Source organism: Cupressus sempervirens, chromosome 5 (genome assembly GCF_028749045.1).
Source record: "Cupressus sempervirens isolate cs-2001-9-10 chromosome 5, ASM2874904v1, whole genome shotgun sequence".
Taxonomy (NCBI): domain Eukaryota; kingdom Viridiplantae; phylum Streptophyta; class Pinopsida; order Cupressales; family Cupressaceae; genus Cupressus; species Cupressus sempervirens.
The window spans coordinates 419413311-419557489 of NC_143122.1; the positions used below are offsets into that span (position 1 = coordinate 419413311).

Below are 144179 nucleotides of genomic sequence, written 5' to 3' on the forward strand. Positions count from 1 at the left end.
TTTACTTACCTTTGTAACAATAAATCCCAACAAGGGTGGACCCTAGTAGGTTCTTTCTACAAATCCCCTAACAGAGTGACACATTACCTTATGTTCTAAAATCATTTAACTAGGATTCTCTTAACATGGAAAGATCCTTACAAGTCTTCTGCAAATCCCCCACTAGGGTATCACCTCATAGTGTCGTTGTAATCCTATAACAGGGATAAGCTCTTAACTATACGTGCTTTAGAAGAGTACAAACTTGTGAGTGTTGACTTGGACACTTTGGTTTTTACCCTAGCTAGATTTCCAAGAGATAAATATTATGTTGTGTTTCTAGTTTCATGTGATATTTTTTCTTTCTTGGACCTAATTGGTTGAGTTATTGCCTACACTAACCCATACATAGGTGTGATCTCAAAGTAGAAAGGTAGATTTAGTAATTATATCGATTCACTTCCCCCTCATAGTATACTAACATGTAGTTAGGACCATTTGGTATCAGGGCCTTATTCCTCAAGAGAAAATAGTTTGACAACTTGAGGAAAAATATCAAGATGTTTAAAAGATAAGCACCAATTTTTTGTAAGGACAACTATAGCTCATGGTGCAAAAAGATGCATCTGCGTCTAAAGACTTGTGGAGATTCTTACGGGACCCACATAGAGGTCAAATATGTTGAACCACTTTTTTAGCTTACTCTAGATGAGTTGAAAGAAAAGGAGATACACACAGCCACAATGGATTCCCTAGAAAACACCTTGTCATACTATGAATACAAATATGTGGAGATGTTGGAAATAGCCTACAAAATGTGGGAGAAACTAAAGGTCATCCATGGAGGAGACAAGCATGTCATGAGAGCTAAAGTTGAAATCTTGCGAGGAAATTTTCATGACATGAGAATGCAGGAAGGTGAAGAGATTGAAGCCTATGAGAAGAGAGTAAAAGAGATCATGCTAGCCATCAAAGCATTTGGTGGAATAATATCGAAAGATGAGGGTGTGAGGAATATGTTGAGAACTCTATTGTCCAAATATGCCATAAGAGTGCTATTCATTCATGGGTTGAGAAAAATTGACAAGATGGATGTGTCGCTCGATGCATTGATAGGAAAGTTCACCACATTTGAATTGAGAAACTTTGACAAAAGTCAACCACCAAGGGTTGAGACACATTCAAAGCTTTGGTTTCTCTAGTTGCTACATTGCGGAAGAAATAAGAACCAAGTACTTGCACACACAAGAAGGAACTAGAAATTGTGTACATTGAAGAAGTAAAACAAGAAGAGTTAGAGGCTATGTTTTTTAAAAGAATGGTAAAAGGAAAAGAAAAGTAAAAAGGTAAGCTTCATTTCAAATGCTTCAACTGAAAAAAGGTATGATACTATGTTGCTAGATGTCCCAAACCTATTAGAAAGGAGAATAAAGATTCGAGAGAAAATAATAATTGGAAAGGCTCCAACAAGAAGTGGTCAAAAGAAAAGAAGAATAAACTATGCTACATTATTGAAGGTGTGATTGATAAAGAGTCAACAAGTCACAAGGAAGATGATGAGGATAAAGTATCTATTTTCACCATCATAGAAGAAAGGCTAGAGAGATCCTTGATAACCAGCACTAGTATCCACAAGAACTGTACAATAGATAGTGGCTTCTCATACCACATGTCAAGTGACACAAGAAAGTTTGGCAACAACTCGCCATGCACAGTGATAAGTAAGGGTATTGTAACCCTAAATGAATCCACTATCTATGAAGATATATTTAGTGGAAGAATTGAAATATAACATGTTGAGTGTGGCTCAACTAAGGGACAAAGGTTATAGGTTTGTACTAAACAAAGGGTCTTGAAAAATATTTGACAAGACAGGCTAGCTACTGGCCACAGGAGAACAAAGAAGAGGTAACCTCTTCTACCTCAACATTGTTGATAATACGTATATGTCAGTTAGCAATGATAATAGTTGGTTTTGGCATAGAAGATTGTGTCATGTATTTTTTGAAAGAATTTTCAAAGTAGGAAGGAAGAACTGTGCAAGGGGTCTACCCCCCATTACTAAGCCTGACAATGTTATGTCAGCTAGGAAATTTGGCAAGCACAAGTTTCTCTAACAAGTTACTTAATTTAGAACATGTACTTGATTTGATTCATACTAACTCATGTGATCCTATGAGGACAAAGAGTGTATATGGACATAAATACTTTATGTTATTCATTGATGATTTTTCTAAAATGATGTGGATTGTCTACTTGAAAGAGAAGTTAGAAGCCTTCCACATGTTCAAGGTCTACAACAAAATAGTGGAAATAGAAACTGGTAGAGCATTGGAGTTCTTAATATTAAACCAAGGAGGTGAGTTCACCTCGCAAGAATTTGAAAGTTACTACAAGGAGCATGGAATCAGAAGATAAATGTATGCTCCTAGGATGCCATAATAGAATAAGGTTACAGAATGAAGAAAGAGAATCATAGATTGTGCAAGAACAATGATGATCCAAAACAATATTGCACAAATCTACTGGAGAGAAGTTGTAAGCACAACTGTGTACACCTTGAGTAGGGTACAAATAAAGAAAGGGACAAAGAAGACTCCCTATGAGTTGTTGTTTGATCACATACCATCTATTAGTTACTTCAAGGTATTTGGAAGAAAATGCTATATAAAGAGGGATGAATACCAAGGGAAGTTTGAACCCAAAGTGAGAAGCATATCTTCTTGGGATACTCTACCAAGCAAAATGCTTATCGATGTTTAAATCTTCAAACAAACAAGATTGTGGGATCTTTCAACATAAAGGTAGACGAATTCTTAGAAAAGAATGAAAAAGACAATAAGAAAGGAACACGAGACTACATGCAATGAGTACATCCCCCATACAATAGAGAGAGTATCGATAGAGGAGGATCATATGCAAGAAGTTATACTAGCTTAGGTAGAAGAAGCTCAACAAGAAGAATAGAGAGTTGAGGGACATGGAGGAGAACCAGTGCTGGTGAAATATGTAAAAGACATCACTTACTTGATCAAATTATTGGTGAGAAGGATGCAAGAGTAATAACCAGGAGAAAGGCAAGAGAAGTAGTGTGTCCTCTCTCACACATAGAATCGAAAGAAACAAGTGAGGCTCTAAAAGAAGAAGACTGAGAAAAGCATGGAGGAAGAAATAGATCAAATAGTTAAAAATGACACATGGACTTTGGTAGCTAGACCCAATGACAAAAACATCATTGGAACAAAATGGGTGCTCAGAAACAAGATGAACAAAGAAGGAGAAGTGGTCAAGGACAAGGCAATACTTGTCTGCAAAGGATATGCATAAGAAGAAGGTGTAGATTATGGAGAAAATTTTGCACTAGTAGCCAAGATGGAAGGAGCGACAATACTCTTAACATTTGCAACACACAGGAACTTCAAGGTATACCAGATGGACATGAAGTCAGCATTCTTAAATGGAGTTCTAGAGGAATAAGTTTACATAGAATAACATGAGGGGTTTGAAAATGAACAAGGAAAGAATCAAGTATGTAGACTGAGAAAATTCCCTATATGGGCTTTAAAAGGCACCAAGAGCGTGGTATGGGAAATTGCACTCATACTTAATAAATATTGGGTTCATATTAATCAGTGACAACTACAACCCATATATGAAAGAAGAAGAGAGAGCTAGGTCTACTGATTGTAGAAATCTTCATGGATGACATCATATTTGAGGGGGAGGATAAGCTAAGTGATGATTTTGTAGAATCCATGAAGGAGTTTGAGATGTCTATGATTGGAGAGATAAAATTCTTTATTGGACTTCAAGTGTCCTAGTTAAAAGGAGGAATCTTCATTGGATAGACTAAGTATGTGAAGGAGGTACTTAAAATATTGGGCATGGAAGAAGCAAAACTGGTAGATACTCCAATCAATTGCAAATTAACAAAGGAAGATGAAAACCCTAAAGTGAATGAGACACTTTAATGGTATATGATTGGTAAACTGCAATTTGTGGTACATAGAAGATCATACATTGCACAAGCAGTTGGAATAGAAGCTATATTTTTTGCCAACCCAAAGGAATCACACATTGTAGCTGCAAAGAAGATCTTCAGATATCTAAAGGGTACTAAAGAATATGTCCTATGTTATCCTCCCAAAGGTTCTTTTGAACTTAGTGTTTTCACTAATATTGACTATGTGGGGAATATAGATTACAAAAAGAGCACAATTGGTGGTGCATTCTTTCTTGGAGGAAAATTGGTAGCATGGAACAACAAAAAGAAGAACTGCATATCACAGTCAATTATTGAAGCAGAAGATGTTGTAGCGATGAGTTGCACTCTAGTTTTTTGGATCAAACAACTGCTTTAAGGAATTTAAGAGAAAATGGTAGAATTGCTATCTATCAACTACGACAACACTAGTGCAATCAACATATCCAAAAACCCAGTTATGCACTCAAAGACTAAGCATATATCCATCAAGTATAATTTTCTGAGAGAACAAGTGCAAGAAAAAGAGGTTAGGTTGGAGTATATAACAACCAAGGAACAAGTGGAAAATATCTTCATAGAACCTCTTCAAAAGGATATGTTTATCTACGAGAAAGTTTAAGGGTCTTACCCCTATCTTGCCTAAACTAAAGCCCTAATCAAGTGAGCATCAATCCATATTCAAGAAAAGAAGAAATCTAAAGGTGGATTGATGAGAACAAGGGACTACTCCATAGGGGGAGTAATCAAGAATGAGAAAATAGTCGCATTTGGCATTCTTGTTTAAGGGGGAGAAGTTGAGGAAAGAAGAAACAAGATAGGATGGCATGAGAAAAGATGTAGATGATCCAATGCATGAAAGTGCACTATCTCAAGGGGAGACAATGAATAAATGAAAGAAGATCATGAGTATATCCAATTGACTAAGTGTTTCCATCAATGTCAAAGGGGGGGATTGTTGGCCTAAGTGTTGAAGACTTCCCAGTAAAAACACTGATAGACTTAGTCATCAATGGTGTTGTCATTTTTGGAAACACTCAAAAAGGAAATAGGATTGGTAGAAAGGCACAATGGATAAGGCAAGACAATCTACAACTCTAGGACAGCCTTAGTAGGAAAAGACATGAGATCCCAAGTAAGGAGAAGATAAAGGTGATCCACTTAGATAAAGGATGCTAAGTGAATTTTGCATGCACAATAAGCAGACAAATAATAGAAATGGATGAACAGAATAGCAAGAAGATCCAACCTGGATGTCATGATGAACATTAAGAAAGAAACTTGTGACTAACCAGTCATGTAAAGGGTAAGAGTGAAATCTACATCACATTTAAATGGTGATGGGAATAGAGATCAAGAAAAAATTGGAAGAATTTGAATTTGAATTCTTCCTAAGGGAAACCATCGAAGCACATGCAACTCATGACCTCTGTATGAACATGCCACATCTTGATAGGAATGGTGCACTATTGCAATGAGATGCTAAGCTAGCAGTAGGGGCGAGAATTCAAAATTTGAATTTGTAATGTGAGGCTTCTAAGTGAAGTTGAAAGGGCAATATAAAAGAAGATGGAACAGAAAGAGAAAAGGTTATATTTCCAAGTGATTAGCCACAAAGCTAGAGAGAGTCGAGCTAAGAGGAATCTCAAAGAGGAGAAGGGTGACAAGAGAGGTTATCCTTTAAAGGGTTGTGTTTTGAGGAAAGCCTAGGAGAAACTTCCAAGATAGAACATCATAAGGACAATGAGTGCAAGAGCCAAAAGAGCCAAGCGTACTAATGATAATATTCTAAAGATTGCAGAGCCAAGAGAAGGAAGAGCATAGTTGTAGATTGATCAAGAGAGCCAACTAGAGATCTATACCAAGTTATGTCCAGTAGCTAATTCATCAGATCACTTCTCTATTATTTACTTACCTTTGTAACAATAAATCCCAACGAGGGTTGATCCTAGTAGGTTCTTTGTATAAATCTCCAAATAGGGTGACACATTAACTTGTGTTCTAAAGTCCTTTAACCAGACTGCTCCTAACATGGAAATATCCTAACAGGTCTTACCAAATCCTCTAAGAGGGTGGCACTTCATAATGTCATTGTAATCCTTTAATAGAGATAAGTGTGTGTGCTTCAAAAGAATGCAAACTTGTGAGGATCAACTCACACACCATGGTTTTTACCCTAGAAATTTTTCTGTGAGAAAAATATTGTGTTATGTGTTGCTAGTTTCATGTGATGTGTTTTCTTTCTTGAACCTAACCGGTTGAGTTATTGCATGAACTAACCCATACAAAGGTGTGATGTGTGTCTCAAAGTAAATAGGTAGACTTTGTAAGTATACTAATTCAAGTAGGATTGAGAGTTAAACTTTAACCATAATCCAACAAGAAATGACCTTTTACCAAATATTTTCAATAAGTTGTCACATTTTGATCCAACCAACATTTTTGAAAAGTATTCTTATTTTCTATGTAAAAATTCACTAAACTTTTTGTAGTGCCTCTCGTGTTTGTAGTTTGTACCTTGTCTATTTTTTATATGAGAGATACTTGATACTCTTATTATTTGTACCTTGAGATGACCTGAGGGTCGAATGTTATACTTTGATTTAGTATTATAGATGCTATACTGTTATGTTGTTCAGTTTACCATATTTTCATGTTGATGTCATTTTGAGATGACAGTAGGTCTATGATGATATATGATTATCTAGTATTTGGACATATTTTATGATTATGTTATGTGATGGATTTTATGCTATGGTTATTTACTTTGTTCTTGTCTCTTTATGCTTTATGTGAATGTGAGTGATGTAAATGGATTAATTAGGTATTTAAAGCATTATTTTTTTGGCTATGATATTATATGCAATTGCACTTGATCATGTGTTTTAGTGTGCAGGAATTATATCCCTAGCAGTGGCACATGGAGTTAGTGATTCAACTATTCATATTTTACCAATGTCATCCTTGTATGGTCAACGTATCCTTATTTTAATTGTTTAAATTAAAACCTTTTGGTGATTATTAAATTCGAACTCATTTTCATTATGTGGTTAGACCAGTAAGTGTGTCTGTGCATTTAGAGGTTCACATTGTCACGGTAGTTGTTAAGTGATTTTCTGTGATTTTGGGTTTTTGGGATTTAAATCTTATTCAATTTAATTTTTGTAAAATTTGCCTTGGGTGAATTCTCGTTATGAGGAATAACCTATTTTTGTTTGGGTTAATTTAGAGTCTAGCTAGTCTAACTAGCTATTTGCCCTAATCAACTATTCACTTGAAAACTAAATAAGTTTGGAAAGAGGAATTTAATTCCTCATTTTTTCTATTTCACAAATTCAAAAATTGGAGAGCTTTCTTGAGATCCTCTTCTTGAAGGATTGGTTTTCTACTTATTCTAAGTGCTGTGAGTGTGGAATTTTTGCGACTTCAATCTCATTGGATCTAGCTCGGGGAGACCTTTCTTTGCAGTGACATTTGACAGTTTCAGCCAGTGATTTATGTTATTGTGTTGTTTTTAGTTTCTGTCTCTTTTGCTGTCAAATATGGCCTTTTCATTTTCTTGTTTTTGGTAGCAATTTGTTAGGAGGCTAAGAACTAGTGTTCCCCTCTGTTTTTGTTTGTTGGTTCTACTCGGTTGGTTGGGTATGAACATTTTTCCCTATTTTTGGGATGGGGGTTTGGGGTTTCGTGTCATTATGCTGGTCATTTTTGCATATAGTGTTCGAACTCAAATATTATTGGATTTTGAGTGTTTTTATACCCAAAGGCCAAATGGGTTTTAATTTCAAAGTTTTCCAGTTTTTGGGGTTTTTAGCTCATTTTGTGTGTTGTCCTATTTTCTCGAGTTTTCTTGGCATGAGTTTGGTCATGGACTTGGATCATCCATTTGGATGTTGATCAGACCTTTATTGCACTCTTATGTTACATTGGGATGTGTGTCGCATCTATCCTCCTAAGTCTTTCTTCGATTGAATGACTTTCTTCTTTGTATTCTCATTTAGTCCTTGTGTTATGATCTTTGTGATGGTGATGCGCCACACACGAGTACCTACGCATATAATTGTCAATTGACTTGTGGGGCCTGATCTTCCATGGTACTTCTGGAAGTTATGATCATTGGGGTTGGGTTGGGAATTTGCATGCCTTCGAGCACTCATCATTGGATGAGCATGGGTAGGATAGGGTAGCATATGGAGGGGCTTCTATCCTACAACCTAGTGACTATTTCGCGTTGGTTGGCAGAAGAATTTTTATATAAGTGATAACTAAATTAAAATACTCTGTGGTAATAATTATAAGATAATAAAATGTTTGGGTTGTGTGCCTTCCCTTCAGAAGAGTTGTTGTCTGGGTTGTGTGCCTTTTGTTGAGAACAGTAGCTACCAATACTAGCTTGGGCTTTTGGATGCCAAGCAACTCTCAATGATGTCAGGCCCTACTTAGTAGCCCATTGAGTGTCTGACTAGGACTTGTAGTTTATGCATTTTCATTGTCTTGGTTTCATCATCATATTGTCTGGCGTGTGTGTTAGCCATGGGCATTTTCTTGTGTGTGTTTATGGTTGGATCATTATCTCCATCAACACGGCAGGTGTGGGCATACGGGTTTCACATGGTTGGGAGGCGTAGCTACCTATACCACTGCTAGGGACTAGTGCACAAAGACGATCTCTTGTCCTAGTGTGACCATTGTTGAATATTTTTACTTGGTACTTCAAGTTCCAAAGTATGCTTTCTTGTGATTTATGCTTTCATTGGGATGCTTGTGTATCATGTTTAGATGATGTTAGTTGTTGATGCATTTCCTTATTATGATGATTAGCATATGATAGATGATGTTATCTATTTTGTAGGAATATCTTATGCTTTACTTCTAGCATATTAGATTTCCTTATGATTATGTTGTAGCACATTTTAGTAGTGACGTCCTTATATGATAGTACTGATGATCTGATTGGTAGCTTGGGATGTTATGCACGGGGGGTGGTTAGGGACCACAATGGTCTTATGATGCTATTATGGTTGGGACAAACTACGTAATTAGTTTGGTTGTATTGTTCATTGTCATGTTGTTTCAATTTATTATGATGTTGTTTCAGTACACTGCAATGTTTCTTTATGTACTTCCCCTTCACTGCTTGATTAGATTTTTAGATTCAAATTTTGGTTTTCCATCTTTTAGTTATTGTTCGAGTGTCCTTGCCTCAAGATGTGGATCTAGTACTCCTCATTGTGGAGGAACTTTGTCTTAGTTTTTTTACCTTTTTGTTCCTGGCTTGCTATCTTGGGATCTCGCGTGGTGTGTTGGGTTTCTTTGCGTGGCCTTTGGCACTTTCTCACGCAAAACCAAACAACAGTTTTGGGTGTCTTAGTTGTTTGGCCAAGTACCTTCTCATGCCATTTGTTGCACATACTCGTGCAAAAGGTACTTCCTTGCATGGCATGTTGCACATCTTCATGTGAGAATCTATCAGTTTGTGGTCCTCGCATGAAAGAAAGGGAGCATCTCCACTGGTTTTCAAGGATCAATTTTTTGGTGATTCTAGTACCTTTGGGTTTACTTAATTTTCCATGCCTTGATAGATCTTAGTTTCTTTGTGTGGTTGTCATTTCTATTTTTTGTTTCTTGTTGTGTGTGTGTCAGTTCAAGTAGTGGCATTTGGATATTCGTTGGTTGTTGGGATGGTGGTTAAGTCTTCTGTTGTGATTTAAGTGATCTATGTATGATGTTTTCATATGCACTCATATATATATCTTGGCTTGTATTTCATCCTTGTTCCAAGGATCTCAAGCAGGGCATTACACTTTTGCCCTAGACCATGAGAATTTATTATAGATTGTTACTTTTTCATTGAAGAGAACAAAAGCACCCTATGGACTATATGGTCATTCAATTTTTGAAAGTGAGATTGGGAGAACTTGTCGTAATATTTTAGAATTTGCTTATGGCATCTGGATAAATGATTTTAAGGTTTTGGTTCCTTTTAAACTAAAAGAGGGGTAAAAAATTTATTGAATACCAAAGAGAGAAGAACAACACAAGAAACAAAGAGAACTACAAAGCTTTATCTTGGTCCACAAGTTGAACCAGCATTTGAGATAAATCAAGGGTAAGCATCCTATGATCAATAATGTTCCAAGCCGGCCCATGCTCAAAGGCCCATTTAGCCAAACAATCAACCACATCTTTCCACTCATGAGGGACATGCATAAAAGACACAAAATCCATAGAATTGCATAACTAAGTGATTTGCTAAATAACCAGAGCCAAATGCCAATCCACATACCCAAGGTTCCTTCTATTCAATAAATTCACAACCACCTGCGAGTAAGTCTCACGTATAATTCTTCTCTAGCCACACTGATAGCATTGGTCCACTGCAACTAAGATAGCCAAGGCTTCCATGAGGTTATTAGTATGGTAACCCTTGTATATAGAAAATAGAAATTGAATATCACCAAAATTGTCATGCCCAACTCCCCCAATACTAGCCAGACCAAGCTTTCCCTAAGAAGAACCATCAATGTTAATTTTAAGAACTCCAGCCTCAAGAGGAGTCTAATGCCCCTTATGATTAACGTGTTGAGAGTGCTACCTAGCTCTATTCCCAAAGCGATTGTGGGGGACTGAGGGAGTGCCACCCTGAAGAGGAAAGGAAAGGCGTGAGTAAATACTAGCATCTCTAAGATTCGTACCTCCACCAATGTCACATTTAGCTAGGAGTGTTTCATGAAGAGAATTAACAATTTTCCCCCACATGTGCCTGATCTCAAACTGCACATCATGAAAGATCCTCCTATTCTTCTCAAGCCAAACATGCCATAAAATAAGGGAAGGGCCAATAGTCTAAGCAACCTGAAGAAAAGAAATCTTGGAAGGGGAATGGCCCAAACGGTCCCAAAATTCAAACAAAGAGGAAACATGACAGCATGTGCATCCCAACACACTTCACTAGAAGTGTCAAACCCGTTTGGCAAAGGGGCATTAGAAAAAAAGGTGATAAACAGTCTCTTAACTATTGCGACATAAAACACAAATAGAAGGCCCCTGGAAACCTCACTTGCAAAGATTCTCCCAAGTAAGACAACGATTGTAAACCAAAATCCAGAGGAAAAGGTCACACTTGGGCCATGAAAAACTATTTCAAACTTTCTTCCACCAAGAGACCTCCCCCTCGCCAAAAAGTTGCTTCATCGGCGCAAGGTACCTTGAAGAAACAAAATACTTTCCTGAAGAAGCACCTCCCCAAGCCAAAACATCATGTTCCTATAGAGAGTTGCACTCCCTAGAAGCCAATATCTGAGATAGTTCCAACCGATCCCTCAGAGAGCCACCCGGCTGCCAATCAGAAGAATTCTTCCATCTGTAACCCACAGCAAGGGTCAGGTTATAAGCCTCCTTATAATGAGCCACCTTATTCCATCCAGTAGAAAGGAAAAAATCAGAAATAAAATACAAGTGTGGATGAGAGCATAAGAGAGGAGGATGCCCATTCCAAGAATCACTTCAAAATAGAGCCTCAGTGCCTCTGTTACATATCCAAAATAGACTTCTCTTCACTAGGTGAGCACCAATCTTGAGGGTATTCCACACCATAGAGCCTATTCCCTCAAGAGAAAACCTAGAAATATCTGAAGGTTCAACACTAGGTAAATACTTGTGTGACAGGATACAGGCCCAAAGCGAAGACTAACTAGAACACCAGCACCAATAGAGCTTGGCAGCAAGAGCTTGACTACACAAGAGAGCAAAATGAAGGTTGAGGCCTCCTTCCTTCTTTAGCCTACAAATGGTATCCCAATTGATGAGGCTCCATTTGGTATTTTGCAAATTGCCACTCCAAAGAAATTGGTGAGAGAGAGCATCAAATTCCTTAAAAAAATACACTGGGGTAGCCTAAATTATGCTTATGTTTATGGGAATGGCCTAAATCACAGATTGTAAGAGTGTCACCCTACTAGCAATAGAGAGCCACCTATGAGTCCAATGATTAACTTTTTGCCAAAGTTTTTCAAGCAAGCTCTGCCAGAAAAGCCTAGGGTATCTTCCCACCACAATAGGGACCCCCAATTAAATCAGAGGGAGAGACTCAATCTGAAATCTCAAGATATTAGCAATCCTTCGTTGGATAGGCTCAGGAGTGTTGAAGAAAAAAATAGAGGACTTGTGCTCATTAATTTTCTGCCCAGAGGTAGCCAAATAAGTATTCAAGGTGAGTCGAAAGGCTTCAGCTTCCCGAATCTGAGTTCTCTCAACAAGGGTCATATCATCAACAAATTGGAGGTGGGAAAGAGTGGGCAAACCATTTCCCCATTGCCATCCTTGAATCATATTTTGGGAAACATGAAACTTGATAAGTATACCAAGTCCCTCAGCCATAATGATAAACAAATAAGGAGAGAGGGGATCTCCCTGACGAAGACCTCTAGATGCCCCAAAAAGCTCCGATAGTTCACCATTAATAAGGACCGAGAAGGAAGGAGTAGTAACACAACTCAAAACCCATCTAACCCATTCCTAACTGAAGCCAAAAGCTAGAAGAACTTTTTGCAAGAAACCCCAATTGACTCTATCATAAGCCTTAGCCATATCAAGCTTAATGAACATGGTGTGTTCCCTAGAAGTACACATAGAGTGAATAGCTTCAGAAGCAATAACCAACCCATCCAAAATTTGTTTTCCCACCACAAAACCCCCTTGTTCCTCAAAGAGAACCATGGGAAGCCAAACTTTAAGCCTCTCTACCAGGAACTTAGTAATGATTTTATAGACCACATTACAAAGAATAATGGGCCTAAAGAAGTCCAACTGATTAGCCTCTTCCTTCTTCAGAATAAGGACTAAGAAAGTAGCATTCAAGGCCTGGAGCATTTCTTTGTTGGAATAGGACTCCTGAACCACATCCAAAAGGTCATGATTGATAATATCCCAAAATTCCTAAAAGAATTCAACAAGGAAGCTATCAGGTCCTAGAGCTTTTCCTTTACACAAGTTGAAAACCACCCCCTCCAAGTCAGGCATACAAATTGGCCTCATAAGAGAGTCATTCATCTCCCTAGTCACAATAGAAGGAATACATGACAAGATTGTATTCTCCGCTAGAGGTAAATCATTTGAGAAGAGAGTAGAGTAAAATTGAATAGCTTCCTTGGATATAGCTTGAGAGGAGGTCAGACGCATCCCATTAGAAGTAACAAGAGAAGAAATGTAACTCTTGTTACGTCAACCCTGCATAGATTTATGGAAAAATGCGGTCCCCTTCTTGAAGCCAGTCAACCTAAGCCTTATGTTTCCAATAAATTTCTTCTCTAAGATCCCACTCAGCTAAATCACTGGAAGCTTGGGATTCTACTATGCCAAGAGCTTCAAAAAAACCCAAATCCCAAATCTGCCTGGTAATAACTTCAAGACGATCTTGAGCCCTCTTCTTCATAATGTGAAGATTACCAAAACAATTCCTGTTCCAATGCTTCAACTTCCTTTTAACATACTGAAGTTTTTTAGAGAAGGAGAACATAATAGTGTCATAGGCAGGGTCTCCCTGTCTCCACCAGTGAGCCATTAAATCATGGAGAGAAGAGTCTCAAAGCCACATCAACTGGAACTTAAAGGGAGGCTTCTTGGGGACAACAACATAACTAGTTGTGAGCTTGATAGGCCAGTGGTCAAAACCTCTCCAGTCAAGAATTTCAAAAGAGAGAGAAAGAGAGCCACAATTCCAAAAGCAAGAAACTAGGAACCTGTCCAAGCATTTCGAGATGACATCATTTCCAACCCTTTGATTGTTCCAAGTAAAGAGCCCATTAAGAGGTTTGGCATTAGAGAGATGTAAAAGATCAATATTTTGTCAAAGAAGCTCAGAAGAAGGACCCAAGCGATCCAACCCACCCCTCTTCTCCTCTAGACTGAGAACAGAGTTGAAATCTCCAGCCACAATCCAAGACAAGAAAGGATGACAACTTCTAACATGCCTAATATGTTCCCAGAGCTTGAGCTTGCCAAGGAGATCAATAGGAGCATACACATTAGTAAGAAGAATCATCTCTCCAGCTTCTAGAGAGGATGCAACCATTGAGAGAGCTGAGAGGCAAGAGACCTAGTAAAGTGGCGTAACTTTCCTAGGATCCCAGCAAATGGCAAGACCACTAGAGCCCCCCAAAGCACCAACACACTGACATTGGCCTAGAAACCAAATTTTAGGAGCAATTTGTTGTAGGATATCCTCGCGCCAGAACTCCAAAGGAAGCCGCAGCAGGTGGACCCATACAAGAACCCTCGAAGGAAGATCCTCGGCAAAATTGAACCCCGTATGCTAGGGTTTGACAAAAAGACCTACACGGTCATAAAAATATGGGCCTCCCTCAAAGACCTGGTTCCGATCTGACATGCAATAGAAATTCACCAAAAAGTAGCTATTACTAGCTAGCACAATATCCATATCACCTTCCACCTGCCATGAACGGTGAATCTAGACTTCCAAAGCCGACAAGGAAATTCGGATACCAAGAAACTTGCATATCAATGCATGTGTGGCCAAATAGTCCACATCTTCCATTATTGCTTCCGAAGGGATAACCAGCATAGGTTGATGTTGACTACACGGAAGGCAACAATTATCTTTATTTATCTTTGAGCGCTCACTAACATAAAATGGCTCCTTCTCCTATGAACTCACCCAAGGAGAAGATCCATCACAACCAGAGGCTCCAACAAGAATGAGACTCCTGGAGACCCCACTCGTGGCCATAAGAGCCCAACAAACAAATTCTAAACCAGGATCGAAGCAATCTCAAATTTCTACAAAAAAATATCTTAAACTTTACTGTTGTGCCCTAGTCGCTCCAATTGCCAAACTTCAATTGCCCTCAATCGCCTGGTTCAAAACTTTCAAACCAATCTAACCTTGTTAGTTTATCTTATCGAGACTAAATTCTCTTTGGTTCCTTTGGAATGCAACATTGATATTTATTTATTTTAGGACTCAAAAACATGAGATTTTTTTTAACAAATCTAGAACTTTGATGATCTAGTTCTTATTACATCCAAAGAGATTTCCTTAAAACTAACTCCCTATTAAAAAAGGAAAAAAAAGTTAATTTAATACTAAAATTAAGATTTTATTATGCAAAGACTATTTATAATGATGAACCTTTAATATAAGGATTAAGATGAAACGCTAAGAGGAGACTAAAACAAGAGACACAAAGTGTCATAATTCCTACCTAATGATAGTTTTGATGGAATAAGAATATTGCAAAATTATGTTAAAAAAATAATTTATAAATATTATAATAAATATATAAATGAATAATATTGATAAGTATAATATTATGATGGTAAATTAAATTAAATTGGATAATGTACTTAGAAGTAAATTTATTACTTATTGTATAATCCTAATTTTAGAATATTTTTAATTCTTTATGAATCATAAATTAAAATAAGAGAAATTAAATTCTATTTATCATTTATAAAATTAAATAATTAACTTTTTACCAAAACCCTTGTTACTCCATGAATAAAGCTTAATGATAATTAGAAGTGATCAAACTTAATTAATACAATTTGTGAACTCGCCACTTCACCCCAAATCAAAGTTAATTAGCTTAAAAATAAAATTGTTGAATTAATTATTATTAATGACTATTGTTCCTTGGTCATGCTAGCATGCTTTGAAAATTGTTTTCTACACAGGGCATGCATGCTATGCATTGAATATGTGTCCATGTTTTTCTATACAGCTGATATACCTGGGGCTGTAGTAATGGAAGAGATGGCTGATTTTACCTCATTTATATCACCTCATTTAAACATTTTGTGGTGGAAGAGTATTTTGAACTTTGAAAACCAGTAAGATCAAATTTTAGGGAAAATGTGATACTTTATTGAACATTATTAAATTATAATGTGTAAATATTCATCTAGCTCACAAAGACAATTTTTTTAATAATAGTTTTAAAATAATTTAATTAAAACTGCACTCCATTAAAAGAAAAAAATTAAACTTTATTTTATTTAAAATAAATATATACAACAAATTCATTGAATTTTAATAATAATTTTGCATGCAGGTTTCATGTGGACAGTTAAGAGATGGGCAAGATGGACAGGTGTTGCTGGACATGTAAGGCATTAGGATGACTCGGTTAATCGTCAATTTGAACAGTGCAGAGATGCCCCAAGGACGGTAATAATGGCGACAGTTTCATACTGTAAAAAATGCACAAGGATAATCAAGAAGCCGCCTGCTTGTTCATTGTATGTTGTTTTGGACAACGGAGAAAGCTTGAGGCTCTGGTTGAAGAAGAGTCTCCTCTACTTCCCATGGCCCCCATTGATATTCATGTTGTCTGCGAAGGGAAATTTACCCCTGTGGCGGATTATTTACTGTCTTTGAAAGCACATTTGCACGGAAAGGCTAAAATGTCATCCGTTAATTCATGGTGAAAGACTACTGAAAAGTACCAAATGGCTGCCTCTGGCTTGAATCAGGCCGCCATGTTAAATCTGGAGCTCTGCCTCTGCGTATTTGGGGCTTATTGCTGAGGATGTTCTTGTTCAGGGTTTCTGTATGAATTCTTACGGTCACCATGCCAATGTTCTACCGTCCTCTGTTCATGGACAGAAACTTGTTCCCTACGGTTGGGTTGGGAATTCTGTTACTCAATGTGCTTGGCCTTTCCATCAGCTCCTTTATGGACCTCAAACTCCTCCCTTGATTGCTCCAAATGGAGATGTGAGAATTGATGGAATGGTCAACAGCACTGCCACTGTTTTGGCTAGAGCTGTCACAAAACCATTCAATACAGGGATGCTGCTGCTCCATTGGAGGTTATTTTAGCTTTCTTAGAATTTGGCCAAAAACCAAACAGCCAAATAAGTTCACATACTTCAATCTCCTGAGCTCTCCAATTTGTAGACAGATGGAAAGATGTAATCGCGATAGACCTCCAAATGGAGGAGTTAGAACAACACTCCTCTAACTTCACTCTAATGAATTTCATACTGCTGCAGTTCAGTCCTCTCCACGACTCCGGCGGCTTCTTCAACTGCTAAATTCTCTGTAGTAAGCGAAGTCAATGCCTTGATTGAAATTCAAGAGAGAATTATGTTCCTCTTGTGAACATGCAGAACAGATAATAGAGCATTTAGAACATAATTTTACTTTTGTAGATTTGCTGCTGAAATTGCAAGCAGCCTATATAGCAAAATGTCTTGAAAATATTTTGTGCAGGGGCACTTGGCTTGGTTCGATATACAATTCCTATTAAAAATAACGCATGTTCCCAGTACATAAAACCAATTTTTATTTTATGGAAAAACAAAAAAAATTGTGCTAAAACTATGTAGATGATGCCAAAGACGTTAATTTGCACACACCGAGATTGTACTAGAATGTTGCTGCAGAATTATAGTCACAGAATTAACGAACAAGGCATTGTAAGCAGAATAGAGGAACTGCTGGGCAAAGAAAGAAAGTGCAGAATATTTGTGTTCAGGAGCTATAATTAGCAAGCCTTGCTTGCTGTGCTTTTCAAATCGTTTTACTATTTCACATTTGATCACATTCAAACTCTTGGCAATAGAATCCCTTTGGCAAAGGAGAAGCGGCTTATTTGTCGTTACAAAACCGCAATAAAATTGACAGAAGTAAAAAAGGAATTAGGAAAAACACATATCCAAATCATATCTAAAAGAAGAGTAGCCATATTCAAAATCAAACGGAGAAGACAAAAAAGATTTAAATTGGGTCTGACCAGAAATTCCAAATTCCAGTTTAATTGGGTTTGCCAAAATCCCAGCTTAGCTTATTTGAGTTTGCCAAAATAACAGTTTATTTGGGTTCGCTAGAACACAAAACCAACATCCATAGACAACTAACAAAAAACACCTTACTGCTTATTACTCCATCTCTCCTTCACCTCCGTATTCTACGTATTCTTGCATCCAAACTCTTAATTTGTCTCTATGGCAAAAATCTTCCAAATCTGTTGGATATTATCATAACCTCAAAAAAAAAAAAAAAATCTGTCCACACAACTTTCTGGAATAGAGCTGGAATAGAGCTTTCTCGAAGCCTCCAGAAAAGCTTGTAAATTTGTTTTATGCGAACAACCAAAGCTTTCAAATTTTGCTTAGGTTAAATTTGACAATCATCTACATGTCAAAAGTTTAAATCTTATTATAAATAGAATATACTTTTAAAATTAATTTAACAAATTTAACAAAAGCTCTTTAAAATTTTGAAAAAGGAATAAATGAAAGCAAAGTAATTTGTAAATAGAAATAATTTGAAGTAAAATTATATATATATATATATATATATTACATTTTGATTTTTGAAAAAAAAAATTTATATTAAGAATTATAATATTATTTTCATTTTTTAATTCTAAAGTGTTAAAAATGACATTTATAGAAAATGAATGTAAAAAAAAATGGTTAAAATTAGTCTACATTCATAAATGTTTAAAGTCATAAATTAATTAATTTTTTAATATAAATATATTAAAACAATATATATATTGTTGAATGATAATAATATGATATTTTTAGTGGAACTTGTGCAATTAGCAGGAAAAAAATAAAAACCACCCAAAAAGTTTGCACAAAAACTAAAGAATCTTAAATTTATATGTATTACTATTTTAAATTAATCTTAGGTATATATTTACTTTTTATAATAAATAAAAAATAGATCTTAACATTCATTATACTTATTAAGCCGAGAGGCTTTCTACAGTGGCAACAATCTTCAATGTAAACATTTTTCATTTTGAAAAAAATTTGACGTTCATTTACATGTCAGAAAAATAAAAGAGAAATAGACTATAATTATAATTAAAATCATGAAAATTGCAGAGAGGAAATGGAAATAAAAATGAGACAGATCAAGAGTCTCGAATCATTTCCTCATGCCTCTTAGGCTCACATAAATGTGCGATGATAAAAATTATGAAATTATGAAAATAGACGCCTCGAGAAGGATATCTCTCGGCTTATTTTATATATATATATAAGCTAGTATAAATAGATTTACATAATTCTAAAATTCATAGAATAAAATTTATACAGAACACAACATTCTATAATTGAGTCTTATATTTTTGGCTTTTAAAAAACCTCTCTAGAAACTTCTACAGTCTGTTTGGCGAAGCGGTAAAGAATTGGTCTGAACAACAGGAGATGGGAAAAATGGAATGCTATTTTGTTGCAGCATAACCAGCAATCCACTGAAGGCAAACAAGCCATATTTGCAGCTTTTTGGTAGATTTATACTCAGTCTGATGGAAATGCAACTCATACAACTGACAAAAACGTTCAAATCAATATTTTCACCCAACTGAATGTGAATCAAATTTCACGCTGTCTAAAACAGAGCTTTCATTTCATACCCAAAATCCATCTCATGCGTCACTCCAAATATCAAAAACTTCAATTGCTAAATCTGCTCTATGGACCAAGCAAAGTCGGTGGAAAGGGAAACTAATTGTAAATTCTGAATAGCTCTCCTGCGGTGACAATTTCAGAATTTATCGATTGCATTTTCTATTTGCATTTTTTTTTCATTTTGTTTCCAAATTCGGTGAAATTGAGCGCAAGGATTTTCTAGGAAAGAATTCACTTAGCACGGCGACGAATTGGCAAAGTGGGCAACGTAAAATGGTGATATTTTCCAAAAAAATCGTTCACGTTGTTTTATGAATGAAATCACCAAAAACAATAAATCTATGGGATTATATGGTTTACAAACAATTCAAAACAAGTGATTTGTTAGTACTTTGTACGACTATCACGGGGAATATTTATTGTTTCTAAAAATGAGCGATGCATTATTGTCTTTTGATTTTTTTAAAATAATTTTTTATAATGGAAAATAAAATTAAACCCCATTATAAAAGTCCTGGTCCAATCAAAAAAAAGTTTTTTTGTTTTGATAAATGAAATTAAAAATATACAATCTAAAAATCTTAGGATATGTTGTTTCTTGTAAAATAAAGAAATAGGCAGGGGGTAAACAAAAACATTAATACCCTGCCTAATAAATAGAACATAAAATATTTGTTTAAATTAATATATTTGTAAATATAAATCATCCATTTTAAAAAAAATTAAAATAAGAAGCTCAAATTAGTAAAAAAATAAATAAATAGAAATAAAAGAAATATGAATAATTTTAGATGTAGTAAATTAAATTATAGTTATTTTGTAGTGGATCTATCGGCATTTCTTTAGATAGATTTATTTAAGATATCTATACTAGTATTTATAAAATATGATCAAATTCTCTCAACTTTAAAAAAGATGAATAGTCTTAAAAATTCTAAAATATGATTGGCATCTAACCGATGCAATAGTTACCTCTCTAGGGCAGGAACTAATAAACCATATAGTATATGACTCCATCCATGAGAGACACAAAAACCACTTTGACCTAAGAAAACTTCAATATGTTAGTGGGAATTTGACCTAATAATTAATTAAGTAATTAATGTTTTCACTTCAATAGCAAGTATTCTTGTAATTTTCATTATTCAATTTATCAAATCTTATCTCGCTTTCTATCAAATTCAATTATACCACTTCTTATGATAGTAAAATATAAAATTGCTCATTAAGGCTCTGTTCTCTTCTCTTTTTCAAGTTTGTAAAACTCAAAAAAAAACTCAGTGCTGACACGATCCTAGAACATAAAATCAGCATTGACAACACAAAACAATACACAACAAAAGAGTTAACAATTGAATTTTTACCCCAGCGAAATCCTATTTCACTTGCGTATATTTTAGAATCATGCTTATTTCTCACATAAGAAACAAAACACTATATCAATATGATTAATACATATGCAGGAGTCACAAGACCAGGGCCGATACTGCCATGCATAAAACAATATCCAGATTCATAAATTGAAGTATGTTTATCATAATACAACACTTGAAAACAGCATAAAAGCCTTCAAATTCTAGAGAAGGTGCTATTTTCCTACTGGGACTCTTACATTCACATAAATCGTATTGGTTATCTTTGTGCAAGTATTACAACAGAACTCAATGTTCACAATAGCATTCAATACCCAATGCGTATGAGTGATAGGTACTCAACTTCCTTTTACTCTCTTGCTGAGAGTCACCCAAGATTACCTCTAGTATACCTGGTTTTGTCATGCGTGGTGAAGCATAAGTTGCCTTAGCGTGGTGCAATATCAGGAATAGTACCACTCAAAAGTTCACTTCCCATAACATTAGAAGACATATAAGGATTTTGACTGGTCATTTCAACCCTACTTGGTTTTTTATCTATTAAAGCATCCATTTCAGTGGAATGCATGGGTGTAATGTCCACTTCAGGTGTAATCTTGAAGATCTTCTCAAGCTCATGAACAACGTCAGCCATGGAAGGGCGTGCATCTGTTTCATCCTTGCAACAGGACAATGCCAGAGTGACAAATGGTTCCAAGCTTTCTGAAGGATATGAACCCATCTTCACATCAATCAAAGATATCATCATTCCAGATTGATATGCCATATTCACCTGCACGGAGAACATTGATGATTATAGACTGTATACCAAAAAGACATTGCAGCTGAGAAACAATATTAATCTTCCTATCTCACAACTTTCAATCATTTAGAATGGATACTATAAATAATTTTTCTATTAAAGATTGAACGTACCTCCCTAACAATGTTCTTCCCATGTGAGATTGGGTGCATGCCTGTTAAAAGCTCAAGGAGGACCACACCAAAACTATAAACATCACTCTTATCAGTAAGCTTGTGAGTCAAGAAGTATTCTGGATCGAGGTAGCCCTGAAATATCAATAAGACATAATTTTGTTGAAGTCAAAATCTTCTCAAAAGAAAATACATATATTCTAAGGTTTGTATCATACCGGAGTGCCTTTCACTACGGTCGATACATGGCCTGGAGCTGAACCTTCAAGATCAGGTAGTGGTGCAAGCTTTGAGAGTCCAAAATCTGCAACTCTCGCATTAAATCTATGATCTAACAATATATTGGTTGCCTTTATGTCACGATGGAAGATGGGAGGGTTGGCCTCATTATGGAGATATAGAATGCCTCTAGCTGCTCCCAAAGCAATATGAAGGCGCTGGGCAAAATTTAGAGGCTTTTTGGAGGTTGCTGTTGATGAACAAAAAAGATCACTTAATTCAGATTCAAATCTAAAGATTAAAATTGTTGATGAAATGTATAATAACAGTAGCAGAGAGTATTCCAGCAGCAATTTACCAGAGAGGTGTTCCCGAAGAGTTCCGTTTGACATGTACTCGTAAACCAACATCTGTACATAAAGGAAATTTATACAGCTGACACTAAGCTCTATTCATTCAATTCAGTTACAATTTCAGATTAATATACTAGAGTTAGTGTGCATTTTTTCTCAAGAGGAAGAGGATTTGATTGCTGGTAATATGTCGAACATATAGACAGAGGCAACAAAGGAAACATCGGATATACTCATGGAAAAAATATAAATTCAATTGTATTCTAAGAAAACATTAATCCACCTCTCTTCTTATATTAATTATTGTAATCATAAGTATAGCAATTAGAAGAAAGAATATTATTTGGTTTGCCGACAATACTGCCCACTCAATTTTACTCATACATACATAGAACTACCTGTCAATGTTAGCTATGGTGGTGAGAGATCCTCCTTGGTCAATGTTGTGGCTTTTGGAGTATCAACTTGTGGGAAAAGGAGTTGCAGGTTTCAAAGATTAAAGAGTTTGGCCTTTGTACAATTTTGCACAGTTGCGAGCTTGGGATTCTAGAAGTCCTTTATGAAGATAAGGAATATTATTCCCATGTGGCATGAAAGAGCTTCTTTATGGTGCATCTCATTCTCTTTTCTTAGTTTCGGGTTGGTAGTTGCTAAGTTTGGAAGGTTTATTGTGTTGGGTGATTGGTATTTACCTTTCGAGCTCTTCGAGGGCGCAAGGATTTATGCTAATTTTCAATTGGATCAACTACTATCTATCTTGTTGGCCATAGAGTTTCTTGTGTATATAGGCATTTTAATAATGGTAAACAAGGTATCTTTGGGGGGTTGATTAAAGTCAATTTAATACCAAAGAGATCTCTAGTGGATAATGAACTCGGTAAAAGGCAGATTCACAAACGACAAAGTGAATTTCTAGATAATTAGTTAATTTAATGTTTATGAGGTTGGGTCAATCAGTGGCGACATGAGAATTAAAAGAGACTTAAATGCTTGTGTTGCGTGATTTGGATAAATTGAATTCTGAGACTGGTCAACTTTATCTCTGTGGCCTGTATGGTTATGTAGGTTAACAGCTGGGTCTATTAATCTTCTTCTTGATTGCATGGATAATTCTCCTTGATGAATGCTGGATTGGGGTGTATGTTATCAACAGATGATATTCCACAGGGATGTTTCATTTCTGTACCTAGTGGTGTGTGCCTTATAGCAAAGATTGAATCATAGTTGTTGGTTAACTCCATATGGCAGGTTGAGTTTGAGTACTAATATGCTGGTTGTTTCTTATTTGCCTAAACCTTCCACCATTGAGGCCCTTGTCATGCTGTTGGATAAGTTGGAAGAGAACAAGAGCCTTTAAACACCTACAATAGAGAGCCATTAAAAGAATGTAGCCACAGAACAATCATGTGAAAAGTATTTTTTTCAAAGGAGCAGCTCCAGGCTTACAAATGGGAACTCAGATCAAACTTCTTGTTGGAAGATACTATCGATCCTAGATTAGCAAGTAATTTAATTATAGTCTGAAATATATTTCTGTGCTCCCTGATTCTCACAGTTGTAGAAATGAAGCTATTTATCAATAAATTTGAATAAATCTGCAATTTGGTAACTACATTCATATATTTTATCTATATGGTACTTGGCAAATTATTAAATCAAATACTGCAAGAAAAAACATCCCTTCTTGTGCATATGAATTGTTTGACAAAACCTCCATCAGCTGAGTTGTAGTTCTTGACCCTATTTTATAATCAAGATCATGAATTGCATTTGATGATTCATTAACATTCTATCATACATTGTAATTTTTAATTAAATAAATGTTATTCAAATATTCATTGCAATGATTTCTATTAAATGCTAATTGCAGTAAAATTCTTAATGAGAAAAAAATTGTCACATTTTACAGCTGTTATACACAAGACAGAGAATACATTTTTGCAATGATCAATTACCCTATATTTCACTCTCTTTTTCTTTGTGATTACCATATATGAGAAGTTTTATTTCCTCCTTGTAGAATTAATTTTCACGTAACTACAAAGTACAAACAATCACAAACAGAAAACCTTAATCAGCATACCTGCTCGCCTTGATCATCACAATAACCCACAAGTGAAACAAGGTTTCGATGATGCACTCTAGACAACAACTCTATTTCAGTTGAAAATTCCTTTTCTCCTTGCAAGGATCCCTCTTGAGCACGCTTTATAGCTACAATCATACCATCAGCCAAAATTCCCTTGTAAACCTTACCATAGCCTCCTTGCCCAATTTGCATAGATGTGTTGAAATTATTTGTTGCTAATGCCATCTCTTCAAAATCAAAATCTTTGACGCCTGCCACTTTAATTCGGCTTCTTGCTTCTATAAAAATAAATAGTCATTGTTGAGAGTTCAATCAAAACAAGACAATGATATTCAAACCAGAATGTTTATGATGATATGAAAATCATTCTAAATATATTAATAAATCAACACAAGAAATAAAAAATTAAATGTTCAGAAAATATTTTTCAGGTATTGCAACAAATATATGCAATTAAATTTTATTGTTCAAAGGCAAAAACCAATTGGTATATATCTACAATCAGTATTGTCCAGGCCAGAATTTAGACACGTGTCACAAAAGAATGGTTAAAGTTATTCCAATTCCTGGATTACACCCAAACACTCGTGATAAAACTATTAATTTTTGTTTGTTCAAGTTTTCCATGCATGCCTGTTTTTTTAAATCCGAATGAGAATGAAAAAAGTATGGAAGACATCTCTCATACCATCTGATTTTCTTTTGGAAGCAATATTCTTGTTCTTTATATGCCGCTTCATAATCGTAAGTACAATAACTGAAGAAACAATAGTTGTGCCAAAAATGACACCAACCACAATTCCTGCAAGAGCTCCCTTGCTCAGGCCAGATCCTCCACCAGATTCTTCGTTGACTGTACAAAGAACAACGCAATAGAATTGGGTTTGCAACTTCATATATATAAAACAAATCTCACTGTAGTATAGTTTTCTTGGATAACAAAAAAGTCACTTGTGCCCACCTTTGGGAGTGACACGAGCAATAGAAGTATCAACAAATTGCTGAATACTAATAAAAATATTATATCAAGTCAACAATTCAGAGAACTTGTTGGATTCGTGTTTAGAGACATACAATGAACCTACAATAAGCAAAAGGTGTATTACTGTTTCCCAATTTAAACAGCTTAGCTTGAATGCACGAGAAGTTTTGTATGAGGGGCCACTTTAATTTCCATTCAACATCAATTTGAGGCTGGCATGCCGAATACATTTTTTGCCGCAAAAACAAAAACTGTTTATCAATAGTCTATCACAACAAGAATCAGGGATGGTGTTACAAAACATACTGTTGCATCTCCAAACAATTATCTTATGAACATTCTTTCTTGTTGTCTATAGTTTTTCCTCTAATGGTGTAAAGTACTATATATGTGGAATGCTAAATGCATTATCTTCTAATCTGATATTAGAAGTTCAAGATTACATGTAAGTTGGAATTAATGGAGGTAATTGTTTCCCCCTCCAATTAGTGGTTTCTTCTCTTTAATTCTATTTTGCTGGCATACAACTTTCTTCTATATTCTATTGTAAGTCTATTACTAGAAGTTGCAGTCCCAATGAATTTAATGGCATCATGTAATGTCCCAGACTAGGAAGCTGTCAATTTCCAATGCTTAACGTACATTACTATGCGTCTATAGCAATTTAAATCAAGAAAACAATGAATGGTTCGTAATACATTTAGTAGATAACATATTTTAGCCTCGAATCCTTACTTCTCTCCTAAACTCAACACTAAAGAGGACATAGATTTAATTGTTGTAGGACACTTGACAACAATCTATGAGTAGGTTCCCTCAAGTTTAGGACCCTATCCTATCCTATTTTGGGATTCACTTACCTTGTGTAGATTTACTCCACATGTTTAGGACACTATCCTATCATGTTGTTTACTATACATATAGAACTTGAAATGCTAGTTATGAAATGATGTTTTATTTATGACATACCAAATTAAAAATAATTGATCATAGCGAAATTGCAACATGAACTGGAATCATTGAACGTTCAAAATAGTAACATAGTACATAACCAATAGTAACATTCAAGAATCAAAATTCAAATAGAAATTCAAGCAATTGTCCCATTGGTGGCATGGTTGCAGAATAGTAGAGGTGGGGCCACTCAAGTTCTCTGAGTTTTTTTTTTGGCAGGGGGGCGGGTGAGCAGGTTTCATTGTAATATATAATGTACTCAGTAATATTGAGTCAATGATCATATATATGTACATTAAATCTGTTAATATTTAGTACTTAAAGAGGGCAGGACCAGAGTATTTCCAAGAATGGGCTTGTGTAAATCCAAGCAAATGGATCTTATCCCAAGAGAGGGCAAGGGTTAGCATTCCTTAAGTCTTTGTATCACAGACTTAGACTTGTAAACTTTGAGGGAATCCATTGCTAGTTTCTAGGCAACTTGGATTGTTATGTTAGTAGAGATCACATTAGAGTTGCATTGGATAGAAAGTGAGATATAACCCATATATTAATGACGTTCTAATAAGTGTTAAAAACTTAGTAGAGATCCCTGAAGAAAGAACAAAAATTTCAAGCATGCTTCATATTATTGAGATTGATGAGGACCCAAGAGCATCAAACTATGAAATGCTCATCAAAGAAGACTAGATTGAAAGTAGCACAACATATACTACGTCGTTTATGGGGAGTATGCCAAGTAAACATGTTGAATTAGATATTATTAAGCAAACATTGGGCCCTAAGGAAAAGAATGATGCTTTTATCGATTGGCCTAAAATAGAACCGTCTTCAAAAAAAAGAATACAATACTAGGGGATTGCTTGATATGGCATTTCCAACTCTCTTCCCAAATGGAGTTTCTTTACACATGCAACCATGACTACGAGAAGTTAAAATGCATGAGCATACATTGCACTTGATGAGATTACATGGCCACAGATTTGGGAGAACCTATGCTCTCAATATTTTCTTTACAATCTTCTGATGCGGCATCATAGCCAAATGCTTGCATCTGTTTATGTAAAAAAATTGTTGAGGAAGGCATACCTACGACCATCGAATCCCTTTGTTCACACCTAAAGAACATTATAGACACACAACTAGCCGAGGAGGTCATGCACTTTGGGTCTTCCATCAAAGGTATTGTACCATCTTAAAATGGAAGCAACCATCATTTAAGACATTTTCGCCCCTGCCCTTTAGTGATTTTGTGAACCATGGATGAATTTGTGCTCAATCAACTCTTATTCCCACTTAGTGCCTTTTCTTCAATTTTCATCTGTGCAGTTTCTGAGACCTCAGGATTACCCCTTCTTAGGATAACCTTGGTATAGGTCAACCTATACCTTAGGCATTTTGGGCCCCGGGACCAATTTTGTCTCAGGGATTCAAATTTGAAAATTAGGTGATCCTATCAGCTTGCTTTGTTTTCGTGCCCAAAAACTAGTATAAAAGGAAGCCTAAGCACCTCATTATCACATCACAAGACAATCACAAGCATACTTAAGAAATCACATGTGAGTTCAAGCATTTAAGGAGTTTTCAAGGCAATTCTCAAGCTCTTCTCAAGATTCAAGGATTCTCCGTCAACATTTCCTCTTTCAAGATCTAGCATTTTGTTGGCCATCAAGGAAGGAAATCTATATTGCGGCATTTTTCTTCTTCTTCTTCTTTGGTGCACATTTACATCCATGGCTCCATGATTTGGTTTAGGTAGATCCATTGTATTTGTGGAGATTTCCTACATCCTTCATTGAAGATTCAACATCTACAACATTCAAGCAATACAACATCCTTATTGACAAGGCTTTCATCAAGCAAGGTGAATATTTACATTTGTCTTGCTTCCTTACATACTTTATATTTCATTTCAAGGTTGATTCCTCAATCTAGGGCTTGACCAAGGCAAGCCCTCCCCCAACAAACAAAATAATTTTTTCTTGTATGCAAAAGCAAGATACCAAAATTGTGACTTCGAATGTGAAAACTACTCACCGAGGGCTTTCAGGAGAATCTAGGTTGATCTTGTTATAGTGCCCAAAGAACATGTTCAACTTTTTGAAAACCTACTTGTTTTTTTTTTGGTAGATCTATACCTGGAGGCCTAGGATTTTTGGAGTTTATTGGTTTTCCGGTCCTGATTGCAGAAATGTAGTCAAAATTGCAGTCACAGTTGCAGATCTGTGGTTTTCAAAGAAAAAAAAAGCATCTTCTCTTGCATATTTCAAGGTAAGATTTGCACTCTTTCTTTTATCTCTTAGTATAGACCTATTTCCATATCTTAATTGGGTTGATTGCATGCATATAGCACCTAGATCTATTTTACTCTTGTCATTAAATAGATTGGTTCAATTCACATTGCACATCTTAAAGTTAAATAACGTTGCATGAAAGAGGACTTTCTTGCATACTTCCTTGACATAATTTGTGTTTAGCATTAGCATCCCTTCATCCTACTTGGGTTTTTCTAGTCTAACTTGGGTTATATTGAGTCATTTTTAGAAGCCCCTCTTTCTCATGTATTTAATGACTTAATGTGAAGGTGATTAGTTAACAAATTCATCTCACATAGTTTACATTCATTGACTTTCATTTTCACCAAAGAAACAGGTACACACTTGTAGTGGAATCAACGACCAGCCAAGTTAAAGAACATGATCAACCAATTAGGACCTCCCACTCTTTTCTTTACATTACGTGCAACAGACACAAAGTGGCTTGATCTACAATATATTCTCACTAATGGTGTGCTTCAAATGCAAACAAACAAGCAACTCTTGGAAAATGTCATCAATAATCTGTTAGAAATAGGGAATTCTGAGAGGGGGGGTGAATCACTATTCCACAAACTTTTGCCCAACTATGGATATCATTAACAATCTTTAAACTTACATAAATGATCAACCTCAAAAGTAAACATAAGTATAACACAATGAAACTCATAACATTATTATTTGCTAACTAGAGAAACCCTGGCCAAGGGAAAACCTCTGTGGGGATGGTACCCACAAAATGATCCACTAATCAAAAGTATCTTGTGAAAGTTATTGAACCTGTTAGGAGTCTATTACATCTGTATAGTGTATCTGTCCTTGTTAGAGGACTAAGCCTTGTTAGAAGCCTCAACCCTATTAGGAGTTGTGATTATAATACAAAATACAGGCTGAGCCCATTGCCCAAACATGCATATATAATTGTACAAGGCTATCTATAGAGATAAATACAAAAACCTTTGACTACTCTCGATATCTTCAATCTCTGATCAATCCTTGTAGTTCCTCTTTGTTAGAGTAAATAATTAATTTACTAATTATTTATTCTATTTACTTACGCTTACTTAGGTTAATGCATTTATTTATTAGTTTTAGTTTAGGAGTTTGTTATAAGTTGTTGACAGTACGGGAGTTTGTTCTCTCCTAAGTCATACTTATCCTCTCACTTTGTTCAAGGACTTTCCACCTCATGTGGATGTATGCTTAGTTGTCACACTTATCTCCTAGCATCTTCTAGCTTGTTCTAGGAGATTTCTCGAGCTTTTTATATTCGAGCTCCCTCATTGTATTTTATCATCACTTCTTGCATATTGTAAATACATATTTTCTTGTGTTGCAATATCTTGTGGTCTCTCATGTCCGTTTAGGGTTTTTCCCTAGCTCCACGCTCTTCTCTCCTTGGCTTCCCTTTGACAGGTTTTCGCATGCAGGTGATCTTGGGCGTCTTCGGAGTTGGATTTCATCAACTCCAACACTCTTCACAAAACAAACTTTCAGTTTCTCTGCTCTGCTCGAAACATCAAATTCACATCTATATCAGGCATACAAAGTGCGCATACAAACATTATATCATTCAATACAATGTCACACTTCGCTAAACAAAAAGATGAGTCTTTTATACCAAAATCTTTAATCCAATTGGCCTTGTGCTGCCTTGCACATTACCAAATCTTCAAGTTAGGTTCTCCCACGTGTGGGTTAATATCTAGGATGTCATCCCAACCTTAACTAATTATTTTGAGGGAAAAAATAATTCCTTAACCAAAATGCCAATACTCTGTTGTGTACCTTGTTCTATCCTATCAAATCCATCTCTTGTAAACTGTCCATAACTCATCCAAAACTCAACATTTCTTTTCGCAGTCTTGCGCATGTGTACTATGATGTATGTACTCCCATCCTCTAAGCTTGCATAACTTCATGTGCTTCCAGTGAAGCTCGCCAAACAAAATAAGTTACCTGTACGTTGTATTCCTGCTTTATACTTAGTCATTTTTTTAAGTATGCTTTCATCAAACTTAACCATAAGTTCTGCCATATCAAAATGAGTGATATGTTTCCATTAATCACAACACTATCAACTACCCTTAGCCAATTGCCAATATAATCCCCATATCACATCATTATAATTACAAGAACGTTTCACAATCTTTTGTGAGGAATTGATTGCAAACTCCTCAATGCAAGAGATTACTGGTATAGATATGAATGGAAACACAGAGGTATCTCTCATGTACACAGATTTATTTGTCTCCACAATGCACCAGTAATAGATAAACTTGATTGAGAAAACAAAGATGAAGCTGAAAGGGTGTGCACCTTTTTCGACATTTATGTCAATGCTTGGAACCCTCGTAACACATCTCACAAAAATAATACATTTTTCCACTCTCCGCTAGATGACCCATGTTTGTTGAACACAAATAAGATCTTCTCTATGAATCCTTCCCATGACTATGAAAAGATAGTGAACAGTGTCCAATGACACACAAAATGCACAGAGAAAACATGTCTGTGTAAGAAGGGGGAAAAAATGAAATGTCAGTCTAGAGCTCCATGGAAAGAACAAACTATGTCTATTATTTTGTTCGATGACATTGGGAAGAAAAGTACAAACCTACAAGGAATGATAAAAGCTTAAACACACACAACCCAGAAATGCTTTTGATATGGAGAAGCAACATAGATAGCTAACTTGCTGTATCACGAGAACCTGTTTTGAAATACATTTCCAAGTATCCATCGAAAGCAAAAAGAACTGATATGTTGAGTAGAATTGCAGCCACCCAACACATAGATCATCCAGTCCTCACACCTTTGACCGAAATTGTGGCGGAACGCGACATAGGAGCACAAGAAACATGTCATATGCGATCTATAGTTCACCTCTCAAAATGTTGGATTAAAGTGTTCCACCGAATAATAAGAACATCTAATGCTAGCCAAGTCCAATCAAGTTATTTTCATGCCTACATAAAGCAAATGCCAAAAATCAAAATGCTAACACTACTAGAATCTGCAAGATCTTACTCCTACACTACGAGTTGTAGACAAAGCACATGGAAAGAGAGGGAAATAAAAGCCATTCTCAACATGTACCCAAAGTTCTACAGCATCCCAAAGGAGGATTCACAATAGTTTGAAACATTATGTTGGAGGGAGCTACTTTTATACAAACATTTTCCCAATATAGAAACTGACATTAGCATCGCAAAGGAATCAATCATTTCTAGTTGGAAGTAGATGAATGCAAGAAAATATGATGCAAGGCACATTATTCGCAACAGCCATGATGAAGTCAGTTCAAAGGAGGAACAAAATGATAGCGACATTGACATGATGAAGACAATAGATATGAATGAATGGCAATTGTTTTCTCAAATGTGGCCCTCAAATAATATTACTCTAGATGATCTTGACTTTTTTGGACGGCAACTGTTTGATACCAACCATAGATGGGATCATATTGCAAAATTTGCATGAGATTGCAACACAATTCATAAACATTGAAAAACCATCCATTCAAGACGAATCCATGGCATATCATTTTTCTATTCCTAGCTATACATTATCAAAGAAGAAAAAGAAGGCGCTCACAATAATCATAGATCATAATGCATGCCTCTTTGCTAGGTCAATTCATATGATTATACAAGGGACAGAAGGTCAAGTAAATCCTACTTGATAGAGCTTGCATCAGAAATGCACTCAAAATCCAATCACAACAACAAAGAAGCTTGCTACTAACCCTCGTACCTACAAGAGTTATCACAGTCAACATTCAAGCATCAACAATACATTCAAAACTCAAGATTCCAATTAAAGAAATGCAACCCTTGCAAGGACAAGCATTGGAAACATTCCAACAAGATTTAAAAGAGATCAAGTATATTTTCATTGCCAAAATGAATTTCATAGGCCCAAAGTTGTTGTTGAAAATAGACAGAAGCCTACATAAAGCATTCCCGCACAACCAACACCTATGCTTTAGTAGTGTCTCTATTATTTTGGTTGAGGACCTTGCACAGTTGCCTCTTGTGATGCATAAGCCAATCTATGCATCATGTTCAACTGCTAAAATCTTGTGGGAACAATTTGCAATAGTTGTGACATTACAAACAATGTTTTGTCAACAAGGAGAATCTACGACACAAGCACAATTCCACCACATGTCGCAGAACATATGAGATAACCAACACATGAAGATTGGGAGCTCCTAATGGTGCGTACAAGTAGGCAACCAAAATTGGGGGAGAGCGACAACTCAATGCATTTGTTTGCCACAAATGCTTTGGTCAAATTACACAACCAATAAATGCTAAAACTATTGAACAGCCCAAGAGCATTGAGTACTGCAACAAGCACTAAGAACACAATGGAAAATGAAGGTCTTGATGAACAACTCAAAACACAAGTGTTGCTTTGTGAGGACAACATATCAGGCTTACAATAAACATATAGATAGAAGCAGGACTCATAAATAGAGCTTGCAGAGAACTAATTGAAATTTTTTATAGCCTTCATTCTGAACCACCTAATATACCAATGTATGTTGTGGCATAGTTTAATAATTAAAGTGGCATTGCATGGAACAATGAAGACCCCAAAAGTGTACCTATAGTTCCTAGGTCTTTAGGGAATTGATGACAAATACCACTTTCAACGGTGTAGGTTATAACCATACATAAATTCCAAGGGCTGACATTGCATAAAGCAACCGTGGATATTGGCAAGGTGGAAAGGAAGGGCCTAACATTCACAACGATATCCAGAGTCAAAACTTTAAATAATCTCCACATCAAAACAAGACTCACATACAAGAGATACTAAAAAATGCAAACCAGTCCATATACAACTCTAAGGAAACAAGAGAAGGCTCGCCTACAACAACCAACTCTTTATCAATATAAAGGTATTAAATATTCTACTATACCTATTGAACATTTCCAACACTCATATAGTGCGCAAAAATGCTACAAATTTACTCTTGTTTATTGTTATAGAATTGGTCACAATTTTCCTTTTACTTACTTCCTCTCTGCAAAACATGAAAATTCGGAATTCTTTCTCACAAATACTAGTTACCATCGGCTCACCTTTGTTGAAAGCAACAAATATGGGCCACACTTGAAGAAGGAACATGCGTTCCCAAACAAGGGTCTTTTGTGTCGTTCATAATGTCATTACAACATTTTGCTCTTACAATTATTGTCATTCACACAAATACAATTGTCTACAAAGAATAAAAAAGATGTACATGTGCTATACCAATTCTCCCCTTTGCCCCCATATTTTGTGCAAGCATATCTTCCTATCGATGTAAAAATTGCACCTTGTTTAGGTGCGATTCCTAGTTATATTATTAATATATACTCATTAGTCATATTGAGTTCTGATCATATATATCTATGTTAGATCTGTTACTATTTAGTATTTAAAGAGGAAGAGGTTGGAGTGTTTCCATGGAGGCGCTTGTATAAATACAAGCAAATGGATCTTATCCCTAGAGAGGGTAGGGGCTGGCATAATGTAACCCTTCGTAATATAGACTTGGACCTGTAAACTTTGATGGAATCCATTATTAGTTTCTAGGCAACTTGGATAGCACCTACACCTTCCATCTTTAAGCCAAATAGTAATATGATTGGATATTTGGAATTATTGTTTGAATATATTCTTAGGTCTTATATTGTTAAGTTTGGATGTAATAACCATGTCCAACCATACCATGGGACATTACTATGACACTAGTCAGACCATTTAGTTTATCGGTTGACATGTACTCAAATCACGTCTTATTATCTAATCATGTCCCTTTCTAATCATCAATTGACTAATCATATGGTTAGTTTCTTATCCTTAGGATGATAAGTTTGACTTTCAAACTTAAACAATGCTCAATAACTTGCAGAGTCATCACATAATTACTTACGTGTACACTTAGTGCTTCATATGTGCATTGATGAGTGAGCCTAATAAATGCACGCAATCTCTAAGGTATGGAACCACATGTATGACTAATGTATATCTATTCAACATGTGCCACGACACTTCATCCAAGTGTATATGTTGCTCGTGTAATAAGCCACAGATGCAACATTTATGTGTATAATATATATATATCATAGTGTGTATTGCATATGACTGATTATATAGTCATTTTAGCAACTTAACATCTTCCTTACCTCTAATCTCTTCCTTACTAATATACATATTGTTATTTCATCATATGAAGATATAACTTCATCACCAAGTCGTCATCTTCCTATTAGGATCGATATGCAATCACTTCTTAGGAGGTGTCCATGTATTTATTTAATCAGTTGGCAGTCACAAAGTTTAGGAATGCCAACAATCAGTGCCAACCATAGCAATGAAAACACTTCCATTGTATTCAAATGTTGACATCTCTATGAAATGGAAGGCATCTCATTTGACTATTGACCATTCATATGTTCCATCCTTGTTTGTTTCATTCTTCAATTCATCGTTGCTTCTATATTTGAATCCTTCATTGCATGTAATTTCTATCAGTCATTTGAAGTTGGCCACAACAAGCATATTAGTCAAATGCCTTAATTGTTCATGAAGCCTCCATAACTTGCATGTATTATCATCTGATTCTTTAATTGACATGTGGAATTATTTTTAGTTTCGTTGGGTGGATATTTTGCAACCAATAGTTTTTGTGAAAATCCAGTCGCAATCTAGGATGACCAGCCATAGCATATGAGACAGAGTGTCTCCTACCTTAAGGGAAGGCTCCCCCTTGTCACCGTTCCTTGGATCAACTCAAGGTAAGCAAGAAGTTGAGAGATTTTGAAAGGGTGTTACCAATATTCTTTCCTCTTAACTTTTAGGAACGAATCTACTTACCCACGGAGCGAGTAATGGGCAAGAGGAAATCTCTAGCTACACTTCTATCTAACAACTAGAAACGGTGATACCGATAAACTTACACCAACTCAAAGGCTGATTGAAAGCGTACCAGTTTGGCTCTAATCTTGTTTTGACCTATTCTATAAGAATAACCTCTACCATTGGGGCATAAAGACTTCCAGAAGTAAAGAACTCTAATTATTTTTCATGAATTTGAGATGGTAATACATTTACAGTCAAAGCTTCTAGTCTATGTATCACCACAATCGCTCCCAGTCAAAGCTTTGGCTCCAATTGCTTCTTAACTCATTGTCTCTATTACTGAACACACAATAATAACATGAATCAAAAACAATAGGCACAAATTATAGTCAAAGCTTCTAATTTGCTCTATTACGATTGCTTCCAATCAAAGCTTCAAATCCAATTGCTTCTTTTATTCACTTTTCTCCCAAATTCGTACTACACAATCAAAGTTATGCTTGCACAAGTTTGACAAAGCTGTTTTGCATACAACAAAAGATGATTTGTACAATGAAGGGGCACTCCTTTATATAAGCAAAGGAGTTGAGAAAAAGGAGGAAAAAGTGGGAGAAACTCAACCAACTTTGACCTTTTCTAACTACACAAGATAAATTATTGTATTACATGTCATAAGGACATGCAAATCGAATTACATGTAATTACACAATTTCATGCAATACATCCTCTCCAATCTACAAACATGAAAATTAAAGAAGGATGAGAAGGAAGAGAAATGAAACAATCCTAGGGATTGTTCTGAAGGGCCTTGTACTTGGCAATGCTCATAGGATTGGGGATTCCTATTTTCTACACCACTGCATCCTCTTTGATAAGTATCTAGTTGTCATTTGAAAACTTGATGCGATCAAACTTGTTCTCATTCGAGTTGTCATGAATTCTCCTTTGTAGATTGGCACATTCTGGAATCTCTGACATTTTGAAAACCTTCTTGATAGTGTGTGGAAGTAAACTCGAAACAACTTTCCATCAGCACCTTTAACTCTCTCTTTTTTTCTTTTGAAGCAAAGTGCTTGGCGTATTCCAACACGAACTCAGGTTCTTGGACAGCCGTTGGGAAAATGGAGCTCAAATGAATTACTGCTTCTTGAGATTCGAAGCATGCCTTCTTCACTGGATGTCTTTATTCTTTGAAGAAGTTTTGACAAATCCTGAGGAGTGCACCACAACATGAAGATGAAAACATCTTCTAATGAGATTCGATACATGAAAACTTTGTGATTCAAGTTACAATGACGAATCCATGAGGGAAGAGTGTTCAAAGTATGGATTAGGTACTTATAAAACACATATGATGGATGGAAATGAACTAGAAAGCATATGTATTTGGGTAGAAAGGGCCAAACTGGGATTCTCAAGGGTGGATCACATGTGGGTGAAGATGGGACTTTTGTGGGTATGACCAAGAATGCAAGTTGGGATGCATATGGTTGTGTGCAAATGGCAATTTTGGTGTTTAAAAGAGTGACCTTCTACCAAAATGGGTTCTCTAGATGTAATTACATGTAAAGTGATTTACATGTAATCCGAACTTGATGTAATCATGCAATGAGGTTCAAAGATGTAATGTCCCCGTTTTGGCGGTAATTTAATTTAATTAATTCAATTAATTAAGTTGTCCAAAATAATGAATATTTTATGAGGATGACTAATTAATTATTTTAATTAAATAAAAAAATGGTATTAAGTTAATTATTTATAAAGTTATCAAATAAATAAATATTAAAAAGGTAACTTTATATTTAATTAATTTAATAAAGTGACTTGAAAAATATCTTATAAAGTCACTTAATAAATAAAATTTAAAAATAATGTTCTAGAGGTTTCTAGAGAAAGTGGAGAAAAAGAATAAATAGGCATCCTGGGCTTCATTCTCATCATCCAGTTTTTATCATTTCTCTTCACATCAGATTGTGAATACAATCACATGGTCTATTATGAAGCCAAGGGTTTTAGATAGTCTATTGGTCTTTGGGAACGATACCTCCCAGTAGATCGCATAACTGAGGAAGTGAAAGACCTTCTGAAGGGATGCACTTTGGAAGTGGTATTCAACCATTTCAAGTTGAGCTTAATTTGTATACTCAGACTACCTGAGGGTTTGAGTTTTTGGAAGCAGATCCAAAAAAGCAGTCCGAAAAAGCAGATCCAAAAAAGCAGATTCGAAAAAGCAAAGCGAAAAAGCAAATCCAAAAAAAAAGCAAGTGAAAAAGCAGAGCAGAAAGGCAGCATTGGAAAAAATTATTACAGCCATCTACAATTAGGTTCATTTGGATATTACATGCATTGTTCTTATCATTTAGATGCATATTAGAAGGTAAGGTTGTAGGTGAAAGTTGTAACAGATTTAAGCATTATTCTTGCGGATGTAAGCCAAGAGTCTTGGCCATTTCATACTAGCATTGTAGTTAGCATTTTATGTGCAATAAAGGAGACATAATTTGCTGGTCTAATATAGTGTAATTGAATATGTATTTATCATTGATGATCAGCTTATTAGTTTGCATGCCAATTGTTTGACAAAATGTCAATTGGTTGTAGGTTCTCTTTTTGGCATAAATAATATTATAATTCTGCATACCAAGTGTTTGTCAAAATTACTAGTTGTTGTAGCTGCATATTGCAAGTAGTTTTAGTCACATATATGCATTGAATATTGTCAAAATAAGTTGCACATTCATATTAGGTCATTGTTTAGTCAATTCAAAGTCTTCTTGCAAGCATTCTTATTGATGCTAAGTGAAGGAAAGAGCCATAAAAGAAAACTAAAATTTGATATCAGTCATATGACCCTTGTATGCAAAGTGTTTTCTTGAACCTTTATCAGCATTTTGGGATCAGATTTGAGTAGGGTCATTACAGTGGTATCAGAGCGGTTTCCTGCCAGTGTGACTGGGTTATTTCAAAATGAATTCAATTACCAGTATGGTGTTAACAGGAGACAGGGATTTGGAAGAAAGAATGCACAATGCAAAGAAGAAATTAGATTGCCCATTTCAGCGAACAGAGGACCTTCTAAAAACTTTGGAGGAGTTGGAAAATTATTTAGGCAAGATTGATCAGTCAAAACCCGGTGCTATGCAAATAGCTTTATCTCCAGCATTTGGTTTGTTGGTTAAGCCCCGCTTATTGAGACATCATGATGAGGTGATAAGACTTGCAGCTCTCTCTTGCATTAGTGAAATCATGAGGATAATAGCTGGCCTTAATTCTTATAACGATTAGATTATGAGAGAGATACTTCACGCGATGGTAAAAAGGTTCGAAAAGTTGGACTACATCCGAGACCCTTATTTCACAAAAAGGGCAAGATTACTTTAAGTATTTGCAAGGTGTAGATTTGAAAACATTATGCTAGCAATAGGTTGTATTGGTGAGATTCACAAGATGTTTAATACATTTTGGAATATTATGGATGAGTTTCATCCTAGTAGCATATTAGCATCGATGCACTCCATCATGTTCACAATCTTGTAGGAGGAGGATGAAATTTCTAAACTTTTGGCAGAAGATTTATGGTGGGTTTGGACAAAAAAGAGGAATGTGTCACCTATGGCATGTACGTGGTTAAAGAGCCTGATTGATAGGCCTAAGGATCGAAGTACTTTTCCTATGACAGGCAAAAACTTGTATGAGGAGTTTAACAGACATGCTGATTCGATACAAGGAGACATTAGCACATCTTCAAGTAATGGTTTATTTGCATCATCTTCACAGGCAGAAGTGGTTACAGATGTTGTGTAGGTTGAGCCAGTTGCATCAAAAGGTGATATCACAGGCACACTGAACTACGTGATTGACACAGATAGTGATTTCAGTATAGTTGGGTTGGATGAAGTTATGGCAGTTGAGGATACTGTCATGTTTGTGGATAGTACGGTTGATCAAAAAGTGAGCATTCAGGACTTTGCAGAAAATGAGTATCAGGGACAGTAGGATGCTTCTTCGCACGAGATAGAGGCTAGTAGTTCTTCATGTGTTTTGGCAAGCCAGCTGAAGAGGAAGAAAAAGGATATTGTCGCGGCTTTATCTCATCATGGCAAGATGTGTGGATTGATCAAGAATCACATTTGGATGATTCAACTACAGGAGAGACAGAAAGGAGTCACAGCAGGTTCTTCTTGTGACGACTTACAGCAGATCAAGGAAGGCATGGAAGCAATGAAGGTAAGTTACATACACCTACTTTTAGATCGTGATCATCTCCTTAATCTTGTGGGGATCTATTCAGATGCATTGAAGAAGGAAAAGGAGGTCGACAGATTTTCTCATGAGCTAGAGGATACTCGGAATTCCTTGATGTATACTCAGTTGGCTCTCCAGGATTCTGAAAGACATGTGGATGAGCTTCGTCTCGAGGTGAGTTCAGTTCAGGAGTTAGTGCCATATGGCAAGGACTCAGTTTTCTTTTACAGTCAGGTCACATGTTGATGATGATATGAGTATGTCTAGCATTCACACTCCGGATTCAAAGATTGTAGTAGGTACAGTAGAGAAGTGCGTGAAGTCAATTGGTATTGTTCACATTACTCAGGTGAGGAGTTTACTTGAGTTGCCAGTTGATTTCCGTTCATGGATTAGTTGTTGGGATCCTTATCTTAGTACTTGGGAATGTTTTGATCGGAGATGTCTATCATTTTTTGGTAATAGTATCTGTTGCACCATCATGGACTTGATTAGTAGTTTACCAGGTGTAGTTCTCATCCATGCCAGCAGCTTGTCTGATGCTGGAATTAGTTTTTATACACCTGTGTTGGGCATTGTTCATGTATCCAATCGACCATTCTTGTTGGAATGGGTTGATGATCTCTCAGATATGACAGAGTTTACAGAAGAGTCCCAGGATCTGATTATTACAGATGACACCCAGGGGGATGTTGTGGACAGTGTCGAGGACTTAGTCTCTTCAGCAGGTTCCTTTGATATGGAGGTTTATGTTGATGCTTTAGTCACTCCGTTTGATGATATGAGTTCAGCAGTTGGACTGCAGAATTTGGATGGCAGTATTACAGGCGATAGCTATTCTGAGGTTACTCCTTTGGATAGTGTACCAGGGGTAGAGTATAGGAGTTTGACCAGCCAGCACAATCATGTGTCTAGTCAACTGAGAGTTAGTGAACGAGACATTGCTATCGTTTGCGAGCATTTCGATGCTGCTCGTCAGTTGTTAGCAGTTTATGGATGGGGTTCTCCTACTAGTGATGAGCAGGGAGGCAATTATCTTTCCTTGATAGAGATCCACTCTTTATGGGAGGCTATCCGGATTCTGAGACAAAATTATATGCAGTTGGTAGCCGACAAAGATTATCTTATAGAGTGGGGCAGTATAGCATATGATGCATTATTGGTCAAGGAAGATGAGTTGAGTGAGCTTACTCAGCAACTCGAGGTGACTTCTAAGTTCCTTGAGAGTAGTGACTTCTGAGTTCCTTGAGAGTACACAGTTGGCTTTCGAGGAGTTGGCTTTCGAGGAGTCACATTTTCATTTGGCTGAGGTGACCATGGAGTTAGAGCAACTTCAGTCTTTACCAAATTCTGTACAGTCATCGGCCGTGGTGTCTGGTGATCCAAGGATGTCCATGGTCAAGGTTGATAGAGGCAGTGGAGATGAGGATATATTTGTCCTCAATACCAGTATTGGCATGTTTGATTCATTTCCACTGGAGGTAGGTTCAATTGAATTGGGCGCTATAGCTGAGCATGGAGGTATGTTTGACTTGGTGGTGGTCTCTACTACGGATGGCAAGGAGACTAGTGATGTTGTATCAAAGATCATGTGTGATGTTAGTGAGCCGACAGTTCGCATGGTTCCTGCTAGTGACATTACTCCCTTGGCAATATCTTCGGAAGTAGTAGTTAGTTCCGGCTTGGTTAGTGATCAATTGCAATGGGTTGCATCACCTGTGTATGGCGAGCTATCGACTGAGGTTGGTTCTTTTAATCAGCATTATACTGCAGGGTATGTTCATCAGTTTGCATTGGATCTAGGTGTTGAGGACTTGATGGTCGTCAAATTTGGTTTGGGTTTTAGTTCTTGCTATCTATCATGTGATGACTATTCGTCATCAGCGATGCATGGGAGTTATGGTTATGAGACGATGGTCGGTGATCTGCAGAGTTGTGTTGCCTGTAGGAGTTGTACAGTATGTGGATTCTCCATACTGGGTACAATTTCATTCGGGAATCTTCACCATTGTTGCAGAGTTGGGTTGTACATTCCGCTTAGGCCAGTGGAATGCATTGGTGGTATTGAGTTGGTACGACAGACTAACAGATGGATTGAGCAAATGTTGCAAGAGTTGTTTGGTGATGATAGGGACATTATGCAGTTCTTCTTGTGGGATCCAGGTGGTAAATTGCTTGAGGTCAAGCAATTTCAGGAGGGACGGACTGTAATGTCCCCATTTTGGCGGTAATTTGATTTAATTAATTTAATTAATTAAGTTGTCCAAAATAATGAATATTTTATGAGGATGACTAATTAATTATTTTAATTAAATAAATAAGTTGTATTAAGTTAATTATTTATAAAGTTATCAAATAAATAAATATTAAAAAGGTAACTTTATATTTAATTAATTTAATAAAGTGACTTGAAAAATATCTTATAAAGTCAATAAATAAAATTTAAAAATAATGTTCTAGAAGTTTTTGGAGAAAGGGGAGAAAAAGAATAAATAGGCATCCTGGGCTTCATTCTCATCATCCAGTTTTTATCATTTCTCTTGACATCAGATTGTGAATACAATCACATGGTCTATTGTGAAGCCAAGGGTTTCAGATAGTCTATTGGTCTTTGGGAATGATACCTCCCAGTAGATCGCATAACTAAGGAAGTGAAAGACCTTCTGAAGGGTTGCACTTTGGAAGTGGTATTTAGCCATTTCAAGTTGAGCTTAATTTGTATACTCAGACTACCAAAGAGTTTGAGTTTTTGGAAGCAGTTCGAAAAAAGCAAAGCAAAAAAGCAGATCCAAAAAAAAAGCAAGTGAAAAAGCAGAGCAGAAAGGCAGCATTGGAAAAAATTATTACAGCCATCTACAATCAGGTTCCTTTGGATATTACATGCATTGTTCTTATCATTTAGATGCATATTAGAAGGTAAGGCTGTAGGTGAAAGTTGTAACAGATTTAAGCATTATTCTTGCAGATGTAAGCCAAGAGTCTTAGCCATTTCATACTAGCATTGTAGTTAACATTTTATATACAATAAAGGAGACATAATTTGTTGGTCTGATATAGTGTAATTGAATATGTATTTATCATTCATAATTAGCTTATTAGTTTGCATGCCAGTTGTTTGACAAAATGTCAATTGGCTGTAGGTTTTCTTTTTGGCATAAATAATGTTATAATTCTACATACCAAGTGTTTGTCAAAATTACTAGTTGCTGTAGCTGCATATTGCAAGTAGTTTCAGTCACATCTATTCATTGAATATTGTCAAAATAAGTTGCACATTCATGTTAGGTCATTGTTTAGTCAATTCAGAGTCGTCTTGCAAGCATTCTTATTGATGCTAAGTGAAGGAAAGAGCCATAAAAGCAAACTGAAATTTCATATCAGTCATATGACCCTTGTATGCAAAGTGTTTTCTTGAACCTTTATCAGCATTTTGGGATCAGATTTGAGCAGGGTCATTACAAAAGAATAAGATTACATGTAAATGCATATGAAAGATGAGATTACATGTAAATGCAGATGGAGAGTGAGATTACATATAAATGAGGATGGAGGATGGAATTACATGTAAATGCAGATGGAGGATGGAATTACATGTAATTGCTCTTGGAATGTAATTGAATATGAAAGGAATGGATGCAATGTGCTTTGACATGAATTAGTGTGATACACAAAGATGTGATGCACTTGCATGGAAAGGTAAAATGAAATGGTGTTATATGCTCTTGTATTCCTGGAGAAGAATGCTTAACCTTTCCGAAAAAAGGAAATCAAAACAGCAAGGAAACATCAAGCAAAACTATGCACAAAACAAAAACATACCTTTGGTTTTTAACTCAAACATGGCAAATACCAAGCTACTTTCCTATGCAAATTCGAAATTGGGATTTGGGGAAACTCCAAACATGTGAAAATGAAGGTTTTCATCTTATCTAGAGGAAAAATGCACTTTTCATGGCATGTCTTTGGACAAGTGTACAATAACAAGGCATAATATGCAACAAAATAGCAAGACAAGCATGAATTAATGAGCAAGATTGAAAGTGTCCACTTACTTGGAGATCAAAGAGCCAAAATAGCAAGATTTATAAGCTTGGAAACTAGTTCTCATCCAAATCCGGATCCACAAACAACTAACTCGACTCTTTCAATCTTGCAAGTGATGAATATTGATGAGCATTGTATTAAACATTTTTGTATGCAAATGCCAAAAACATGATCTTTAAACCCCCAAATGCAAAACGTTTTTGATGAAATGCATCTATTGGGACGTTTTTGGGCAAAAACGTGCCCTCCAAATGCATGTAAATGAGTCATTTTCGCAAGAAATTGCAAGAACCTGATCTCCAAATGCCTAGGCATGCATTAAAACTAAAAAGTGCCCCTTCCTAATGCATATTTATGGGCTGGAAACGTTGATCTCTGGGCATTTTTATCAAAAAATGCCCTTTTCAAACAAAAATCTGGGTTGTTTCTGCAAAAATATGGCTCACAAATGCATATATATTGATCATTTTTGACTTGTGAATGCAAAACAACTTCCCCAAATGATAAAACATGGATCCAAAAGCAAAAATGTGGAAGAAAAATGCAAAAACATAGATAAAAAGCCCAATTTTCTGGGCGTTTTTGACAAAAAAGTAGAAGTTTTTGAAGTGTTTTCCACTTAGGAAAGCAAAAACAGGTTCCTCAAATGTGTTTTCATGTGTTGGAATGCAAAATCGAGGTCTATGGATGCATTTACATGTTTAAAATGTATTCATATGATGGCTAGAAGTGCAAATCGCACTCTCAAGATTGTTGAGAAATTTAGCCTCATAGTGAAGTGAAGCCAATTCCATATGTAATATATGTTAATATATATGTGTGTGTTGGTTGATTTATGTCGATATCCTTAAATATGCTATTCCAGGAATATCACATTTTGATATATCCCCATATGCTTGAGAGCATAATGTGTTCCATAACAAATCCTCCCTAGCTAAGAGGGAGTGTTAAAGATTATAGATACAATCGGATTGATTTAATCATAAGATACAATGTTGATATAATATATCATATATATAATATAATAAATATATTATATTAGACATATATATATTATATTATATATATAATATATATTATACAAATATATTATATATTATACATATGTTATCTTGTGATTTATATTGTTAATATATATTAACTAATAATGATTAAACATAGAGACAGAGACATGTCACCTACTCTTATATTTATAAGAGATTGGGATCTGCATTTGGAGTATACCTATTACCATGGCAATGTAATTACATTTGCAAAAATTGATCCATATTTTCTAACATGGTATCAGAGCCAAGTACCTTATATAAAGCCTAAATAGCTTGAAGGTAGATCTACAACACTATCTATATTGAAAAGCTTATGCAAAAGATGTTGTCGGAGAGGATTGACCATATCTTGCAGAAGATGAAGAGGATAACAGCAGGGACAATAGGATGAGAGATATAATGTGTTTCTCAATTTCAGCGATAGGAGCTCAAGAAGAAAAATTTGGTGTATTACATATTCCAATTGCCTAGGGCTGCAGGCATTCAAGTTTTGTAGATGATAAATGAATATATAAGAGTGAACGCATGAATACAGAATTGAAGCGGGCAATTCAGGAAGCAGTTATTCACATTCCCATTTTTCCTAAACACTATGTTGAATCACGGTGGTCTCTGGGAAGTTATAGAGATGTTAAAACCCAACAAAAGATCATTCCCTTGTTTTCTGACGTGGAGCCTGCAAATGTCAAATATACCAAAAGACGTATCAAAGGATTTTGAGAATTATAGAAGCAAGGGCAGAGAGGACAAGAAAATTATCAATGAGAGGGTAGATGCTTTGTCCAATGCGCTTTGGAAACAATTTGGTAGGAGACCACGGTCCACATGTCTTACAGCAACAGGGCTCCACCAACCTACAGTAGGTGGGTAACTAGAAAACGCAATACTGACACATTGGGTGCCAAAGCCTACAACACTCAAACCATGCGGCATTCTCACACTGCGAGTAGGAGAGCACACCAAGAATCGAAATCAAGCTTTCCAATATTGTGTTCTCCTTACAAATACACATGCATCAATAGCATATATATGCCTATGGAGGAGGGAGTTTTGTATGAGAAGTGGTTAAGGATTAAAGAAAACATTTAATAAACGTTATTTATGGAACTACAAAATGCATTCTAAGGTGTATTAAGCATAGCACTCAAACCAAAAAGAATCAACAAACTACACAACAATTTCCAAGAGAACATACAGTGGAAAGCAGTTACTAGGATTGATATGAATACATATGACAAGGATTGAAGAACTCAAAAATTAATTGAAATGTCATGAATTGTTTTGTATCATGAAGAAATCATCAATTTTTCCAACAATAATATGCCAAGAGTCATGGATATGATTGTCGAGTCCTAAAGATTTTTGAAGCCAACTCTCTTATGTTAGCCTAGCATAAAGGGTAATAGCCAAACTATTTGACACAACACCTAAGAAATGGGAGTGAGGTGGTCATCACACCTCAATCGGGATTGTGTATCGCAGTTGATGTGAAGGATCGAGTCTATAAAAGCCCAAGAAGATGTATTTGAATGTGCATCACAATAACCTTGCATTTCAGCTAGAAGACCAAATAACATGGATCAACCTTCGCATGTTGAACACGTTGGTGAGCCATGTACAATGGGAACCAAGTACTTTAAAATATTGGGCACATTGAAAAAGACTTCCTTGACATTCACTGTTTTGATAGAAATATAATTGCGCTCGGTATTATGGAATATGGAACAAAGAAGGTAAGTCAAATTAATAAAAAATATTTGAAGTGATATTTTATAATTAATATAAAATATTATGTATGGAAGTATTGATTCAAATGGTATAGTATCATAATAGGAGATCTGATTGACATGACTATATTTTCTATAATCTTTATAATGTTGGTATGTCAGATAATGATCTTCATTTGATCTTTGACCAACATGACTAAGATTAATGATTCCCCAAATATTAGAATAATGTAAAAGATATAAATTAGAGGAAGTATTGATATTAGTATAAAGAGGATGATGAATCAAGAAGTATAAAAGATTGCATCAAAGATATTTATGTACATATAAGTATTTTCCTTGAGTATTACATTCATCTAATTATTGCAGTCAGCCTCTTATTTGTAATTCTATATGTACTATAAGAATTATTTTCCTTGATCTCTTCCCCCAGGAATGTTATTGCAGGAAAACAAGGGAGATTGAGATTCAAGGGGAAACATGTATTCTGAAGAGTAGAACATATACGATCTCCTTAAAACCAAGGTAAACCCTACTACATATCAAGTGAAAGGTGACAAATATTCTACAAGGAAACTACAAAGACCCTCTTGAAATTGAAAACTCAGAGTGAATCTACATAGAGGGAACTTAATATACTCACACCAAGGAGATGATGATATAGGGAATAATAACAATGATGGATCATGCATGGAAGCAAAACTTCAATACATTCCTCTAGATACGAATTGCATAGAACAAAATTATCGCTCATGAGAACTAAGTATCACTAACAATGTTGATGGAATGAGTGGGAATTTTACATTGTAGGGGGGAATAATAACCAATGTTTCATTCCCATTGGTTGACAAATGTCTATATAGAGACTTCATCTTATTTGATACATATGGACTTTCATTGGAGCAACTTTTATCAAGAACATTAATGTGCAGATAAGTATTTATTATCCTTGAGTATTATATTTACTTGCTTATTGTAGTCTCTCTCTTATTTGTAATTCTACACACACTATAAGAGTTATTTGCCTTATTTTTTCCTTTGTATCTCAAGTTCATCTTGTAGGAAAAGAATAATGACACATTAGGCAACTTATGACACTAGCTTAAAAGAAGTTATGATCAGGCTGGATAAAGTGAGGCTCTTGAAGCAAATATCTTTGATAATTAAGATTGTTAGTGTAAATAATAAATTATTATTACACTTTACTTAAGTTTACTTAGGCTAATGCATTATTTTATTATTTATTAGTTAGACACCTAGGAGTATGTGTACTCATATGAGTTGTCTTGTTGACAACATAGAAGTTACCAACTCATTTTAGCACATAGTGTCTACAACACAGGAGTTTGCATATTTATCTGAGCTGTCATATAGACAACACAGTTGTTCACACTCTAATTAAGCACATGGTGTCTACATCTTTTTACGTGACACCCATGTAAGCTTATCCTCTCATCATCACACTACGTGACACACCCATGTAAGCTTATCCTCTCATCATCACACTAACCTCTGTGCTCAATGGAGAATAATCCACTCTTAGTGGGCATGTGCTTAGTTGTGAGGCTTATCACTTTGCTAACTTCTAGTCATTCTAGAGGCCTTTATATTCAAGCACTCCTAGTGTGTATGTACATCAATTCATTTTCATATTGTTATTCTAATCATACTTTATTGGTCCATATTGTGCTAGTGCTTGAGCTTCTTGATCTTGGGTGATTTTTCCCTAAGGCAAATTCTTACAAAGATTATGAGTGTCCTACATTAAGAGGGAGTATGACACTTCTTCACACTTCAAAGGCAATGATGATTGAGATTATGAGTATCCTTCTACATTAAGAGGGAGTGTGACAATTCTTCGAAGACAATGCGGGAGCTTAGAAGATTAATACTCAAAGGGAGTCTAGAAATACATGTGTGTGACTGCATGATTTTGATGGACCTACCCTTGAGTGCATCATGAGGAAGTATTGACTTATCACTAGAAAATCAAAAGATTGATATCAAACTCAGAGTGAGTGTGACAAGAATCCTTGGGGAAAGAGAGCCTCTAAGGGAGTAACTACTAGACTTAACTTCCCAAGATTACTGTTTAGAGGGAGAATTTTTTTGAGGTGCAATCCTTTGTGAATAATATCTTCTCTATGAGGACAAGTTCTAAAGTGAAACTCCTTGTAGTGCATTCTTCTTTGTGAGAGAAAATTAAGGTGAAAACCTTTGTACCTTCCTCTAACTGGGTTTATGGTGGTTACTATTTCACATATGATATGTAATGAAAGGTGCCGATCTTTCATTGACTTATATAAATAGAAGGTAACCATTGTAAGGTGAGGATCTTATAAATGGTAGACCTGTTATCATGACAGACTTCATTAAGTTGTCCCAAAGTGCTGGAAGTCATGATAATGAACGTATCAACCAGAAGGTAACCATTGTAAGATGACGACCTTATCAATAATTTGACCTATCTCCTAGATGTGTTGGATGTCTAGGAGCAAGTGTTATCATGGTTCTTTGGGTCAGATTTTACTGGACACCATGATAACCAACTTGTCATGGTTCTTTGGGCCAGATTTTGCCGGACACCTTAATAACCAATGCATCATGGTTCTTTGGGCCGGACACCGTAAAAATCATTTTTTATGGTTCTTCGGACCGGATCATGTCAAACACCATCACTTAAATCTAGCATAGACCACACTTAAGGTGGTATTCAAATCTTATACTATAATTGCTTTAATTCTCTCTTTTGCTAAAGAGGGAATGTTGAGAAATTTAGCCTCATAGTGAATCGAAGCTAATTCCATATGTAATATACGTTAATATATATGTGTGCGCACTTATGGATTTATGTTGATATCCTTAAATATGCCATTCCAGGAATATCACATTGAGATGATATATCTCCATATGCTTGAGAGCATAATGTGTTCCATAACAAATCCTCCCTAGCTAAGAGGGAGTGTTAAGATTATACCTACAGTTGGATTGATTTAATCATAAGATACAATGTTGATATAATATATCATATATATAATATTATAAATATATTATAGATATATATTATATATAATACATATGTTATATTGTGATTTATATTGTTAATGTATATTAACTAATAATTATTAATAATATTTATAAGAGATTGGGATCTACATTTGGAACATACCTATAACCATGGCAGTGTAATTACATTTGTAGAAACTGATCCATATTTTCTAACAAATACCTCATTACATATTTTAAAACTATGTAATACATGCCATGTATTTGGACCTTTTTGGCTTTGGAGTGCAAAAATGGGGTCTTGGAGGGTGATTACATGAGTTTTGAATGCAAAATTGGATTCTCCAAGACACAATACATATAAAATCCATTGGTTGGAAGTGCATTTACATGTAAATGGACTCTTACAAGTCCATTACATATTTCAAATGTGCATTTACATGTTTGAAATCGGACTCTAGACATGCATTTGCATATTTACATGTTTTAGTGCAAATCGCGCTCTAGAAGGGGATTTGCATGTTTTAAAATGCATGAGACTTGGTCTCTTATGCAAATAGCACTCTAGAAGTGCCTATGCATATTTTAAAAACTTGTCAAAATAAGCCTTTAGTGCAAAACTGCACTCTCCAAGGGTCACTGCATATTTTTAAAAGGCTCCAAGATGCAAATTGCACTCTTCAAGACCCATTGCACATTTTGAAATGCATGCATTTACATGTTTTAAGTGTTTTAAAATGTCTTTTTAGTTCAAAACATGGTCTCTAGAGGCATTTGCATATTCACATGCAAATGGGTTGAAAGACATGTTTTGCACAACTTAAGTGATCAATTAAGCACGTTTAATTGATTTTTGAAGAAATATCACTTAATTGGGCCAAAAATAATATTTGCATAATGAAACTAACATATTATGAGCAAATATCATTTCAAAAAGTAATATTTAACTTGTATGTTTTTAATAAAACATAAAGTTGGTCAAAAATAAATCAAACTATATAGTTTAGTCACTTAAGTGAAAAATTAAAAAGTAACTCAACTTAAAGATATAACATAAAGTGCTCTATAGTTACTTTAAGTAATAAATTTAAATTATAAAGTAACTTAAAAACATAAAATAAAGTGATTTTAAGTTATACTATCAAAAAGTGAATGTCAACATTAAAATATAACATGATTTTTTAAATCATGCAGTTACAACTACTAGAGAGTCCACCTTTTGGGCACTAAAATGATCATATTATATTTTTATTGCCAACTCCAATTAAGCTCTAAGATAGACCAAATCAAAGGGAAAACCAAAAGCAATGATTTGAGCAAAACCAAAAGACCAAAAGCTACCAAACCAACTCAAAAACGAGAAAAAAAACGTTGAAGGCTTCAAAAATCAAGCATAGGCTCAACAAACAAAAAAATTAAAAAGACTTGACGAAAGCCTTCAGTAAAAGGATTTATTACATCAATTGGAGTTGATTGGTTGATCAATGTTATCCAATTAAATAACAAACTAACTCAGAGAAATGCTTAACTAAGTGGAAAAAGTTTCGTACTGTTACCTACATTTTGTGGTGACAAAATGCAGGACAATAGATTATCTAGCATAGACTGTAATGTCCCCATGAGACTTATAATAATATAATTACAATTTAGTTTCTTTAGAGACTTCAAGTACTTTTATAGTAATACTTATTTCTTTGACATTATTATTTATTAATTTTATACTTCTGACTTTATTATTAAATTTTATTTTAGATATTCTCATTAATTTTGAGATTGCTGAGTACAACGTCATGTCTGTAATGTTTTGAATTTAATATCTAAGATAGAGATCATTTTACCTGTAATGATTTGCCTTATGTATTAGTAGCTGGTAATTATAATGGTGACTTGACACCATAAGTGTGTTGGCATTGTGTATCCCAGCACCGTTATAATAATTCTTGGCACCATGCAATCACATATTTCCGTACTGGCATTTTATATGGCTCCCATGTGACTCAGCTGCCATGTTCCATTTTTTATGGTCATAGATTTCATATTGTCATTGGTTCTCTTCTTTAAGGCAACGGTTTCTTCGTTTATGTGTCCCGGATGTTTCATAATGACAGTCACTTGGAATTCTAGTGAGACTCCTCTATGTGGTGGCCTCATTTCATTTTTTTTTGTAATTCAAACAAATAGTCTTGCGCCTTTTTCCGATGCTATTGTTATCATGACTGTGTTTTCTTCAAGTTCTATGTGAATTGCATTTGAAAGTATTGTCTGTAGAGTCCCATACATGTGCAGAGATATATTATCTTGCATTATCTATTCAGTGAATCAGTATAATGAGTACAATGTCTTTGTAATATTTTTTAAGAGGACTGAAACATTTGTTAAGACAAAAAAAGAAGGCAGGCTTATTGATTGTCTTACTGAAGACGTCAGTTATAAGCAAGTATTTTTGTAATGGTTAGAGATCTGAATAAAGGTGTTATCATTTCCGTGGGCTGGGTTGTTTCCCTCGAGCAGAAGGATTTTTCCCAGGATAACTGTGCAGAATTATATGTTATTTTGTGTTCTTTGATTTCATTGATTACTTATCTATATTCTGGTTCAAAAATTTGCATAATCCCCTTCTTGAGCAAAAACCGCTTTGTGAACAATTCACATATTATTTAATTTAAATAAATAAATTTTATGTTATTTTTAATATTTTCTTTCAATCAAGTTAAAGATTCCAAGAAATTGTATTATTCCAAAAAAGCCCCAGGAGTGGACATTACATGTAACAAAAAAAGAAAGGAAAAACATATTTATGTAATGAAAAAATAATATCCAATTGCAACTTCAAAAATATCAGTTACGATTTGCAAATCAACAAATAAAATTAAACTAATAGGTGTAAAGAAGAGAAATGAGACATACCTTCTTTGTATGGACCCTCAAGTGTAATATTTATCCATTCATATGGCCCAAATATATCGCTATCAGGAATTTTCCATTCAGCAAACATTTGACGTATTCGATTAACTTCACTTCCATTAAATATTTTTACTGATTGATTCTTAGGAGGGAAGAACTTCAGGTTCATAGCCAACCTTGGACCTTCTTCCCACACATATTTTTCTATAAATAATTGATATAAATTCAAATCCAATCCCGATGTTAGGTACTCCTCAAAAGTGTTGAGATATGGAGCAAAATACGTAAAACCGGGACTTTTTAAACGATATCCAACTTCAAAAGGAGCCACACAGTAACAATCACTATCTGGAATATACTCAAACTCAGGGGGTGCACAGGAATTTGGATTGCATGAAGAGGCTCTGTTTGAGTTTTCACCATCTGAAACTGTGTCATTACTTCCACACAATTTAGCTATTACACTTGAGGTATCTTGACTGCAAACAGGGTTTCCCCCCAACCTAGCATTTAATCACATTAAGCAGGCATTAGACAACAAGAGAACAAAACCAAAATTCCAAGTATATGATCTCTGCAATACATCTTCAGTTGTTTAGTGAAATGTAGGAGAATATATTTGAGCAATCTATAATCTATTATAAGCTTAATATTGGATCTAATGGAATGCTGCAACTTTGACATTATACAATTATGTTGTCTAAAATATCAAAAAATTCATCTTTGTATTGGGTCTTCAGCTAGATTACGTTTTTTTCGTAGCAGCATCCACATATATTTAATTTTTTTAATTTGATATTGGCAAGTGTGCAAACAGTACGTACAGATAAGAACTGATCTATACAAATTATAGGAAGGTTGAGTACTTCAACTGATTTACCTCATGGTGATATTTTGAATATTTATGATTGTAGAAGTATTTACACTAGAAATGCTGTTGTTTTGAAAATCCCTGCAATATACAAGACTAGCTTGATTAGTATTTCAATGTTGAACTTCCTACATCTAAGGAAAACCATTACAAAAGATAAGTATAGACGTTAACCGAAGAAAATATTAACAAATAAAATTGGCACTTAAATAGAAAAAAAAATTCACCTCAATAAATGCCACTAATATCTAAAAAAGATGGTTTTTAAGGAGAAACATACAGTAACAGTGTTGAATTAGAACCAAACGACACATTCAACCCAAGTTCAGCTGGTACACCACCTCTTAGCTCATTGTTATCAAGTGATCTGCAATTGGCGACAAAAAATTATTCAATGTGAGTACACATCTAGTGCTCCATATCATTAGTAATCTTTCTATAATTAAAATATCATAGTTTGGTCTCTGTGTATAGAGTTTGTTTTAAGTTTTGTTTCCTTCTATATTCACTTGCATTTTTTTTCTTTTTTCTGTTTTGGTTGCTTGCGCCAAGATTTGATGTCAAATTTATGGTGAACTCAGAACACATCTCCATTTGTTTTCAGTTTTTGTGTTCCTACCTTGGCTACTGTCAATAATAAATATCTGATTTGGATCTCCATAATGAAAGGTTTCATAGTGGAAAAAATTGTGTTCAATATGGTGTTCATGAAACACTGAGATTGATTATGCTTTTCAAAGAGATTTCAGCAATTGGCCATGGTTCTTACAGTCTTTGAAGTTGAGGCAAGTCTGCAAAGCTTGATGGTATTGTTCCATTAACTTTATTATGTGATAGGTCACTGCAAGAAAACATGAGTCATTTTATTATTTTAGAGGATATGATAACACAAACAACAGTTTTATATAGATTTCAGATGCAATTTCAGATCTATGATCCACAAGTCTGATGCACCTTCAGAAAAATGTTATCTTAAATTTGAATGTAATGATTCTTACATAGTAGTCATATTTGCTGAAAGTTTGTTCGAAGGAATTCCACCTGTTAGACTATTGTAGCTCAGATCTCTGCAAAATAAACAGATATTTAAATAAACAAAAGAAAAGGTTATGAATCTACATCTTTGAATCACAACATACTAATTTCAGTCCTGTATCCTACAGTTTGTTGTCTGCGTACATGAATCTAAAGGACTACAGAAAAATTAAGAACATATAATGAAGTTTTGTCAGATGAAAATCATCCTTTCATCAACGAATATGGTCCTAATTAGTATTAAACTGCTGAACTTACAAATAACCCAAAAAAGGTATGCTACTAAAGTCTGGTATGGATCCCTGCAAGCTGCAATTCCTTAGACTCCTGTATGTCAAAGAATCACAATTATAAAAGCGTGCAAATAATCTTCATCATGCACATCCTACACAGTTATCAATTAATTATTGATAGAAGAAATCCTACATAGTTAGGCAATATGCATGCAATCATTTTGACAGAAGTCAAATATTAGCTTGAAATTCCACACACTGGGTGTTTATGTATATAGATTTATTTTATTGTATCCAAGGCAAAGGTGGTTGTAACTTGCACACACCCCCAACTCTCTCACTTCCTTACGTTGAGTGTGCCATCAGCATTTAGAGTGTCTCTTTTAAATTTCTGCATTTGATCTCTGCATTAGGAAACCTGTAGAACACCTTGCATTGCAGAGATTCAGCCAAGTGCAACTTTGGATAGTGCTTAGGATTAGAATAGAAAGGAATAGTAAAAAAGGAGTCATTAGAACGCCCTCGGGATCAATAAAGAAGTGAAGGAGTTGGAACGAAGATTTTCATAACTCTGTACTTGGAAACGTGTAAAGAACCAATCAAGGAGTTGAGAAAGAAAGTGTGAAATGGACCTCACAAACATGGAATGAGTGTTCTAATCAATTGAGTCATAAAATAATCAAGTAAAGCTGAGGAGAAATATGAATAAGAATAAGAAAATTAGAATTTTGATTGTAGACAGCCCTTCACGCATAGGAAAAATGAAGTTTGACAGAAACTGGTGAGGAGATGCACATGGTGGGGAATGTATCATTTCTTGGACACCCCAAAAAGCTTTTAACTCCAATAGCTAGTCTTAAGTGCCACCAAGAAAAGAGGACTTCAGGAAGAAACACAAGGCAAGTGTAAAGTGGCGCACACAAGCCCTTGGCAGGGAAAATTATTAGAAGAAAATTGTCATAGTTATTATTTGATGGTCACTTAATGTATCTTGAATTAGATAGTTTAGTTTTTTTCTATTTCTGTTCTCATTCAATGATTGTTACTTTTAGAAACATCGTCCTTGTAATCACTTGAAAATTAAGGAGCCTATGTCTCTTGTGTAATTAGTCATTCAGTTAGTAGATAATCATTTCATGGTATCAGAGCCCGTAGGATTTTTAGCAGATTTTTAAGTTCATAATTTTAAGACCTGAAATAAATTTCCAAAAGTTTTTAACAATGAAAAATTGTAAATCGTAGAGTTTTTTTTTTTTGTATTTTTAAAAGATGTTTAATTTGTTCAAAGTTTTTTCAGAAGGTTTGACGGTCTGCAAATCACTTTTTTTCTGCTGCAAAAGTTGTGGAATCATTTTTTAAGGTAGAACACGGTTTTTTTTTGCTTTCAGAAATTGTGGAATTTTTTCAATTCCACAATTTTTAACCTGTGAAATCATGGATCTGCTCCTTGGTTTCCACAGATTGTGGCATTTTTTTAGGGTTTTCACTGTTTTGGCAATGACAAGATTTTTATGCAGCTAGGGTGTTGCTGATGTTTTCTGGGCTTAATTTTTTGGCTTAATTTTTGTTACAAACCAAGGTTTTTTTCTAGGTTTGGAGTTTTACATGATTTTTTCCAAAAAAAATGTAATAGTTTGCAAACTCTAAAAGTACTTTCCAAGTTGTCGTGTGCTCTCTGTTTTCTGCTGGCGAGTTTTCCATGTTTAACTCTCAAATTTTTATAGGTGCAAAAATGCATGTCTAAAAATGTCAACACAAATATAATACTGGATAAAATGTCATAACATTTTTCCAAATAAAGGCATCCAAGCTATAGGAAAAACATTACTTTATTAAAATGTCATAACTCATAGCACCAAAAAGTCTCTGGATAGTGAAAATAGTTTATAATAATTGAAGACCTTTCCAACGAGCTATAACATAAGGGCACATCTGATCAAACGAAGCTATATTCCTCTTATTTCTCCGAAATGGCTATATAAATAGCCTTATTATAAATTTTTTAAATGCTAACTTAGGAAATATTTAAATATATTAAAATATTCCCCAATTTGCCTCTAAAATCCCAAACCAATCAAATAAATGTGAAACTAACCATGTCACCTATCTGTGACTGATACCAGACGAGATGGGTCAACTGGCAATCCCTTCCCTATAATCTAAGGATAATCCTAGAAACTAGGGAACACACCCTATCACCCTGAAACTGAAACCATGGAATGGTCCTGTGGAACCTCTGGAAACTACCACATCCTCCTAAAATCAAGGAACTACACCCAACTAGCTCCCAACTGCCTATAAAGTCAAGCCCGATCACTGAATATCCTGTATGAGTCTCTATCTACGACTGCTAGCCTACGAGACCCCCATAATAGGCTAACTCACATAACTCTACTAGTTAGACTAAAGAGGGGACATGATAGCCCTCACACATCCTCTTTTTGGATTAGGTCCTCTTCCACATCTATGCGAGGTGGTCTAATTAGCGGGATGCTCCTATCTATGCTTCATCTCTTGTAGTTAATTAGCTCAACATAGTAGGCATGGAAGGGAGAACATAGTAGGGTTCTTAAGTTGCCCATTATGAGCTCAAGATGAGGATTTAGACCCTCTTGGCCTTGACGGTATGAATTTGACATCCACCAAGCTGGTCTACATAGATGGCAGCCTTATACCCTCTTACCTACACCTCCTATAGTTAATTAGTTCATCATAGTAAGAACGATAGAAAGATCGTAGTGGGGTCCTCAACTTGTCCGATCTAAGCCCAAGAGCAGCACTTTGACCCTCTTACCCTTTGTGGCAAGACTTTGGTATCCACCAAGGTGGCCTACTTAGATAGCAGTCTTATACTCTCACCTACATCTTTCCCTTTCATCATCCATAATAAGATTCATTACTAGCTTACATCTAAATATGTTAAAATAATCATGCTTATTGACGATGCTGTGTTGATTCTTATAACTCAGATATATTAGATCATTCCAATATATATATATATATATATATATATATAAGTACATTAAGATATATATAGACAATTCTGATTCCATTCTTATAAATATATGCATAATTATAATGTGTATTAGATAATATAAGAGTTTTTTACACATTACTATTCACTACATAACTTATACATGCTTGCCAGAAACATAATAAGATTCACTTCTTTTGATGGGCACCGAGAATAAACCTCACCCTTGATGATTAAAAATTACAATTAATAATCCTCTGATTTCCAGTCCCTTGCTTTCAATTGGAAGAGTACTAATAAATACCAATTCTGATCCTTGTGATCAGTACCACTTTGTTTATAAATCATGATCCGATGCTCCTTGTGGAATGAGTTTGATTATCCTTTTATATCCTTCTTGGTGAAGGAGTTGTACCCCTTGGATGCTAAAGAGTTAGATCTCTTCATTTTACTTAAATGAACCAGACTCTTATTTAGTCATTCTACATTATATTGCTTAAGGCTGACCTTTATTAATTCATGTTCTTTATACTTAGTCGACACATAGTAATTATTGTTCTTTTTATGTAACCGGTTAGAATTTCTCCCCCACATTTACTCTCTTCTTTTCTAAGTGGAAAATATGAGCATTAGTAATGTGAAAAATGCCTAAACATTTCATTAAATTGCTCGTGTACTACATGTTTATAAGTACTTTTCATGTTCATAAACAAGCCTCAATCATATAAATACTTTTGGGAAAATCTTGGTATTGTTTTTAGATAAGGAGCAGCACTGAAAAGAATTACAAAGACATAATTCTAAGATTCTAATTAAGCATAAATTTATATTTATAAAACATTACTGTTGAAGTATAGCATCAGTTGAAGTGATATACTCATTACATTGAGTATTTGTATTCATGATTTATATGAACATTGTTTTATGTCTTATATTATTGATTATATGAAATATAATATATTATATATTATATAATTATAATATTATATTATATTACATATATGGTTAATATATTAATATTATATATATGCTTAAAGGTGAGTTATACATATAGTTATTTATTAACTAAATGATGATTAACTATAGGGACATGTCTCTTGAAGAGACATGTCTCCTCCTCTCATATTTATATAAGATCCAAAGCTGCATTTGAAAATTATCAATAACAATGGCCATGGTTCTACATTTGCAGAAACGATCTTAGTTACTTTAACATGGTATCAAAGCCAACTGCTTATGTAACTTCAATTAATTTCTTCAAGATTGCAGGAGTATTATAACACATTAAGTGCTTATAATGCATGAAGTTATTAATGGACATCGACTAGGCTTGGGGGGTCAACTGTTGAAATTTTTTGAAGGGCATGGAATCAGCCTGGCTTATGTCAAATGTAGTAGAGGATGTCGAGCCTAAAATAAAGTTGCGCGATCTTCTTGAAAAAGTGGACCTCGCCCAAGGACTAACCTTTATACGTTAGATCTAGATATCTGCAAAATGAAATCGCTAGGAAGCAACAGACAAAACGGAAGATAAGAGAGTTAAGGGAAATGGCAGCCCCAATGAGATTGGTGGTAATATTGGGAAGCTTGCAGACAATAGAAGAAATGCGAATGCAAAATAAATCAGGGACAAATGAAGACGCATAAAAGTAGAAATTCATATATCCACATTTGAAATAAAGACACCAAAAGATCCATGCACGTGTCATGATTATTGTTGGTACACCGTAGCATACAAGCATTGAAATTTATTGTCTGAACCAAATCAGATCATTGTTAGAGAATGACTGAATGTTGACAAATGGAGTTCATACCAATACTTTGAAGTACTCATTTCAGAAATTAAGTGGTGCATAAGTTTGTGAACTACTATAATGATGATTCTATCTGGCATACACAATAACAAGAAGACTGAAAATGATAGTTTTATCATCGGTTATCTACAATTAGTCGAAGAATTGTTCCTACATAGAGATTTATATCGCAATAATTATTTTCTCAAAAGTCTGAACAAAGTTAACAAAAATAGAATGTATTCAAATTTTTTAAAGCATCTTGGAGGAGGTACCATACAGAGGATTCAAGGGCAGAATTCATCTATTTGTAGTGTGGTTAGGGGTTACAGATCTCTATCATCTTGGAGGATCGTGTTCAGTCCCCTTTACATTTAAGAACAATGTTGCTTCGCTGGATATAACACACATGATCTTCCAGCATGGAGGAACAAAGTGGAAAGGATGCACAATATAAACATAGTTCAAGAAGGTACCACCAAGTATGACTGATGCTCAGGTTGAGCTTTATGAGTTCAGCAACCCTTGTTACCTGACCCATAGTTTGGTGTCAAACCCATACGTCACCCTAAGAGCATGGTAACAACTATCAAATTAGGTATAAAGAAGCCCTCCAAATATAATCATGTGTCTCGGGAATATTCACTTAATCCCCTTCAAACATTGATATAAGCAAGATAAGTAGAATTATCATGTGAATGTTTACATTTAAGAATTTAAATTGTTAATGATTTTGTGAATTTTCTAATATTTCCATTATGAATATATAGGAAATAAAAATCTAATCATGATAATTGAATTTTAATATTAAAGTAATAGGATAAAAAATTTATAGATTAGGGATTGTATCCGACCTTATATAAATGGCTCCATGCCAGTGTAAGATTTGGGGTCTTCTCTATATAAAAGACTAAGTTGAGCATTATATTAGTCTCTCTTATTTATTTTTGTATTTCTACATGTACTATAAGAGCTTTGTGCCTTGATCTTTTCCTCTGAGAATGTTCTTGTAGGAAAAAGAGGTAGATTGAGATTCTAAGGGAGGCTGACATTTCCAGCAACCTCGAAAGAGAAGAAGCATGTAGAAGATATGGTTTCATTAACCGTCAATGATATCGATCATATTGATTCAGAGGGAGTAAACCAATGATGTGATGGAATCTTCAGTGATCGCTAAATTGTAACAGTCAAGAGGACTATAATTCATGCAACTATGTGATCTTAATAAGCCTACTCCTTGTGTACATCATATGAAAGTGATGAGTTCATTTGAATCATCTACGAAAAATGATAAATGATACTTGACATATGAATTGTAGAGTCATTCAAGTGGCACAATCATACTCAATCAAGATATTGGCATATTGTGGACGATTTTGTGTTCATTTCTACTATTAAATTTATGAATGTTTGGATTTTGCAGGAAAAAAAAGTTGGTACTTTACACATGCTACCTGATATTGGGCAAACTCAACCTAATGATAGTAACTCCTAAGACCCTGATGATCAAGATGGATAAAATAAGGTTCTCATCTTTGATGATTGAGATTATGAGATTCGTCTACATTAAGAGGGAGTATGACACTTCTTCTAAGGCAATGCAGGAGCTTAGAAGATTTATACTCAAAAGGGAGTCTAAAAATACATGTGGGTGATTGCACGATGTTGATGGGTCTACTCCTACGTATATCATGAGGGAGTGATGAGTTCGGCAGGCATCCTTGGGTAAAGAGAGTTTCTGAGGAAGTAACTAGAGGACTTGACTTCCCAGGATCGATGTTCAGAGGGAGAAGTTTTGAGATACAATCCATTGTGGATGATATCTTCTCTTTAAGGAGAAGTTCTAAGAGAGAAGTATGAGGTGAAAACCCTTTGTACCACCCTCTGACTGGGTTCATGGTGGTTACTATTTCACATATGATATGTAATGAAAGGTGACAATCTTTCATTGACATATATAAACAAAGGTAACCATTATAAGATGATGATCTTGTAAATGGTAGACCTGTTATCATGGTTCTTTGGGCTTGATTTTGCTGGACACCATGTTAACAAACAGACAGAAGGTAATCTTTGTAAGATGATGATCTTGCAAATGATAGGCCTGTTATTATGACAATTTTTGCTCCAGATACGCCGGAAGTCATTGATAATGACAGCATTATGATTACTCTAGATATTGTTTCGAACAATTAAAGATCATAATATATGTTATGATAGTATTCATAACATTGTGATTGTAGTTATTTGATGAGTCACTATTTCAAAGTGTTAAAGTCAACTAATATGTTGTGTATAAATATCCTTGATACTGATATCTCATTAAATGTTTGTGTCACTTCTTCCTTGCTAAGAGGGAGTGTTGAAGTATAGCATTAGTCGAAGTGATATACTCATTACATTGAGTATTTGTATTCATGATTTATATGAACATTGTTTTATGTCTTATATTATTGATTATATGTAATATAATATATATTATATTATTATAATATAATTATATAATTAATATAATTATATAATTATATAATAAAATTATTATATTATTATACATATATGGTTAATATATTAATATTATACATATGCTTAAAGGTGAGTTACACATATAGTTATTTATTAACTAAATGATGATTAACTATAGGGACATGTCTCTTGAACAAACATGTCTCCTCCTCTCATATTTATATGAGATCCAAAGCTGCATTTGAAAATTATCAATAACAATGGCCACGATTCTACATTTGCAGAAACGATCTTAGTTACTTTAACAATTACAAAAACAAAGCTCATTGAAGAAAATGAATTCATTTAATTATTTATAGCAATTTATCTATGGTTTTCAATTTACTACAGAAACTTCAACAAGGAGAAATAGAAATCAGATAACATTAAAAAATTGCAGTTCACTTCTTGTAATCATTAGATTATAGTTAAGCAATAAGTGTCAACAGATAGTTTTCTAATATTTCTGCCGCAATTCTCTTGTACCTACTACTTTGCAAAATGAAGATATCTCACACTTGATGCTTATATAAATAAGGAAAGCAACATTACATCAGTTACTGAAAGAGATTAAATTTCCAAGGACGAGACAAGCTTTCTTGACCGCGGCACTTTTGACATATTTTAGATGCGGATTGCTACTATATCAGAACAAAAAGAAGAAAATAGATTGAATTGCTAGGTTTGATTTTTTCATTATTATTAAACCACATGATGAGGAGTAAAAAGCTTAAATATTAAAAAAAAAGATAGGGTGCACTTAAAATAGCTTCATTATGCAATAAAAATTAGCATTTTATACCAAATTATCTTACTTATATTTAATATTGATAACACAATAAATGTGAATTATAATAGTCATAATTTTAACTCGGCTTCTTAAGTCTGTCATACTTGCATATTGAAGTATAAATAGAACACTCTAGAAAGTCATGGTTAAACAGCTCTCTATTCCTCACTAGCAATAGAATAGAGATGAATCTTTTAAATTCTATAACGCATAAGCATTTAGAAGGAAATGGATACTTACAATTTCAATAATTTACTCATATTAGTGTATGAACTAGGAATCGTGCCATTAATCAAGTGATTGTTATCAAGTTGCCTGTAGAAAACACAATTTAATGGTATGAGGTAATTGAAAACTGAAGTCCAGGTATAGTGATGTTATATTATTTTTCCATTTTGCATCTTATTTCCAAACAAATGAAAGTAAAAAATAAGGAACATAAAATGGAATTACTTGGACTGACAAATCAAAATGTAAAGAAGAAAAACTTTTGAGAATAAAGAGGAAATAACAATTCCAAAAACTTGTTTGCACATAAGCTACAAAACAATTTCTGGTGGACTTGAAAATTGATTGATTAGATCTTTTAAAATGTGTAGTATGCAAGAGACAAAGATTTTACCAGTCAAAGTGCATTGTAATCTAGTGTGATGTCCCATTCATGGGATTTTTTTGTATGTTTTCCGATTTCTGATGCAAACATATACTGGAACAGAAAAATAAAAACAAAACTAATCACTGTATACTTATTTATCTAACCCTCTATGGCTGGAAATCAACTAACTTACCCATAACAGAAAAAATGCAACCTGTAGATGATAAATAACCAGAAGTAACTAATCATTCTTTGACATCTAGTTGCAGTCAATTTGCAAAGTCAAAGCTCTAATGTGTGATGCTAATACAATTCAAAAGAGTGAATTAACCCCCAAATGCCAACATTCATTCAAGAATAGAAACCCAAGATCGGTATTGAATTTGATTTGATCTTAATTTAACACCTAGTTATCACTTTCAAAATTGTTTTATTTGATTTGCAACTTACTATGGCTCATATGCACAATTTCAAACTTACAATATTTGAGTTTTGGCTCGCAATAATGAATGTGTAGCTACCATACATTGTAGAAACTTTTTATGGTGAATATTACAAGTTGGCAACTATTTTGGACTCTACAAGTCTCGTAGCAACAACTATGGCGAGGCAAATCATCTAGGGAGGTCATGTGGTAGCTGGAAAAAATCAATTAGAGGCTCTGGAACAGTCTCAGGCCTTCCAAAATGCTGATATCAGTCATTAACATGTCTGCAAAAAGTACTAGATGTTGATGCCACTTATCCAAAGTGTTGTTGTAACCACCTCCAATGCTAATACACCCAATTGTGGCTATGAAACCAATAAAAACAACAATAACTAGGACACGTGTGTTATCACAAGCAATAAAGAAGCCACTGGAAGTGGCCGGATTTGTTGTGATGATAAATGATGGCATACCTCTCTAGGAGCACTTTAAAGTAATGACATGTCATTAGGTTTGTGGAATATGCAACATGTGATGATGAATTCACCTTGTCGATGCTGGTACACTTGATGACTGTATATGGTGTTCATTGATGTAATAATGAAGAATTATTCCTCAAAAAAATGTTGATATCACTGTAGTAACACTGTAGCTGTGACATGTAAACTTGAAGGTTCGCTTAAACTGTTAATTTTTCTGTAACATCTATATAGCAGCAGAAGAATGTGTCTAAGAGCCTCAAATTAGTGATAAACAATTATGGTGAATTCTCTCAAGGAGTGGCAGCCAATATCAACAAAGAAAGTGTGGTGGAAGTCAAAACAAGTTCAAAATTCTGAATATGTAATAAAAGCTTTCAAATCATAAACCACAATTTGAAAATGATCTAAATCAGCGCATATGCAATCCTCAAATGGAAATGCCAATGGTGGAGATGAGGATTTTCATCCCCAAATGTAATGCGGAAAATCTAAGAGTGTTTCTAAGATTCTCAAATCAACCAGGGGTTTTTATCCTCAAAAGCAAACTTGAACACAAAACTCAAATTCTAGAAATTAATGGCAAAATGAAGTCCAAAACATGATGCAAATGAAGCTAGATGCCCTCTTTTTGTAGTGCCCCAGTTGGGCTCTTGAGACCAATTGTCTTAAGTATTAATAAATATTTTTCTTTTTATTATTTAATAATATTTCTTAATTTTATTAGTGTTAGAAGATATTCTTAAATAATATTATTTAAATTGTTCCTTGAATAAAAAATTATTGAGCCCAAAATGAAAGTTTATATATGTATGTATGTATGTATGTATGTATGTATGTATGTCTGTGTGTGTATGTATGTATGTATGTATGTATGTATATGATTTCCTTTCTTTTACTTTTAGGCTACGGGAAAAAGAGAGGGGCTAAAGGTCTTCTTCTCCTTGGGACCATTCTTGGAAAGGAGACATTACATCTTGAATCATATTAAATGTTTTCAACAAGAAAAACAATATTTACATTGTCACTTGAAACCATATCGCATATACTATATAGCATCCAAATGCTGGCCATTATTTACTCTTCTATGCATTAGTTTCATTGTGCGTAACTGTTAAAAAGTGGCAGGCAAGAAGAAAGATCATATCAACTTACTTTTTATACAAGCATTGAAGTAGTGCACGACAGATAATGAAGCAACTGCTTTAATGAATAGATGTGTGTATACAAATATGTATATTGTTATGTATGCATACATGTATATATACATGTGTGTGTGTGTATTTGCACAGCTGTTTATACTGCATACATATATATATATATATATATATATATATATATATATATATATATATATATATATATATATGTGTGTGTGTGTGTGTGTATTTATAAATGTGTGTGCACACAGACATATGTATTTAGGTTAGTAGTTCCTAGGTCATCCATCAATATATTGCATACATACAAAGCTATGTTCCCCCGAGTTTCCAAGACAGGGATAGGTTTCCGGGATGGCAAATTTTTTTGGCGATTTTGGAGACGAGGGGACAACAAACGGGGATGGCTATATATATAGGGAAATTTTAAAATATACACTGAAAATTGCAAACATGCATGTCATTCATATGAAACTAAGCACAAAGCATGTCATTTAAACATTATAGAACCTTAACATACACCATTTGAATGTCATCTAGTAAATAATAACCGATTTCAGTACTTAATTGTCAATATGCATATCAATATGTGAACAAAAATATTTAAATATAAGTTTAGCAGTGAACAATATCATAAAAATTTGGAAATCTAAATATGGCCAAAGGTTAGAGGGCTTCATAAAATTTCATCATCATGTTCAAGTTCAATATAGAAAACAAAATATAGAAGAATGAAGTAGACTACTGCTCAAGCTCTTCGGAAAAAAAAATCACCTCTTCTTGCAAAATGAAAACCCGAGGCAGCTGCAACAAACTCCAACTTCAAAGGCAAAACCAAACAAATGACAAAAAAACCACAATGTGATCTTTTTTGATCTTTGAGGACATTTGGAGAGGCAGAGCCCACTGGACGACCAAGTACCAAGTACGGCTGGCTGTTTTAAATTCTTTTTTTAAGCTTCACAAAACCCCGGTATGGTTAGGGGACTTTTGGACATCCCCTTTCTGTACCAAGGACGGCCTTTTCTTTCCCAGTCGTCCCCAAGTTTCGGAGACGTCCCATACCGATTTGCAAATTTTGGGGACGGCTGGAGGACATCCCCTACCCATCCCCCCGTCCCCGGGATGTCCTCGTCTTGGAAACATTGGTTTTTTGGCCACGTTCCTAGGTACATAGATACAAAGGCTCTCACAACAAAGCCAAAACAGGTAAAACAATTTTATATCAAGAGATAAGCAAAAAATTTTACCGTTCAAATTAGCAATTCTAGGAATTCACATACATGATTTTCTCACCAAAACAACTCAAACTAAGAGCCAATTTGAAGTAAGGTAGGAGCCTCATGTATTCAAACTGAGACTTGGCAAGTAGTGGGCATAGCTAAGTTGGTGACACATTATGGTTTATCTATAAGGTTGATCAAGTACCAATATTTCAGAATAAGCCATATTTTATCTTGTGCCTGAATTTCACCTTCAAAGTAAATTTTCCAAGAATAATCCATCAGATGAATACAATTAATTAAAGCCATTTAAATGATGTATCTACACTTGGAACCAAAGGATCTCTAATCATAAGTTCAAGATTCCTTATAGGGAATCACAAGAGAAGAATGAAAAGAAGTTGCTAGACAACTTCCTCTTCCTAAGAAAAGACATATGTATATTTCTGACCAAATTGGGTTCAATGTTGTGTGGAGAAGTTCAGGGAGTCAATGGAGTCAGCTGAGACCATTGGACCGACAGAATTTTTTATTAGAAAAAATGAAGTTTGAAAAACCTCTCAAACGAAAAGAGAAGGCAATGTACAACAGCAGAAATTGAAGTATCAAAAAAAAATCTACTATGAGGCACTTAACCGGGGATGGCAGCGAAAAGATTGCAAAACAATAGGAAAGGCCAAGAATTCAAACATGTTCAGTAATGCTAAAAGGGCAAAGAAACACCCTCACCAATCCTTCTTGAAGAGGGTCCTAGAATTGCAATTAAATTAACAAAGACAATGTCAAATGGTTGTTCCACCGTCTGCTCCAAGCTCTAATAGTCAAAGATTGGCAAAAAGTATTTGTGAGCTTTCAAAACCTGATGAATCATTGCTAAGCATGCATGCAACTGTTTGTATGAAAAACGACCAAACTGATGAACACAATTGGTTGCAAGCATCCCCAACCATAGAGGAGTAAGAATAGAGATTGGCTCATTCATGCATCACTAATTGGTAAGTTATTTTGAATTTTGTATGAGGCCTTTGAGAAAAAATTTTGACCTTCTTCAAAACAGCAATGGAAGTCATTGAAACCAAAAATGACTAAAAAGGAAAGTGTGAAACGTTCAAAAACATATAATTGTAATCTCAAATAACATCTTGATGAACTAGAAAGTGAACCTATATATAGGATGAAGAAGCCACGATTCATCAAGGTCTTGTACACTCGTTATGGATGAAGATGAACAGGATACCAGCTTTGTCTTTTAAATAAGTACTTAATAGAGCAAAGGACATTGAGAGTGAAAGTAAAACATCCTCGTGCTCTCGACAAAGAAGCAAAGATAATGATGGCTCTAATGTGAGACATTACAACAAACCAAGACAGGTCAAGCTTTGAGAAGGAATATGTGCGAAACGATGTAGGAACTTGAGAGAGATACGAACAAGGAGTTTAAGAATTTCTTGTAGACGAACTGCAATATGGAATATCACCACAAGGAAAACCGTCCAAAGAAGATATTTTGCAAGGTTTGTTGAGTAATGACCCATTCTATCAAAGACCACTTATACAATTTGAAGAACAAAAACACACAAATGCTCTTTACTTGAGGAGAGTTGCACCCACCACACCTCCAAAGATAAAACAAGAAAAGTGTCTTATGAAGGCTATCAAAATGAAAATATAATAAAAATTGACATCACAATAGTGATGGAGGTTGGAGTCAATGAGAACAGTGGGGACATTTTGAAAGATATTGTTCCATGAGTCAAAGTATTACAAGTCTTATGTATAGATGTTGTGGACTACAAGACAATGGTTTCATTTTTTCCAAAGCAAAAATCTAGCAAAACATCATTATGATTAATGTATTCAAACATAGGTAAGGATTGGCCATCTCAAAAGTCATGTTAAGAAAAATGTAACTTCAAGGCAAAAGCCAAGCATGCAATGGCCTATGAATAACACCATCTAAATGAATAATGGTTAATGGTTCCCCTGCTTCCTTCTTTAAGGCTTCAAGGGGCCTAAGACAGGGAGACCCAATTTCTCCTATTCTTTTTATTATCTTGGCTTAATGCTTAGGAAGATTTGTGAATAATATGGTGATGAAAGGAGATTTTGTGGGTCTCAACCCTTCTTCCTCTACTCTCGTGTGCTCGCACCAACAATTTGTGGATGACTCTATTGTCATGGGGGAGGCTTCGGTGAGAAATGCTAGGAACATTAAGAAGGCGTTGACTGATTATGTTGAAGCCACTGGTCAAACCATTAATTGGAGTAAAAGTGTGATTTACTTTATCAATGTTAGTGAGGCAAGACAATTAAAGATTAATAGGATTATTGGTTGTGAGAGTGGCTCTTTGCCAGGAACCTTTTTGGGGTTACCATTGGGATTAACCCCTCCTAACAGCTTTTGGAATTCTTTGTTTGATAAAATACACTTGAAATTTGCTGGTTGGAAGGGATCTCTCCTCAGTCAGGTTGGGAAGGTTATTGTTTTGAAATCTATCCTTCAAAGTGTCCTGCTTTATGCTTTGAGTGCTTTTAAAATTCCAAGAAAGTTTGCACTTGCTATTGAGAAAATACAGAAGACTTTCTTGTGGACTGGTATGGAGACTAAAAAGAGACTTCCTCTTATTGCTTGGGAGAATGTATGTATTCCCAGGGGGAAGGGTGGGCTTGGTCTGCGAAGGATTTCTACTATGAATGAACTCTTACTGGCTAAACTACTTTGGAGATGACACAAGGAAGAGGGGGAATGGAGGAATATCTAGGCTAATAAATATAATAGGGATCACTTTGATTTTCAACATTTCCTTTATTCTGATGTTGATCAAGGGGGTTCTCTAATCTGGAAGAATGCTTAGAAATTTAAACATATCTTAAGGAGAGGGGTAAAATGGAAGGTGGGAAATGGAATGAGAGTCCTTTTTTGGGAAGATATATGGATCTTGGATTACCCCCTTTGTGATGACCCAAGGTGGAATGGGTATATGGAGCAATGCAAAAATCAATTTGGTACTTTGGTCAGTGATTATTGGAAGGATGATTTGTGGGTGAATCTTCTTAGGGTGGATCTAAATTTGGCGGAGCTTGTTAAAAGCTTGAATGCTTGCTGTCTGAACCATGAAGAGGATGCTCTGATTTGGAAAGCCGATCCCAGTGGTATGTACTCTATTGCTTCAGCCTTCACTAATTCTTTTGAGGATCATGATGAACCTTGCTGGGCTAAGGCTTGGGTGAAAGGTATGACTCCCAAAGTTAATATCTTCTTTTGAATTCTTTTGCAAAATAAAATATTAACTCTTGATAATCTTAAGAAGAGAGGTTTCATCATTGTTAATCGATGTGTTCTCTGCAAGAATGACGGGGAATCAGTGGATCATATTATGCTACATTGTCCCTTTACAAAGAAGGTTTGGGATAAAATTTGGAGTTTAATGAATGTGGATTGGGTTTCCCATGCTACCATTCAGCTGTTCTTTTCTAGTTGGAAGGCTCCTTCCAAGAATTCTTTGATTATCAAATTATGGGATTTTATTCTTCCTTATCCATGCTGGGGCATATGGAAGGAACGTAATGACAGGATCTTTAGAGGGGTAGATTCCAATCCTGCTCAGATTTTCCATAAAGTCAAGGTCCTTTTGATTGAAAACATTAAAATTTGTGGTACTAGACAGCAACCTTGTAATGAAGGGGAAGTTGAGGTGCTTGATAATTGGAATATAAGGAGTTTGAATATGAATACAAAGGATCCTAACACAAGGGATAGTGCAAGATGGGATTGTCCTCCACTAAATTGGTTTAAGATTAATGATGGGGCCTCGAAAGGGAACCCGGGTACTACTGGATGTGGAGTTGTGATTAGAAATTCTAATGGTCACTCTGTTGGTGGTATGGCCATACCACTAGGGAGCCAAACTAATCACGTTGCTGAAGCCTTTGCTGCTCTTCACGGTCTTATTTATGCCAAAGGTTTGAATCTGAAGAATATATAGATTAAAGGTGATTCCCTCAACATCATTAATTGTTTAAATAAAATCAATCCACCTTCATGGACTATTAGCAATATTATATATAAGGTTTTTAACATTATTAATTTGTTCCAAAATTGCACAATATCCCATAACTATAGGGAAGCCAATGGTTTAGCCAATTGGGCTTCGAAGGTGGCATGATGTAATGATCATAAAATCATATGGGAGTCACATGATACATTACCTCCAAATGGCCGCGATCATGTTAAGCATGATAAATGGAGATCTCAGCAAAAATCCTTTAATTATGATGCTGTCAGTGAATTATGAGATTAACTCCTTTGGAGTGAGGTGGGTTTTAATTTTTAGGAATGTGGGCAGTTCGCACAGATTCTGGGTTATTTCTTCCTCTCTTCATTTTGATAGTGGTGTTCGCAGAGTGATCTGGGGTTCTTAGAGCAAGCAAATCAGTGAATTAGACACAAAAATTATGGGGAGAAAGAGGAAACGGGTGGAACCGCCTAGATGCGCGGAGTGGAAGAATAAGCCGGAGGTGTGGAACATTCTTAGGCATGGCAATTTCACTGGTTATATGGAGAGACTCAGAGGAAATAACCCTGCAATTACACACCAGCTTGTTAAATCATGGAAGGACGGCTCGGTGTTGGTCGGGAAGCCACGGATGGATGTCATGGAAGAGGTTATTGCGGAGGCTACAGGGCTGGATATGGACAGGATAAATTTTTATAGGGAAAGGAAGCTCTCAGATAAGGCAATTGATGACTTTGTGGAGACAAAATAGGAGAGAAATCGTCTGGTTAAAATAGGTAACTCGTATTATAACCCAACCTCTATTTCTCGTCCTTGGCATTTTGTGCTCTTTGTGATTATGGAATACTTGACTCTGGATGGAAGATTTACAAAATTGTATGGATACCACTTTATGTTGGCAAACCATTTCTGACATGATGTTAGGGTAAATTTTCCTTTCTATCTTTTGCAATCTCTTACCATATCTACCCAGGCCATCCAGAAAGACCTAATTGGCGAGCATGTCTGCCATGAGGGTCTCATGGTTTTGATTATGAACTTACTGAAATCCAAAAAAGTTCCGAAACCCAGAACCTTGAAAGGGGCTTATCAGGATAAGGAAGGGAGTATTCAGGATACGAGCTATGACTCTGAGACGCAAGATGAAGCTAAAGGGGGTCTGGTTAGCTCGAAAAAAGGCTCAGGTGGTAGCTCTAAAAAGAAGAAAAGGAATGTTGAGGAGGAAGATTCTGATTGAGACCAAGAAAGTGACTTTGTGGAGGAAATTATCAGGGATCATTACAAAAAGTGGAGTGGTAGCAAAGGAAAGGGTAAAGGATTTCAAAATGAGCGGGTCTCTCCTCCTTCTGATGATGAGCCTCTGGCTCAACGATTGGAGAGGAAAAGAAATTCCCTAAGGCGACAAAAGGATAAGTATGATACTAAGAAGAGTGGGGAATCTGACTATGGAGATGACGGTGAACAAGGGTCCATGTCAAATTTGGGTGATAAAGCCAAAGGTGGGCAAGGGTCTTCTAAGGGCATTTTGGCAACCCTAGTTCTATTCAGAAGGAGATGGGTATCCTCAAGCATAAAATGTTGCTATTGAGTAAGGAAATGGAACAACTTAGTAAAATGTCCAAAGGGGAAAGAACTTTAGGACAGCACATTGATAAGCTTTCGGAGGTCATAGGGAATGTTGAAGAAGTGAAAAATCTTATGCATAAGATTCTATTGATGGAAGCTAAACAAAGGGTCATGGATAAGGATATTAACAGCATTCAGGGGAAGGTGTCCAAACTTGAAACCATGATGGGTAATATGGATAAACAGGGTAAACAAATGGTGGACAATGTGAGTAATTTCTTGAAGAAGAATGAGGCTGATAAGGGCCAGGATTACCCTCTAGGGGTTGATACTCAGGGACCAAGTAAAAGTACCTAGGCCCACTCGAAGAAGATTGAGGAAACCAGTAAGAAAGACGAGGTGAAGGCTGCTGCTGAAACCATGCACACTCTGGTGGATCAAGCTGTTGACCTGATAAATACTTCTTAGCCGGTCGGTTGCTATTCCTTTGTTGTTCTTTTGCTGTCTTTTCCAACTCTATCTTGTATGACCTCTTTTTTGTTTTTTGAGGTCTGTTTCATGTTGTTTTCAGACACTTTTCTTTGTTGTTCTTCTCTCATGTTTATCTCTAGAACTCTGTTGATGTAAAGGTTTCGAGTCCTTTAAAACCTGTTTTTACTTAATCAAAACACTATCTAAATGAATATGAAAGTACAAAAAAAGGCCCTTTAAAATTGGAAAAAGATATTGCAAAGCATATACTTCAAAATATCCTACCAATTAAGTTTGTATACTTATTGAAAAGTATTTTACAACTCGAGAAGATAGCCGCCACTATACTAGTGCTCAATGATAGCATACAACAAAGAATGTTGCAACTTATCTAGCATTGGGGAATGGAAATGAAAACTACGTACCACGGGGATGCATCCCTACCCGAAAAACCTAGGTTTCTGAGATGGGGATGTCCCCGAGATGAACAGACAGGAATGGGACGTCCCCCCACCATTCCCAACTTGCCAAAATCCACAGGAGATGTCCCCAATGCTTGGGGACGTCTAGGAAATAAAAAGTCGTCCCCGATACGGAAAGGGAACTTTCAGAAGTCCCCATTTTTTGCAAAGCATAAAAAAAATTAAATAAACATAAAAACATAAAAAAATTAATCCTAAGTTGGTCGCCCACAAGGGCCCTGCCCCTCCAAATGCCCTAAAAGATCAAAAAAGACCACATTATAGTTGTTTTGTCATTTGTTTGGTTTTGCCTGTGAAGTCAAAGTGTGTTGCAGCTAGCTTGGGTTTTCATTGTGCAAGAAGAGGTGATTATTTTGCTTCCAAGAGCTTGAACAGGGGTTTGAGCTTCTTCTAGTTTGCACCAAGTAAATATGAAACTCTTTATGCTTCTATTTTCCATTTTTTTAAATACATTTGAAGCTTGAAAAGTTGATTTTTTGATTTTTTCATCCATTCAGCTCATATTTCCATTGCATATTTAAATCTTAAAACAAAGCACAATGAGCAGCAGTGGAAGTACTAGTAGTAGTGGTGATGAGGATGAAAATGTGGTTGGGGGTGATATTGCTAGTAGTGGGACTAGGAAAGGTGCTAATCCTAAAATTGATTTGTTTAAAAACCCTTCCACCATCATGAAGGATTTTGCAAAAGGTCCTTCCAATAGGAAAAAAACCTCTTCTCCAATTTGTCACACCTAGGCCAAAAGATAAAAAAAATGCAAGAGGGACTAGGGTGTGGGTTGCCATGTTTGTCTTGATGATTTTAGGGGCAACTATACAAGGGTGAAGTCACACTTTTTAGGTGTTGCATGCCATGGAGTCAAAGCTTGTCCTAACTTGATAGATGAACAGAGATTAGAATGCTAAAGACTACACTTAGAGGCTGAAATGGGGGGGCAAAATTTGACAATGATATCACCATCTATTGTCACAATCATCTAGGCATATGTCATTCACCATTGGTCCTAGTGGTAGCCCTACTGAGTCTAGAGGGAAGAGGAAGATGAGTAGTGGTGAGAAGAGCTCGGTGGAAAGTATGTTTAATGCACAAGCAAAGGAAAAGTGAGGCATCCATTGGTAGATTCTTTGTTGCTAATGGTATCCCATATCATGCAATCCATTCTATTTATTTTAAACAAATGGTAAAAGATATATTGAATATGAATCCCTCATTTGTACCCCTTGATGAGCATAAGCTACGAACCACCATCCTAGATGAAGAGTATTCTAAGATTGCTTTGCTGTTCGAGGATATGAAACATACTTGGGTTAGGACAGGTTGCTCTATTGTGATGGATAGGTGGATTGATGTTAGACATCAATCATTCATCAATATCATTGTCACATCCCCTACTAACTCTTATTTTTTGAAAGTCATAGATTGCTCAGGAAAGAAGGATGCAAAATTCCAGTTCACCATTTAGAGAGATGCCATAGAGGTTGGATCGGCTAGTATAGTACAGGTTATCATAGATTCTACGCGGGTGTGCAAATCAATCGATTTGATGGTAGAGGTTGCTTATAGGCACATCTTTTGGACCCCTTGTTGTCTTTATGCATTGAAGGACTTAAGGAAGATTGAATGGGTGAAACAAGCGAGTGTTATAAGCTAAGGAAGTGTAAATGTTTATATGCAACCACTGCACTTACTTTGCTCTATTCAGGTCCTTCTCTAAGGAGTTCCTCAACCCAGTCGAGACAAGATATGTCAATTTTAATTATAGTTTATTTTTAATTTTCTTAAGATTATTTTTATTTGTAATTGTTACAAGCTTACATATGATTTTTAGAATTAATGTTTTAACTTTATTTTAATTTATAATTGTCTCTATAGGTATTGCACATACTTTATCTTGATGGAGAGGATGATTGAGGTGTATGAGGCCCTCCAATTGATGGCGGTGAATCCAGAGTGGGGACAATGGTCCAAAGTCTTCTGAAGGAAAAGCGGTGAAGCAAAGGATCCTTGATGAGAGTTGGTGGTCCACAATGAGGTAAGTTGCTGATTTTTAAATTAAATGTTAGTCTTTTGCTTGCTGATTTTCATACTAACTTTTAAAAGAAAATTCTAATTCTGATTTTAATTTTTGTTTCCTTCTTGCATATATATTTTCTCTATCATAGCACCCATTGTAGATGTCACTAGATATGTTGATACTGACGCTCATAGTCTGGGAGAGACATATGAGACTTTTGACAACATGTTGAAGAAGATGAAGAGAAATGTTGAGGCAAAGGATCCTACTTTGGGGTTTTATGAGTAGCATATTAGGCCTATTGTGGCACGGAGGTAGAACATAATGAATACCCCGCTTCATATGGAAGTCTTTGCTCTAAATCTCAAATGGTATGCAAAGTTGGGTCGAAGGGGACTCCCATGTGATGATCCCGAGGTATCGGATGGCTTCACAAGAGCCATTGATATGATGTATTCAGCTCAAGAGGACTCTACTCTTCGTATACAATTCCTTGACTTCACCAACCTTCATGGCTCAAACTCGGGTAAGCTATAAGTGAAGTTGGATAGAGCAGTTTTGGCACAAAGAGATTCTATTGGATGGTGGACCTAGTATGGGAGAGATACACCTGGGTTAAAAGCACTTGCCACTCACCTCCTTGCACAAGTTGCTAGTTCCTCAATTGCAAAGAGGAATTGGTTGACATATTCAGTTATCCACTCCGCCAAGAGGAACAGACTTTCCTCTAAATGAGCAGAGAAGCTAGTGGCAGTGCATCATGCTCTTCAACTTGAGAATCGTCAGACTCTAGAATATAGGCAGACTCCAACTTTGTGGTGGGATGTTGAGCTTGAGGATGTGGCCCAAATAGATGAGGATGAGACAGCACCAAGATTGGTTGGGATTCCATTAGATGTGACTACGCTTCCTGTGGAGTATGATAGTGAGGATTCTTAATTTGATGCCATGGTGGCAAAGGTAAAATAGGAGCAGCAATCTACTTCATTTTTCTATATTTTGTTTTCTATGTTGAACTTGAACATGATGATGAAACTTTATGGCAGCCCTCTAGCCTTTGGGCATATTTAGATTTCCAGATTTTTATGATATTGTTCACTGCTAAACTTATATTTAAATATTTTTGTTCACATATTGATATGCATATTGACAATTGAGTACTGAAATTGGTTATTATTTCTTAGATGGCATTCAAATGGTGTATGTTAAGGTTCTATAATGTTTAAATGACATGCTTTGTGCTTAGTTTCAAATGAATGACATTTATATTTGCAAATTTCAATGTATATTTTAAGATTTCCCTAAATATATATATATAGCCGTCCCCATTTGCCGTCCTCGTCCCCAAAATTGCCAAAACAATTTGCCGTCCCGCTGTCCCATGTCGTCCCTGTCCCAGAAACTCAAGGGAACACAGAATAAAAATGTTAGAGTCAATTATATAACCTCATTGTTGAGATCAAGAAATCAATGCTCTTGAATAAGATTTATCCCAAAGATTAACAATAGTACATATCAGTGTTCCAGTTTTCATTGTGGGTCATACAGGTAGCCCAGTTCAGTGAGCCAAGGCAGCTTGGGAGGGTTTTGACAGCCCTGACCCGTGACTCAGAGAGTAAGATCCCATGACCTGCATGACTTGTCAAGTCTGTGGTCCATGACCCGGCCATGGCAGCCATAAAACTGAATTGCTCTGTAACATTTTCAAGGGCTTATGGTTATAAACATATAAACTTGCTTGTCTATTATGCTGAAACAGAAAAGCTCAAAATAACTGACATAAACTATAAGGAAGGTCCAGTTTTCAGTTGGTGGGCTTAATACCAACTATGTAACATACAATCTGATATAAAATTAGTGATACTGACACTGACATGGTAAGCTGGATCTAACATTTTAAAGCACATTTCCAAGCTTTCAAGAAGAGTTTTAGACAGAAAGTATTGCATTAAGATTTTTTAAAGGGACCCCATTTGAAAAAAGCTCAGTCAATCCAGAAGCAAACATTTTGGTTGTCTTAGGAACCTCCTATAGTATTGCCTTTACATAACATAGAAGCTTATCTGATGTCACTCTGAGCCTGTTTTGTGATGCCCACTTATAAATTGAGAGCTTCTTCACGTTTGCCTGGTTGGTGGTTTCTTTCTACAGAAGTATACCTCACAGTAACTAAAGAGACAAAGAAAAGAAGAACAAATGATTTGTGTCTGGAATTTTAATATTGATAAACTCTTCTGAGATGAGGAAGGTGTATCAAGGCAGTCAATACACAATGATGTCAATGTGAAAGTTAGGCATCCTTACATTCCATTATCTGTAAAGAATTTGTTTTATTGCATTGTAAACATGGAAGGTTCAGTAAAATGATAGACAAAATGTTTTTTTGATTAATACAAAGATCTCACCAATATGGGGAGATCTGAAATTTTGGTTTATGTCTGTGATCAAATTAGCTTCTATATGATGATGTTACAGTGTATTTATGTTTTATTCAATAATGGGTGCATGAAACAAATTTTAAATCGTAAAAAATCTCTAAATTTCAAGGATTTTTGCATTTTTCCTAGTAGCTACCGAGACATTGCTGAGTAACGAGTTGAGTCAACCTTGTTGAGTCAAAATCTGGGAAATATGGTGCATATGCAGATTCTTGGAAAGAATCAGGTTAACACTATTATGGATGGCGACTCTAGGGTGAGTGTCCTACCAAAAGATAAACAATGAATCTTCGGAAACCCACTAATTGTCTTCAAGCTGTCCCATTGGTAAGAAGTGACCAACAAGGTATGAAGTGCTGGGACTTGGGAGTACTTATGACACTTTAGGTAGGTTTGAAATTTAACAATTTTTTATTATTTTTTGCAGTCATGTCATGTGTATATACCAAGAAGGCATATGCATTGATAACAGCTAAGGCCTGAGAATAATTGGGAAAAGAATTTTCACTCCATTGAAATAAGGCCAGAAATGTATAATAGATCTTTAAATTCCAGTAATGAACAAGGAACCAACCACCTAAGACTTATCAGATTCAAACTCTATAGAAGAGGATCTGAATAAAAAGAATCAAGGAACTACTCAGGAATTCTTTGGCCAATCTTTGAAGAACTCAGATTCAAGCTCTACAGGTGAGGTACTCAACCCTGATTCCAATTTCTTTTGAAAGAGAGATAAAAAGAAATAAAATATGGGGATGTTGGATCCTTATTTACCATCAAGTTCCTCTAGACCATCAACCTGAACATTGGCATTTCCTTTTTTAGTTCAAAAAGACAAGGTGGGGGATGTAAAGTTAGATGATAAGCTAAGCCAACATTTTGGAACTGTGGCTAGTATGAGATATCGAGAACCCACCATAGTATGAATTTGATTCAAGTTGGATAGGAGTTCAAAATGATTATGGTTAGTGATGATTGAAAGCCAATACTAGAGGTAGTAGCATTTAGAGTATTTGTGGACGATAAGACAAGATAAATTTATTTATGTCCAAAAAAAGACCCCAAAGAGGGTCTAAGGGACTACCAAGATATAACAAAAGAAACCAGCCAACGGTGGGAGCACCAAAGCGTGTCCATAGAAAGCATAGCAAAGAACAACAAGAAGCAGGAGCAGCAACCAGCCAAAAGCTAGTCGTCCTCCACCACAAAGGTGAAACCAAGAACAAAAGGATATGACCCAAGACAAGGGGAAGTCATGTGCCGCCTCTGAGAACCATTGGGAGTGAAGAGTTGTCACTACAAATAACACCTACAGAGCGTCACAGACCTGGGTGCTCCGAGGAAGGGAAATCAAGTGACCAAGATGTACAAAGACTTAAGGGAATGCCTACAGAATTATGCATTAGACTTGAGGGAAGGCCAGCAGAATGTGTTTAGGGAATTTCTTTCATATTAAGAGGTCAGCTAAAGATAAGAAAATCATTCAGGTTGTACCAAAATTATGCAACAAGAGTTTAGGCTGAAATTAATCAAATGATGGAAGAATGAAATATTTTTAGGCTAGAAACAAGTGATAGTTTCTTGCAAAATACTTATTTGCCAACATGACTTCTTCTAAGTAAGTGTTTGTATTATCCTTCTTCCTCTCTAATAATATTATAGATCTCTTCCATTAAGGTTTATCAGGAATGTTAGCTTCAACCTTGTAGGATAGCAAGATCGAAGCTCCAATATCAATGTAATGTCCTCTTCAGAGTTTTCAATTAAAAATACAATTTTATGATGTTTTTAGCACATGCAACATAGGTCATAAGAAATATTGAATGGCAGCAATGTGAAATTCAATGATGAAACCCTTGATCTAGCTTTCAATTGACTACAACTAGAAAGTTACATAAAATTTTGATATGCAACATTGAAGGGTATTTTTATACAAAATACAAGTATAATAGCCTACTCACAACCTGTCATATTGTCTTAAGTATGGAAGATCAAGTGATGTGGAGGTTGCTGAAGTGAAGCTAACCGTACAACAATGGCTACATATGATTTTTCACAAATCATTGTGTGGATTGAATATACTACTGGAACAAAATCTATTCAAGTTTGTCTATTGTATGCTGCTGCTAAATTAGTTTTATATTGCTAACTGCTTCTCTATGATTGCCAGAGGATAGGTATAGTGACTAAATTTTGTTGCACGGCCACTGAAATAAGTGCAACAGTTATCAAGGGTGGCCATAGACCTAATTATGATGGACACACTCAGATCTAGCTAACATTTGATGATATCTTGGCTATAGCAACCTGGTTTAGCTTGATTCGGCCTGAAAAAAATGTGGTATGATGATAAAATGAGGGCTATAATATGTACAAAACCTTACAATTCTCAATGTTGGAATGAACTTAATTTGCCTGCTATATGGACCAATTAATCCCTTCACAAACTGAATCTTCACCAAATTCACAATGATCAGCACAATTGTGACCCCTAAATGGAATCGCCTCTCATCGACAAAAGGATTTTCATCCTTAATCACAGATATGGAAAGCAAGAGGGTCTTCATCCTCTAGATCTCCAGCCCCAAGTGTTTTCGACGTTTCATTCTTAAATGTTTCAATCTCCAAAATGAAAGGAATAACAAAATGATAAACATGAATGATATGCTTTGAGCAAATGACTTTCTTTTATAGTAGTCATTTTGGGCCCTCCATTTTAATTTACTTTTCTCCTCCAAGTATTTTTTAAAAAAAATTGGATTGCATATTTTAATTTACTTTTCCCTCCAAGTGTTTAAAAGACTGTTTAAATTTTACATAAGCCCTATAATCATATTTAAGTTCCCCTTCCAAAAATAAATTGATCAGGCACAACTTCAAATAGTATTAAATTATTTTAGTAAGGGGTGACAACAGTGAGCTATAGTTGGTTATCACAAATCCTAATAAAGTCAATAGATTAAGAGCATAGAATGAGCTAAGCGAGATTCGCTGCTAAGAAACTACAAAAGTTCTTCAATATTTGGATGGCATAGAATGCTTTGGATTGGAGAAATTTTGAAAAAAAAGATTTTAAAATTGTATGAAACTCTAGTGCAGATTATGGTAGCATTGTTGGTGATAGGATTTCTATTGTAGTATATCTAGTACATCTTGGTTGGGCTTCAGTTTGGTATTGCAAGAAACAAAATTTAAAAATCCTATAGCAAATTCATTAATGTACTCATAATATATAGCTACTTGGGATATTTCCTAAGATATTGTTTCTATCAAGTCCTTGGGGATCTATATGTTACTTAGAATGGCTCTACAGCTTCATATGCTGATAGTTAGAATGCAACCAAAATTACTAAGAATTCAGTTCTTCCTGCCAAGACAAATCACAGGTTATCACTATTTCAAAATTCTTGCAATAATAGAAAGAGGTAGGTCCCATCTATTGCCTAACAGAAGATATGATAGCAGTTATTTCAGCAAGCCATTGGCATGCTTTGAGTTTGCAAGTGTTACGAGTCTTCTCAGCACTAAGGCTTTGGTATTAGAATATTTTTAGTCTCCTAAGTTCTTGCTATATTTAGCTCATTCTTCTAAAACCTTAGTTAACGGTCATTTAGGCTCTTTTCTCCAGTTCTATTTTTAGAAGTTGTCTTTATCTAGACAACTTTTTTTAGCTAGCACTTTTCATAGTGTTTGTAAACTCTATTTATTTGTGCGCATTGTTAATACAATTCATTCTGTTTTTTAAGTTTCATTTGGTAGTTTGGTTCATAGGAGGTTATGTGAGGATTATGATCCAAAGTAAATACTTCTTGAAAAGAGACATCCTTACACATGAAATTAGGTTTTAGCCCAGGACTAGAATTCAAAGGTAAATCTCTAGGATTATTTCTCATTTGAGGTTAAACAGAATACATATTATAGACACCATCAAGATTGCAAATAGTTGTTTCCATCTAACAAAACAATCTTGCCAACTCAGGCTCAAAAGACTTCTGAAGTATTGGCATATTGATGCTGAGCTACCAAACACAATTGCACTGCTAGAATTTCATTGAGATGGCATGTATATCCGCTTGCCCACTTACATATTTTTTCCACATATTGATATGTATTCTACAACTACGTCTTTTCTTAATATCAATAATATTTATTACTTTTAAAACTGGTTTTCAGACTCCATGCATTGATTGTGCCATTTTGCCTGCTACCTTGCAAGTTAATCCCATATCCTCAATAGAATTGCTATATAATAGAAGGAAAGAAAACTTACAATATTAGAAGATTTGGTATTGACCATATTTCAGGAGGAAGTTCACCTGACAAGTTATTATTATCCAACAAGCTGCAAAAAAATAAATAAAATCCAGTTTCAGCTATAGCACTTTTAACTGCAATTAATAATTCCTGAACAAATACAAGTGGTATATAAGTAGTACATTAAATCACCAATCAATAATTTAAAGATTTCTTTGTAAACGGCTTGAGAAAAAAATTTAAAATGGCAATTATTACTAATTTTACGTCAAGTAAATTATAATGTGCATAACTCACAGGTGAACCAAACTTGGAAGTCTTGAAAACTCTTTTGGTATCTGACCGCTGATCGAATTGTTATTCATATGGCTGTGATCATAAGACATGTTAAAATTTGAGATATTATACTATTCTGGAAGGCTTCTATCTTTGATGCACATCATATTCACCTTTAAAAACAGTAATCTGTAAGTGAAACAATTGCTTAGCTGAATAGTTTTTCACACTGAATTTCAACATTAAAAACTTGATCACAACCATGAAAAGCTTACAAATGTTTCGTTTTATTCAGATTAGCAAAGGAAATTGGCAGGGGCCCCGATATCTTGTTCTGATCAATTTGTATTCTGTCCAACTTGGGAAGATAACCAAGCTCTTCTGGCAATGAGCCTGATAAATGGTTTCCATTGAGGAGCCTAAAAAATAGAACAAGAAAACTCAGATTTCAAAGCATTTATCATTAGGGAAAAGCTTCTTCTCAAAAAAAATGTTAACATTTTTCCAATGCATATAATGGTTCTCTTTTCACATCCTTGGGAAACCTAGAATCATAATTTATTCAGAAATACAAAAATTAAGGAGAAATATCACTCTTAATGCTCAGGCTTTAATAGTATATAAATTAAACTTTGATCCAAATAAGTTACTGCAATGATTGGAAATGCATGTGTCAATATAAAAAACCCTACCTAACTGTAAGAAAAGTTCCTAACAATTTTACATGTAACCCATCTTGCATTGACATAATTTCACACACGATAGATCATGTCTAAGCAAGTAATAGATAGACTGGTAATGTTGTAGCTTTGGTCAGATTAGTTTGATCAAGAGACAAATTGCTTAATCAGTTTATTAAAATCAGTTAAATATTATCTGTGCTTAATTATAGATATTAACATATTCATACACACATACACTTGAGTTTTATATATATACATACACACCATTGAGTTATATATATATATATATATATATATATATATATATATATATATATATATATATATATATATATATATATATATGTATGTATGTATATATATATATATATGTATGTATATATATATCTATATATGTATGTATGTATGTATATATGTATATGTATATATATATGTATGTATGTATATATATGTATCTATATATATGTGTATATATATATATATATATATATGTATATATATAGATATATATATATATATATATATATAGTGATTAATAAATATCTAATAATACAACCCTTAAGAGTAATGAGTAATTTCTTTTTTGAGTATATTAAAATATGTAAAATGTGATGGCCTTTGCGCCAAGAGCGAACTGTGTGAATTGTGCAAACTCAACAAAGTCTAACCCTCATTAAGATTTCAATAGGTATCTGAGACAATGTCATGTCTTCTGGAGGTCACGATATGTTGTTCCCTTCCTCAAGTCCTTAAGCCCTTACACTATTGCGGATGATGACCGAGAAGAATGGACAGTAGTACGATCTCGTCGATCGCGAAATAATAATGCTAAGAAATCAAGATCAGAGGCCAGAAGGAATGTGAAACCCTATGCGAAGTTTCCCCCTAAGTCAAAAGGCAAAAGCGATACCAAGCTCAACCCAAATTCATTCTCCATACTTAAGAGCGAACACCAAACCCCTAGAAAGGAGGCTGCAAAACCGTCCCCTACTTCAGATATGGCAAAATCTCGGTGTAACAATCCACGATCCATGGAAGATGATTGCCTTGTTTTAAATTTGACAGGTCATTCGATGGAATACATCTAGCGCCAATGCCAGAAATATGGTGTTTTTGCTCGATGGATTGGCCCAAGTATGGATATAAATGCCATAGTCAAATGGATAAAGCAGCTCTTAGGAAATCACATAGATTTAGCAATTATGGAAAATAACTTTCTTTCTTTAACTTGTGATGGTATTAATTCAAAAAATAGTCTTCTCAAAGAGGAAACCCTAGTTTTTAATGGTGACCCCTTCAAAGTGTTCCATTGGAAACCCTTTTCCGATCCATGGAAAGTGGGAGATTGCAAAGTAGATTGAGCAATAATTTTACCAAATCTCCCAATAGAGTTAAATGTTAAGGAAACACTTAAGCTTATAGGCAATTCTCTAGGATCCTTTTCAGGTTTTGTAGAATCTGATCTTAACTGCTCCAATCTGACTTTTATCGTTAATATGAATAATAGCATATTAAAACCTAAACCGCTAGATATTAACATCAATGGTAAAATCATTTCTATTGAACCTAGATTTGTCGAGGGTTCTTTCTGGGAAGACTCCCTTATTTTCAATTGCCCTTCATCAGCTCCTATTAACAAACAAGATTCTATCCCTGCCTCGAATGTCCAAGTCATTCTTAATGAGGATGGCGAAGGTTTCTATCTTCAAACAGAGGAAGAATGGGAAGAAGAGGAGATTAGGAATCCCCCCATCTCCGATCTGTAATAGTTAGGAAGAGAACCAAGTGGAGGTAGAATCCTCCCATATTATTGCCAATACCGTTCCAGTACAAATATCCCCGGCAAAGGATCAGTTCGATCAGGGTTTTGACATTCAATAGGGTTCACCCAATAATAACATAGGAGATCAGGAGGACATTGTCATTCCTCCATGGGAGGAAACTATGGAGACCCCAAGACGAGTCAAAAGGGAAGTTAATGTTTTAGTACAAGCCCTTAACAATATGGTAGTGGATGATCTCATGAATCAATTCTTAGATGAAATATGTGATGAAGAAGAGGTTAGAAGAGCAAAATCAATTCTTATAAATCGAACTCTTGAGAATGACAAGGGTCTAATGGGGGATTGTAATGTTCCTGTTATAGAAATAATTTATTAATCAAACTATTGTTAATGGGTTGATTGATTTAATATATCTCGGACCCAGTTTTGTTTTGTTTCACTAGTTGTGTAGCTGTCGATTATCTTTGTACACCCTCGGAAAGTTTTCCCCAACGGGTATTTAAGCACAGCTTGTAGGTAGTCGTTAGGTATGCATTTTGGATTATTTTCTTTGTACTATGAATTCTTGTTGGGATTCTCTGTTGTTCGTCATTTCAGATTTGAAAGATCTTCCCTACTTGGCTTGTCCGGTTTCGGTGGGATTCAACCCTCACCCTATTCCGTTGCCTGTAATACTTCGCTCAGATCTAGCAAATCGGAGCACCATCTCTTGGCAAATATTAATTGAAGGTTGTTTGTGTTCAAATCTCCATTCTTGTTTGGCATTATCTGATGAATTTGAGATTAATAATTTAAAGTGCAGATTTGAAGTCATTCTTTCTTCCGTACCCCATCCGCTACTCACAACACTCTGTGCAACTACCATTACACACTCATACGGCCTCCAAGCTAAGTCGTATTGCCTCCCATTAGACAACTATATGGCCCTCCACACATATACCATACAACTTCATCCATTGTGTTCCAAACTACCGTACGGCCACCACCGTATGACCACCAAGTCAACTGTACAGCCTCTTGACACCCCCCACGGTCTTACCACTTTGCTACTTCCCGTATGAACCACTATACGGCCTAACTACTTGCCCATTCTCTCCACCGTACGGCTAGTAACATTACCATACAGCCATCAATTTGCCAACCTCCTAGCAACTACCGTATGGCCTCATTGTGTACAGCCTCTTTCAGGCCTCCTCTCGTGTGCAATAGGGCAAGTTGATCTTGGCATTCATTAGGTTTATACTTGTACAGATCTATTCCAGAGGGGTAGCAGAACAATGGAACATTACACAGACCCCTTCCACCTAAGCACAGATGTAGGGATGGTTTTCTTTGATCAGGAAACAAGGTCAAATAGGGAGCAAGATTCTTTAGGGCTGCTTCCCAACAACTAAGTCAAGCCTACCCGGATTGTTCCAAATCCTCAAACATGTGGTCCTAAATCACTTTGGAGCTTAGATCCACAGATGGAGTAGCCACAGGGAAATTGAAATTAACTAACTTATTTCAGGCTGGGAAGGGGAAGATCTTTCCCATAGTACTATGAATATCTTAACCTGGACCATTAGGGGCCTTAAAGCCCCTAACAAATAGTGTCTTCTAAAATGTTGTATCTCGACGACTAGAGTTGATATCATCCTTATCTAAGAGACCAAGTTAGCTAAGGTAGAGATGGATAAATTTAGACGATCGCTAGGCTGGAAGGAAATTAAAGACTCTCCAGCAGAAGGTGCCTCAGAGGGGATTGCTAATTTGTACAATCCTAGGAATGCCTCAATTCCTTCTTAGGAAATCCACAAGAACTGGATGTGTGGGCTAGTAAAGGGTATTAGATCCAAAGCTTGTTTCAGACTCTTCAAAGTTTATGGTCCAACAAGTAACCAGGATAAAGCTAGGGTACGGAAGGAAATAGAAGATAGAATCAGTCTAGGGGGGTCAAAGATTTCCATTTTAGGATATTTTAATGCCATCCTTAGACCCTTAGAGAAACATGGTGGTAGTTCCTATCTCTCCTCAGCTTCCAAGGATTTCGTAGACTGGGTCAATAGGGTCGGTCTATTGGAAATTGAATGCTCCCCCGATTCATTCACCTAGAACAACAAGAGAAAGGGTTTTCATAATATTGTTGAAAAACTTGATAGGTTCTTTGTCCACGGGGATTTATCAACCATCTCTATTTCATTTGTATCTCTAGTTACACTAGTTTTGGAATCAAATAATTTCCTTATTGAGCTTAAAATTATTGAGGACAAAAGACCAAGCAACTGCCCTTTTAAGTTCAAACATATGTGGCTGAAGGATGAGAACTGCCTTCATTTGACTAAGCAATGGTGGAATGAAGCTGATGTATCTGGCTCTAAACTTTTTCAAGTGGTCAGTAAGTTAAAGATTATTAAACGTAAACTAAAAGAATGTAACTCAGTTTTTTTGGCAATATCTTTGAGGATAAACTTACCTTGGAGGATAAATTGGAATCTCCCGACAAAGAAGTTTTGGATCATGGGACGGGTTTACAATAGTAACTTGAAGAAAAGAAACTTATGCAACAATATGAAGATATTCTAGCTAAGGAGGAACTCTTTTAGAGGCAGAAGTCTAGGGAAACTTGGTTAGAGGCAGGGGACAAGATGATCAGAACATGGTCCACGATGATCCAGAGGAGGGTGGTAGAAGCAAAAATGGGAAAATATCGAAATCTGATTTTTTGGTATTTTCTATGTTCCAGTATTTGGCATGTTCGGAGGTCTTCGAGGCATTTATGGGACCTGAAAGCTTCCAAAAAGCTTGGCTGTTAAAATTGGAGATAGATAATTTGATTATCTTTCCAATAGTGTAAGCGGCGTACATTTTTGAGCTATACACTGAAAGTTATGACTTCTACAAGTAGACAAAATTTAAAATAGTTTTCATAGTTTTGATATTTTATTTTGTAGTTAACATTATGTGGACTGTTCATTTCTTTTCAAAGCGATGTTGGTGGCCCTTTAGATTCATCGTACTTTGTAGAAACTTGAATTCTAAATGAAATGTACCAGTTTTTGGCTTCCATTATCTATTGTCCAAAAGTCGTTCTATTTGCATTAGAATTAGCAATACCACAGGTATCACACCAGGTGTTGCAATCTAGAATCATAATTCGGATCAGTGGTATCAGAGCTTGTCCGCCCTTGTATGTCCCATCATACATGGTCAGCTTACCAAAGGTTGGGATTGGCTACAAGAGATCCTTCAGATTATCTTCCTTTGAGACGGGCATGCTCACAGATGGCAAAACAATAGGTTGACAGGATGGAAGAATCCTTCAAAACACTGGTGGAAGATGCATTGAGTAAACAATATGAAGAAATGATAAAGCAATTTTCACGGATGTTGGGAAAACAAGAGTCGTAGGCCAATCCAAGGAATTCAACATTTGGTGGGCAAACTCCATTTAAAGTAAGGTAAATTTTGATATCCCAACTTTTCAAGGGAAAATTGATGCAAACGCTATTGATGATTGGTTGTCAAAATTCGAGAGGTACTTTTGTGTTAATAATTTTTCAGATATTGAAAAAATCACCATAGCCCTCCTCAAAGATGAGAATCATGTGAAGCTCGCATGGGAAGTTTATACAGAAACTAAAGAAGCCCAAGTAGCACAAGATGAGCACGACCTTTTTGTATTATTGGATAGTATACCCACATGAGCAGATTTTGTGGAGCACATAAAACAAGAATATTACCCTAAAAATATATGTGAACAAGAAATATATGTAATGGCAATTACTCTGATAGAAGAAGGACCAATTAGGTCAGGAATACACTAAAATATTCCATTCTCTCTCTGTGAAGCTTGGTATCAAAGACTTAGAAAAACATCGGGTTTTGAAGTACAAGAGTGGTCTTCATAGATACATCCAGACCGAAATGGATTTCTTGAATATAGAGACATTGTCTAGTGCTTTCAAATATGCATGATAAATTGAGGAGAAGTTCAAACAAAAAGGGAGGAGGAAAAATCCAATGAACAACAAATGGAAAGGTGAAGGTAATAAACCTATAGGGAAACAAATTGCCAAGGACTCATTTCCAAATTCACTAGCAAAGAAGACATGGGGTGTGAAGAAAATAGGCCAAGAATTAGGTACGTGGTGTGAAGTCCACAAAAGTCCCTCGCATAGCACTAAAGATTGCAGAACTATAAAGAATTTAATGATGGAAACCCATGAAGAAACTATTGAACACAAGGTGAAAGATTTTGGAAAACAAAAGGAAGATAAAAAAATCATTGAGGCTGACCCATATGCAACAGTGGCCACTGCAAAGGTATTTGCTCAGGATGATGAAGAGAGATTATTTCATTCACAAATGTGGATAGGAGGAAAAGCTTTGCATTTCGTTGTTGATAGTGGTAGCCAAAAGAATTTGATATCTGTTAAGATTGTAAAAAGACTAAATCTAAAGATAACACCACAGCCACAACCATATTTTATGGTATGGGTAAGCCAAGGGTGAGACATTCAAGTAAACAAGCAATGTCGTATTTCATATTCCATAAAACCATTCAAAGATGAGGTGATTTGTGATGTAGCTCCTCTTGATGTGTGTGATATTTTCTTGGGACAGCCATACATGTATCAGCGCCATGGGGTGTACGAATCTAGGCCACGAAGTGTGATAACTAAATTGGGTGAACAAAAGTATTGAATACCATAGGAAAGTCCTACTCACTTTGCATCTTTGATTAGTCCAAAACAATGTAGAAGATTGATTGCCCAAACTAGTACATTTGTGTTATTAACGATTCGTCTTGAAGAAGGAAAAAAATGGTATGTAATTCCCATACCACCATGTTCATCACAACAAAACAACAAAGGTCAATGGAACAAATTTTAAAACAAAATATCAAAAAGTTAACAATAGGTGCACCCTCACACTGCCAAGTTGGACATTCTATCAATTTGATTCTAGGGACACCATTGCCTAATAAGCCAGTATCTAGGAGATCTATGTTAGAAAATGATGAGATCAAAAGGTGGACACAAAAACTGATTCAGAAAAGGCATATTCACCCCAGTGCATCTCCTTGCGGTAGCCCAATTGTACTTGCAAAAAAAAAGGATGGAACATGGAAACTTTGTATTGATTATAGAGCATTGAATAAGATCACTATTAAAAACAGATATCCAATTCCTCAAGTAGATGATCTATTGGACCAACTTAGAGGGCAAAATTCTTCACTAAAATTGATTTAAAATTAGGGTAACATCAAGTGCCAATTGATCCAACAGATGTATGAAAGACTACTTTTAAATCTAAGGAGGGATTGGTTGAATGGTTGGTAATGCCTTTTGGCCTCACAAATGCTCTAGCCATATTTATGAGGATGATGAATGATGTACTCAAGTCATTCACTAGTTATTTTGTAGTGGTGTATCTAGATGACATTCTCATTTTTAGCAAAACTTGGGAAGAGCATCTGCAACATGTGGAATAAGTATTTTCGGCCTTGCAAGACCATGGACTTTATGCTAACTAGGAAAAATGCTTTTTTGGTATGTAGAGTATCAAATATTTGGGCTGTTATTGATAGTGAGGGTGTGCATGTTGATCCTGAAAAGATACAAGTTATGAAATACTGGCCTTCTCCAAGTAATCTCACTGAGTTGTGTAGCTTTGTGAGGTTACCAAGTTTTATTGCAGATTTGTGCTTGGGTTTTCACATTTGTCTTGGCCTCTAAATCAGTCACTACGAGCACAAATGCAAGCAAAATTCAAATGGTCAAGTGCTCATCAACAAGCATTTGAGGAGTTGAAATAGAGGTTATGCTCTACACCAGTTTTATCTCTTCCTGATTTACAACAGTGTTTTGACATACAAACTGATGCATCAGAATATGCCCTAGGAGTAGTCCTTATGCAACATGCACATTAGGTTGCCTACCATAGTGAAACATTATCTAATACAGTATGTAGATATCCCACCTATGATAAGGAATTATATGTCATTGTTCAAGCTTACAAACAATGGAAGCATTATATTCTAGGCAAGGAAACTGTCATCCATACAGATCACAAACCCCACAGAAGTTTCTACTAGGAGCTATAAAGCTTTTGCAAGACTCTTCCCAGATGAAGAATTGCACAAACATGTTAGGATGGTATTTGGCTTATTTGCCTCGAGAGGTAAACTTGGTCCAATTACAATAAAGGACCAAAACAACATGGGAGTTATCACATGGTGGTACTTCTATGGTCAACCATTTAAGCATCTACAACCTCTTGCAGGTCCTCTCACAAGTAAATTTTTTAGTTTTTTGTTTACCATTTGTACTTCACAATTCTTTAATTTACCTTTTATTTTTTATATTTATATATAATTTTTTTAACATTGTCCAGATTGCAAGTTCTTCAATTGTTGAACTGAATTGGAGTACATACTCTATCCACTTTGTGAAGCGTAACCGGTTGGGCTCAAAAAAAGCTAAAGATTTGGTATACATTCATACCAACTTGTGTCTTTTGTCACGTAAGGATGATCACTACAAGGGGCATCCAAGCATTAGAATGTAGAACTTCAATATGCAAACTTGGATGCGAGAATTCAAGAGCTTACTATAATCATGGATGATGATGGTTATAACATCATGACACATAGTGCATCTAGCACAAGTGGAACCATTTTGGGTTGAAATGATCTTGAACTTGGAGCAATTGGAGACGATGAGGATTTTTTGCGAGTCCATATGATTCTAATTTGGATTAGTGAATCTTGAATCTTGAATCCTTGGTTGATGAACATTCAATCATGAACTAAATTTTGATTTTGAAATTGTAATGATTTCTGATTTGCATTGGCATCATGAAATCAGACATATATGATATGGCTTATTAGTTATTTCAATTTGAATATTTGTGAGTTATCAAATATTTTGATAAATGGTGAAGTACAATTCTATCAAATGATTTAATTTTGTATATTTCTAGCATTTCTTTGCATATATAATATAAATATATATGTGTGTGTGTATGTATAAACACATCCAAATGTATCCTAAATCCAAACAAAAAATTGTGCATCCATGCACCCGATTCTCACATCCACATCTAAATTGGCAACTTAGGTACTAACTATAAAATTTAGGCCTTGGCAATGTATTGTAGTGGGACATTTCTAATGGAAGTGGGAGAGGATGTGAACAAGAAAGCTTTTTAAAATTTGAACCAAAAAAATCTATAAGTGAACCAAGATGCAAATTCTAACAAGACAATGGTTGTTAGATGGTGGGATGGTGGGATTCCTTTCAATGGAGGTGGATAGGAAGAAATCTATTGCAACTAAAAGTTTGGAAACCAAGGATATCAATGTGGTCTCCACAAAATCTAGCCTTAATTCGTTAAACAAGTCACTCAAGTTCCACCAAGATCCTTTCAAACGAGCCTCTAGAAATTGATCTTGCATTGCCTTATATGAGATTCAATTGCTTCAATGCAAAGAGAAAGGTGCTTTTTTAAATCCCCCTTGTTGCCACATCTCAATCCTAAATGTCATGTCCCCTTTCTAAAGAGAATTTAAGAAATTAAAAAAATATTAAAATCAAAATATAAAAACAAATAAAATAAATTATAAATTATAAATTATAATTAAATGAATAGTCAAAAAGATTCGACAATTAATAAAAATAAGAATGAATAAATAATAATATAATTTTTTTTAATATTCACTATATTATTAATGTCACTAAATTATTAATATGATAATATAATAAAGAAACATTGTTTCACTGGAAGACAATATTCTTATTGAAAGAGGTAAAGTTTCTTCTCTTATCTAAAGACAAAAACACTCGTATTGACAAAATTTGTCACATCTAATGCAAGAGTAAGGTGTGATTAACTGTAAGAATGGTAGTGATTAAATTCATTGAAGACAAGAAATTGCGTTAGTTCTATGGCAGTGATATTTATAAAAGATTGATAATTATTAATAGAGAAGCAGCGGTTATAAAAGAGAAGCGATTAATTTATTAAAAAGGCTGTGATCATAACAAAAAGGGTGTCCCAATATTTTAAAGTGAAAAGATTCAATTAAAGAAATAAAAGCAAGAGCAGCAATCCATTCAAAGGAATTTGTGAAGAATTCAAGTAATAGGAGTGTGATTACATAAGGACATATTTTTGAAAGGTTAAGTCTATTCTAAAGGATGCCTCTATAAAATAACATAAGAAAAGATATATATGACAATTGAACTTGAAGAAGCAGGGAGAAGGGAATGGTATTAAAATATGCACCAGATGGACAAAACTATATAAAAATAGTTTTCAGATTAAGATATGGTATTCCTGATTTGTGATGATGTATATAAGGAGTTGTAACAGGCATTTGAGGAGAGATTGTGGATACTTCATGACATTGTTGTGATCAGAATCGTAGTAGTCTTTATAACAGATGGTGGGAGACCTTGTAGCATATTTGTGGGAGACACATAATGATCAGAAAGTCAGCACTGGTCAAACAAATGGAATCAATCAGAGTGCACAAACAAACAATTGTCCATCAAAGAAATAGTATCCAGATCGAACAAAAGGGAAATATAACAGTCAAGTATTTAAATATAGAATCAGCAGCATACCTTAATAACCAATCAAGGATCAATAGATATTACATTCAGTACTAATAATCCTAATCAGAAAATAATAAATCTACTCAGCCAAGTGATAGAAAGATAGACAGCAGCAATATATTGCAATGCAAGAAACTAGTTATTAAGCAGCAACGAATTGCTAATTCTCTGAGCTACTTAGATAAGAATTAAACAGTCAAGTCCTTGGGGAAACTGTACGGGGAACTATTGCAGATAGAATCATAAAGTGAGATATATTTATTGCAGCAATCTTTTTGCATCAACAAGCCATTATAGCATCAAATCAGGAAAGAGGATTTGTCCTTGGGCAATCCATTCCTTTTTAAGAAGCAATCTAAATTAATAAGAGGATAGTCTCAAAGACAACAGAGATAGCAGATCAAGTTAGTCTGACAACTGAGTAAAGGTATTACTCATTTGTATTTATGTTTATAAATTTATCCAAGCTCTGCTTGGAGGAGGGCATTCTTAGTGAATGCCAAGAATGATTCAAGCTATACTTGGTGGAGGGCATTCTTAGTGAATGTCCAGAACGATCCAAGCTCTACTTGGTGGAGGGTGTTCTTAGTGAATGTCAAGAACGATCCAAGCTATGCTTGGTGGAGGGCATTCTTAGTGAATGTCATGATTCCAAAATGGAATCTAGAGAGAGATTTGATAATATCTTACGGACCATATATATTGGTAATGGAAAATAGATATGCATACGTGATAGAGGGATACACCTTGACAAGTATCCATAAGGTTTGGAAAGAGATGGAATCTATTTCCAAGACTTATAACGATGGATAAACCAATGTTGGTTATCCTAGAGGCCTTAGTGGAGATAAACCAAGATGAGATGATAAATAGTTGAGGATTGTTATAATTTTGGCCATAAGGCACCTACAGCCTTTGGTGGTCCTCCCCAGAGAACTAGGAACCTGATTTTGGGCTCTCCCTAAGGATCATGTGGGAACTGGAATATAGTTTTCTTTCATTTGCATATGTGTGTATTGGTGACCTTTCTATGCAATCTACTAACAGTTGTTGCAGGTTTCAACATCAAGGAATCAGGCTATAACCAGCCTAGGAGGTGGGGACGTTACATTAAAGAAGGTGAGTATTGATAAGTAGGAGATGTTTTCCACAGCAAGTCAAATTGTGATTCAACTATGTAGTTTTTTAGTCAAACTCGTTGACCCATGCTTCATGAGTAGTGATTTACACAAACTGTAGTTAAGCACACTTGAGCTGGAGTAGCATTGGGACGGGTGACCTCCTGGGAAGTTCCGGTGTTTCACCTCTGTGAGCATCACCTAGATCTAATGAGGGATAAGTGTTCTATTCATTGTCATGAGAGATGGGATTGTGTAAACCACTACTCATGAAACATGGGTCAATGAGTTTGACTCAAAAACTACATGGTTGAATCTCAATAGCAATATCACAAGGTGAGTTTTTTTTTCAAGTTTCTAATGTTCTTTTTCTTAGGGGGTTTAAAATCTGGCTTTGTCCCTGCTCAGAAAATTCATTGAACCCCAGCCTAATGTGCATTAGGTAGATCCTGGGCAAAGAAATGTTGATCATTCAATGGGCAACTAGATGTTGGTACAGCCTACAACAACCAAGGGTTTCTTCTCCTTTTCTTTTCTTGTGAAGAGGATCTTTGTAATGTTCTTCTAGGGGTCCTTGGATTTTGGGAAAAGCATACATGAATGATACCCTGATTATAATCTTGCTAAAGAATCATTCAACATTGATCTAGTCTAGGCAAGGTTGCCTCAGCTCCCATAAGATCTAGAACGAGGTGTTTAAACAGATTGCTAGCTCCTTTAGCTACCCCTTCAATCTAGACAACACTAGAAAATGAACATTGTATGCAAGAATCTATGTTTGTATGGATGCTTCTGCCATTATCCCTTTGAAGATATCCATATGAAATGATGGGGATCTAAAAGAGGCCTTTGGAGTTTGAAAAACTCCCTTTGGAATGCCTTGATGCAAGAAGTCAGATCACTGAGTGAAAGACTACCCTCTGGCTAAGGTTTGATTCAGAGAAGTCCACAGAAGACGAGAAGCAATATTTCTTAGAAAGGAAGCCCAGGGAACACATATCTCAAGAGGATCTTAAGAATCCTTGGACAGAAAGGCCTAACTTTGACAAATTCCAGGAGACTACTGATACCCTTACTTTTGAAGAGGAGTCTCTCCAGGATATGTATTGCAAATGCATTCAGACTTTGGACTGTCTTCAGTTTTGGCCATTAGTAAATTATTTGGAAAAGCAAAAAGAGAGAACTTTATGGTGAAATAATTGGTAGAGGAAAAACATTATATGGTGAAATAACAACATTGGTAGAGGAAAAACATTCTAGGCACTCAACTGAAGAGTGCATCTACTTGCCAACAACTTTGAAGTCATTCAAATAATCTTGTAGATAAGGAAACTCACAAGAGCTCGAGAGTTGTTATATTTCCTATCTCCTTTGGGATGCTGCCCGTTATATTGTTCCACATAAAATCCCTTCCAAAAGAGGAAAACACAAAGTTATGTTAGAATCATAATTTTCTTCATGTCATGTTATGTACATTCTAGAAATCTCAAGAATGCAATAGTGCAGATTACACATAATAAAAGTAATAAGTAAAACTAATCTTGGAAGGAAACATGACTGACTTTCATGAAATTAGAAATACTTTTTAAGAGGGCTCTGTAAATTTAATATCCTTCTTAAACTTACAAAATTTTCAGTTGTTGTAGTTGTCCAATTTCTGGAGCTATTTGTCCTGTAAGATTCAAAGTTAACAATTCCCTGTATATCCAAACATTGAAATTAGTTTGTTTTAAGGAAAATGATGGTTGAAATTCAAATTTTCTTTCTACATCATTCAATTTTAGTTCAGACATATATTGTTTATCTTCCATTCCAAGATCTTACTACGAGATTCTATTATCTTAAATGCATTAGCAGTGAAATTACGAATGAAACAGGCTAAATGATTCTCTAAAGTTCATAGAATTAAGGTTCAATTTAGAATTTTCAGGATTATCTGCACAGGTCTCCATTTTCAAAATGTATATCTGGATACCACTATGTTCAATCAACTTTAAATCGCTGGAAGTTCAATCTGGTAAACTTCACCAGTATTTCATTAAAGTTAAGACGATTGAACAAAATGGAATACAAATTTAAATTATGAAAGTTCAATTTGTCTATCAGAAAGCTCCATTTATGAAAAATCTTGCTTTATATCAGATGAACTGCATCTTGTTAATAACATGGATAGAAAGAATTGATTGTAAACTCCTTAATCAAAACTAGAATTATGGCTGAACTGCAATTCTTTCATTTATTTACAGTCTAAATCACGGTGCCCAAAAGTGATAGCTAGGAGAAAAAATGCTTAAACAATCCTGAAATTATAATTTTAAACATTTTACCCCTAGAATCCATGTTCACCTAATAATTTCTCTGGCTTTAGCTCGGTTCATCACTATCTCATGGAGATTTTATTCTTTTCTTATTTCCTCCCTCATTAGGATTACCCTGAGTTCTGTGTAATATTCTTCTTTTCCCATTTTCTTACCCATCATCTAGAAGTTAATAACAGAAGCAAAAACAGAAAATACCTTTCATTCCCTCGTTCCCTCTTTTCCTTCTGCATCTATAACAAAACTAATTGAAGTTTTTAAATTTTTGAATTCGGACAGGTACTCACATAAATCAGAAAATTCAAGAATGTCAAATATGTTGATATTATGCATCTATTTTGAGAACCTTGTTGTCCATAGCTATTTTTATTATCCTCATATTATAATATCTAGCTTTATGTTGTGAAACTATTGTGGAATATGAGTTGATTTTCTGGATGGAACTTATAAGTTGAATACCAAGGCTATTTCGGAAACAATATCAATATAGAATACATCATTATAGCAGAAATCAAATAACATAATAAGCTTTAACAAACTAGACTATCAATACCGTAGACTATAAAACAACAATAAAATTAATCATGAGATCCATAACAGAAGTAATAGCCAAAGTTCGAAAAGTTTGACTTAGACTTGAATTAACAGCCCAAGAATTTGACTTGGACTTGGGTCATTTTACATCTTCCTCTTCCTTGATCTAGTGGAAGTTTGAGGAAAGGATCTAATGATTGTATTTGAGTCTTTGATATTGATTGTATGGTACTTTATCATGGATCAATGTTATTCTAATAGTGATAAAATTAGTTGTCTAAGTTCTCAATTTTGGTCTCCACTCCAAAACACCCTCATTGTAATCAAATTTCTTATATGACGAGATCCCAATTATTAGGGTTTTTAGAAATGGGCACTCATGCTAAAACCAAAGCTGTTTCCGAGCTTACATGCACAATTCTGATAATGTAGCTTTAGCCTATTGCCATTCATTTCCTATAGGCTAAATAGCAAAGCAAGTTAAATAATTTTTAATATTATTAAAGTTGGCCTTGGCAATTTTTAATTTAACAAGCAACTTAAATAATATTATTAACATAAAAAGTATTTATCAATACTTAACAAACTTGGTCTCAAGAGCCCAATGTGCTGCTACAAAGTTCAAATTCAGGGTACTTTATTTGAATCTTATGGTTTTGTCATCATGTTCAATTCTTCGAATTGAGCTTTGAAGTTTACATCCAAGGATACAACCCCTTAGTTGATTTGGACATCATGGAGAACAAAAACCCTCTTAGCTTTCCCATAATTGGATCAAGGAAAAACCCCCTTATAATTGGATTCTTTTATTCATATTTGCAAGAGGATTGCATCACAACATCACATTAGCATCTTTGGGCCAAGTTTCGAGTTTTCTTGTTGCTACTACAAGGTCACTATTTTGTAATCGGCATTATAAGGCAAGTTTCAAGTTTACATGTTGTTATTAATGTACTACATTGTCTCTAAAATGAAATCAGCAATTTTGAGGGTTTGTTCTTCATCTACTCTTGCTAGATCTTGGACACCACTCCTCGGGGATGTCACCATCAATGTTTGTTACTCTTCAGGGGTTTGTAGACAGTGTTTTTGCAACCATTCAGCAGCAATTATGGCTTATGAGTCATACAAGGAGGGTTTGGACTGATTGTACACATTATTAATTCTGATCGCCCTTATCTAGGTCCTACACCTAAGTCACAAGATTCGGCGAATATCAAGCTTGATATTCGGATATTGCCAAATTTGAAACTTGCCTTAAAAATTCGTTCAAATCCGCCATTCATTCGACTACCAAAAACGGACTTCGTCAAGTAAATTTAGAAATTGCCGGCAGAGTTTGTAGGGTATTGTCGAGCAAAAACGTCTATAAAATCCGATGCAAATAAGAAGAAAATCCAATGCAAATAAGGAGTTTGTTGAGGCTGCGTTTTCTGAAACGTAAGTCCAGCGGCATTTTTTCTCTCCTGCGTCCTGCCTTCATCACGTTTTCCCTCTCCTGGCCTGGGTGAACGTCTGAACCCCGCTCGTGCCCGCCTGGGTGAACGTCCGAACCCTTGTCGTGCCGCGTGGGTGAAAATCCTGCGATAAATTTGTTTTTCGCGATTTCAATAGTTGTAACTTGTTATTTGTAATAATATGATGATGATCCAGTTATATTTGTAGATTTATAACTTTGTAATAATATGTATAAGTTTTTATTTTTAATAGGTATTAAGTTTATATTTAGTTTTGTTTTTTTAATATAGTTTTTAGATATAAAATTTGTATATAGTTTTTTATTAATATAATTTGTATAAAAAATTTATTTCATTTTATATAGTTTTTTATTAATACAATTTGTATAAAAAATTTATTTCATTTTATATAGTTTATAAAAAATTTAATCTTTTTATAATTCTTTGTAATCTATTTTGTAATAGTTAATTCAATGTTTGATTTATTTTTTAAAATTGACTTAAAATAGTGATATATTAATTTGTAATTAACATAATTTGGAAAACTTTTAAAATATTAGAGTTTAGAGTCGATTAGATATATATTAATATGTTTACTTTATTTTGCTTTGTAAGTTTATAATTTTTATTATAATTTAATAAATAAATAGATATATTATATTATGTTTAGTAAATGTATATTTCAATTTTTAAATAATATAATTATTAGTTTAAATAATATAATTATTACTGTAAAAAGTTGAACTTTAACATGTTTAATTCTAAATTAACATTTTTAAATTATTTATTGAATTATTTTGTTTTAAAGTTTGAAATAATAACATATTATTTTGTTTTTTATTTTATAGATTGTAATATGGCTCCCCACAAATCAACTTCGGAGGCGTGGAAACATGTGACTCAAAACGGTCCTAATAAAGCTCAGTGTAACTTGTGTCCGAAAGTTATTACTAGAAGTTTAACAAGGGTCATGGATCACTTGCTTGGTATTACAGCAGGTAAAGGTGGGGGTGTTACTGCATGTCCAGGTGTGACCCAAGAGCTTAGGGCGATTTTAGAGAAAGAGCATTCGTCTTCTATTGCTCAAAAGATGAAGAAGGCACAAAAGAAACAAAGAATTGAAGACGTCTCTAGATTCACATCAACTATACCATCATCTTCATGTCTACCTCAGGTTGTAAAGGCAACAAAAGAGAGTGGAACTCTGAATAGCTTTTGGAAACCATGTGAGAAACAAGTAGTTGATGATTTACTAGCTGATTTATTCTATACTAGTGCAATTCCTTTCAATGTAGCTAGAAATCCACTTTATCGTGTTGTATTTCAAAAGGCTGGAGAGTTTGGCAAAGGGTACATACCTCCTTCTTTTGAGGGTTTGAGAACAACTCTCTTAGAGAGGTCAAAAGATAGAGTGACTGATAAATTAGATGTGGTCAAAGCCTCTTGGAAGGTAACAGGGTGCACTATATTGAGTGATGGATGGTCGGATATCTGTCAAAGACCATTGATTAATGTTTTAGTGTCTTGTCCTGAAGGTGTTGTATTCTTGAAGGTTATTGACACTATGAATCATAAAAAAACTTCTGAATATATATTTCAGATATTAGAGGAAGCAATTCTTGAAGTAGGGGTTGCAAATGTGGTTCAAGTGGTTACTGATAGTGCAGCAAATTGTGTGGGAGCTAGCAAGCTGATTGTAGAGAAGTACCCAAAAATTTATTGGAGTCCATGTGCAGCTCATTGTTTGGATTTGTTGCTTCATGATTTGGCAAAATTCCCTTGGATACATGAAGTAATTCATAGAGGAAGAGAAGTTGCGAATTTCATACGAAATCATCGTCTCACATTGAGCCTTTACAGGCAACATGCATCTAGAGAGTTGTTGAGGCCTTGTGATACAAGATTTGCTTCATTTTATATCACTTTGAGAAGAGTGGTTGAAGAGAAAGCGGCTTTAAGATCTGTAATTTGTTCCAATGAGTGGGAAAATTCAACTCTCTCAAAAAGTGGTAAGGGGAAGATGATAGAGCAAATTGTTTTAAATAGTAGCTTTTGGGAAAGTGGGGCAAAGGTTTTAAATATATGTAGTCCAATTGTTGACGTGCTCCGCATGGTTGATGGTGACACTCCTTGCCTTGGAATGCTTTATGAAAGCATGGACCGTTGCAAGGAAGCTATTCAGAGAGCACTAAATAATGTGGAAGCAGAGTACATAGAGCTATGGGAGACTGTTGATTCAAGATGGAAAATGATGCACACTCCTTTACATGCAGCAGCTTGCTATTTGGAGCCTAAACTGTTTCACATTGATAGACAAGGTGATGCTGAAATTATGGCAGGGTTTTATGAAGCCATTAGTAGATTTGAACCAGATCCAACAATTGCATCTCTAATTAGAGAACAATGTTGGAAATACAGAAAAGCGGAAGGGATGTTTGGAATAGCAGCAGCCAAATATGATATGACACGAGATGAGGTACCTAGTTATAGATGGTGGATGAGCTATGGGGCAGAAACTCCTGAACTTCAGCGATTTGCAATTCGAATTTTGAGTCAAGGAGCAAGTTCATCAGCTTGTGAGAGAAATTGGAGTTGCTTTGACCACATCCATTCCAAAAAGAGGAACAAGTTGTTGTCTGGAAAGTTGGGAGATCTTGTCTATGTTCGCAGCAATTTACAATTGCTTATGAACAAATCAACAAATGAGTCATCTTCACAACAACAGACTTTGGAAGACATAGCAGTACCAGACGCAGATAAGCCTGACTTTTTTGAGGAAGAATTGGGTAGTGATACTGATGATGATACTACACCATCTGAGCCAAGTGCTCTTGATGACTTCGAGCTTTCTTGAAGCTATGAAGTCTTGACTTTTGATTGAAAATATCTTTGCTATTGTGATTTCACATGTTTCTTATGTTTTGTACTTAATAAATGCCTCATCAGGCTTATGAAGTTGTGAGATCTATTTAGCAATTTTTACTATTTTGATAATTGATAAGATATATTACATACATCTAGAAAATAATTAAAATTGTATAAGGCGAATTTAATTCGAATTTTTTTTCGAATTTTTACTCTTTCCCAAACTTCATTCGAATTTTATAGTTGCCGAACTCGAATTCGAATTCGAACCTTGTGACTTAGTCCTACACTAACACTTCAAATGGTTCCAAAGAGGGTATAGGTCTATATTATTTGTTGATACAATATTTCTAGCCATCTCAAGGGAGTTCCAGCAATAGGGAGTGCAGATCTGCCCTACATTTTGCTGCTGAATCACCTTTTCAGCCTTCAATTGGGCATGCGAGCCTTGGAGGACAGTTCGACTTCAATTTGGAAAAGTTCCATCCACATTTAGTGCTGTTTGGAAGCATTTTTGGAATTTTACCAGCATTTTCAATGATTCATCTGTCAGCTCCAGCCTTTGGGGAACTCATTGCTACCATTTTCCATCTCTAATTTTTGGGTGCTAACATTGTAGGGCAAAACAAAACTGAGCAATTGTGGAGAATTGTGTGAACATGGTAGCATGTTTCCTTTCACATCTGGCTACCAAGCTTGCAGGATATTCACCATAGAAGATCACTACGACATGTTGCATCTGTAAAATCATGGTTTCCAAACAAAACTCCAGTATCGAAAAACCTGAAATTGTGCATATTAGTCATTGTAAGTTGCTCTAGCAAGTCAAAAATCAAATAAAAGGCATTTTGAGGATGATAAATTATTGTTTAATTTGGATCCATGCAAGTCAAATACCATAGGGCTCCATTCTTCAATGTTTATTAGCATTTGAAGGCTTAATTCATTCATTTTTTATTACATCTCTGTTGGTATTGTGTGTATGTGGACTTTGTGTACTCAGATCGACTATAAGAGCATATAAGAGTGTTGAATTGGCTGTACATCTCATATCAGACATTAACCAACACTTTCATATGAGTTCTTTTATTATGTAAAAGTTGTATTTTACTATTTTAGGTGATGTTAAAGTTGATTTTCAGCTATAGACGGTTTAATAACCAGTTTCCAATTAAAAGTTAGATTTTGTTTTGTTGTTCCAGTTTGTGTTTTGTGTCATAAAAATCAGAGAAATACATATAAATATACAAATTACCTATTAAAGGACATTACGAGGAATTTGGCGATTTTTGATCTAAAACCTCATAGGATGCCCAAGATGAAAGAATTGAAAGAACTTTAGAATGAATTCTATTCAATTACTTGTAACACAATTCATACATATAATGGTCAAATTCAAAACCATGACCTGCAAGAAGGAAGTGCGCTGGACTTGATTTTATACTCCAATGGACATCATAAAATTCTGGAATTGGAACCCTCCCTTCACTATGTAGAAATGTACCTGAATGAAACTTTGGGACTTCTACATAACTAATTCACTGCCTAGGTCCACATGCCTGAGGTTGACAAGCAGAGGTGCTTACTAGTCAATACAACAAGATTCAGGATTCAACTTTGTGGATATGTTGCCCTCCATTAATCCCGCTGCAAGATCTATTATATTGTATATTTAGTCATTAATGTGAATAGTGACTCTTGTGGTACATTGTTATTATTAACTCTTATTTCTTTGTGGCTGCTCTTCTGATAACAGAATACTTCTTAATGTTATACTTTCTAATTTTACCTTCAGAGAAAACTATGCGAACAACCACATACAAATTCAAAATTCGAAAATTTAAAATCACTGAATGAATGAATGAAGGTATTTTAATGATGTCCATGGGTCCAGGCGGTGTAAGGGACCAATGCACCAAATTAAACCATATTCAAGTTCTTTTCATATTGACTCGTCTGTAATAACTCGAGTATTAAAATCTACCAAATGCCAATTAACATTATACATACAGCTGCGTTACATGCAAGTACCCATCGGTACTCGCATTACCAGAGCATATAACTCCTTTCCATGGTGTGTTGCACGGATCACCATCCTTCCAATTTTCGAGGTGTTTAAAAGGGTCTCCAAGACTCTCTTTTATTTTTTGAAGAGCTTTAACTGCATCCAACAATAAACAAAACTCCATCAGGTAAAACTGACAGAGCTATTTTGGCCAACCGGTCAACCATTCATCAAAACCCTCAAACACTAAATCTGAGAACGAGAAAACTGTTCAAAATAAACCAGGTAAAGTTTTATACAAATTCTGCATGTAGTTATTCGATTAACCCAATTCTAGAAGCACTAAAGCTAGAAATTACACTATGTTTCATCATTTTCACCCTTTAAAATTCCACATGAGCTCCATATTTTCCAGTAAATTAAAAAGAAACTGAGATATTGCAACCCAACTTTTTCTTCTAGACATAGACAATCCTAAAAACTGTCATAGATACAAGATAATATATTATAGAATACTGAAATCAATGAACTATTAGTTTTGCAGCATGTGCAGGTTTTTGATGCTCGTATGAGTTTCCTGATACTCTTTAATATTAAGAGAAAAAACATGTTCAAATATATAGCTTGGGTCTTTAATTGTGAGAACAATAATTTACAAGGTTTTGAGCATGCATTTCCTGGTGAATTTCATTGTTCTCAAATAGTTCAAGAGGTTTCGGCTGCAATTATCCATCTATAGCTGGGATGTTGTCATTCCTTTCGTTAATTTACTTATAACAAAATACAATCTTATATAAATATTCTGAAATTGAAGTCAACAATAAACAATACAAGTTCTGCACCATACATATATTTTCCTAAATTTAGATTGAATTGAAGTACGCGAAATTACCTTCATCGGGATCTGTAAGTTGTGCTGCAGAAAACAGTGTCAGAGAACAGTAAAGAACTAAAGCAAAAGCGGCCAAAAGGCTGGTTTTTCTCCTCATCGTATAATTCAATCCCAATGTCTTCCTCTTCGCTAGTTAGCCCATAACAAACTAAAACAAAGATGTATACATTCCAAAACCTTCTGCAGTGATTTCTGCATGTATATAAAGCAAAAGGATTTGGATGTCCACATGACAATTTTACCACGACCCAGTCATCAATGGTGTACCAAAACATCCTCATTCTGACTTGGTAAATATATTTTGGTGAACTAGTCAGGACAAAACCTCTCCACCCATAAATTAATGGTGCGTCAATGTCTTGTATCTCCTTCAGGTGGGGACGTTGGGAAAGGAATTGGGTGTTCGAATTCATTGAATATTTAAGAATTTGGTGCAGGCATTTATTATATATATCCCGCTTGTGCATTTTGACTTTTGCGCAGCATACCTACCAACTCCTTTTGAATCATCATTCTTTCCAATTATATAATTCAGCAGTAGCATCAATCTTTGTTACACCGCCTGCCATTTGAAAATGGCAACTTGTTTGAAAAATCATGAAAACGAACCAGAAGTGGATATAATGTTGAGGGATTTCAAGAAACGGTCTTCCCCTTCCATGCCCTGCACATTGAATGGGACTTGTTTTGCTACAGATACGTCATTATAGGGTCCCGCGCAAAACAAAAAAAAATGATTTTAGTTTCAGCAGAGATACGGCCAATTTTACTTTCAGACAGGCCGTTAGTCTCCCAAATAAAATATCGGATAGAAGAAAGATTCGCAGGCATAAGAAGGACGGTCGACAAATTGAGGATGAGCTGGTCTACTATTTTAATTTCATTGGGTACTTGGTTTCAACCTTTGAATTTTGTCTGTTCCGTTGTAAATTGTAACTGTTTGTTTTACAAATTTAAATCGTAAAATTAACTATAAGAATCTTAAATACATTCAAATGTTATTAATTTAATTTGAAATACATTCAAATGTTAAGAAATTGTATAATTTGTTTTACAAATTTAAATCATAAAATTAAAAATATAAGAATATTAAATACATATTATTTCAAATTATTTTATTTATTTAATAGTATTTAATTTATTCAAAAGATAACTATTTATTTATTTAAATTTTTATTTTATTATATTAAAATAATTTTGATCAAATAAAATAAACAAAAAATATAATAATTGTTAATGCCAAAGTTGAAAGAATCAGTTAGTTCATCCTTTGTTCTTAGTGGAAGAGGTTTGAGGATATGGCTCATGTTCTCATATCATATAGCTAATACAATTTCATGGAAGAGCTCCATCAAGAAAAAATCAATATGGAATTTAAATATTTTTCATGAATATAAAATTGGTATTGTATTTGATATTAATTGAATTAACAATAAAATCAAATTTATTATATTTTTGATAAATAAATTATAATGTTGAGATTTACTACACAATGAACTTAAAGATGTGATCACATTTTAGAAAGTCGCTTAGAAGTGGATATTATATTACAACTTAAGTCTTAGTCATATTAAACCCAATATATGTCAATTGAAGTTAATCTCTTCATAATGTATGCAAAAGTCACTAAAGTTTCATTTAGAAGATTAAATTAAATTGCAAATTCAATCCTCATCATAAAAGCCCCACTTTCAACAATCAAATTCAATCCTTTTGACAAAACAAAACAAGAAATCGATGTTATTTTGACATAGAAAAAAAGATACTTATATTTTTCAACTTTAATGATATTAAAAGTGATGTTTTTTATATATATTAATATTAAAGAAGATTTTTTATATTTTTCACCTACAATAAAATCAATGCTTATCACAAAAAAATAGCATTGAAACTGCTACCTTACATAGCATTATTTTATAGAATTAATAAAAAATAATTCATACAAAAATAATAAAATAGAAGGCATATAATGTCTTTAGGGTCAAATGGTTTTTCAATCTAATTGCATTTGTCTAGGGTTGTTACAACTTCATAAAATATACTCAACCTTTTGCACATATCCCTTGAGTAATGGGTTGTTTTGAAAAACATAATGTTGCATGTCATAAGCAAAGACATCCCATCAACTTCCTTGGCAATAATAAAGCGCCTTTACTAATTTGTATAAAGAGAAAATAATCATTGAATAGTGATGTATATGTTGATGTGACTATGAATGAATTGATATGAATGTGAATGTGTGATTATATGTATAATAACCATAAATGACCTAAGACAATATCGTCAATAATAAATTTAAACACCTAAGAGATTTTGTGTGGACCAATGTAGTATGTAGTCGTACTTGTGCTCTAAGCGTTTATTCAATTTTGTTTTTTTGTGTTTGAGTTGTTTGGATATTTTTAATATAGATAATGGTAATAATAGTGCAAATAAATAGATAATATTGCAAGCTTCAAAATAAAGCATGAGGTGGGTGAGGTGAGAGGTCAACAAGGAAGGAGTCATTGGAAGGAATTTGTACAGTGACATAATCTTTTACAGACATGGGGGGTTTTGTGTACACTCCATTATTGATCTACCTTTAATTTTTTCCTTCGAAACCATCTAGAAGGACCAGGTTTAGTGAACACATGTATTGAGGATTCCTTGCCTTCAAACTTAGAAGATAACCTAGGGCTTTTCGAAAGATACCAAGGACTAAAAATTTTAGATCAAAGATGAGACACATATGTGGGAAGATGCTAGAACTGGAAGATTTTGGATAGAGCAAGGTCAAAAAGAAAATATGGCATCCAAAGGGAGATGATGACACAACTAAGAATATCGAGGAAAATGTCCAAAATCCAAAATCTAAAGTACGTTTCTCTTCTATAAATGAATCCTTTGTATTGATCAATATCGACAATGTTGTTTGGAATTATTCTATAATTTGGTTGAAGGAGAAAGGGTTTTTTTATGAAATAGATAGGAGAATGAACATCCATGAATAGAATAATCAAATTATGTGAGGAAATCTGATAGAATATGAAACCCTATCAAATGCTTTTTCTAAGCATATGTATGAAAGACCAAGAAAAGTAGGGAACCTAAATAATAGGCCATATATGATGAGTTGGTGAGGAATGTTCATCAAGGATTGGGAACCTAATTTTAAGCCACTGAAAATCAATTGGATGGCATTCTTGTATAATTTTTCCCATACAACTCACATTTGAATGTTAGAATTTGGACAATATGAAAGTGATAGGAAATAAACTAGGAAGATTCATTGAAGTTTAGGAAGGCACGGTGAGAGATTTTTAGTATGTATTTCAAGATTTGCATCTGTTGGAATCCCACCCAACCACTTTTGAAATTTATCAACCTTGTGTCAAATGGTGGAATCGTTAAACAAGGCATAGAATTTGTATAAATCATCGGAAAAGGTAAGGTATGCAAAGCCTATAGTCATACTTGATGTGAATGCTCATTGTAAAGTCCCAAACTTCTTTAAAATTATCTTAGAAATATAAACAAGTAATCTCGTGCGATATGTTTCATATTTAACTCACGAAAACCCCATAAACAATATAAAATACTCAAGAAAAATATAAACTCTCAAATGATGTTGTATTCAAATATCTAGCAAGAATGAACTTCCATAAATAATATTGCATTAAATCTATTCAACAAAACAATCACAAGATCCAATCGTAGTTACGTATATTACAACAAGATTGGATATCAAAAATAGGAGCCAACATGTGTGCAAGACGTGGTTTCACACATATGAAGTTTTGTATAGACTGTGAGCCAACAGTGTTGTTGTAATTGTGAATTAATTAATTATCCTATTATAATTAATTGGGAAAGCCTCAAGGCCGACTCAAAGAATTATTATGAAGATAAGGTATAAAGGAAATTTGTTTTCCTTATTTGTAAGGTATCTTGAAGAAGAAGATCAAGTTGAATGCAAAGTATTAGTGCACAAAGTGAGAAGGAGTAGAATGCTTATTGAATACGTGTAAGTAATACAAGGGATCATTAGATGTGCAGTATGAGATTTGGTTACAAGATCTAAAGAAGCAGAAGTCCAATTGACAAGACAAAGATAAAGGAAGGAAGTACATTTTAGTTCTATTATTCTGCAAGGAATAATACAGAGATCATTTGAATAGTGGGTTCTTTGATCTTAACCTTGAAAATCTGTTTGGGTAGTGGGTCTAGTTGTCTTCCACAACTCCTAACAAGGTTGGCACAACTCCTAATAGGGTTGGAATCTCCTAACAGGGATTCAAAGCCTCCTAATGGGGACTCATATTTACTAAATTTTGTAACAAACTCCTAACAGAATATATCCTCTAATAAGGAATATTTATATTAGTGCATCATCTTGTGGGTACCATCCCCACTGGGGTTTTCCCTCTAATCAAGGGTTTCCCTAGTTAACATATCTAGTGTTAATTGTGTATGGGTATTTGCTATGGTTTCAATTTATATTATTCACATGGTTAAGTTTTTTTAAGGTTAATTTTTGTGATGATAGTTGGATAACTGATTCACCCCCCCCTCCTCTCAGTTATATCAGTGGATTGTATATTCTAACAATTGGTATTAGAGCATCAAGTCCTTGAAGATAACTCTTAACAGCTTTGGGAGATCAATATCGAATATATTTAGGAAGGATAGTCCAAGATTTGATGGGGCCAACTATGATAATTGGAAGGGAAAGATGAAGCCTCGTCTGCTATGCATGGGTCTAGGATATTGGCTTTTGATGAAAGCTAAGAAGGCAATTGTTGAAGAATCAAAGTTTGAGGAATGTAGTGAGGGAGAAAGAGATATATTCGTGTGTAACATGAGAGTTAATGAAGCCCTATTGTCAACTCTTCAGAGAATTATTATAATCAGGCAAAGACATTTCAAACTTCTCATGAAATTTGGAAAGCATTAGAAGTTACTTTTAAAGGTGATGCTCAAGAAAACAGAATGAGATTGCAAAATTGGATTTGCACATTTCAAGATGCTAAGATGATGGAAGACAAATCTATAAGAAGTTTTAGATTATGGTAAAAGCAAGTTTTAAATGGACCTGAAACCCTTTCCAAAAAACTAAAGATAGATATTAAAGCACCACCAGGTTTTACAAGGACCAGAAACCTAAAGTTTAAAACATCGTAACCAAGTTTTACAGAGACTTGGAACCAAAAGTATAAACCATAAAAAAAACTAGGTTTTACAAGGACCTAGAACCTAGAGTTTAAAAAAATTGGAAAGCAAAAAGTAAAAACCAAAAAAACTACCCAAACCAACAACTAGCATATCTGCTCCGTAGCCAACACCTACAACAACTCTTTGATAATGTTCACCACCTCTTTTCCTTCTTCTGTAGTAGATTGGATAATGTCAGCTGAAGTGAGAATAAGAGCCTCAAGCACCTCAACAACCTTTTTCCTTGTGCTCTTCCTAGTTCTCTTACTAGGTCCTCTTGGACTTCCCATCCTTGCATTACCAAGAGACATTATCTCCTCATTAATCTTCTTACCCAAATTGGCTACCACAACACACAAACTAGAAGTGACCAGTTCCATTTTTTGACCACTTTCCTTTGTTATGTAACAAAGCTCCTACTCATATTCTTTAAGCTTTTTAGGGACATTACCAATTTACACTTCCATCTAAACTCTCTTAGTGCGTTTAGCATCCAATTCTTTCTACATAACCCCTATTTTCTTCTTGAGAACCATTATTTCATTATATAGCTAAGAATCACCCTTAACGGAAGTCTCCACTTTAAGCTTAGAAGTGTGAATAAAGGAAAGTTTAGCATCCTGAGATTCATCCCTCCTATCAAATGCTGCCCTAGGCTTAGAACCAGCCGCCGTAGTCATAGTATTGATCTGGATAGCAGTATTATATCCAGATTCTCCATCCTCTCCTCATTTTCTTCTTTGCTCTGGTTGTTGTCCTTACTAGGAGGGCCTTTATCTTCAATTTCCTTACCAGTATCGTCCTCCATTTTCTCCTCACTGGCATTATGAGAAGGGTGATCACTCTATTTTTTATCATCCTCCCCGAGGGCTTCTGACCCAACATTTGAATCAGTATTTCTATCCTTTCTTCCTTCTACATTATATTTACTATTGACACCCCTTTGCTTCCAGAGTAACCATCTAGGTTTGAACTAAGTTCCCCCATTTCCGTTTTCTCATCATTATTAGAATTCTTAGATTCTGTAATTTCCACAACATGTTTCTTATTCCTCTCTCATTTGAAAACCTTCTTGCTAACACTAGTCCCTTATTCAACCTTTATTCTCTTAGACTAAGGATCATTACCATACCCTTTCCTCTTATTTAGAACCAGAGAGGGCTTTATAACCTTACTTTTTCAAAAAAAATCAATAAGTAATATTAAACCTTCATGAAGCATAGGACAAGAATCTTTCTTCCTATGAGCATAAAGGCTTTGAAGTAGAGAATATTTCAAAAAAAAGGAAAGGAAATCCTATCTTTGTGCCTAAAATGATTTAGGAAAACAAAGTGAAATTTATGGACTCTCTTAACCCTACCATTGAGAATAAAATGCTCATGAATACATGACAACACATCCTTCCAAATAACTTTAATTTGTTTCAGTTCACAAAAGTCGCCATTTTTCTCCAAATTCTTCTCCTTAGCTTCCATCCTTGGAAATTTATTGAAAGCCGCATTGGAGATAATAGTCTCCTTGTTGAATTTAATCCCTTCCATAGGAAGCCCCTTAATCTCAGCAATAAATTCTTCAGTTAATTTCACCATGACCCCATGCAAAGTGACCCTATCTTCAACCTAGTTTTTAAAGAAAGAATATATAATATGAGGTTTATACCCATGGAGTCTCTCAATGTAGGTCATCACTTTACCTTTCTAAAAAATCTCCCACATAGAGGTCTTTGCCTTCCAAACCCTGCAATTACTCGGCTCATGTTTTCTTGGTTCCCCTCCCATCTCGAAAACCTATTTACTCCTGTAAATCACCAGGTTAGCGAAAACTATAAAAGGTAATAAAGTTTTGAAGATTACCGAGGAGCTATTAACCTTCCTTACATGCCAAATGCAAGTCATAATAACACAAAGGTACTTCCTAGGGAATCTCAAACTATCCTCTGAAAACCCACCACTCCTCTTCATAAATTTTCCAATCTTAGGAAATCTTTCCTTCTCTAGCATGTGTCCTGTCATGACTAGCTATCCTTGTCAACTCCACATCCTTGCATAGGTCAGCATGCCACCTCAACTTGTTTTCCTTATAAACAGCTTGGTTGACAATCCAATCAGAAACTGAATTACCCTCCCAAAAAATGTGAGAGAATATAACATTATCAAATTTATTAATAAAGTTTTTTATTTCCATAATACTTCCCTCAACAGTCCAAGTAACCAGATTCTTTTTATTAAACATATTAATAATGTTAAGCAAATCTCCTTCCATCCAAAGATTCTAATAACTAGAATTCATAGCCAACCTCATAGTATACAGTGTTGTCGTTACTTCATCTTTATGGCTAGTAGAGATCCCTATAGGATGGCTATAGCATCAACAATTCTACTATAATGGTCCCTCAGATCCCCTCCACAACTAGCTTTGCCAAGATTTCCTTTAGTAGCACCATCAAAGTTACCTTTAATCCAACCCATAGGAGGAGATTCTGATTTAACATTCTACCTCTAATCATCAATTTTGATTTTATAGCCTTTAGTTTGCATAGGGTTGTTGATTTGGATATCATCACTTAGTTTTATGTGAGAATTGAAGTTTTCCTTGATAGCTCTAATTATATTATGACCAAGAACCCACTCAAGAATTTCTTTGTCTCTGAAAATTCTATTATTTCTTTCTTTCTATATTCCCCACAAGAGTTGGGGATGAGTAATTTTCCACAGAAAACCAATATTAACCTCCTTAGAAGGACATGTCCAACTTTGGAAGCAAAGATCAATATTATTCTGTTGAACCCAATCTAAATTCCAATAGTGGAGGATGTAGCTCCACACTTTTTGACTATAATTGCAATTTAAGAAGAGGTGATTCATAGCCTCAGAATCCCTTTTACACAAGCAACATCTATTAACCACATAAACCCCTCTTTTTTGCAAATTGTCTAAAGTTAAGATTTTGTTTTAAAGCAAGATCCAAAAAAAAATGTTAATTTTACGAATAAGACCTTTAATCTAGGCTTTAGTCCATAAAGGTCTAATTCCCTTTTCCCCAGTTCTAAAAACAAAAGAGACTTAAAAACAACCTCTTTTGTGCCAATCCCCAAACCATTTTATGTTCAATATGAGGATATAGGCAAAAGACATTCAAGATTAACTAGATACTATAAAAAGCCATATTACTTTCAACAAGGTTAACCCATTCATTATTAATCGAGTAATTCTCCACAAGAGTACCAAAAGTTTGTTTACATCTGTCAACAATAGTTATGTCCTCATAATCCTCAATCAGAGGATGATCCAGAATCCACACATCATCCCAAAACCTAATCTTTTTCCCATTACCCACTTTCCAAGTACATCATTTGATTAAAATATGTTTAGCTCATTGAAAAACTCCCCAGATAGCAGAAGGAGATAAAACATTAGGATAAGAAAGAAAATCGAAAAAGGAGGACGCATCAAAGACGTATTTATGTTTCCAAATAGTACTCCACTGCTTATTGTCACGGTAAACTCTCCAGTCCTGCTTAGCAAGAAGAGCATTATTCATACTCCTAACAAACTTGATCCCCAAACCACCATCTAGTTTAGGATTACAAATTTGATCCCAAGCAATTAAAGCCATTATCTTCTTATCCTCATAACCGGACTAGAGGAAATTCCTTTGGATTTTGTCAATAGTATCAACATATTTAGCTGGAATCCTAAAGAGACTCAAACCATACACAGGAATACTTTGGAGACAAGCCTTAAGAAGAGTAATTTTTCCAACCTGACTCAATAAATTACCTTTCCAACCTACCAATTTCTTGTTAAATTTTTTAATAAGATCTTCCCAGAAAGAATTTGAAGGATTAGGCCCCAGAGGGACCTAATAAATGCAAGGGAAAGATCCAATGGAGCAACCAAGAATATTAGCTTATCTTACTCTATCTTGAAACATGGGTATTGATAAAATACAAAGAGCTCTTATTCCAGTTGATCAGTTGATCAAAAGAAAAATAATACATATTAAGGGCCTTTTTGAGTTTCCTTGCTTCCTTAGAAAACTCAAAATTGTATTGTCCAAGAAAATTGTATTGTCCACAAATTGTTCATGGGAACAAATAAGAGGAAGAGAAGAGTGTCGCAAACCTTTGATTTCCTCCAAAGAAACCAATTTCCCAATATATCTACCCAAGAAATCAGCCATAATAGTGAAGATGATAGAGGCTAAAGGATTTTCCTATCTCAACCCCCTAGTAGGTTTAAAGAACTCAGAGGAACACCTGTTAACCAGGACAACAATTGTAGTAGTAGAGATCATCTGCAAAATTAGCTTAACCACATTGACACTAAAACCAAAAGATAATAAGATCTTATGAAGAAAGGACCATTCTACTCTATCATAGGCTTTAGCAATATCAATTTTCATAATAAATCCCTAATTATTAGATAGAGATAAAGAGTGGATGTTCTCATGCACATAGATAATAGAACTAAGGATTTGTCTACCAGGCACAAAACCATTATGTTGCTCAGAAATAAGAGAAGGAAGTAGAATCAACAACCTCAAAGTCAGAACTTTTGAAATAATTATATAAAAAGAGTTGCATAGACCGATAGGCCTGAATTGATTTGGAGAATCTGCATCAACCTTCTTTGGAATAAGGCATAGGAAAGTTGAATTAATTTCCTTCAACATCCTTTTAGCCCCAAAAAATTATTTAACAACATCACTAACATCTTTCCCAACCAGTTTCCATTCTTTTTGAAAAAAAATAAATAGGAAAACCATCCGACCCTAGTGACTTATCCCCACCTAATGAGCAAACAACATTATAAATTTCCTCTTCCTTAGGGATATCACACAACATTCTATTTCGCTCTTTAGTAAAAAAGAAGGAATAACATCCAACAACTCTGTCTAATGATTCAAGTCAATATTAGGATCTAAAGACATCAAACAAGAGAAAAAGGAGACCATTTCCTCTAAGATATCATTTTCCTTAGTTAACTTCATACTACCTTTATTAAGACTTGAAATTCAAGATTTTTTTCTAAGTTTTAAAGTGGATAAATGATTTTTTTTTGTATTTTCGGCACCTTCTTCAAGCCAAATAGATCTGGATCTCTGCCTCCAGTAAATCTCTTCTTTAGTAACAATATCATGATACTCCACCATCTTCTCATTTTCTTCCATCACTAAATCCATAGAGTATCCTTCCCTCTGAATTCTTTCTTGGATTAATTGCAAATTCTCTTTAATTTTAGATGTGTTATCAAAAATGTTAACAAAACATCTTTTGTTCCAAACTTTAACTTTCTTTTTGACATTTATGAGTTTATATGCCACACAAAATAAAGTTGTTCCTTCAATATTTATGTTCCACCATTCAGTTAACCGATCTTCGAATTGTGGATGCTGCAACCACATTTTCTCAAATTTAAAAGGAAAATTCTTTCTATTATGGATTGTCTTAGTTGAAAAAAATAAAGGAAAATGGCTCGAACCAATCTTCTAAATAGCCTTTAGATTACACACAAAATCTTTAGTTGAATATGGAGTTATAAGAACTCTATCCAAGTGAGCTTGGATACATTCATCACCTACCCTTTTATTACTCTAAGTGAAATCAATCGCATGAAGATCTAAATCCAGTAAACCTTGTTTATAAAATTCATTAAATCCAGTCTACCATCCAACTGACTAACATTTCCCCCTTTTTTTCATGCTCATAAAGTGGAACATTAAAATCCCCCAAAAACATCCATCTACCATAGTAATCATTACTCTTTATGTTTGAGAGAGTAGCCCACAACTTTGTCTAGCACTCTTGATGTTAGGGGCATACACATTGACAATATACCATTCATTATTTTGAGTAATATTCTTTATGTTGACCACCATAAAATGTTTATTCGCATTCAACAAGGTACCTAAGAACAAAGACAATTCCCACATAATCATTTTTCCCCACGAGGCTACTTTTGAGCTACTAGCCATAATATAGTAATGATTAAAAGATTTTCTTTTTAGCTTTCTCTTTATCCATTTTGGTTTCTTGGAGCACTAAAATATCTGGTTTGTGCTCTCTAACAAAATTTCGTACAACATCTAATTTATGAATACTATTCAACCCCCCTTTTATTCCAAGTTACAATATTCATCATAATTTTTTTGGGGTAAAATCCAGAATAGTTGCATGTTTCCCATCAATAATATTCTGTAAACTTTCACTTTCTCTAGTTTTTTTAGATGTTTTCCTTCCAAGTTTCTCTAGAGTACCAACATTCAGTTTTAGTTTTGGAAAACACATAATTTCCAATTTACTACTTCAAGTTTCCATTCCTTTAGATATAGTATTACCTTTCTTCTTTGTTTTCTTTCATTCAATATGTTTCTATTTAGGTTCCTCCTCATCTAAATTCACATCCATTCCTTTGTATTCAAGGATATTCTCAAAGGAAATAATCTCTTGACAAGGGGGAGACTCTTGTAACTGAGGTTCAACAACCTATATATTCTCTAAAGCTAGAATACAACTCCTTTCTTCAAGAATTTCTCCTTCCTCTATCTCTTCTAATTCTTCTAAATCTTCCCATTCTAACTCATTTTCCTAATAGATAACCAACTAATTCATTTGATCTACAATATTCTCTTCACTTTCCACACAAGAAATTTCTTCTAATTCCATCTATTTACTTGAATCCTGATTTTCAAGGATATCTTTATCCTCAATCACCTTCTTAGGCATAGCTTTAGGTTTCCATACCTTTTTTCTAGATCTTAGATTCTTTCTTTTTTTCACATTGGCCAAGTTAGGTTGATTTTTACTTTTCAAAGGGCAATTTTTTGCCCAACAACCCTATTTTTTACAAACAAAACAAGCATTTAGAAGATCTTCGAAGATTATCTCTTGAATCCTTTTACCAAGTTTTGAAATGAATTCCACCTTTTCAAGAAGGTTCTTCAAATGGGCAACTCTCACATAGATTCTAGCATGTTGAAGTTTTGATTTTGAAGTCGTGACATTGTTAATAGCAACAAGTTCACTAAAAGATCTAGCTATTGCTTTGAAAATGTCTTCATGCCAAAACTCCAAGGGTAAACTAGGAAGTCTTACCCATACTAGAGTGGTAAGGAAGAAGGCATTAGATAGATCCATATTTGGCTCCCATTTTTTAATCATAAGAGTACTATTAACAAACGACCAAGGTCCATCACAAATCACCATGTTTAAGTCTTCCTTACAGGTACAACAAAGGAAAAGAAACCATTCATCATAGGTGTGATGTCAACTTGGCCATGGATAATCCATTTTCTTTTGATCATTTCTCAAAGCATCAATATCAAGCCTAGTCCCCAAGAATTTTCCAACTAGAGTAAAATCCATAGTCGAGATGGAAAAATCACCAATCAAAACTAGACTAAAGATTTGAAAGTCGCATTTCTCCCAATAGGATTTTGATGTAACCGGGAGAAAAGATGATTTTCCACCAAGTCTTTTCCCAAACAAAGAAGACCACTTTCTTTGTTCATCTGTCGGCTTCTCCTTCATCTAGTCCTTTGTCCTACAAACATTTGCATTCTAATCCACATTCTCCAAAGTTCATGTAATGGGTTTCTTTTGAGCACCTGACAACTAGGCAAGGGAACGGAAAGAACGTTCCTGTCCCCAAATCTTATGGAGCAGGATCTTGATAGTTTGTCTTTTTCTTCCAATGTTCCATTAGACCCTACAAAATCGATCAAAAACCCCACTTTCCAATTCCTTGTCCCTCTAGGGTCAGTCCCAATTGCTAAGTTTTCTTCTTCCAAATTTTTGCCTACAAGAGCTCCAACCAATTCAAAAAAAAGCTATGTATGTAGGAAGAATATCACAAATTGTTGCAGGAATCTAGTCTCTTGGTGGAACTAAAGAAGATGATGAGGTTATATGGAAGATCTTGAAAATTTTAACACCACCATTCAAGAAAACAACTTTGATGATTCAGCTAGTTATGCTTTGCACCAAAGACTTCACAAAGGAAATATTTCTTGGGAGATTAGAATCTATAGAAGTAGAAATGAGACATTATGGAGAATTAGCTAGAGTTGAGACAACTTTCAGTGCTCTAAACATTCAACCTAATCTATCAAGAAATGCAAGCACAAGAGGAGACTTTGCCCAGAGTAGTAGATGTGAGGAAGATAAGAAGATTGAAGAAGGAATAGCCCTTCTAGTAAGAAGAAAGAAAGATGGTAAGAAAATCTTTATGCTGGACTTGTGATGAGTATGGTCATTATGCATCTAAATGTCCTAAAAGAGAGAAAAAGTTTAGAGGAAAATTTAAGCCTAGAAGAGATAAGGATAGAAATTTTTTATATGCTAATGAAGATGAAGAATTTGATGAAAGAGAACATAGTGAAAGTGATGATGAATTAAGATTTGTGGCTATCAAGGAAGATGATATTGATAGAGAAATAAGAGAAGAAAAAACTCTAGTTACCAAAGTTGAGAAAAAATTAGATTAATTGATAGTGGATGTTCACATCAAATGATTGGTGATATGAATAAATTTGTTAAGTTTAGAAATCATGATGGAGGTATTGGTAACAATGTAGCCTGTCATATTATAGGGATTGGATCTATTACTCTTGATGGTAAAACTAACACTGATGATGTTTACTTTGTTGATGGTTTGAAACATAATTTACTAACTATTGGACATTTGGTAGACAAGGGATATTTGTTGCAGTTCATGGAGAAGACTTACATTATCGAAGATAAATCTAGTAAGTTGATTGGTACTAGAACTAGATCTAGAGGTAATGTATTTCAGTTGAATCCTATTGAAATAACATGTTTGGTTGCAAAGGTTGACAATAGTTGGTTATGGCATAGAAGAATTTTTCATATGAACTTTGATAATATTGTGAAAGTTAGTAGTACATTTGCCGTAAGAGATCTACCTAAGATTATTAAGCCTACTAATGTTATTTGCAAGGAATGTATTTTGGCTAAGCAGAGGAAAGTGTCTTTTCCTAGCAAGAAGTTATCTACAACAGAGAAATTAGAGATTGTTCACACAAGTCTGAGTGGTCCTGCAAGAACCAGAGGACTCTATAGTGAAAATTACTTTATGATTTTTGTTAATTATTTCACTAGAATGATGTGGGTAGCGTTTCTTAAAGAGAAGTTTGAAGCTTTTGAGAAATTTAAGATATTCAAGTATAGAGGTGAAAATGAATCTAGTGTCAAGATTAAATGTTTAAGATCAGACAGAGGAGAAGAGTTCACCTCTAGAGAATTCAACACATTACAATTATCTTCACCTAGAACACCTAAACAAAGTACAAATCAGGATAGGCATGAGCAAGACACCTTATGAGTTATGGTTTGGTCATTCACCATTAGTCAAACATTTTAGAATATTTGGAAGTGTTACATAAAGAGAGATGATGATATTGGTAAGTTTGATCCTAGAAGTGATGAAGGTATGTTTCCTGGTTACCCATTGAAAAATAAAGCATATAGATGTTTCAACTATAGAACTAAGACAATAGTTGAGTGTGCAAATGTAAGGATTGATGAAACATTTGGTACTAAAGAGAAGATGGTAGATTATAATTCTAATGAAGAAAATGATAATTTTGGAATTGTTAGACAAAATGTTGAAGTTCTTTTTGAGACTAACAATGACCTGCAGAATGATGTATATGTTGAGCATAAAGAAGAACAAAGATCTGAACCTATAGAAGAGATAAGAGTTGAGATATCAACTCCTACTTCTAGGAGAAACATGACAAATAATCACCCCCCAAAGCAGATAATTGGGAGTAAGGATAAAGGTGTGATGACAAGCAATAGAGTGAATGAGGAATTGTGTCTAATTTCTCAAGTGGAACCTAAGAGCACAGATGAGGCATGTAAAGATGATCACTAGATGCAAGCTATGAAAGAAGAATTAGATCAGATTATGAAGAATGAGACATGGTGTTGAGATAATGGGTGTTGCACATTTGCATATATTGTTATATTGCATTATTTTATTTTATTATATAGTGTTGTACCTAGATGGACATGCAACATGTAAAAATTCTCATGGTATATATTTGATGAAGTTGTATTGTAACATTGTGATAATATTTCATGTAATTATTTAATATTGGGGAAAAGAAATAAATTTTTAATATTAAATGTGGGGTCAATGAGTTAGGTAGCACATGGTTTATGTAATACCACTTGGTGGTTTTGTGGGACTTTGTTGGTGTGAGAAGATAGAAGGTAAAAAGAGAAAGAGTTGAGCGGGACAAAAGTTGACAGGTTAGCCAAGGGAGTATTTTTGAAGGTTGGAAGTATGGTATGGGATGTGTGAATTCATGCTTGTTTACATGGATTGCTCGGTTGTGGCTATGAATTTGAAGGCTTCCATGATTGTATTGCAATGGTGTTTTTGTTGAATAATACATGGTGATGGATGTTTTTGGAGGTTGGGTTTTTTCCCTCAATGAGGGTTTCCCAGGGTATATCTTCTATCACAATATTTTTTGGGTATGTTGTCTATTCTCTTACATGTGGATTTTAATTGCATATTTATTTTAGATATATTATGTGTTATGTGAAAACAATTATATTCTTTGTGGCAAGTTTCCTTATAAGTGGTATCAGAGTTTTGGTTTTATTATTGTAACCCTAGATTAAATCCATGGGAATGCATGAGAGGATAAAAGAAAGGGCAAGATAAATGAGTTGTTTATTGCAGATCTAAGGGTTTTGGGTTTGCTATTATGATGGGATGTTGGTACACTTTGGGCATGTGAAATTTTTGGATAAAAGGATTTTTTTGGATGTTTTATTTGAATGAGGGTTTCAGGGGGAGCTTGTAAAAATAACCTCTTGGGTAAAAATAGACCTCACTAATGGATCTAGGTTGATGTTTCCATAATTTTTGATATATAATATGCCCTAGTTTGGCCATGCTTAGAGGAAATGAAAGAGTTTTTTAGTTTCAACCCATGATGGCCGTCAAATTTAATCCCGTCATAATTTTCGTCACAAAAAAAATCACAATGAAAATGGTAAAAATATTGTCTTAGTAAAATTACCATAACTTTCTCTCAAGATATTGGATTTCAGATTTCTTACATGTGTTGGAAAGCTAATTCAAAGCCCTACATCTTGGTGTAGGTTTGGTTCTATGATTTTGATATTTTGTCGAATTCTAAGAGCTCTAAAGTTAGATGTTATTTATTTTGAGCACAAATTAGGGCACAACTTGGGCATACAAAGTCAGATTTTGGACTTCGAGTAGTCAAAAAAAGGTTCTTGGAGAGCTCTACACATTAGTTCATATTTGATATAGGTTAGGCATGATTTATCTGGTGATATATTAATTTGAATAGTTTGTGGCATATATTGACTATGGTAGCATTGTGAGTTTATGACATTGTATGTTTAGAGATTTAATATTTGATGTCACTATATACTCAATTAATATTTTAGATTGGTCTCATGATGATATAGTTATCAATGTCTGATTTGGATATGTATGATGACTTATTAAGTCTACAAGTTGTGCAGTGTTGTAAGCAATCTATACTTATAGGTTGCATTTATGGCTTGGATATGGGTTGTCTTTGCCCATTGATCTTTTGTTATTTTGTTATTGATGCATATTCAAATTGGTGGCTTGGATTTGGGTTGTCTATGACCTAAGTCACATGATTTGTTGATTTTTCTTCATGTAGAAGGGATGAGATGTTGTTACCAGGTATAGTCACGATGGAGGATTGTGGTTGACTATTTTATGCTGACAAGTTGGACATATTGAGAGTCAGATGCTTAGTTCATGGATGTGGTCATGGTGCCATGGATTTTGGCACGACATGATTAGATATATAGTTACATCATTGATGTTCATTGGCTTGGATTTCTGATTTGGTTATGGTGGTATATCTTCTTGGTTGAGGATCATGGTTATTTGGTTTCTTTTGAGGAGCTCATGATATGCACTTTGAGTTCTTTGATGGTTTGATGCATTAGTTGATTCTCATGGTTAGAGGATTTTTTTTCATCATTATGTCATGGATATCTTGGACACATAATTTAGTGGGATTTTGTGACAGTGATGAGGTGACACTGCAGAATTTGTTCTGAGTTTGGTTTGTATCTTCTTGGTTTGGAGATCTCAATTTCACTTGGTACTAACACTGGTTGTGTGAGTGTAGACCTGAAGGATCTTCATGTAGGAGATGGATTTTATGATGCCATAGGTGATGTGGTACCATAGTTGAGTGGGAGTTCTTGGTATTGATATATTTATTGAGTGTTTGCAGATGTTGAGACTTGTCTTAGATCCTATTGCTACGAAAGAATCTTTGACATTTGCATGGTACACTTGTTATCTTCAGGGTGTATGAAGATAGTTAGATCTTGAGGACTCATGGGATTCTTGGTTATCTTCATGGTGTGTTGAGATGGTTCTTCATGGTATGTGAAGATGTTTTTTCTTCATGGTGTGCAAAGATGGTTACATCTTGAGGATTAATGAGGTTCTTGGTAAAGGTGTGGTTTATTCTTTCATTTGACATGTTATCCTTGGTGCGAGGATGGTTTCATTTTTATGTCATGGTATACTCTTGATACGCGTTTAGAGTTTTGGCATGTTATGATATGTTCATATGAAACATGTTATCTCTTTGGTTGAAATGATTAGATCATGTTGTCATGTTTATGTTCCTAAGGTCATGGTTGGAACTTTGACATTGATCTTGGTTTAGTTTCTTGGTATTGAGTACATTGATCATAAGCTAGATACTTTATGATATTGCTATGTTGCATTTGGAGTTGGTATGGATTGATTGGTTATAGGTGCTCATGGATACATAGAGACGGCGGTGATGCTGATTTCTCTAGATTAGCAAAGTATTTGTTGGGATAGTTATTTGGTTTTAGTAATAAGTCCAAGGGGCATTCACCTAATATGGACTTGAGAGGAGATTGTTCTTAGATGAATCTTGGTTGGAGACTTGGATATCTTGATGAGCATTCTCATTCTCCACTCTTGGTCTACTCGGTGGTTTGCTACTTGAGAGGTATAGAACATTGTTTCTCTCTGGTGCATTATATTTATGCTTGTCTTTCATTGATATGGATCTTGAGCTATGGTACATGAGTTAGTTTTGGAGGGTTCATTTGAGAGATGGTTTAGTATTGGTTATCTCCATTTGCATATGTTGTTATGTTGGTTGAGTTTGGGAGATGGTTTTATATTGGGCATATTCCTTGGATTAGGAATGGTTATTCCTTGGTTTAGGAATGGTTTATGAGTTTGATCTTCTAGTGAGAGGCTTACATCCATGATTAGTTATATGGTATGGTATGAGTGTTGTTGAAGCTTCTTTTTGGGGTTTTATGGAGGAGATCATACTTGCACAATTTGCATCTAGAGGTGTGTGTAGAAGGACATGATAAAGGTTATAATTTGCATGGCTTCTCTTTGGTCTTGGTTATCTTCCTAGATGTTTAGTTTTCACTTACATTGGATTTGAGATTGGTTAGAGATTGTGATCACTAGTTTGTGTTCATGTATGTCATGTGAGAGATGGCATGGTTATTTCTTTATCTCTTTCCTCGGTTGGTTGTGGAGATCTTGGGAGAGCATTGGAGATTTTTTATGAGAGTTGTTCTTGCAGGTTATTGGTTTATATGTTGTGGATGTCCTTGATACTACATGGACTCACTTCTTTGAGATGTTGTGAATGGATTGGTTATAAATTTGACATTATCTTTTATAGTGGGAGCTTCTTGGTATATATGTGGTAGGTATTGCTCTTGAGGCTTGTGATTGTAGGTTATAGATTGGATATGTTGATGATGTGAGATTCACTTGGTATACATTTGGAGGTATGGATAGTTGGATGGATTTGGCACTTACCGTGGATGTTATTTTAGCTATGGATATTTTGACAACTACGGATACTTGTGATTACCTTTGGACCAAATTTTTGTGCTTGGCATTTCAGTTGGTATAGGATTTTATGATCTCCTAATGCGACAAGTTGGGTGGCTTCCTCTTTGGATGACTTCTATGTATGTTTGGTGGCAGTGGCATAATAGGAGGTGAGATCATTCATGTTTGAGATATTGGATACTTTGATTTTGTTGTGGGTACCAAGATGGAGGACATGGTGTACCTTGATCCATAATGGTGGATGTGTTGGGAGGGATTGGTCCCTTGCTCATTTATGTGGCTATAGATTGACCCTATGCAATGTATACAACAAGTGGGAGATTGTTGATATAATGGGTGTTGCACACATTGCATGATATTGTTATCTTGTATTATTTTATTTTATTATATAATGTTGTACCTAGATGGACGTGCAACATGTAAAGATTCCCATGGAATATATTTGATGAAGTTGTATTGTAATATTGTGATAATATTTCATGTAATTATTTAATATTGGGAAAAAGAAATAATTTTTTAATATTAAATGTGGGGTCAATGGGCTAGGTAGCACATGGTTTATGTAATACCACTTGGTGTTTTTGTGGGACTTGCTACTATATAAGCATCCACAAGGGTAGTTGTTGGTGTGAGAAGTTAGAAGGTAAAAAGGGAAAGATTTGAGTGGGATAAAGCTTGACAGGTTAGCCAAGGGAACATTTGTGAAGGTTGGAAGAATGACATTGGATGTGTGGATTCATGCTTGTTCACATGGATTGCTTGATTGTGGATATGACTTTAAAGGCTTCCATGGTTGTATTGAAATGATGTTTTTGCTCAATAATACATGGTGATGGATGTTTTTGGAGGTTGGTTTTTTCCTTCAATGAGAGTTTCCCAGGATATATCTTGTGTCCAAATTTTTGTGGGTATGTTGTTTATTCTCTCGCATGTGGATTTTAATTGCATATTTATTTCATATCTATAATAGGTAGGTGCGTGGTTCCATAATAGATGAAGATAATCACACCATTATTCCTCTCAAAGATACTATGTCTGTTCTGAAGACTATCTATTCCATCATGAAATACACTTGAATTGTCAACCTAAGGACGTAGGACTTGAAATGGATCAGCAAAGTATGTGCACTACGTTCCTTTAAGAGTCTTAACACCTATGTTGTAGGAAGGTAAAATGCATGAAAGGAATCTATACTACTGATATGGAATAGTAAAAGCACTTGGACTAACAACAAATAGCTGAGGAAAGCTTTGAAAAATGAATCTAAACTAGTTAACAACTCAAAACATCCATTATGATCATTTTCTACAAGTGCTACAGAAACTTTCACGGGTAACAATGTTGCAAGACTAATACAACAAATCTATCTTAATTTAGGAAAATGCTAGGAATGAATCTACTCTACCTAAATCTATTCCACCTCCCAAGTGGCCCCCCTTGGTTGGCTTCAACTAACTAAGAACACAATAGGTATTCCAAAATCACTCTCTCATTAAAATCATTCTTTAGTTACATTGATTGAATAACTCATGAAGAACAGAAAACACGCTTATGAATCTTAAACCAGTGTTGTCTATTTCTTCATTACTTCCTTACTAAGACAATCCCCAAATCCATTATATAGAGGATTGGATACTTATTAAAAGCATAACATAAAAGTCTTGAACAAACATCACCAGAAAATAAGGCGAAGGATCAACCATGACATAGTACATTTACTACTGAGCAATAGAATAACAACTTGCAAGAAATATATAAAGTTGGTCTTCCGAGATTTTCTAGAACAATAACTCCTCTGGAGGCATGACTTATCCATAGGAACTAATCTACTCTTCCTTTGCCACGATTGGTCTTAATCATCTTCTTTCTTTAATGCAGTAATCACCACTCTTTGTGTCACGTCTCCATTTCTTGAAAGTTAGAAAAATTCGGAACACATATGCATGATAACATTCCTACTCTTATTCAAATATTAGAACATAGCTTAAAATATTTATATGAAATATTGCATTCTATGTAGAATATTGAGCAAATTATGTCATACCCATTATCCATAGGATTAATAAGTTCTAGCTGTATCTAGCCTAAGTTCACAAGATATTTAAAACATTTTTTTCGGAAATGTTTTTCACAAGGTGCAAAGAGTAAGTTCAAACTATAAAGACTATATCAAATTTGAGACATTAATATGTCTCATCATCTGCCCCCCACTATGCAAATGCTTGTCCTCAAGCATTATACTTCTTTGTCATGGCTCTGAAATCTCCCACTACAGTCTTCCCCTACTTCCCACTTCTGAAAATGTAGAAAAATCCTTTGGTACATCTCCAATGTTCCCCCAAGTGTTCTTTAACCAATGGATCTAGTCTGGTAGCATCATTTTCATATAGAGGCCAAAAAAGGGTAGGAGGCTAAAAAGTTAATGGCATCCATAGCTCTTTTCTGATTTGTCTTCCCAGTTCTATACATTTAGCCACCCTATTAACCGTTGCCTCATAATTGACAGGGCTATGTGGTTCAGCTTTTTTGAAAGCTTCTGGCAGTCGATTCCATCAATTTCTAAGCCCTCCAATTTCTCCTTGTTGTGTAAAGTTTGGAAGTGTCTGGTATTATTTATACACCTTTTCTCTTTCTACAAACACTTTCTCTCTTATCTTTGGTTTCAGTCTTCCACAGGTTAATATGAACTAGTCTCTTAAAAGATCATCAGGCTTACATGATTCAACCCATAGTGGTAATGGTTCTGATTTCTCAAGATCTCTATAGGTATCCAACTGCCTATCATAATTTGTCTCATTGTGTATCCAGGACATTAAAGCTCTAAGTTGAACATCCCCTATGTAAAGCAGAGGGTTCCACTCTATCTCATGTGGAATTATGAAATTATGCAAATAGAGTTCACACAATAAATTATTTTGCCATGAAGGCAAAGTCTGATACACATTATAAAAATCTTGAGCATTTTTTAATTCACAGTCAATATCTCTCATTGTCATCATCAATTGAAATAACAGAAACTACTCCTTCAAACAAATGGCATACACCCTTGGTGGTGGTCTACAGGCCATTACCTGGTCAACTAACTTTAAAGCCTTATTCATCTATTGTTTCTATTTCTCAAGTTGCTCTTTCAATGATTCGATTTCCTCATTTTTGTCAAATATTACCTTCTACATTTGGTCTCTTTCTTGCCTCCACAAGGCCTTTTGAAAAATGAAATGATTGTACAAACCAAACAATATCGATTGAATTATAGATGAAGGAAATTCTTGAGCCATAGATTTTTTCTTTTGTTCTTTGGCAACTTGCTGGAAATGTTGGGTGTACTAGGAGGATTTATAGGGTATGAGAGAAACTTTAGAATATACAGGGATTGGTGCCAAATTAGATTGATCATTTTCAGGGGCTTTTTCTAAGACAACAACAGGGTTTGACTTACACATTTCCCAATTCTCTTGTGGTATCTCATTCACAGGCTCATTTTCATGTGTGTCCACATTTTATGGTTCCAACTATATAGGAGAGTCATCTGGAATATTCTCAACCACTGATTTGGCATGAGATTTGGAAACTAAGGCATTAAGGTTTTTAATGGAAACTGGGGATACTCGACCTCACATACAAAGACTTCTACACCTAGGAACCTCTTTAGCTTCAACCATTTTGTGGGTCCTCTTTGGTTTAATAGAAGGTTTTTGGGCTTCTTTTTCAAGATTAGGGCTCTCTTTACCAACCTTACACTTGCCTTTGTCTCTTGAAGAGCTAGGTATATCACCTTCTGAAATAGACTCAACAGGTTTATCAAAAGAGGGTAATGCTGGTTCTTTTTCTATTTCAGCTAGATTTTCTTCCTCATTCCCTAAATTTTGCAGAATAGGGTTGGCTTGAGGTTGCAAGGTTTTAAATTCAATAAAGTCTACCCATGACATAGGGGAGGAATCCCTAAGAGACCTTTCAACTAAAAGTTTGATGAGGGCATAATGAGAAACAAAATTTGCATTTCCTTTCTGAGTTTCTTCAGCACTAATACACAACATATTACAAAGGAAATTGGGAACATTAACTCGAATGTTATATCTTATACAATTGAGCAACTTAAAATGTTGAGCATGCAAGTTTGAAAACCTGCCTTCACAGGTCAAATACCTGATAATGTGGGTTGCTAATTTTGGATATGGAGCCAAAAGAGAAAGTCTTTTCTCTTGCTTTGAAATGTCTAGTTGAGGGTCACCTAGCCAAAAGAACTGTGCTTGTGATGACCTGGCATCATGTTCATTTGGATAATGCTCCCAAATTGCTTGTAATCCTATGACTTATGCTATTTGCTTCTCATTAGCAATCACTTTTAATTCGCACACTATGGCTGCCCCTTCATCAAATTTTGTCATAAACTCCATTGCTACTTCTTCATTGAGCTCAGTTAATTGTAAGAAATAGCCAAGCCATCCACAGGCATGATATTGTTAGACTACTTCAACATCCACATACTATGAATGATCGGCTCATACCTCTATAACTATCTTCCCATCTTCAAAATGTCTAGCTTTGGTTTTCTCTCCTCTCAACACACTGATAAGTTTTACCCCTTTTCACCTATGCAAATTCCCTCTTCTTAGAATTTCAAATAGATCTTTTTTGAGAAATGTCGTTACCACTTTCTCTTAACAAGATTTTGTTGTGTTCGCAATGTAAAATAATGATGCAATTAATTATGAAGGACATCAAGGTTTAATTGAAAGTGTTCTCATAATAACTCTTAGTCCTTTCAATCATGTCAAACATAGGAGATCTTTCCCAAAATCGCAATGAAAAGGTATGACAGATATAGAAAGATTTTAAAAATTAAAGAAAAATATCAAACTACCACCAAAGTATAGCCTATAATGTGGACATGACTAGGATAAAATGGAGATGACATTTGGAAATTAATACACTCTCTTGGCCCCCCACTAAAATTTGACAAGTGTCCACACTTAAAAAAAATTGGCATAGGAATGAGAAATTGGCTTAAGACTTATATGATACATTTAATGCAGTATTATATATAAATATCAAAACCTATGCGCAAAAATGAATAAAGAGTAAAAATTGTTGTACCTAAAAATTTGAGAGCATACGTCTGCATGCAAATTGATGTGGTGGCAAAGTCTAGTGATTGCACAAGAGGTGTTGACGGTATGGTTTATTGAAAGTAGTAAAAATAGAATTTGTGTGTGACGTGGAGTGTGAGTGGATGGTAGATAAAGAAATGAGATGAGTTGATATGAAGAAAAAGAAAAAGGAATGAAAGAATGGACCTTATATTAAAATGAGGTTTTATTATGAGGGCTCCTTGAAATTTTGTCATGCTATGGCTGCAGGGAGAAGGTTTTCACTCTCTATTGTAGGAACAATGTTCATAGGAGCTGGTAAATTGGTTGGTTGGAACTGTTGTAGGAACTCACCTTTGGTCTATGGTTTATGATAGAGGTGCAACTTATGGCCATTTACAAGCAACTTGAATTGGACAAGATCAATGGTTGTCAGTTGGACTACTCCATTGTCAAATACATACTTAGTTTTATAAGGCCCTGACCACCAAGTCTGCAACTTCCCTAGATTCTCTTTGAAGTGAGAATCATATAGGAGAGCCCAATCTCCCACTTGGAATTATTTATTATGGATATGTGCATCATGCCACTTCTTTTGCTATCGTTGAATGATATCTATTCTTTCTAAAATTATCTTTCTTATTTCATCGAATGAGTTCAAGTGGAGAAGTCTCTCTTCTTGTGTTGTAGGAAGACTAATGTTCAATTCCGAAGTAGTGCATAGTATTTTATGTTCAAATTCAATAGGCAACATCGCTACTTTTCCATACACAAGTTCAAATGGAGTGAATCTAGTTATTGTCTTCCATGTGGTTTGATATTCCCAAACAACTTCAATTAATCTACTGCTCCAATCCTTCCTATGTATTTGTATTGTCTTAGTTAGAATGGCCTCAATTTATTTGTTGGTGACCTTTGCTTACCCATTTTCCTGAGGGTAATAAGGACTAGATTTTTGATGCCTTATGCTATATTCTTTCATAACCTCAGTGATCAAGTTTGATGTGAACTGGGCTCCTTGATCTATGATAAGTTCTCTAGGAACTTCATAGCGTGTAAACATTTCCACATATAAGAATTTAGCCACTTTTTCATCTCTTGCATTTTTCATTGCTCTAACTTCCACCCGTTTAGTTACGTAATTCGTGCATACTAAGATGTAGGATTTTCCACTTGATGGTGGGTCAATTGGACCTATGAAGTCTATACCCCACTTGTCAAAAGTTGTTACTACAATTTGTGATTGAGTGGCATCTCATCAGTTTTAGTTAGGCGGCCTATCCTCTAGCATTTATCACATTTGGTTGTATAAGTTACTGCATCCTTATGTAATGTTGGCCAATAATATCCAGTTGTAAGTACCTTTAGTGCTGTTCTCTTTCCTACAAAATGGCCTCCACATGGTTTGTCATGATAGGCATGTAGTATGTCATATATCTCATCCTCCTTGACACATGTCCTCATGACCTGAACTAGTCCAACATAGAAGAGGTTGTTATCTATCTAGGAATAATGAAAACTTTTCTATACTAGCTTCCTCCTATATTTGTGAGAGAAGTGTGGGGGAAATTCTATTTGTAGCAAGATAATTTGCTATGTCTGCATACCATGGTGTATGAGTTGCTATGTGGAACAAGTGCTCATCTGGAAAGGTATCTTCAATTAGAGTTGGATCTTCATCAGCAATATGCAATCTGAACAAATAATCAGCAACTACATTGGACTTGCCTAGCTTATCAATAATGGTAATATCAAACTCCCACAACAACAAGAGCCATCTTGCCAATCTACTAGTTACAACAGGTTTGTTCATTAAGTACTTTATAGTTGAGTGGTCAATGTGAACAGAAATAAGATATCTACTTACATAATGTTTAAATTTGTTCACTGCATAGACTATAGCTAAGAGTTCTTTCTCAGTCACTATGTAGTTGAGTTTAGGACCATGGAGGCTCTTACTAATAGTATAGATTGCATTTTTAAGGTTAGTAGGCTTTTTTCCTAATACAACACCTACAACATGGTTTGATGCATCAATATGAATATGAAATTGAATTGACCAATCTGGTCTTTTTAGAACTATTGCTATGGTGAGGAGTTTTTGAAGCTACAAGAAGGCTTCATTACATTCGGGTGTCCAAATGAATTCGACATTTTTAGTCAATAGTGCATACAAAGGACTAGCTATTTTATTGAAATCTTTTATGAAACACTTATAATAGCTAGCATGAATTTAAAAAGATCTTACATCCTTTGGTTTTGTAGGTATGGGCAATGTTAGAATTACCTCTATCTTAGCTGGGTCCACTTATATCCTTGCAACTGATATGAAATGACCAAGCACCACTCCTTCCTACATGAGCATGAAACATTTCTCACTATTGAGTGATAGATTATGTTCCTTGCATCAGACAAGAACCTTTTCAAGATTCATCATGGCTTCCTCAAAGGTGACTCCAAATGTTGTGAAATCATCCATGTATATTTCCATGCAGTTGTGAAATATATCAACAAAAATGCTGATTACAACTCTTTGAAATGTTGCAGGGGCATTACATAGGCCAAATGACAAGGCAAAATATGCAAAAGTACCCCATGGGAAGTAAATGTGGTTTTATCCTAATCTTCTGGAGCTATAATTATTTGATTATAACCACTGTACCCATGAAGAAAAGAAAAATATTTCTTACTAGCCAGAGTGTCCAGAACTTGATAAATAAAGGGTAAAGGAAAATGATCCTTCTTGGTTGCCTTATTCAATTCTCTGTAATGAACACAAATCTGCCATTTCCCTTTAGGTACTATAACCAAAGGTGAGACCCATCTACTATTAGATATAGGGTATATAAAACATGCATCAAGCAACTTTTGCAGTTTAGTTTTAACTATTTCTCAGAGGGCTAGATTAATCCTTCTCTGGGGCTGATGAAGTAGCAGGCGCCATTCATTGACATATATTCTATGAATGCATAATGTAGGACTTAACCTTTTCATATCCCCATAGTTCCATGCAAAAGCCTTTTCATGTTTTTGAAGAAGCTCTATTAACTATTTCATCTATGTAGAAGGTAATTTGGGATTGATATGGAGATTATGACCCTTTGAAAACTCAACAATAGTTGTAAGATCAACCATAGAAGCTTCAAAGATTGGACTTGTATCTAGCTCACATGGTAAAAGTTGATGGATAATGTCTGGCTCCTTGGGTAGAAAACAACTCTTATTACATTCCTCATATGTAGTTAATTCTAACATAGAACTGTCAGATACATCCTTTTCTACCACACAAGTATTATTAAGAATACTCTGAATTAATAAATCTTCCTCCTGTAGCTTTAGAAAAGACTATCTATGTAACATCTTAAGTTGTGCTATAGAGTTCAACTCTTCCTCTCCATCTCCTAAATCTGATCATATAGATGTGCTTAAATCTAGTTGGGGTTGTGCTAGAGGATACATGTCAAATTTCTTTGTTGCCTGTCCATTTGATATGGTCATACTCCCTAACCTACAACTTATATTTGCATTAGCTATAGCTAACCATGGTCATCCTAAAATGATAGGGTAATCAGATAAATTGACTTTTGAGAACAAAATCATAAAATCTGTAGGGTACTCTAGAGAGTCTAGGGTTACTACTATGTCTTCTATCATCCCATCAGGAGTGATAGTAGAACTATCTACAAGCTGTAGAATTGTTGGGGTAGCTCTTAGCCCTTCTATATTTAACTTTTTCATAGTATCCTTAGTCATAATATTTATAGTAGCACCAAGGTCAATCAGAGCATTTTTAACAGACTAACCATTTATAATCACATTCACAACTGGACTTCCTGGATCAAAGTATTTAGGAATAATCAATTTTCCTAACATAATGTCAGCCAATTGTCCTACAACATGGACTATAGGTGGGTCCTTTTTCTTTCTCCTAGGCTTCTCTGATGACTTTTCCATAAATAGGAACATCTTTAATAGCTTGGAATAAAGGTATTTGGACATGCATGTTCTTTAACCGATCAATGATGTCAAAGGATTGTTCCTCTATTTGTGCAGGTTTACTTTGTATGAGCTTTTGTGGAAAAGGAGGTTCAATTGTTGTTGTTGGTTTGACGAGGAAGGTTGGGAATTATAAGGGCATTGAGGCTATTGTGGATTATTTTGCCAAGTATTATTCTAATTAGGTTGACTATATTGTGGAGGTTCTTGGATACTACAATTTTTCCATTGATTACCATATAGATTTGAATTTTATAAAGGGTCTTGAGGCATACCTTGATGTGAGGCCGATGGCTGGTGTTGAGCAACAAATAATACTTGCTCATCCTCTCCATCTATCTTGATGTACTTAGTTGGAAGATGTTGGTTCTCCATGCTAGTGTCCAATTTGCATTGGCAATCTTTCTTCTACTTTCGACAGTGTGGATAGTACTTAGCTAATTGCACCTCAACTTCTGCATGCTTCTTCTTTGTAGTCATTGTGTCGAGATGTGTTGCGACATCATTTATGATGTCCTACTTAAAATCTAAGAGTATATTAGATATCTCAAGCTTTGAAGTACCTTGATTGATTCCTTTAGTGGTTGTGGTCCAGTGTCCTCTGCCTTTCTTTATAGTTGACCTTGAGTGGTTAAGAAATTTTTTCTTGAGGTCATTTCAAGAGGATTGATATACATCACCACTAGCCATCAAGTCTAATGCTTCTAGTCAATTGTCGTTCACCTCTCTCAAGAAGACTAGCTTTTATGAATCCTCCATTGGTACATGCTGAGGGTTCTTCTGTAGTGTATACAAGAAATGTGAAACATAGTCTTCCAATGTTTCATCCTCCTTTTATGATATTCTAAAGATATCATATCCTCTTAAACCATTTTCTTTGCAATACTCTTTGTATTTATCCAAAAACAGAGTTTGCATTTCATCCCAGGTACCTATTGCATTGGCTTCTAAACCCATGAACCATCATAAAGCTAAATCTTTCAGTGTTGCTGGAAACAACTTGAGCTTTTGGGCATCAATTTTATAGTCAATGCTATGACAGAGTATGTCAAACTCAAATGAGAAAGTATCAAGATCTTTAGTTGCAAGGCCATAGAACTTTGGAAGAGCAGCTACAGATATATTTTTGAGATTAGCATTGGTTATGAGGCTTAGGAGAGGAAATGGAAAAGTAGGTTGTGCCATTACTGGAGATATTTGATTATGGGGTTGTTGTTGAAAATGAACATTGGGTACTGGATTCTTAATAATAGGTAGATTTGGAGTAGCACTATTAGGGAAAATGGCCAAAATTCTAGCAAAAGGTTAAAGACCACTTGTATGTGAAGGTTCTGCTCTAGAGGAAGATTATGTAGGAAAAATAGGGCTTGCATCCTTAAAAGGCAACTCAGTTTCCTCGTCAATTTCTTTGTTTAGATTAACAGACTCTCATGGAATAAATCTCCCATATTCATCTCGTTGTCTTCCTCTTCAATGCATGCAATTGAATTGGTGACTTGATAATCAAGCCCACAACTTTGCGATTTCTAGCTAACAAACTAATCTAAAAATAAAGGACTCATGGAGGTTCCTTTTTTGACACCATCCCCAAAAACAATGCCAAAAATGCATGGTTCCATAATAGATGAAGATAATCACACCATTATTCCTCTCAAGGATACTATGTCTATTCTGAAGACTATCTATTCCATCATGAAATACACTCGAATTGTCAACCCAGGGACATAGGACTTGAAATGGGTTAGCATGGTATGTGCACTACGTTCCTTTAAGAGTCTTAACACCTATGTTGTAGGAAGGTAAAATGCATGAAAGGAATCTATACTACTGATACAGAATAGTAAACACACTTGGACTAACAACAAATAACTAAGGAAAGCTTTGAAAAGTGAATTTAAACTAGTTAACAACTCCAAACATCCACTATGATCATCTTCCACAAGTGTTGCAAGAACTTTCACAGTAACAATGCTACAGGACTAATACAGTAAATCTATCTTAAAATAGGAAATTGCAAGGAATGAATCTACTCTACCTAAATCTATTCCACCTCCCAAGTGGGCCCCCTTGGTTGGTTTCAACTATCTAAGAACACAATAGGTATTTCAAAATCACTATCTCATTAAAATCATTCTTTAGTTACATCGACTGAATAGTTCATGAAGAACATAAAATACACTTTAGAATCTTAAACCAGTGTTGTCTATTTCTTCATTACTTCCTTACTAAGACGATCTCCAAATCCATTATATAGAGGATTGGATACTTATTAAAAACATAACATAAAAGTCTTGAACAAACATCACCAGAAAAGAAGGTGGATGATCAAACATGATATAATACATTATTACTGAGCAACAAAATAACAACTTGTAAGAAATATATCAAGTCCGTCCTCCTAGATTTTTTGGAACAATAACTCCTCTACAGACATGGCTTATCCATAAGAACTGATCTACTTTTCCTTTGCCATGATTAGTCTTCATCATCTTCTTCCTTTAATGTGGTAATCACCACTCTTTGCATCACTTCTCCTATTCTTGAAAGTTAGAAACATCCAGAACACATATGCATGATAACATTCCTACTCTTATTCAAATATTAGAACATAGCTTAAAATATTTATATGAAATACTGCTTTCTATGTATAACATTAAGCAAAGTATGTCATACCCACTATCCATAGGGTTAATAAGTTCTAGCTATATCTGGCATAAGTTCACAAGATATTTAAAAAAATAAATTTGGAAATGTTTTTAACAAGGTGCAAAGGGTAAGTTCAAGCTATAAAAACTATATCAAATTTGGGACATTAATATGTCTCATTAGTAGGAACCAAGTGGGTATTCAGATATAAAATTAATGAGCAAGGTGAATTTGTGAGAAAAAAGGCCAAACTTGTTTGAAAAGGTTACTTATGTTGGAATACTTTAGAATAACTCTGAGGAGGGGGGAGGGGGGGTGGGGGGGTGGGTGAATCTGTTATCTAAGGTCCAGATGTATAAATAAAACTTTTCACGTCTTAGTGAACCCATAAAACATTTATCATTATGAATGCATCCATAAGATTATACAATCACTTAAAACTTGTAGCTTACTATTAAATCAACTTGTAGAAATGTAAATGTGAAACATAATAGATTCATCAACACACTTGACACAATGATTTATGTGGAAACCCAGTTTGGGAAAAATCACTAGTAACATGCTACTCTTTTTCACTCTTATAAAGTGATGCCTTGTGAAAGGCCAACCCTATTAAAGGTTACAATACACACTATTAAATGTGACCCTATTAAAGGATTTCAATCACCCTATTAGGAGTGAGCCTTGTTAGATGACTTTAGACCATTCACTTGGAATGTCACCTAGTTAAAGGATTTACAAATGACTGTTAGGTCAACCTTAATCCAAAGAATTTACCCTAGACTGATACAATTGTTAGAGAGTAACAATAAGGCTTGATATGATAACAACTTACAACTTCATTTGTAGATTACAGATCATTGTTCAGTCCTCCATTCTGCGCTTCATACATTGCAATTTTGATAACTTTTTCACCCTTCAAGTATTCATCACCTTAAGCCTTCTTGCTTAACATGCCATTGTAGACTCTTCTCTTAGGTCACTTGATGAAACAAAACCCTTGACTCCTCATCTTCTTTAGGTTCTCACACATGACAACCTTTACTTCTGACAAGACATTCCTATAAATAGGAAATTAAGATCTTTTGCCACTCATTCTCCACTGTCCAATTTAGGGTTAGGATTGATTAGGTAAGATACAATGAATCTACCCCTCATTCCATATCTCTTCTAGAAACTTCTCCTTGAATCCTCTTTGAATTCGCCTAAAAATAATTTACCTTAAATTCTGTGCCACTAGCTCATCAACCTTATCTTCCACCTGGTTCACAAAAGCCAAGAAAACAAACTTGTTAGCTCAGATCCATCAAATTCATGATCTTTCAAATAATTTAGCCACTCAACATTATCTAGCTTCTGATGCTCAACATGTACTGCATTGTTCGACATCCTTTGTGAAATTACTCGGCATGAACTAAAGTTTGTTGGTGCTTGACATCAACTAAACTTTACTCAACATCCACTATTTTTCTCAACATACACTAGAATATACTTTTACTCGGCTCCAACTAATTTTTTGCTCAACTTACACTAACTTTTCTCAGCACCTACTATCCACTCGGTCAAGCTTGGCAGACAAACTTTGTGTAACTTATTCTTCTAAAATTTCTTAGTGTAACTAGCCTTTGTAACCTTAAGTAGATTATCAATACATCATGTCATCATTGTCTTAACTAATTCTTGTACTTCTTTACATAATCATAACTCAACCTTTCCTCTAGATGCTATTGTTACATCTTTTGATCAAATCATCTTCATCAATCAAATAAGTGATAGTGCTTAAATCTTATAAGCAGTTGTCTTACTAGAAAATAATAGGTTTGACATCAGTGACAAAAAAATTATTGAAGCATATTGGTCATGCTTGTATGTTCTCAACAATCTCCCTCTTTGATTAGCTTCTTCAATCTATTCTCAACAACTTATAGCAACAAGGCATAGATTATGAAGAAAAATATGCACCCGTGGTAAGAATGGAAGTAGTAAGGATTTTATTGGCTTATGCAACAAGCAAGAATTTCAAGGTTTATCAGATGGATTTCAAGTCATCTTTTTTGAATGGAGAACTTGAAGAAGTCTACATTGAGCAACCCGATGGATTCCCTCTAATAGAAGATAAAGATTTTGTATGCAGACTAAAGAAAGCACTGCAAGGTTGGACAGGTATTTGTCTAAGCTTGGATTTATTAGAGGTACACTAGATGGTAATTTGTATTTGAGGAAAATTGATGATGGTTTATTTATCATTGTAATATTTGTGGATGAATTAACATTTGGAGGAAATGATAAAGAAAGTAATAAGTTTGTTGAAGAGGTGAAAAATGAATTTGAAATGAGCATGATAGGAGAAATGAAGTTTTTCCTAGGATTGCAAATTGCACAAAACAAAGATGGGATATTTATCTCACAAACCAAGTATCAAAAAAACTTTTTGAAAAGATTTGGTTTAGAAAGTTGTAAACCTATTAGTACACCCATGATAACTGGTCACAAGTTATCTAGTAAAGATGAAACATCTATAGTTGAGCAGAAGAAGTATAGATCTATGATTGGAGGATTGCAATATCTGACTCACACTAGACCAGATATAGCAAATTCAGTTGGGATTGTAGCAAGATTTCAAGCTATTTCTAAAGAGTATCATTATGTAATAGTGAAGAGAATATTAAGATATTTGAAGGGTACATCTAATTGTGAAATTTGGTATGACAAGTGAAGTGATTTTACCTTGTGCACATATATTGATCTACAAATTGAGCAGGTAGTATGGATGACAAAAAGAGCACCAGTGATGGAGCATTCTTTCTTGGAGGAAGATTGGTTTCTTGGTTGAGCAAGAAACAAGACTGTATTTCTCAGGTTATAGCAGAGGTAGAGTATGTTACAACAACAAATAACTGCAATAAAGTTATGTGGATGAAACAAATGATGAAGGATATTGGAATTGAGTTTATAGAGCCTGTTATTATTTAATGTGATAACACAAGTATAGCAAGTATTCTATGAATCTAGTATTGCATTCTAAGACAAAGAACATATCCATTAAGTATCATGTTTTGACAGAAAAGGCTATTGAGAAGGAAATAAGGTTAGAGTATGTAAATATTAAAGATCATATTCCAAATATCTTTACGAAGCCTTTGTGTAAAGATACTTTTGAGTACCTATGAGGTATGCTAGGGTTTATGCCCCTACCTACTTCAAAGTAGATGATGCAAGAAGTGCATCAGTTCAGTGGTACAAAGAACTGTGGTTAGACTAGACTAAATGTTGATGCTTCCTAAATGGGGGAGCATATGGTATGTTCTGAGTCATGAAGGACTCTTGGTAATTGGTATTGAATAGTGTGTTTGGACACTCAAGCTAGTTGATGATTTAACAAGTTGATTAACAATTGATATGTAACAATTGGTAATTGTGGTTGACACCTTTGACATTGATGTCAATGGGGGAGAGAATGTACATGAAAAACATATTGAGAGAATGTACATAAGAAATGAGAAGAGAAGCACCTATTGAGATGGAAATGGGGGAGAGTTATCTCTTTAGGGAGATTCAAAAAGATTCATGTAAGTGCGTAGAAGAATATATAAGTGTGCAAAAGGATATGTAAGTGCACAAATACAGCTAGAAAGTATTGGAAGTTGTTTACTATGAACAACCATTGTCTTTCCTAAAAGAAGTAGATGAATAGAGCAGCTTTTTAGAGAATTTTAGATTTGATTGTTGAAGAGGATTTGAGAAGATGAGAGCAACAAAAACACCAACAGAGTACTGTTTGGTATTTTTGGAACTTAGATATTTTTCATCCATGTTGCTATCAATCCTAAAGGGGGAGATTGTTAGCATGAATGTTGATGATACTACATTGGGGGAGTATCCTAAGCATTGGAGAGTATTGATATGTTGCATTCATGACTGTATTTTTCATTGATGTCAACATAGCAGTAATTATGTTAAGACTGGAATAATAGCAGTTAGACTGGAATAATAGCACTTAGTCATCTTATGATGTGTAGAAGCTAAGGGGGTTTTAGATGATGCATAGTAGAGGATATGCTCCTAAGGTTTTCTTGATGACATGTTTTAAAGGACTAAGTCTGATTTGATGGTGTATGGAAGTTACATTTGATTTACTGGAAGTAGTGTAGAAATAGAGCATTGGAAAACAAAGTCCTAATGATCTATCACTATCTTTCATCTGAGATGGAATGAAGAGATATGCAGTCACACAGTGATAGAGGATAGTTGTATAATGATGCCATCATGTACGCAAGATGTGGTTTCACACGTATGAAGTTTTGTATAGACTATGAGGTGATAGTGTTGTTTTAATTAATTATCTTATTTTAATTAATTGGGAAAGCCTCAAGGTTGATGCAAGGAATTATTATGAAGATAAGGTATAAAGGAATTTTTCCCCCTTATTTGTAAGGTATCTTGAAGAAGAAGATCAAGTGGAATGTGAAGTATTAGTGTACATAGAGAGAATGATCATAATTCTTATTGAATGTGTGTAAGAGACCCAAGGGTTCATTGGATGCACAATATGAGATTTGGTTGCAAGGTTTGAAGGAGAAAAATTTTGGTTGATAGGACAAAGATAGAGGAAGGAAGTCGATTTTAGTTCTATTATTCTACAAGGAATAATACATAGATCATTTGGATAGTGGGTTCTTTGGTCTTAACCTTGAAGTTGTTTGGGCAGTGGGTCTAGTTGTCTTCTACAACTCCTAATAGGGTTGGAATCTCCTAACAAGGATTCAAAGCCTCTTAATAGGAACTTATATGTACTAAATATTGTAACAAACTCCTATAGGGTCTATCCTCTAACAAGGAATATTTATATTAGTACATCATCTTGTGGGTAGCATCACCACTGGGGTTTTCCCTCTGATCAAGGGTTTCCCTGGTTAACATATCTAGTGTTAATTGTGTATGAGTATCTTATTTTGATTTCAGTTTATATTATTCACATGGTTATGCTTTTTTTAGTTTAATTTTTGTGAGGATAGTTGGATAACTGATTCGAACCCCCCCTGCTCAATTGTATCAGTGGATTGTATATTCTAACACACACATCAATCATGATGATCACAAATAGAAAACTTAATCAACTAACCAAAGATTCTCAAGTCTTCCATTACTTAAAAACACATAAATTTTCCAACTAAACGATTATTATAAAAGGTTCATTCCATTATATATATTTGTATTAGATCAACACTCATTTTAATTCCCAAGTACAAATTCTGAGATGATTAACCATACAAGTTTATTTTTGGCTAAATGCAAGAACAACATGAGAACTTTCCTAACCATCTCAATAGTGTACGATATTCAATCTATTTTGGATTAGGGAGATACAACTTCCAAAAGGGTATCCAAAAAAAAAAGTTACAGACTCTGAAAAAGTTTGGAAGTGCTCATTGTTCATGGTGTGATAATGTCCAAATAGTATTATGTGATAAAGCTCCATAAGGGGTGCAATAAAATATTTTATCATGTGATATAAAATTATGAAATGGTAAGACATTTCATTAGTAAGTGGTGCGATGAAAGAAATTATACATTTCATCATAATATGATGTCCTAACTACATGTGATAAAATGGTGTTCAAAATTTTATCATGCAATATGATGTACCTATCGTTGGAATACTTTATAATAACTAAGAAGAGGGGTGAATCAGTTATCCAAGGTCCAAATCTAAAAATAAAAAATTTCAGTAATGCAAGTTATCCTTATGCATGAATTGACCATTCAATATCTTAAACATATGCATATTGTTGTCCTATGTTAAAATAACTTTGTAGAAATGTAAACATGCAAAACCAAAAAATCTATCACACATTTTGACACAAGGATTTTATATGAAAACCCAATTTGGGAAAAAACCACCAGTAACATGCTACCAAATTTCACTCTTCTGAAGTGAGCTTTGTGAAGAGCCAACCTTATTAAAGGTTACAATGCACACTGTTAAATGTGACCTAGTTAAAGGATTTCAATCACCCTATTAGGAGTGAGCCTTGTTAGAGGACTTTAGAACATTCTATTAGAATGTCACCCTATTAAAGGATTTAGAAATGACTAGTAGTAGGACTTGATCTAATAATAAAACACATCTCACTTGCTTGGCATTCATTATAGATTCTTCTATTCGGCCACCATATGAAGCAACACCCTAGACTTCTTGTCTTCCTTAGGTTCTTGTACATGACAACTATTATTTCTTGCTTGCTAACTCTATAAATAGAGAATTTAGGCCTTTTTCCACTTAACCACAATCGTCCATTCTAGGGTTAGGTAAGATTTGATAAATCTAGCCACTTTTCCATTTTAATCCCTTCAAGAAAATTTTTCTACAATCCTCTTTGAATTCGCCTCAAATAATTTATCTTGAATTCTATGCCACTAGCTTATCATAGAAATCTTCCACACACTTCACATAATTCAAGAAATTAACTTTGTTGGCTCAAATTTGTTAAATCTTTGATTACTCTTTTTATAGTCACTCGACATCCACATTATTCACTCAACAATAATAGTCCTTTGATGCACGACCAATACTAATTTTCTCAACATCAACTAAGTATGGCTTGCTCGATCACTATTGTCATTTTCGTGATGCTATACACTAAGTATATTTTTTTGACACTTGATACATACTATTTTTTTGATGCTCATCATGTACTGAATTTTGCTTGGCCTGAACTAAGTTTTCTCGACTTGCATTATTTTCTCGGCCAAGTTTAGTAGACACTTTATGAAAACACTTCTTCTAGGCTTAGCTAAAGTAACCATTCACTTTATCCTTAAGTAGATCAATAATACATAATACCATCAATGTCTTGCTTAGTCTTACTACACCTTTTATACACCAAATAACTTAACCTTTCTCTGCGTTCTCTTGTTATCTTTTCTTTTCAAATCCGCTTTATCAATCAAACAAATCATAGCATTCAAACAAAAGTAAGCAATTCTCCCATAGGTTTGACATCAGTGACAAAATAATGATTGTTCCATGATAGTTGCATCAATCTTCCTCTCTTCAACAATCTCCCTCTTTGACATTAATGGCAAACAAATACTAACTACAATACCAAAAAGAAACTATATACCTTGTATTGAAATCTCTCTTATTATCAATATGTGTGCCTTCATCTGATCTCTGATCTCTTCCTCTTATTTCTCTGTCAACATATTCTAAATAAGCTCTCCCTCTTTCTATTATATCTCCCTTAGCTTTATATCTTATATCTCCTTGTTTGACAACAATGACAAAGAATTTTCATCTATACATGTAGATACAATCAATTCAAGTTCTCCCTCTATCACCTTACATTTGACTATAAATCTTTTGTTTCAACTCCTTCCTTACTTTAGGAAGGTCCTAAAGTAAGATCCACTACACAAAGTTATAAAATATGTCATTCAACATAGTTGATGCAGGGCACTACTATTGCTTCTTGAGTAGCTTTGGATAGGGGTATCACCCCTAGTTTACCTCTCTAAGATATTCATATGCATCCTTAGGTAAAGATTTTGTGAATATATCAATTATCTATTCTTTTGTATTCACATATTCCATTCACACTTCTTTGTCTTGAACCAACTCTCTCAAGTAATGATACTTGATTTCAATGTGCTTTGTCTTTGTGTGCATCAAAGGGTTCTTTGATATGTTTATAGCACTTGTATTGTCACAATAATGTACCACATGTTCAATAGTTTCCTCCTTCATTACTTTGAGTATCTGTTTGATCCATACCACATTTGTGCAATTCACTACAACAATCTCATATTCAGCTTTAATAGTGACTGTGATATACAAATTTGTTTCTTACTAGTCTAGGTGACCAATCTCTTTCTTCAGAAAAATGCTCCTCCACTTGTACTCTTTCTATCATTAATATTTCTAGCCCAATTAGCATCAATATAGGCTCTCAATTCAAACTTGTCATTTTTCTTGTAGTATAGACCATAGTATTTTGTTATTTTCAAGTATCTCATGATCCTTTTAACAAAAATTAAATGATTCTCCTTAGGATTTGTAGAAAACCTTGCAACAATCCCAACAACTAATGCAATGTCAAGTCTACTATGAACTACATATCACAAATTTCCAATCATAGATATGTACAATGTTTGATTTACTTCAATAGAATCATTAGTTTTGGATAGTTTGTGTCCTATCACCATAGGAATACTAAAAAGTTTTGAATCCTCCATACCAAAAGTTTTTAATATTTTCTTCACATACTTGGACTGAGTGATGGAAATACCATATTTCATCTAATATACTTATAATCAAACAAAGAACTTTATCTCTCCAAACATAGACATCTCAAATTATTTCTTCATTTCATTTGCAAATGTCTTACACAATGCATTTTGTCCTCCAAATATGATATCATCAACAAATATTTTAGCTAGTAAAATCCCTTTACCTCCTTTTGTCTTCAAGTACAAATTGTTGTTATCATTAGTCTTCTCAAAATCAATCTTCACAAGATAGTTGTGAAGCCTCTCATACCATGCTCTTGGAGCTTGCTTCAAACTATATAAATCTTTATGCAATTTACATACCATGCTCTCATTTTTTGGATCAACAAATCCTTCTAGTTGTTCTATGTAAACCTCCTCTTCTAGTGTACCATTAAGAAATGTTGACTTCACATCCATTTGGTAAACTTTAAAACCTTTGTATGAAAAGTAAGCAAGTAGAGTTCTTACTCCTAATCTTGCAATTGGGGCAAATGTCTCTCCATAGTCAATTCCTTCTTCTTGTGCATATCCCTTGCAAACTAATCTTTCCTTATTCCTTATGACTTCACCATTCTCATCTAGTTTGTTTCTGTACACCCACTTGGTTTCAATCACATTCTTGTTCTCTGGTCTGGGTACTAGAGTCCATGTTTTGTTCTTCTCAATCTAATCAATGTCTTCTTTCATGGATTTATTCTAGTCTTCATTCTCTACTGCATCCTTTACTAATTTAGGCTCATGCATGATTAACAAAAATGTATCATATCTCAACCTATTCCTTATCATTGGTTTGGCTTCTTTATCTCCAATAAT

At 34.9% G+C, this 144179-nt stretch overlaps 1 protein-coding gene and 1 pseudogene across 2 annotated transcripts; one reads left to right on the forward strand and one right to left on the reverse strand.

Annotated features, from left to right (window-relative positions):
* The first annotated feature begins 722 nt into the window (after window positions 1-722).
* Window positions 723-17238, forward strand: LOC149556567 (protein EXORDIUM-like 2; annotated as a pseudogene).
* Window positions 17239-20843: 3605 nt separating this feature from the next.
* LOC149556568 (putative LRR receptor-like serine/threonine-protein kinase At1g06840) lies at window positions 20844-105019 on the reverse strand. 2 transcript variants are annotated; one of them, XM_089830935.1, is made up of 20 exons: window positions 104243-105019; window positions 103356-103506; window positions 95798-95869; window positions 95509-95580; window positions 82259-82402; window positions 82005-82076; window positions 81724-81795; window positions 62823-62897; window positions 54549-54617; window positions 54254-54322; window positions 54025-54096; window positions 53536-53622; window positions 53265-53336; window positions 52388-52887; window positions 24989-25153; window positions 24295-24578; window positions 22217-22268; window positions 21858-22108; window positions 21640-21774; window positions 20844-21496 (listed from the first exon to the last, which is right to left on the reverse strand). In XM_089830935.1, the coding sequence occupies exons 1-20, from the start codon at window positions 104337-104339 to the stop codon at window positions 21152-21154; spliced, it is 2856 nt and encodes a 951-aa protein (XP_089687061.1). In that variant the 5' UTR covers window positions 104340-105019; the 3' UTR covers window positions 20844-21151. The 2 variants fall into 2 exon arrangements, with proteins under 2 accessions (XP_089687061.1, XP_089687062.1); XM_089830936.1 differs by lacking the exon at window positions 24989-25153.
* Window positions 105020-144179: the final 39160 nt, after the last annotated feature.

What these genes read in the sequence shown, in the direction of transcription:
- LOC149556568 (XM_089830935.1), bottom strand. Translation starts at nt 104,339, where the DNA reads ATGAGGAGAAAAACCAGCCTTTTGGCCGCTTTTGCTTTAGTTCTTTAC. An exon ending in ACTTACAGATCCCGATGAAG is followed by an intron (nt 103,507 to 104,242) that starts GTAATTTCGCGT and finishes TGTTGGATGCAG; the next exon opens with TTAAAGCTCTTCAAAAAATA. An exon ending in CTACAACAACTGAAAATTTT is followed by an intron (nt 95,581 to 95,797) that starts GTAAGTTTAAGA and finishes CTCTTTTGGAAG; the next exon opens with GGATTTTATGTGGAACAATA.